At 43.1% G+C, this 139104-nt stretch overlaps 12 protein-coding genes across 21 annotated transcripts; 6 read left to right on the top strand and 6 right to left on the bottom strand.

Moving 5' to 3' along the window:
- Positions 1 to 3727: 3727 nt before the first annotated feature.
- lrrc3ca (leucine rich repeat containing 3Ca) lies at positions 3728 to 8350 on the top strand. Its single transcript, XM_070990753.1, has 2 exons — positions 3728 to 4236; positions 7406 to 8350. Exon 2 carries the CDS (start codon positions 7486 to 7488, stop codon positions 8281 to 8283), a length of 798 nt encoding a protein of 265 aa, XP_070846854.1. The 5' UTR covers positions 3728 to 4236; positions 7406 to 7485; the 3' UTR covers positions 8284 to 8350.
- A 7622-nt stretch (positions 8351 to 15972) lies between these two features.
- Positions 15973 to 18708, top strand: csf3a (colony stimulating factor 3 (granulocyte) a). 2 transcript variants are annotated; one of them, XM_070990755.1, is made up of 5 exons: positions 15973 to 16031; positions 16524 to 16696; positions 17497 to 17604; positions 17698 to 17838; positions 17928 to 18708. In XM_070990755.1, exons 1-5 carry the CDS (start codon positions 16016 to 16018, stop codon positions 18114 to 18116), a joined length of 627 nt encoding a protein of 208 aa, XP_070846856.1. In that variant the 5' UTR covers positions 15973 to 16015; the 3' UTR covers positions 18117 to 18708. The 2 variants fall into 2 exon arrangements, with proteins under 2 accessions (XP_070846856.1, XP_070846857.1); XM_070990756.1 differs by lacking the exon at positions 15973 to 16031 and adding an exon at positions 16092 to 16165.
- Positions 18709 to 19092: 384 nt separating this feature from the next.
- med24 (mediator complex subunit 24) lies at positions 19093 to 30954 on the bottom strand. 2 transcript variants are annotated; one of them, XM_070990952.1, is made up of 26 exons: positions 30861 to 30946; positions 30454 to 30584; positions 30258 to 30340; positions 30125 to 30163; positions 29964 to 30037; positions 29404 to 29627; positions 29019 to 29130; positions 28782 to 28932; positions 27812 to 27925; positions 26930 to 26983; positions 26685 to 26767; positions 26458 to 26544; positions 26154 to 26253; positions 25888 to 26030; positions 25622 to 25659; positions 25426 to 25508; positions 25026 to 25204; positions 24707 to 24806; positions 24141 to 24316; positions 23766 to 24030; positions 22506 to 22687; positions 22327 to 22420; positions 22041 to 22140; positions 20828 to 20908; positions 19889 to 20037; positions 19093 to 19493 (listed from the first exon to the last, which is right to left on the bottom strand). In XM_070990952.1, the coding sequence occupies exons 2-26, from the start codon at positions 30581 to 30583 to the stop codon at positions 19377 to 19379; spliced, it is 2958 nt and encodes a 985-aa protein (XP_070847053.1). In that variant the 5' UTR covers position 30584; positions 30861 to 30946; the 3' UTR covers positions 19093 to 19376. The 2 variants fall into 2 exon arrangements, with proteins under 2 accessions (XP_070847053.1, XP_070847052.1); XM_070990951.1 differs by having other exon boundaries at positions 19111 to 19493; positions 26154 to 26265; positions 30861 to 30954.
- An 8643-nt stretch (positions 30955 to 39597) lies between these two features.
- On the bottom strand, positions 39598 to 49072 carry kcnj12a (potassium inwardly rectifying channel subfamily J member 12a). The gene is made up of 2 exons (XM_070991154.1): positions 48531 to 49072; positions 39598 to 43142 (listed from the first exon to the last, which is right to left on the bottom strand). The coding sequence occupies exon 2, from the start codon at positions 42979 to 42981 to the stop codon at positions 41680 to 41682; it is 1302 nt and encodes a 433-aa protein (XP_070847255.1). The 5' UTR covers positions 42982 to 43142; positions 48531 to 49072; the 3' UTR covers positions 39598 to 41679.
- A 25492-nt stretch (positions 49073 to 74564) lies between these two features.
- lyrm1 (LYR motif containing 1) lies at positions 74565 to 76892 on the bottom strand. The gene is made up of 5 exons (XM_070990736.1): positions 76829 to 76892; positions 76045 to 76222; positions 75908 to 75968; positions 75403 to 75434; positions 74565 to 75107 (listed from the first exon to the last, which is right to left on the bottom strand). The coding sequence occupies exons 2-5, from the start codon at positions 76201 to 76203 to the stop codon at positions 74994 to 74996; spliced, it is 366 nt and encodes a 121-aa protein (XP_070846837.1). The 5' UTR covers positions 76204 to 76222; positions 76829 to 76892; the 3' UTR covers positions 74565 to 74993.
- Positions 76893 to 77290: 398 nt separating this feature from the next.
- Positions 77291 to 84367, top strand: dcun1d3 (defective in cullin neddylation 1 domain containing 3). The gene is made up of 5 exons (XM_070991031.1): positions 77291 to 77678; positions 78788 to 78870; positions 79816 to 79866; positions 80023 to 80577; positions 82337 to 84367. The coding sequence occupies exons 4-5, from the start codon at positions 80132 to 80134 to the stop codon at positions 82878 to 82880; spliced, it is 990 nt and encodes a 329-aa protein (XP_070847132.1). The 5' UTR covers positions 77291 to 77678; positions 78788 to 78870; positions 79816 to 79866; positions 80023 to 80131; the 3' UTR covers positions 82881 to 84367.
- Positions 84368 to 84580: 213 nt separating this feature from the next.
- Positions 84581 to 100647, top strand: LOC139349892 (katanin-interacting protein). Of its 4 annotated transcripts, XM_070990933.1 has the most exons (30): positions 84581 to 84655; positions 85258 to 85375; positions 85610 to 85640; positions 86804 to 86892; positions 87161 to 87336; positions 87763 to 87875; positions 87976 to 88077; positions 88235 to 88384; positions 88634 to 88874; positions 89148 to 89279; positions 89474 to 89625; positions 89879 to 89985; positions 90272 to 90368; positions 90482 to 90691; positions 90817 to 90954; positions 92279 to 93143; positions 93855 to 94622; positions 94716 to 94924; positions 95185 to 95263; positions 95356 to 95533; positions 95663 to 95828; positions 96038 to 96204; positions 96301 to 96365; positions 97398 to 97508; positions 97746 to 97885; positions 97965 to 98066; positions 98147 to 98307; positions 98477 to 98503; positions 98836 to 98921; positions 99034 to 100647. In XM_070990933.1, the coding sequence occupies exons 7-30, from the start codon at positions 88072 to 88074 to the stop codon at positions 99090 to 99092; spliced, it is 4416 nt and encodes a 1471-aa protein (XP_070847034.1). In that variant the 5' UTR covers positions 84581 to 84655; positions 85258 to 85375; positions 85610 to 85640; positions 86804 to 86892; positions 87161 to 87336; positions 87763 to 87875; positions 87976 to 88071; the 3' UTR covers positions 99093 to 100647. The 4 variants fall into 4 exon arrangements, with proteins under 4 accessions (XP_070847034.1, XP_070847035.1, XP_070847032.1 ...); XM_070990934.1 differs by lacking the exon at positions 98477 to 98503; XM_070990931.1 differs by lacking the exon at positions 85610 to 85640 and having other exon boundaries at positions 84588 to 84655.
- Positions 100648 to 100847: 200 nt separating this feature from the next.
- On the bottom strand, positions 100848 to 102746 carry cox6b1 (cytochrome c oxidase subunit 6B1). Its single transcript, XM_070990941.1, has 4 exons — positions 102595 to 102746; positions 101731 to 101844; positions 101364 to 101464; positions 100848 to 101114 (listed from the first exon to the last, which is right to left on the bottom strand). Exons 2-4 carry the CDS (start codon positions 101834 to 101836, stop codon positions 101061 to 101063), a joined length of 261 nt encoding a protein of 86 aa, XP_070847042.1. The 5' UTR covers positions 101837 to 101844; positions 102595 to 102746; the 3' UTR covers positions 100848 to 101060.
- Positions 102747 to 104590: 1844 nt separating this feature from the next.
- On the bottom strand, positions 104591 to 109217 carry fam234a (family with sequence similarity 234 member A). 2 transcript variants are annotated; one of them, XM_070991176.1, is made up of 12 exons: positions 108910 to 109217; positions 107864 to 108168; positions 107671 to 107781; positions 107381 to 107563; positions 106952 to 107076; positions 106643 to 106775; positions 106020 to 106152; positions 105778 to 105921; positions 105472 to 105553; positions 105216 to 105368; positions 105031 to 105133; positions 104591 to 104933 (listed from the first exon to the last, which is right to left on the bottom strand). In XM_070991176.1, exons 2-12 carry the CDS (start codon positions 108132 to 108134, stop codon positions 104722 to 104724), a joined length of 1650 nt encoding a protein of 549 aa, XP_070847277.1. In that variant the 5' UTR covers positions 108135 to 108168; positions 108910 to 109217; the 3' UTR covers positions 104591 to 104721. The 2 variants fall into 2 exon arrangements, with proteins under 2 accessions (XP_070847277.1, XP_070847275.1); XM_070991174.1 differs by having other exon boundaries at positions 107864 to 108165; positions 108910 to 109214.
- A 167-nt stretch (positions 109218 to 109384) lies between these two features.
- On the top strand, positions 109385 to 115875 carry luc7l (LUC7-like (S. cerevisiae)). Of its 4 annotated transcripts, none has more exons than XM_070990940.1 (11): positions 109399 to 109615; positions 110986 to 111056; positions 112199 to 112293; positions 112434 to 112532; positions 113184 to 113294; positions 113445 to 113588; positions 113700 to 113876; positions 114053 to 114141; positions 114252 to 114281; positions 114515 to 114676; positions 114873 to 115875. In XM_070990940.1, the coding sequence occupies exons 4-11, from the start codon at positions 112437 to 112439 to the stop codon at positions 114991 to 114993; spliced, it is 930 nt and encodes a 309-aa protein (XP_070847041.1). In that variant the 5' UTR covers positions 109399 to 109615; positions 110986 to 111056; positions 112199 to 112293; positions 112434 to 112436; the 3' UTR covers positions 114994 to 115875. The 4 variants fall into 4 exon arrangements, with proteins under 4 accessions (XP_070847038.1, XP_070847041.1, XP_070847040.1 ...); XM_070990939.1 differs by having other exon boundaries at positions 109408 to 109615; positions 111402 to 112293; XM_070990938.1 differs by having other exon boundaries at positions 109408 to 109615; positions 111361 to 112293.
- Positions 115876 to 115952: 77 nt separating this feature from the next.
- On the bottom strand, positions 115953 to 124668 carry LOC139349893 (epidermal growth factor receptor kinase substrate 8-like protein 1). The gene is made up of 19 exons (XM_070990936.1): positions 124576 to 124668; positions 123395 to 123448; positions 123135 to 123293; positions 122883 to 123032; positions 122680 to 122762; positions 121484 to 121593; positions 121198 to 121253; positions 120971 to 121100; positions 120756 to 120844; positions 120596 to 120670; positions 119424 to 119572; positions 118773 to 118917; positions 118393 to 118448; positions 118197 to 118305; positions 117948 to 118073; positions 117667 to 117820; positions 117341 to 117506; positions 116934 to 117066; positions 115953 to 116685 (listed from the first exon to the last, which is right to left on the bottom strand). The coding sequence occupies exons 2-19, from the start codon at positions 123422 to 123424 to the stop codon at positions 116599 to 116601; spliced, it is 2007 nt and encodes a 668-aa protein (XP_070847037.1). The 5' UTR covers positions 123425 to 123448; positions 124576 to 124668; the 3' UTR covers positions 115953 to 116598.
- Positions 124669 to 126862: 2194 nt separating this feature from the next.
- Positions 126863 to 135430, top strand: LOC139349899 (sodium-dependent neutral amino acid transporter B(0)AT2-like). Its single transcript, XM_070990944.1, has 12 exons — positions 126863 to 127210; positions 128005 to 128224; positions 128685 to 128842; positions 129105 to 129225; positions 129331 to 129506; positions 131240 to 131350; positions 131446 to 131687; positions 131853 to 132036; positions 132123 to 132324; positions 132501 to 132660; positions 132754 to 132916; positions 133017 to 135430. Exons 2-12 carry the CDS (start codon positions 128005 to 128007, stop codon positions 133263 to 133265), a joined length of 1986 nt encoding a protein of 661 aa, XP_070847045.1. The 5' UTR covers positions 126863 to 127210; the 3' UTR covers positions 133266 to 135430.
- Positions 135431 to 139104: the final 3674 nt, after the last annotated feature.

Below are 139104 nucleotides of genomic sequence, written 5' to 3'. Positions count from 1 at the left end.
CGAGGCTCCGTGACAGAGTGTGTGTCCTCTGAGCTGTTCAACCTGGTGTTTTTCATTTCGCACACTCCACTGACTTACAGTGATTTTCAGCCATGCTAGCTCAGCTCTGTGGACAGCAGTGACGGTCTGTTGCTCAGTCTGTTGGTTGGTCGACCACATGAGTCTGGACTGAAATATCTGTATCTATAGAATGGGTTGCCATGACATTTTGCACAGACAATAAAATCCCCACATTCTTTGGAATGTTACATTAAGACACATTATTCTTAAATTGTTGCACTATTTGCCAGCGCAGTCCGTCAGAGAGTGGTGAACCCCTCCACATCTTAACTTCAGAAAGGCTCAGCCTCTCTGGAAGCTCTTTTAATACCCAACCATGTGACTCACCTGCTGCCAGTTAACCTAATTAATGGTGAGCTGTTCCACCAGGTGTTTTCCTTTAGCATTTAGGACTTTAAATGTTTTGCAAATCATCACATTCTGTTTCTAGTCACGTTTTACACAGCGTCCCAACTTTTTTGGAAACAAGGTTGTACCTAAGTTTGGTACTCACAGTGAATTCCCACTACTTGATCTTATAGGAGTAGTTTGACATTTTAGGAAATACACTTATCCACTTCTTTGCCAAGACTTACATGAGAATATTGACATTCATATTTGTCCAGAGGTCTTGTAAAATTCTAAATGGAAGTTTCTAATTTTCGATTTTATTCATATTAAGCAAAATAAATGTATTTGTCAGCTTTTCATGTGCTGGTAGGCTGACTTTGTAGTTCACCAGCAGATAAAGACTAACTCTGGTGATCCCCTGATCTTTCCTTCAGCACAACCATGAGGTTGACGTTTTTGTTACCTTTGTGTGGATCGCCATAAAGAATTGTATGTACAATGATCCCCACAAGATGAATTGTAATAAACTGGTGATTTTGTCATCACCATCAGGTCAAAATCTTGATTTTCCCTCCACTTCATTTTATGAACAAATGCGTGGAAAACTAATGAAATTCCCATCAGCCATAACTGTATATCTAAAATGCATTCTATCTTTTGGAAACACCTTTGAGGAATTGTGAACTACAAACAACAGCACCCACTTGGAACATGCCAGAAGAGTAAAATCTACTCATGATCTGCTTTTGCTGAAGATTCAGCACTCCAGCACTTGTGGTTCGAGGCTTTTGACAAAGCTCAGCCAGCCAAAGCTCCACCACTGGGGAGCTGCTTCAACAAGCATCAGTGAATATCTAACACTTTCATATTGCTAGCCCATTTTTCCTTAATGTCAATAATATCAGACTTCAAAGACAAGGCTCTTCACAGGGAAGATGAGGTGAGGTGACCCCCCTGTTTCTGGCAGTAGCAGGGAAATCCTTTTAATGCACCTTTCCCACAGTTTTTGATTAAAAGGTTCAAGACTGGTGAGGAAATAAATAAATAAAGCAGAGTAATGTTGTATTCACAAAGACAAGACAGGACTTTGATCTTGTTCAGGGACGAGGAGGAAGCCAGAGACAGAGAGTGTGTGTGTGTGTGTGTGCTTAAGCATATACATATGTATGTGTGTTTGTGTGAACAGGCAAGAAAAAGTAGGATAGGAAATGAGAAGGTAAGGGAGAGATCTCATTAATATGAGTCCTTTTGTTCCACCGCACAGAGAAAACAATAATGGCAAAACAATCTCACCCTGATAAGGTGACGCTGTGGAAACTCTGGTGCAAATAATATCCCAGCCAAATTCCCATTCAGCCCTTGGACTTCAGGGACTAATGCTAGCTTGCAGGCATGCCTGCACAGGTGTCAGGGTGGCAGAGAGGACGCTAGCCGAGCCTGCTTTGAGATGCTTGACAAGCTGGAGAAAAAAACGTAAGGAGGAAAAAAAAAAGAGGACACTTTGATCCCCTTGAAAGTGTAGTCTATCAGGACATAATGCTTGTTTGATAATGCATCCAGCGCTTGTCGAGCTGACAACCTCAGATGAGCATTTGAAGTAATCTGATAAATCTGGGGAAGACTGACTGCCAGTGCACTCTCCTCTCTCGATGAGGAGAGTAATCCTGTTTTCTGCAATTTAACTGTCATATGCTACTCCACTTATCTGATCCTCGTCTAATTGACACGAACAGCCTTCTAATCTCAGGGCTGCGAAAGGGGTGAATATAGCAACAATGAACATTACGGTATATGTGTTTCTCATGGGGACTGCGATGCACAAATGCATCATGATCAATCAATCAATCAATCAATCAATCAATCAATCAATCAATCAATCAATCAATCAATCAATCAATCAATCAATCAATCAATCAATCAATCCTGCCATGTCATGCCAACACAAAACCTGCATAAAAAAACAAAAGATTTTGTTTTGGCTTGATTTTGGCCAAACTAATCAGCATTTTGTATTGTACATCTCCTGCATGATAATCTGGGCGCTCCTCTCCGTCAGTTTACTGGTTGAACATGAGACTTGGCTTGAGAAGCATGACTGAGAAGTCCAGCAGAAAAATGAGTGATGTATGGCCCAAAGGGACAGATCAAATGTTTTTCTATGTGATAAGACTTTGAGACTTGGATCTATTTGCCTCCACCACTGCTCCAAAACTGCGTCTTGCAGTGTGCCCATGAAATCCAGTCTTTGGCTACCGTATGGATAAATTATCCAGATGAGACAGAGACATGGCAAAGATATGTCAGAGAACAGCAATATTTAGCTCTGACTGGTCTCACCATATATCACTGGATACAACCAAAGAGCGTTGAAATATTAGAGTTGCAAGTTAAATCTATATTAAGGATGGTTTATTTTCCTGCTCTCCTTTCTCTGTGAACAGCCCAATCGATAAAAACAGATTCTTTACCATTTAGCAGTGAACACTAATAGGCCCCAAGGCAAAACTGAGCCCCCCCAACACACCTCTCCCCCAACAAATTTTGTCTGGAGCACAAGACACCAACCAGTACTCCTGAACTGGAATACTACCATGCTCCATGTTCGCTCTAAGTTAGTTTGTATAAACGTGTGTACGCCTAAAATTATTAAAACTAGAATGCAGGAACAACAGTTGCCGCACCAGCAAACAGAGGTTTTTGGGCCCCTGATTGTCTGGGGCCCTGGGGCTGTTGTTGGCTCTGCCCGGTTGGTAATCCAATGTGGGCAGAGGCAGCTTTCCAGCTGTCCAAGATTTTCCTTTTAAGGAGCATAGTGACATAAAAAAGCATGATAGAGAGGAGCAAGAAAGAAAGAAAGAAAGAAAGAAAGATCCAAGCTGCGGTTAATCATTCCAGAGTACCACAGAGGGAGTTTGGGTGGAGTGTCCCACTTTATTGATTTTAATTCCATTAATACATTATGACTGACTGCTTGGCAGACTCTGCAGGCCAGTGCCCATGCACGTCTGTTTCCATGGTGGATTTGATTGGGCTTCCTTATCGGCTGGCAGCAGGCAGGAAATGGGCCTGGAGACGGCCAAAGATCCACCGCCCTGGCAGCCAGGCTGCATGTTTGAAACAACAAGCTTCAGATCAAAAATGATTAGTGTGGGCTGCCAACCCAAGTGCTCCATGTATGAGCCCTGCACGGTGTATGAGATCACCCCTGTGTGTGTGTGTGTGTGTGTGTGTGTGTGTGTGTGTGTGAGAGAGAGAGAGAGAGTGAGAGAGTGGGTGTGTGTACATGTGAGGGAGGGGTACCACTTTACAGGCACCTGATGCACATCAAATCCACTTCACTCACAGCAATCAACAGATGCATGTGAATGAATGTAATCGGCCAGATTCAGCCTCGGCATGTGACCGACCATTTCCAGCCATTAAGGCTCGCCGTCCGTGCGTAAATGCATTGCGCGCCCTGTGTCTGCCATTTTAAACTTTGCATTAGTGTTATTATTATCTCTCATATGCGAGATCAGAGTCGGTGGGATACCGCCATCAGTGACGCTCTTGCCCCCGCGCTGTGCCCTTGTCAGTTCGCGCCGGCTCCGGCGATGTCGCCTGGTTTTCTGGTTGCGTGGAAACTAAAAGGCTGCACTGAACTGCGGGAGCATTTCCACTGAAGCTTCGCGGCTGCCAGAGCGGCTCTCAGCACAAGTTTAACGAGCTGAAAGAGGACCCGATGGAGGCGAACCAAAACACTGACCGAACTGCGTCCACGAGAGCGCTCTGATCAGCTGGACGATCTTTTGGTCGGACGCTTGCTGGGAAGCGCATCATGAAAAGGAGAGGAAAAGCGGCAAAGACGTGAGTGTGCGTGTTTGTTACTGATCAAAAACGCATGTTTTCTTTGTGATATTGAACGCGTGTGCACATTTCTAACCCATAAAAGATGTTTTGGAACTGTCTCCAGAACTGTTTTAATTCAGGTTTCTAAATATGACTGATGAGGAAAACAAGCCCTGGATGGTGCTCACTGAAACAGGATGAAAGACTAACTTGGGGGTATCAGTTCCCACGAGGCATCGCCTTTATCTCCTGTCCTTTGAGTTCATTTGCCACCACATGTTTGTTGCTTATGAGCAGAATTTAAATTTGAGCACGAGCAGATATTTAACCCACTGTTGCGCTTCAATTTTACATCTCAAATGTCCTCAGCCTGTGTTGTGATTAATCTAGATTAAAGTATTTAGATCAGTGTTGCTTCAGTATTGACGTCTGTGTTGAGGGTATTAATACTGACATTGATCTGGAAGACATATTTCAACTGATTACACTGAGTGTGAGATCAAGCCCTGATCTCTCTGTACATTAAATGGCATAAGACTATAAAAAGAGCTAAGTGCCCCTCTGTAACAATGTGCTTATGCATATTGCTCTGTGGGTTAACAAGATTGTTCAATGGGGGAGAATGAGTTGTTCAGGTACAGTGGAAATCTGCCAAGCGCAGTGTTGTGCTCTAAAGAACAGAAAGAGCATCTCTTGTAATCGAGATTGGCATTGAGTAAGGAATCGGGAGTGGATAGAGCTAAAAGCATTCAAATATGATTACAGTTGCATTAAAAGCCTGCAATTTCAAGTTAAAGATGTCAGGGATGCTTTATTTTCCTGTTTCCCTCTCTGTCACTCCCCTCCAACCCCCCCACTGATAATTAGAAACATGCAGCTTATTTGCCATTCACGCATTGCTTAGAGCTGTGATGTGATGCCGCGAAGAGGTCACATTCATAACACTACGTCAGAAAACACATTAACATAACAAATTTGGGTTGCACTTTAATGCCTCTCATGTTTGTGGTTTGAGTCCAAATTACTGCCCCTCAAATAATTGGTGCCAGAGACTTGTTAGCTCAGCACTGACAGCACTGAATTTATGAAGTGAGAGGATGACCTTTGGCTGCAAGAGTGGCGCATTTATTGTGTAAATTAAAAGCAGGGGAGTTATTTATTGCTGAAGTAGGCAGTGACTTTAGGAACATTGACAAAGTCCTCACCTGATTTAGAGGCCAACTGATTTATTGCATTGACAGTATATGGCTGAGAGATGGGTTATATTTGTTATAAGGGTGCAGACCATTTGTAAAATGAATTCTTTTTTTTGCCAGTGATGTGTTTGAGAAGGATATTTTGCAAGGAAAGCTGTCTTTGAAAATCTGTTTATACTGGTGCCCCACCCTGCGATTCATTAGGTTTACACCCTCTCTTGTTTATCTCATCCACAGGCGACCCTTCCTCTCGCCTTTATTCTCTCACTGCCAGCTGCCTTCATCAGCTGTCCCTTTGACTCACTAACATTTTCCTCGTCCCTCCTTCCTCAATATCTCATTAGTGTCACGCACTGATCTCTGTGTTGTTATTGTAATGTTACCCCTCTCCTGAAATCCTTTTGATATCAGTCTTTCTCTCACAGCCCTGTGCTGGTGCGTCCAATTTCCTTCCTTGCCCGCATGCTTTCTCCTCCTCCGTCACCAGCCTTCGACTTCTGTTCCCCCATTATCTCTCGGCAAAATACCAGGCTGGCATGTTACGTGATGGGGAAAGTATAGCCTTTACAGCAGCATAATGTTACCTATTTAGTTGAGGCAAGACTTTTTATTTCCTTGGGTGTTCAGCTGCATCTGTCATGCTTTTTTACTTTCTCATACACCCTGCTGGCGCTAAGTGCAGAGGGAAATCCTCTGGAAGTTGATGTCTGGATGATCATCTCATATCTGAGGGAGGGAAACTCCAGCTCCATAGTAGCAGAGGCTTCTTCATGTGCATTGCTCCCATGCATCAGCCTCCCTCTCCCCCAGTGGCTCATTATTGGGGATGTCCGACAGGCATCTTAAACCAGTGTAACACTGAATGTTATTAGCTGTGTTTCGTAAACAAATCATCTGTCCCCCCCTCGCTTAAGCACATGCACACCCCGATTGCCACTACACTCTGTCCTCTACCCCCAACGTCATGTGATACTTAGAGGTACTTAGAGATCGATTTCATTTTTTAATCTTGGTAAGTGGATCTTGCCCAGTCTCCAGCCATTTTGAAGAAATCAAGAAGTCTGGTTGAACTCTGTGGTTCCTTTTTGTCTCAGAGAAGAAAGGCCATCACATTGTCTGTTTTGTTGGCCGGGCTGCTGTTTATAGCATTAGCATTTACCCAAACAAAAGGATTGGGTGGCCAACACTGATGCTACACTGACTTAAGGAGTTTTTCCTTAAGAGGATTAGTAACAGGATAGGAGGTAGCCCTGATCATCTATTAATGAAGTGTGTTAGGGTGGGTAGACCTGCTATTTTCAAAGGCTTGCATACAAAATATAAAGTGTAATTTACAGGACATACAGACAAGCTTTTACCTCTGTGTTACTTGCACTTCTGACTAAATAACCAAATGGACTAGCATAGCTTGACAGACACCATGCAAGGAAAAGTTTAAATCGCCACTTTTACTAAAATTGTTGCGTGAAAATGGCAGCTATAGTTTTAGAAGGAACTGAACACATGATATATGTACTCCATGAAAAATCTAGTTGGCCTTACGTTTTGTGCTGAACACTTTGTTCCTCGTGGTGTCACATCACTATGTTAATGCCACTCTGTGCACTGAAATAGCCCAGCATCGCAGGGATGTCAATTATAAAGGAGGCACAGTGACACCAAAGGATTTCGGAGCTTGTTTATTGCGCTGGTATGAAGGGAATGTCTGATCCCTCGACTTTCCTGGAAATGCAACAGAAGTGCGATTGTTTCTGGCCAACAACGGGCTGAAATGAGCCTGCAGCATTCCCGCTGCCTTCTCACTGCAATTAGACAAGATAGTCTGCCCCCCATTTCTGCCTTAAATAACACTATGGACTCAAAAGAACATCATTAAACACCCACGTTTTGCATGAGGAAAACATTTCACAGTGCAACCTGAACTTCTCTTTTTTCAACGGGGAGTCTTCTAACCACTGCTAATGTGACTTTCTCTTGTTTTTATGCCATAGGTTCAACAGCTACTGGGGAGGTTGATGTAGACTTCAGGTCCTGCGCCCAGGTAATCCTTCCTGGAGTATGCCCGTATCCCATGATGTCCCTACCTGCAGACAGACTGCTGCGCCATTCAGTGGTCATGTGTTTGCTGCTGCACAGCCTGGTGCTAATGACCTTCTGCTTCCACCATGCTGCCACCAGTTGCTCCAAGAGCTGCTACTGCTCTGAGAGTGAGAGCGGTGGAAAAACGGTGCGCTGCAGCAATCTGCTGCTCACAGAGATCCCCCAGGATATCCCCAACGACACACGACGCGTCTACCTGGACTTCAACCTCTTTACTACAATCCCAGCAAATGCTTTTGCGGGTTTGCCCCACCTGGTTGAACTGGATCTATCGCATAATGAATTAAGCCAGTTAGAACCAGGGGCGTTCAGAGGCTTGGGCTCCTCATTACAGTTCCTTGACCTTTCTTCGAACAAGTTAGTAAACTTTAACCCTGAGGCCTTCGAGGGCCTGCGGGCTCGCGCCAACCTGACAAACAATCCATGGCATTGTGACTGCAACTTGCAGATGGCCTTGCCCCGTGTGGACCTGGAGCCTGCATCACTGACGGGCATTGTGTGCCACACTTCAGATCCTGAGGAAATAGGAGTTCAAGGACTTGCCTTCCTGCTGGCACCAGACATAGATCTATGTGTGGTGATGAAGAGGACTACAGATGTGGCCATGTTGGTTGTCATGTTCGGCTGGTTCACCATGGTCATCTCCTACCTGGTCTACTATGTCAGGGCCAATCAGGAGGATGCCCGCAGACACCTGGAGTATCTCAAGTCGTTGCCCAGCAGACAGGGCAAGTCAGAGGATTCTTCCACCATTAGTACTGTCGTATAGGGCTGACATGGGACCTGAAGTGGTAACCAACACCAAACACATTGGAGCTACAACCTGCAGCTACACGGTCATCAGTCTCAGATGGTTTTTACCAGCTGTTGTCACAGAGCCAAGGTGGGCAACAAGACATGCGCCTGCACGAGAACACCAGGCCAATACAACCTAGCCCAGATGAATAATTCATCTTTCAGCGACCCATTAGGAGTTTTTGTTGGCTGAGTTGATGGTCTAGTCTGTGCACTGAGGGAGAAAAAGCAGCAGCATCTTTTTGGTGAACTCCAAATATGGGATAGAAATGGGATTTATCCAGTGGTGCATGCACCTTGATGCACCTCGCTCACACAGAGACGTTTCCAGAGAGCTATTCAGACAGCGATATGAGCAGTGGGAAAGGGCAACCCTAGAATGAGGAACTCCATGTACAACTGTTTTCCAATAAAACCCTTATGGTATTCACTGCTATGTTACAAGTAAAATTATGTTTTCCATTTAAATTGCTTCTGGTGTTTCTCTGACTAAACTCCATTGTCTTGCAAAAGATGAAGAAATACATACAGTATTTAGAATCTGAATCACTCTTAGATGCATATTCAGCTCACTGTGCTTATTAATCAGATTCCCATGTGATGAAGGGCTCATCAGTTATTCTGTGATGTTTATAGAAGCTACTGCGCCCCAGCTCCATACTGATGAGAACCACAAACCTCCAGGCTGCCTCTATATGTTAGGAATATTTGACAAGAAGCCCCTGCTAGCTCACCCCCATAACCAGTGGGATCCCTAAATGATCTATACAGCACAGCAGTACTCTACACTACACAGACAAAGACTCATCCTTTTCATTATAATTTGCTGTTCTCCAGTTGTGTTGGTCAGCCCAGGGAACAAACCAAAACTTGTCACCCAGAAGTGACAGAGGATTTGATATAGTCCTGTGACATATCTGATAGAAGCAGACTTTACAAAGGCATGGCATTTAATGCCTACCTGGTATCAGAAACACACTGCAGCTCAGGAATTACTTATCAGCATAATGTGCTAATGTTTACATGCCAATCTTCAGTCACAAGCCAATAACCCTGTGTGCAATATCATCTAATTGTCAGAAAAGGTTGATTTGAGAAGTAGAGAATTAGAGGTTACTGCAGTTCAGCAGTCAATTGGAGAGAGGGAGAGAGACCTCAAAACTGAGCAGGCACAGGTTTTTCATTTTCTGCTAGGAAAAGAAAAGCCCATTAATGATCACTCATCACTCTCACCTCTTCACCCAGATGAATTAAGGACACATAGGGTTGTCCCTCATGGTCATACCTGGTTATCTCCTAGACAGAGCCTCTTCCACTGTGCTGTTTTTCATTCTGCCATGCCTTTAATAAGCAGCCGTGGTGCCTCTGGAAGCCATATTGTCTGATGCGGTCACTCTCATGGTTTTTACAGATAACATTTATGGGGCCATGACCAGCTGATCCATTTGAAAGAGATGCTCGGGATGTGAATCTCCAATTTCACCAGACCGTGGCAAAGAGGAAAGATGCATTAGTGTCTCTTCAAATTATATTGTCAATACAAACCACAGAAAGGCAAATGTATTTGAGTGGAGATGTAATTTAATCCTCATCCAGCTGTGCTCTAAGATATGCTCTTGTCTTCTCCACGGACAAAGGCAAGATTAAACCAGTGCTGTTTTGAATAAGCAAACTTTATGTTGAAGTGGTTTGTCAACAAGGATTTCCCTGTGTCAGACACACAAATGCCTCTAGAGCAGAACAAGACCAGTAAATGATTTATGGTGGCCATAAAAACACTTGAGCAGAGAGTCTGGGAATGTACCCATCATCTTGTGTGACCCACTTCTTGAGGAGAAATTAAGGGAGAATGCCACAGGGGATCAGCTGCCCCCCGTTGCCTGACTTACCCTTGCTTGGGCAAAGCACTTTCCAAATGCCCTTGGGCTGTTCGGCGAGGGTCCAAAGCGCTCATGGTGGCAGCTAAAGTCAGTCCCACCTCATCCTCAAACTGCCTTTCTCCCAAAGGCAGCCTTTGTCCTTTAAAGGAATAGTTTGACATCTCAGGAAAATCACTTGTCACTTGCTAGGTTAGCTAGCTTAGCATAAAGACTGGAAACAAGAGTAAAGTGCTTCCCTGGCTCTTTTCATACTGTAGCTAACAAAACCTGCTTACCAGCTCCTACAAAGCTCATTAATTAAAATGTTTGTTAAATTCATAAAAAAAAAAAAAAAAGTATAAAAGTCAGACTCCAAGAAGTTAGCAGTCCCAAGATATAACATGCTAATTAATTAGCTTTAGACATGCTGGTGGGCAGTTTTAGCTATTCTGTAGAGCTAGGCTAACTATTCCCCCATTTTCTGTATATATTCTATGCTAAGCTACGCTAACAAGCTGCTAGCTGTAGCTTCTTATGTAGCGCACAGACACGAGAGTGGTATTGATATTCTGGAAATGTCCCAAAAGACTGAGAGATTTCCTTCTCAGAAAACCACTTTAGCTTTCACTAAAGCACTTATTGATTCATTTCCCCTGTTTTCCTCTCACTAAAAGAACAAATTCAGAAGTTGTTGCTTGTGCTCGACATGCTCTTTCTTGTTATCCCTATGTGCTTAACAGTGTCCGTGCTCCTCAGTTTCTATAATAGGCTGAGTTTGTTTTACAGAAAACAATGATATTGATCTTGCCAGAGTTAATCTTAAGGAAGCCCAGGTACAGCTCCCCATGACGAGCGGGAGGTTCAACAGTGCTGAAAAATAGATGGTAAGCCTCCCTCTCTGACATTTCCTGCCACATACACACACATTACACACGTACTTCCCCCTATCCTCTGATAGCAGACTCTCACGGCGGCTTTGAAACCAGCCACTGTTAAAGGAAGGCCACTAGAGAAGATGAACATAAAACGAGACACAGACATGTGTGACTGTATTTCTTACAGCTAATGCATGTGAGTGCGCACAGTCTTTTGTTCACCTGTATGTACGACAGGTGTGTGTGCATGGCGGCAGTGAGGGTACTGGTAATGTAACACCTCTGTTCCCCGGCACACATAAATGTCGCTGAGGTTAATTTAAATTTCAGACCAGCTCAGCTTGCCCCATCTGCTACCTTAGACACGTTACACTGGTGTGAGCATTACAACTGCTGGGTAATGGGACACAAAGTGGGGGATAAGGTGACGCATCCAATCCCACAGAGCGCAGCCCTGTTTGGGGTTGGGTTGCAGGTGAAAATGTTTCCAGGCTCTGAGATCACATGGGGCCTCGTAGTCAGGGCCTGCGTGGGCACCCGATTTCCTCTCTTAGCTGAAACAGGTAAGTGACACCTAAGATGATGCGCCTGAGGAGAGTTACAAGGACATCCCTTGAGTGAGTGTCAATATTTTGTGATGATCTGTCTAAGGAGAAAACACTGTGTGAAGGTCCCAGCTTCGTTTTGTGTGACACAGCTCCCCCTGTCGGCGAAAGTGTGGAAGTGTGGGGAAAATAAAGGCCGCACAGCAGTTACAGCATATTAAGCATATTATCAACTGAAATATTAAGATATGAAACTAGAATTGACATGAAGTCTGTCTATAAAGCAGTGCCTCAAAATTAGCTGAAAATACAAGATTGCAAAAATCAAATTACCAACAAAGTAAATTACAATCACTTAGCTTTGCTTTGCCTTTACTCAGGGAAGTGCTTTGCTGGATTGGTAATCCATCCTTGTTTGAGCATACTAATCCATGTAAGAGTATATTCAGTGAGTGTAAACAAAGAAATGTAGGATCTCATTATAAATGTCCATATATTGGTATTACTATACGGTATGCATCATAGTATAATATAATGTCAAAGCGCTATGTTAAAATGTCATACACAAATGTACAAGTGGTTACTTATACAGCTATTACACAGTAAATGGATATTACACTTGTTAAAGCACAGGATGTGAAGTGGCTGAAATGTGATTATTGACAGGTTGAATTATTGACCACATGTGTATGTATTGTTGTAACTATTGCACAGGACGTAAATACTGTATGTATGTTTAAAAATTCCCTGTAGACAATAAATCTAAATGGAGATTCAGAGATGTGACCTACTATCAAGTATGACGTAAATGTAGGTCAAGATTCTCAGTCTGGATGTACCCTTAGGGACTGATAATCTTTTGTGAAGGAACATAAAGAATACACGGATGAGTTCTCATTAAATGCTTCAAACTGCGTAAATCACCATCAGAAGATAACACACGAGAGGTGTACTGAAGTGTCAAATTCAGCTGATGAAGGTGTGTTGTATGTGAGTCAGACTTTTTCTGAAAAGTCATGTCATGTTTCCTGTAAAATCACTTCCTGAGCTACATCCACTCCTTCCTCTCACCGGATTTGTTTCAACATATATCCTCCCAAGCGGGCCTCATTTTCCACGTAAAACACATTTTGCAGTTTCTTGCTTCTTACATTTCCAGAGAGAAACAACAGCTCAGCTTTCCATGTGAAATCACATGACACGATCAGTAATAAAAACTTTCTTCGGAAGAGATCAGGTTCGGACATGAACGTCAGATGCAGATCTTTGCATCCTTACAAGCAGTTTCTGACGAATATATTGGAAAAAAAAAAATCACCTATATATCATACCATTCCCAAATACATCTATTCAATACCTATCACTTGTATATGAGAAGATACTGTTGCATATGTCAAAACATTAGTTCATGTCTTATCTGCATAAGTAGTCACGCTACCACTAATTGTTTTATGAAATCATTATGATTTGTCCAGTCTTCTTTAAGTGGTCCTCTCTACACACACCTATGTTTTCTATAGACCTGGGTTGCCTGGCGACAGATCCACGGAGTGACTTCCTGGATATCACCAAACAGAAGAGATACTAAAACATGGAGTTATTGTGTAAGGCCTATATGACCTGTGACCTTGGGGCCTTTGTGTGCTTGTGAATAAAGCAGAAAAGTGAAAGGGAGAAAGAAATTTCTTTCACAAGATGCTATTCCCCCCCCCCCCCCCCCCCCCCCCCCACACACAATATTTTTATTAAGATTTTAACAGCATGAAATACAGCCATTTACATTTATGCTTTATGCTATGCTTTTATGCTGTCAATTTGCTTCATTAATACAAAACCAAAAACTATTAAAAAAATAATAATAATGATACAAACATTTAAATAAATAAATAAAAAACAACAATAACAAGAACGGCCGCAACCAAAGTCCAAAGATTGTCCAATAATCCTGTTGTTAAATCCTGATCCTTAATCAGCTGATCCGTCCACTAAATGTCAGAAAATACTGAAAAATCATCAATGTTTTCTAAGGTCCAAAATGGCACCCTCAGCTGTCCCCCTTGCCATAAAAGAATAAACTTGCTGAGGAGACTAACAAACCTGGATCTTAGAACCACATCCAACACACAGAGATGCTATTTCAGTTCAGTCTCTGTTCACAGGATTGATGTTCTGCGTGAAGGCTAGCGTTAATGTTAAGATGAGTTAATGCCAGGCCCTTTAGGCCAGATGTGCAATATGTTAGAAGCCATTCACTAGTTGCCTAATACTCATTGCAGATTAACATTATTTATTTTTCAGAAGCAGAGAAGCACTTTACATCCAGGTCCTGCCTTCAGTCCCTCCAGACGGGTCCATCTTTTAAAGGCCTGTTGAAGAACCAAGCATTAATCATCCCTGCAGAATCTTATTTTAAATCCCTATTTATACTGCAAAGCTTTCACAGACTACGAACATGGCATACTAATGGACATCATGCGCCAGATATCTTTGCATTCGTTGATAGTGTTGTTAACTAGCAAACATAAAGGTGACACTGTGTTAGGGATGAAATGATGCATCAGAGTGCATGTCCGTAAAGGCAAAAAGGCAGGACATTCTTCTGCAGCCTTTCTCTGCACAGCCAACGTCACTCTAGGACATTGCTCCACTCCTACAACCAAATAATGTTTCCAAATGGGGCAATGACGGGGCTACGGAGCGAGGCCAGTGAATAATGCCCTCCTTTTATGTGCAGGATTGATTGGAGATCAGACCAGTGTGGATTTCAGGGATCAGATTTGACGGCCTCACTTCACAGCCTATCAAGCATGCCAGACGTAACACAGCTACACGGACTGATCAAGGGGCCCTCCTGTCAGAGCATGAAGCAAACCAATCTTCTACAATGGAGGCACAGAATGGACCTACAATGTGATTACATAACTCCCAGTACAATGGTATATTTGTCTGGACTTAATTTTGAAACAGGGATTTAATGGCTGACTGGAGGTAGGAAAATATGTTATTCTATTGACTTCATAGCAAAGAGTCAAGTTTGACGCTCGGTACCACTTGCGTGTCTGTGTGGTGAATATGTGGCTGGAGCCAGCAGCCTGTTAGCTTAGCTTAGCATCAAGGCTTGAAGCAGGGGAAGCCTTGCTCTGTCTAAATGCACGGACATCAAAGTGGCATCTGTTTGCTCATCTCACTCTCAGCAAGGAAGCAAGTAAGAGTGTTTATTTATAGAATTATTTATTCAGTTACAGAGTAGGAGAATTTGTGTTACCTTAGTGACGGATGTTTTTGAACTTTGAGGGATTTGTGAATGAAAGGCAAACACTTTTTGCAGAGTGTAACCACACAACTGAAGTGTATTTTGTCAAACGCATAATTCCACCAGATGGCACTCTGGTACAGTATTTGTCAAGCCTTGCTGTTTTCTCTTGTGGCTATACTGTACCTGTATACTTATAAACTGTGGTGAACTCACTACCCCAAAATCAGTGGGCACCTGTATGGATCAAGGAAGCTTCAGGTAAGACAAAACAAACAGGGACCACAGTTTAAAAATCACTCTAAATATCATAAAAATCTTATTGAGTTTCATCAGTGAGCCACAAAGCCACAAGTAGTTCTCCATACAAGTATCACGACGACCCCCCAAAACACACCGAATGACCACAGACATCATAAGAAAAGAAAACTAACTTCCAGTTTCCGTTTCCCTCTTCTACTTCTGTCAGAAAATACCTGTTTCCTCCAGGTCTCTTTATATATGACTGAGTTTTGTGCAACTGGTCAACTCATACTTCAACTACAAGCTGTTGCATCAGTATAAAAAATCGGTGATGAATTCCAGTTCCCAAAATAAAACTCTTAAATTGTGTTACTTTGGAGGTTTTACGCTGAAAAGTGATTTGCCTAATAAACTACCACTTTCCCTCTTTTCTTTTTCTTTTATTATTTTCATTCTTCTGGTATATTTATATTCACCTGCTTCATCCCTTTATTTTCCTTTAATTCTAATAGTTTGTCTTTGTGTCGCTCTCTAGTTTTATTTGTTATAATGTTATGTAATTTTTGGTGGATTTTCTTGGACAAAATGTCTTAAGAGCTACTATTATTTTGTGAAATGTGTTTAAAAGAAAATCCAATACTGTGCACAGGCAAAATGTAATCATTAAATTGTCAGTAATGTCATTATCAGTTCCACAATTCGACTCCAAATAAGTTAGGCTTCTCAAAAAAAATGACAGGGCTCTGAATCTAAATGTGTACATTTCATGGAAATCTCCTGTCACTCATAATGAGACTCCTTCAGATGAACAAATGATGGGAAAACCCTCTCCATGGACCTGGACCCCTATATATATGACAATAAGTGTACTATAAATCATGAATAGAGCTCACTTGAGGTCAATTCTTAAAGACATTCCTCAACAGAGGCCATGAACATCCTGATTGGTGAGTAGTAGTGAGGTAATGCTTGTGAAATGCTGCTTTCTATTCCCTGCTGATCATGTCCAGACACTGCAGAGACTCAGAGGAAGAGCCACAAGGACCCATTCAGCACAAACCTTTGGACTACTAATTAACTGGTATTACAGCAAAGTTCATTTCAAAGCATTTGGAGCAGTTTTAAGGAGTACATTTTATATTTATTAAGAGTTTATATCCGCTCAGACTGCCATTTTGGCTGTGTTTAAATGCTGTAGTTACTTTTGGCTCAGGGTTTCACATTACAGCGACTAATCTAAACTCATGCAGTCATTGAGCCTGAGGGGAGACGTGCCCGGTGCTGCAGCACAGAGGAGCTGCTGAGGAGACAGCCGAGCTTTGTTCTGCCCGTTGTCCTCCTCCTCTTCCTCACTCACGCACACACATTCTGTACTGGATGCACAAAAGCGGATCGTCTTCATACCCCTGCGGTGACATTTTGATTTCCTCCTCTTGCAGTCTTCGCCATTCCCTGCTACATGGCCACGTTCGCCCGCAGCGCACCTCTGCCGGAGAGGAGCGCACTTGTTGAGGATCCGCAATCTCAGGAGATGGTGCAGAGGAGCCGCGGCTTAACGGAAAAGATCCTGCACGCCATTCCCGACGCGCACAAATCTTGCATTCGCTCCGAGGTGAGAGGCAGTGGGTGGTGGCGCTTGTTCCGTTTGGATTGAATGTGTTTTAAAACAGCTGTGAGGCTGCTGCGGTAATTCTGCCCCATTGAGCGCAAAGAGAGGGACTTCTGCGTGACTAAGCCTGGCAGTGACGCTGTTACAGGTCTGACAGGCTGGATAATGACTTGCTAAATCATTAGATGCACAGCAATCGGCATTCATGTAATAAATAACTGAGATGGGTTGGAATTAGGTAGTATTATCAGTATAAGTACTACTTGTTGCCGGGGTGGGACCGGTATCACTAGCTGAGTTTAAGCAGTAATAAAACTGCTAAAAAAAAGAGCAAGCATCAAAATGAAACTGCTAAAAAGGGCCCGGCATCAGTGTCCAAAGTCTGTCAAACCCGGACATGCTTTCATGGCTTCTTCTCGGTACTTAATGCATTGCATTACATTCACTGAACACTGCAGGTTAGACAGTAGAAAGCCTGTAAACATCTTATAATATATGATGCATCACCCAGATGAAACTTAGTGAAACAGGTCAGATTAGTAGCGCAATGTTAATAACCCGTCATAAAACACAACACAGACATGCTTCACTGTGAGTACTTTGGACACTTAAAGTACATTTCGCAGTAGATTTTTCATCCGTGACTTTTATTTGTAATGGAGTATCTTGACATTGCGCTGCTTTTACTGAAGTACAGGAGTAATTCTGCAACCACAGCAAGAGCACTGAGGACATGCGTGCTTCCTGTTGCGTGCCAAGCTGCTGTCTGTCCCTAACATCGCCTAACTGTCTCTCCGCCACAGGCCCTGAAGCTCAATTCCTCTGAAAACGCAAAGCTTACGCTGATGGCCTCCACTATCGGCATCCCCTCCGCGCCTGTGCTCAGAGTCGTGTCAGAAAACTTCACTTTGGTAAGCATCTTCAAGGGGAATCATCCTGTGGACAACAAAAGGGTTTGAAAAAACAGAGGACATGATCAGTGTGCTGCTGTTCTGTCCAATCAGGAGACCTGTTTGAGACGCGTGTCTGAGGGTCTTCAGCTGCACCGCACCTTGCTGACCTCCGTGTCCCCTCGCCTGGAAAACAAAGACAGAGTGACAGAGCTGCTGGCCGACATCAGAGACCTCGGCATTCAGATCAATAAGGTGGGAGAATACCTCTAAATTTGTCTTTCGTGGCGGATCATCCTGACGTCGACGCACCGTTCATGATGTTGTTTTGTGTTTCCCGGCAGATTCTGAAAATGGTCCAAGGAGAGGCCGCGGTGCAGCCCACACCAGCCACCGTCGCCTTACATCTGCCGGGGGACTATGAGGTTCAGGTGGCAGCGCACCTGACTCTGGTGCAGCTCCAGTCCTTCGGGCAGGACGTGGTCCGCTGCCTCAGGAGTCTGGACCGGAGCAGTGAGGACACAAAGAGCTGACCAATAGACGCCGCACCCTGACTGCTTTTGGCTCATGTCCAAAACGTACCTTGACCGGCCATTTTTTATTATGGCATTTATTTATTTATCTGTTGAAAATTATTTATTATTTGCATCTATTTTTTTTATTTATATGTATTTATTTAATTGGAACGTCAAATATTTATTTAGGGAATTTATTTTTGATAGCAAAGCTTAATATCTCTCATTAGTCCTCCTTTTGCTGGCAACAGCAAGTGCTTCATTAAGCCTACATTACATAGCAATAATTGAAAATCAAACCATCCTCTAGTCTGACTAAAATAAACATGTATATTTACATTAAAGCCGCTCAAGAAATAAACTAATAACTCTATAGCAGGGTTTAATAAAAAAAAAATATATATGTGTAGCCAAGCAGGAAGTTGAGAACTCTATTAACACTCATTTTAGGAGGCTGGGGGCACCATTAAGGACTAATCAATGATTAAAATGATCTGCAAGATGTTTCAATGAAACTATTATTTTTGTATGAATCTGTCTTTGTATGATTAAAAAAAAAATGGATGTTTTCATTTTCTGTTCTTCCAATAAAGTAAACTTTTCTGAAAGGAGAACGGTTCCTTTTTGTCAACGGCCACACGCACACAGACGCCTCATCAATGAAATTATTTCTAAAATTCCAGTGAGGCTGATATGGCGATAGAGAAGTGCAACTAAAAGTGAAATAGAGGCTTCAGTATTTCTGCCACGCTGCCAGACAGATTTCCTTGAGGAAGTGTTGCAAGCGCTGATAACCACGAGCCTGTGTCATTCAGAGGATGGCCCGCCGTCCGTTGTACGTAGGGTCATGTGGCAACCTCGCTAGCATGTGACCATTCAACTGACTCATGGTTTGAGGTCACAGCTTTCTGATCTCATGTTACCGTAACTTCTAAAATGTGGTCAAATGTAACGGTTACATGGTCCTGATCGTATAATAAAGGAAACACACGCAGTAGAAACAGCCAATCTTCATTATGGGGTTTTTATTTTAAAACTTATTTACACATTTCTTCGAGTGAAAAACAATAGAAAAGCAGTGGTAACAGAGACATGGTTGTTTATTTTCCAGCAAAGACAATCCCTTTAAATGGACAATGCAGGCAGGTTCAGAGCTACTCTCAACAGATGATCAAACATTAAGCTGGGCTTCTTTAACCGTTGGCTCCACTTCACCCACTGAGACACTGGGCCAGCAGGGGGTCAGTCTGGTACCAAGGTTACATTTAAACCCGAAGCTTACAGGGCAGAGATAGCTTTGGCAGCCACTCTCCTCCCCAGCGGCAGAGTCAGGTCAGTGATGGCCAGGACAACTCGAGGTTTTGCCAAAGCAGGCAGCTTCACAAGCTCAGAAACCTGCAGGCACAAAAAGACGAATGACCGTCATTTTACAGCTTTAGTGCATCTGAGGAAATAGTTGAACAGGCATGGTGTTGCTCAAGGCACGGAGAAGTCTGGGCATGATTGTTTGGAGGGAAAGTTTAGACCTTTGCTCTGGTTTTCAGGGCATGTTGGTCCTTTTGCACGGGCAAAGCACCACCACAGTGACTCAACAACAAACACCCTTGACCCTTGATTGTCTTATCACTCTTCAACAAAGCGCTCCTGAAAAATGAGTTTACAACCAGCAGAACAAACTCTTCATTTAAGAAGAAATTCCAAACCCTTCCCAAAAACGCCTGATGCAACAGCCACTCATCTCCCTCCTTATCTCTCACCTGTCTGACCTCCCCTCCCAGCTCATAACTCACCATGGTGAAGGGCATGAACTGCAGGATGCTTCCACGACTTCCCTGCTCCAGGCACTCAACACACTCCTCGATGAAACTCTGCACAAACTGGGTGTGAGGTCCCGCCATCTTGGAGCCCACGATGGAGGAAATGAGGAGGAACAGGTTGGCTGAGGAGACGAGAACAGGCAGTCTGAATTGTCATGGTTGAAGTATTCCCACGTTCATATGTTTACGGAATTTCTCCTGAGGTAACTGGCAGTTATTGTGGGGGATTATAATGAGAATCTTTACCTCTCCAAAGAAATACTTATTTTAATCAAATGTTATCCAACACTTGTTTTGTCAGAGCAGAACTGGCAAACTGCCAGTAAACAGTGACTGCAGCACATTAAAAAGGTGGTTAAAAATGTGAATTAAATTTCAGAACCAGCTATTGAATAGTTACAATTTAGCCTCTGGGGGTTAACAGTGTTTCAGGGTTTCTGGGGTAGCTAACGGATATCTGGCTAAAGAATACCCAGACCAAGACTTCCCTGTCTGTGTGCTGTTCATTGTTAACAGTCTGATTAGCAACTTGCTTTTTTGTGCTGCACACAGGCTGATACCTGTATGCAACCAAAACCCTCTCCAATGTGATTGGTCAGTACTACTTGGAGCACAAACAGAAACCAGAACACTGCTGATACCAAAATCTAGTCTACTGGCTCACATTCTGTATCTGTTTATGGAGATTAAATACAATTATAAACCATTTCCATGTTGGGCAACAAATTGAGGGAAAGACCGAAATAAAGTGTCTCAGTAACGTGTTGGCCCACCAACAGCGGGCTCTATTCAGGAGTTTTCTGTCATTAGTCAGTCAGCTCTTACTCATAAAGGAGGTTGTAATGGAGGCATGCAGACTAAACAGATGTTGGTTCATGTCTCTGTGCAGCATGCAGGCAAAAAGACTCTCACCCAGGACTCTGTTGAGAGGGTCCCTCATGTTGACAGTGTGGAGCTGTGAAGCCGAGAGGGAACTGCTCATCGATCGGTCCCCTGTCAGAAAACACGTGATGTGAGAGAGAGAGGATTTGTTTTGTTTGGATTTTATTTTGCCATTTGAGAAAAAAAAACAAAACACAAACAAACAGAAGCTGCACAAGGAAGTTATCGGTCAAGTATTCTGTCAGTGGCTGACAAAATCTTGACTGAATTCAATTCAATATTCCTTTATTCGTCCCTCGAGGGGAAATTCCCTTTGCGCAAGCCGAAAGGGCTTCCTTCCATCGCAGTTTTACATAATCTTCTGTTCCTAAAATAACTCGTTAGACACATTTCAATTTCTTTTCAAAGCTGAATGGCTGATTTTATTATCCATATATTCAAATCCAAAGTCTATTTCCCACTACACCAAAAGCAAGGGCGACTGTGAATCAAACTCATCATTAAAGACTAAAAACAGTTATTTATAGCTACAGGTATAAATAGATTCAAACAGACAAACAGATTTAACCGTCAGCAGCATTTCATGAGGATGCTCAGTTTCTAAATGACTTGTCTTTTCAGTGGAATAAGTGAAGTTTACTTGACTTTGGGTTACAAGAAAAAAAACCTTCTTAGTTTCAGTCTCAATAACACCACACAAAATAGCTTGGGCATTTTTTCCTAAGTCATGCAACAAGCTGATCTGTGGTGGCCTTTCTGGGGATTTTTTTTATGTAGCTGTAGCTAAAAGTGAAAATTCCCAAAGTGGTTGGTATGAATGCTCACCACGTCAGTCAGGTCGAAAGCAGGGTTAAAAGAGTACTTTGGATCCGTAACAGATCATCTCAACTGCCCTCAAGAATCAATCTCCTTCCTGTTGTACAGCACTGAATTGTTCGAAGCAAAAACCTTGCAGTAAACTGCAGCGTTCAAGTCAGAACCTGTTTACAGGTAAGATGCTTGACACATAATTAAGGTTGAGACGGATCTGGTTTATGACAGCAAGTTTGCTTATGCTCCTCTGATTCAGTTAGAAGCACTTACAAGAAGCAACTTGCCGGTAGCAGGGTCTCAGAAAGTCCATTTGCTTTTGAACCCCATCTGGTATTTGCATAATCCCCATCAGACTGACAGACGAATGACAGAAAGGCCACAGGCTTCATAATTCAACCGTGTATTAAAAAGCTCACGTTAACAGACCGACCTGGACTGGAGAGTGCTACAGGCTCATCCTCGTTGGAGCTGAGCAGACGCATGAGTTTAGAGGGTTGAGTGTCATCCAAGGGAAAGAGGCTGTTGTAGTCCTGCAGCCATTAAAACACATGTTAGACTCAACTGTATTGGGAATCCTTAAAACAATAGTTAATGCTATTGTCTCTACCAATTACAAGAAATTAGATCACATTATTCACAAATTTCCACGTTAGTTTCTCACGCTGAAAATATCATTTTCATGAGTCACACGACACACAATCCTTATGACACATTACCTCAATATCTTCTCGCTGCCTTTTGCGCTGACGGGCTGAGAAGGGGCCTTTGTGGTGAGAGGAGTAAGAGCTGAGCGCGCACCACACACACAGCCTGAGGAGTCATCGGGAGAGTAAAGGTTATACCAGTTCCCAAAATGTCGAAAACGCTCAGCATCAAAGTATCGGGCTTCTCTTACTTGGCCAGTGCTCTTCCAGGTGGGTCGGCAAGGCTGTGCCAGTGGGCGGAGTCCGTGAGCAGGTCGGGCAGTATGGTGCCCAGCAGGGTGAGGGTGATCTGCTGAGTGTCCAGGCAGAAGATGCTGTAGAGTAACTCCACCACCCGATTGGCCCACTCCTGTCGAGTCTCCTTTAGCAGCTCCTGGAAAAAGACCCCACGCTCCAGTTACATGAGTAACTTGACTGACAGTTAAAATCTCTTTGCATGCACCTTTGATCATCTTAAAAAAAGCTTGCAGGGGGAATTTTGACCACTAGTGGTGTGATGGAGCAATGTTCTTGTTTTGGATGCGCACGATCATGCATGACTCATACAGTCTTGCAGATGGCTTCATGCTATTCCACTCGTTGGTGGCGTTGATGTGCAAAAAAATACAGTGTAAAGCCATGAAAAACGAAAACTGTTAGCTGGCTAGCAAATATAGCAAATATGGATATAAACTACATTCAAAAAACAAACTGGCATTGCACTCAATGCATTTTATGAGTCCAAAGAGCCACATGCAAAGCTTTTTGGTGGAAATCATGTGACCTGGACCAGGTTTGTTAACAACAGAACTGCACAGGGTACCTTTAAATAACCCTGTAAAAAGTCTGTCTGTTCGTGGCGTTTTACCCACATATACCAAAATCCAAAATATAAAACAATGAAGTCACAACTAGCCTCATTCCCTGAGCAGCAGACTGCTTCTAATACTGTAAAAATAAATTCCAGATCATCCCACATATGACATGACAGATGGTAAATCCCACAGTGACCTCTGTAGCATGGGTGTAAACCAGAGGAATCTAAAAATCTAAATATGGTCCCGAACATGTAGCATAATCTAATCTACCATAATCATTGTGTTGACCCACAATTGGTCAGAAATGGAACAGACCATGAATGCTTGTTGTAAATGGAACAACAATGAACAGCTGATTAACTGAAGTCAATAAACAGACAATTATTTGGTAACTACTTTGATTAGCGGTTAATCCTTTTGTTAATTTTGATGCTTCCAAGTTATGAAAATGTTTATTTGCTGCATTTCCTTATTATAATAAACTGAATTTCTCTGGGTTTTTGATGGTTAGTTGGACAAAGCAAGACTTTTGAAGACCTCATCTGAGGCTGGATTAAACTGTGACGGGCATTTTTCAGCTTTTTTTTTTTTAAACAAATAATCAAGAATATAACAGATCTTCAAGCTATCGGCACCTTTTCTTGGTCCTCCTACCTTCACCAAATTGTTAGTGAACCAGAAGACCCCTCCCATGTTGAGAAGACTCTCAAAGAGATGCAGCGCCCGGCTGTCCACCCAGCCTTTGCGCAGCACCGCCTGGAACTGCTTGCTGAGGGCCATGTGTATGGGGTCTTTAGCCGGCAGCAGGTTGCGGTAGGGGATCGGCTCCTGGCCCTCCACCGGGGGGCGCAGGGTGGCGGCCGTTTGTTGGAAGACATCAGCGCACATGTGCTCCATGATGGAACTCATGATGATCACGCTGGTGAGAGTGTGGAGGAGAGAGGACGTCATGAAGAGATGGGATAAATGAACCCAAATGATCATGGGCAGCTGTGAGTGCAAGCTGGTGTGTGTTTCACTCGTGTGTACCGTTCATTGTAAAACTGCAGAGTGTTCTCCCCATACAGCGGGGTTACAAGCTGCCGGATCATAGTCTGGGGCTTCTCCCTCTCGTCCCTCCCCAGCATCCTGACGTGGGCCACCAGCCAGGCCACAGCACAGATTGCCATGCTGCACACCTTTCCCTTGATGTTGTCAGTGATCTTCTACACTCAGATAAGGATGACAGCATCGAGAAAAGAGGAAGGGAGGCGGATTCTGGTTAAAACTACGTTCTTTCACAGCGCGCGATGCCAAAACTTGAATGGAAAAGGAGAAGAAAATGAGAAGTCGGCTAGATCTTTAGAACTCTGGGACGTCACTGCTGTTGCAAGTTCTTAACACATTGCTATTCGTCAGCTTCCACAGAATACGTCATGCTCACTTGAGAAATGAGTCAACAACAAAAGCAGGAAAGAGCGAATTCTCAACATGCAATGGTTAGGGAGGTTGCCTGAGTATCATATGAGCTGAATTTCAGGAAATCTCACAAGAATATTTTCCAGTCACAGGAAGGGAAATAAAAAAAAAAGTAAGAACATTAAAGTTGGACAGACCTGCACCGCCTCCACAGAAAGAACACCATTCTCCCACGCATTCAGAACTTCCAGGATGGCTGCAGGAGTGCTGAGGCAGATTTCATGCCATTTCACCTGACTGTCACAACAAAGAAATGTCAGAGGAAGTTCCATTTTTAAAGCATTGCTGGGTTTTATTAAGAAATTATCTTTACATCAGAGTAACTGAAACGAAAATAAAAATGAAACACTGAATGTGCAAGTCATCGCTGTGGTGGATGAATCTGTCCAGAATCTCAGCTGGCAACGTTTAAAGTTTCAAAGCAGCTCTTTAATTGGTGATTAGTCTGAAACTTACACTAGTTTCATCTCTGAGGAGTTGTTCAGCAGGGTGACCAGGCTCTCCACTTTGCCAGGCTCTGGTCTGAAGCACGGGTGGTCTGGGTTCAGAGTCTTGCCCTCCTCAGGCATACATGTCTGCAGCCATGTCTCAAAGAAGGGTGTCTCCCCTGAGGGGCTGGGGTCTGACAGGATCACCTGGAAAGGAGAGACAGGGGCAGCCATGTAGACAGATCGAATCGACGTACAAGCAGAGGTGCTGCAGAGAATGCTGGGCCTCTACTGCACAGCGCTCTCTGGACATCTTGTGGCCTTACGCTGAAAGAGCAGACTGACTTGCAGTAAAGTCCGCGCAGGACACTCAACCCTTGAACGTCATTATACCTTTTCCTGACGAGCTTGAATTGCCGTGAACTAACCTCAGAGCCATATGTCTGCACCACATGGCAGAGCATGAGGAAGGAGATGTCGAAGAGCAGGGCTCGTACTGACGCCGACTTGGCTGAGGGACAGGAGGGAAAAAGCTTCAACGTTAGTATCTCATCTAATGAATACCACGTCAGTGCAGACAGAAATTCCCACATTGGAACATGCCACTCTTGAATTTGAACTCACATCCTTCGCCGCTTATGTGCTTGGGAAACTCATTGAGCCTAGAAAAAAAAACAAAAGAAAAGCACATTACAAGATATGAAACATGTTAAAAATTCACTTCCTAGACTGACTGGAGTTTCCAACTGGGTAAACACAGCAACATTAACAGTCTGCCACCCTTTAAAGCATGCTTGTAAACGAACATGCAAGTCATTCCATGAGTGATGATCCTGGTGACTGAGGGGACCATTTGTCTTAACTTGCAACTCTACTTCGCATTTACTCACTTAATGAACTTCCGGGCAAAGGATTTGAGTTTCCCAGTGGCTGCTGCTGCTGCCAAGAGCAGATCAAGGCTCTTTCCGGACAACATGTGTCCCAGGACCCCCAAAAGGCCCTCCGGGGACTTGGAGTGGTCCGCATCTACCGTCTAATGAATGAGAAAGGAAGAGTTGTGTTCTTCTTTATATAAAAGTGTACTCTACTTAGTACATCAACACCGCCATACACTGAGAATGTCCTGTCCAGCTTAGATCAGGTTATGGTGCTCTACCTTGAGAATATTGGTGACAGTGGGCTCTGCTCTCAGGATGAGGCCTGGGTTAGGCTGGATGTTAGCATTTTCAGCTGTCTTTAGCCTTGGGGCGAACTCCCTGTCCTCAGTCCTGAATCAAATTTGCAGGAGGAGAGGGACGGGAAGGAAGGGGCAGAGGAGAGGCAAGAGACGGGGCGGAGGGGTTTGGGGGATACGGTGTACTGTGTGAATACGGTGAACAAAATTCCATCTGTGATCATTTCAGTTCAGAAAATATAGAAGACGATATAGAAGAAAATCAGTGTGAGATAGGAGCCCGTACCGTTTTGAAGTGAGGCAGGTTGTGTTCGAGTCTGACAGCAGGCCGAGCTTATTACACTCCTGTAAGAGCATGCCGAGGCAGTCACAACTGCGTGGAGAAGCACGAGAGAAACGATAAGCGTCACAGTGTTGGCTTACCGAGCATTTGGCTGGATTTCTTTTGTAAAATGTCTTCAAATGAGATTTCAGGCCGTGAAGATGGTTGGAGCAAGATTTCAGAGCACTTACTTGCATCTCTGATCTGCTTTGTCCAGTAGCGGTGTGAGCTTGAGTAAGTACTGAAATGCAACATTCACATCCTCCATGAAGTCCTGGAAAATACATTTGCCATGTTTAAAGGTGACAGTGAAGGTTCATCACATTACATTTTAAACATGGTTGCTTTTTAAGATCATGGCTGCTTTACAGCAGTGAATGCTCATGATTAAATGTGTTCATTTGGTAGAGAAACGTGAGTGGCTCAATTGTTTTACCTGTCCTTTGTCACCCAGAGGATACTTCTTTAGTCGGAGCAGAACTTGAGGGATCTAGCATAAAGAAACAAATTCTTCGGTTGAGTTGCATGTTGCATAGATGTCACAACGCTCATGCATTCGGTCACTGGTGGACATAGCTCACAGAGAATCCAATGTAAATCATTTAACCTGGTTTCAACTAAATTGATTTGTGCACGCAAAAGCAGACAAAAGTCAATCAAGGCGAATGATGAGACAAGCCTTTATTGAACCCCAGGAGGGACAATCGGTGGTTGTCCAGAAGCTGTGACAGAAATAAGCACAGATAAACAACCTAAAAAATAAATATAGACAAAGATATGTAAAACTGGCAAAATGTGACTAAATGGTCACAGTCTGGAGCCCTGCTGTGGGATATAAGGGTAGTATGTGATGAATGTAGTGATATAGTATATAATTCAGAGTACAGTATAATATCGTGTAATATGTAATAAATAATAAAGATAGCATAATACATAACAAAGTACATAAATCAGAGGTCAAGTGACTGGGATGGATAGTCTGTAGGCGTAATGAGAGTTGACTTAAGTGTGTAAAATGGAAATAATATCCAAACTTAAAAGAGAAAATAAACTAATCAAGTTCAAACTTCCTGCAATCGGCTGGCGACCGGTTCAGGGTGTACCCCGCCTCTCGCCCATTGTAGCTGGGATAGGCTCCAGTCCCCCGCAACCCCGAAAGGGATAGGCGGTATAGATAATGGATGGATGGATGGAAGTTCAAACTTCGCTCAAAACACCATCAGTAACTTTTGACATTAATTTAAAATGAAAAGGACAACAAACACTTGAGACAAAAAAAGGACAGACAAAGAAACCTCATCTCTGAAATGGATCTTACTTTGAGGAAGGTGAAGGCGGTCCATTTGAGCTCCTCTGTGCCCTCTGGTGACTCAATGAGGCCAGTGAAGCAGGCCTTCCAGATCTCCAGGACAAAAAGAGGAGCCGGGATCCGCTGAGGAGGACAAACAATTTGAGAAGTCTGCTGCTAAAAAAACAAAAAAAATTCACTTAACAGCAATTCCAGTTTGTTACAGTTCAATTCTACCGGTCATGGCTGCATTTTATTGGGTTATGTTTTATGTTTATTGTTTATACATGTTCAGAAATCTGTGTTTTATTTTGAAAAATGACTGGGTTCTCTGTGCTGCTCCTGTGTCTGACTTCCTCTCTGGTTCAATCTGCTCTGTGCAGCTTGAAGCAGCTTCTGTCGGTGGCATGGTGGAACGGTGGTAACGCTGTCGCCTCACAGCTAGAAGGTCCCGGGTTTCGGGGGTGGGCGCTGGTGGCGTGTCCTCCACCATGCCTTCGGTGCCTGCTGCTTGACGAAAAGGGCCTTTCTGTGTGGAGCTTGCATGTTCTCCCCGTGTTCACCTGGGGTATCCTCCTTAAATATACCCCCACTAAAAACATGCAAGAAGATCACCACCTGACCAATGGTGACGAAAGAGATTGGGTCCCCAGGCGCCGGTCAGATGGCAGCCCACCACTCCTGTTCTGCCGTGGAGGAAGGTGACCAGGATGGGATAAAGGCAGAGGACAAATTTCGCCAAAATCTGCATGGCGTGTGTGTGATGTAGTTGTTGTGTGACTAATAAAGGGGACTGTCCCTCCAATTCTTCTTCTTCTTCTCCCCGTCAAAAATAGACGAGGCCTCAGAGAAGAGCAGAGAGCTGCTTCTGGGATGTGTCTGAAACATGCTGCGGCGCCTCTGGTAGAATCATAGGCATCGCCTGGAATTTTTATCTGCCACCAGGCATGGTACTTTAAAGCAGACTTAACATAACATTTCTCTGCAATGAAATGCTCACCTGCATTCTCTTGATCATCATCAGCTGCTCCACCAGTGGCTGTGTCTCCCCTGTCAGATTCATGGTCCCTTCCAGCATGATGAAGGCGTGGACGGACGGGAAGGCGGCATGGAGCAGAGGGTCACACTGCACAGACAGCATCAGGGGGATACTGAGAAAAGAGTGAAGAGTTAGTGTCACGCCAAAGTTAAACAGCTCTGTGTATTCAAGATTTAAGAATGAGGTGGGAATCTTCACCCTTTCACGAGTGACAAGCTCTCCTCTAACTTAGTTCTCAGCGTCTGGTTCGGTACACTGCCGAGGCCGTCCGTCACTTTCAGCATTGACTGCTCCACATTGCTCCAGGAGCCTGTGGAGGAATAGCAGCAGAAACACTATAAGATATTTGGCTCATTACAATCACGCACAATAAGATTTTAGTGAAACCGATTTTTTTTTTTTTCAGACAATCACTGATGACTCTCATCACTGTCACTGTCAATTGTCATTTAGGTTTATGGGTTGTTTTCATGTAGCTTTGGAAGGGCAGAACCACGATCATATTAAAAGCAAAATATAATGTTTGCCCTTCTGCATTATGCGCAATCTTATGTAAACACATGCACACAGAATATTGTAACACCTTGTTCCTCCAGCCGAGCGATGTGGACCAGGGCTCTGTTCTTGGTGCTGTTCATCAGAGTGTGAAGCCTCTCCTGGCAAGCTCTCAGACTGGCCTCTGTGCTGGTTGCTGGACCCAGTTCTCTAAGCCTCTCACAGTACCAGGCACAGCCCTGCAGCAGCCACACTACCACTCCCAACAGAGCCCGGCACAGCCCGATGCATTCTTCTGCTTTCCCGTGACAGCTTTAGAGTCAGAGATGAGAAGCAGCGAGTCAGAGGTATTTTAAATGAGAAGAAACAAATTTTTTTCCAAAACCAAATTCACATTTTAGAAATCAAATGTGTAGGCACGCTGTAAAAAAAGTCAATCATTAGGCTGACATAATAAAGATGCCATGCCCAAAGACCCTGAGCTGTGCATTAGGAGTCATTACAGACAAATATCCTTTATCCTTACAGCACACAAGGCATATAAAACGAACATTATCATTGATGCCATTATGTGTGAGACTTGTTAGGGTGGAAAAATATATAATACTGGTTGAGCAGGACAATACTGTCATGGATAATTCTGCATACCTGAGGCGATGGCAAAACATGTCCATTATCTCCAACAGTGATTTGACACACAGCTCCCGGGAAAAATCCTCAAACTATCAAAGAAGAGACATAATCATGAAAACTTCTTATATTTTATAGTAAAATGCATGATACCATAATTTCCATCAAGCAGTAATTACCTTGCTGATGGCTGTAAGCACACTGGAATAAGACACCATCTACAGAGAGATGATAACGTTTACAACTTGCAAATTAACATAAACACAGTTTGACACACTGCTCATTTTTCATCTGCACCGCTTTTTCTCTCACCTGGGAACTTATAGCATATTTCAGGTACGACAAAATAAGGGGGTTAGGAGAGGGGCCAATCATCGCCTGCTCCATCAGGGCCTCTGGAATACGCAAACAGCAATTAAAGCCACAACAGAAATAACAATAAAATAACTGGTGTAAAATAAAAATAATTAGCAGGATGCCTGGGGACCTTTACTATCTTTACTCTAACCTGCAAGGTTAAGGTAGTCCCATGTCGCTCCCTTTGGAAAGTTTTTCTTGATGTTAATGGCCCACTGGTAGTCACTCCAGCGTTCCTTCCATGCCTGTAGAATGGCTTGCTTCAGATTGACCACCTTCATCCTGGTAGCAACGACCGCACAGTTGTCAAAGTAAAAGCGATTTCCAAGACACAGCCATTAAAGCAACGCTATTTCGTAGTGGGATACCACTCAGTCTGGCTTACTTCAGCAACGTTGTTCATCATTTGCCTAGCTGACGTTAGCCGTTAGCTGCCGATGCCATTCATTATCTAATTGATTAAGGTAAAGTTGTTTTGCTGGATGCAAAAACACAAGAATATCACAATAAATGGGGGAACCCGAGCCACATTACCCTACAACTGAATGTGATGCTTACCTGACTTTTAAAGGTTTTCAAAACCTAAAAGATACTTGTTTGTAGCTCCTCCGCTTCATAATACAATAGACGCCATTTTTGATGTTAAAGACATAAGCGTTCATTGGTCACTCTCGTGACGTCTCAGTATTCTTTCCGCGGATTGGTTAAAACGGGACCAACTGCTCAACACTGAACGGCAAGAGTACTTACCGAAGTCACAAGATGTCGCACTTTTCAAGTTTAAGAATGAACGCTCACTACTGCCTGACAAAGTCGGGGAAAGGTAAGCCAAAACTGAACCCTGCATAAAAATCAGTGGCTGAAAACAAAACGCCAAATTTACCAACTGGAGAATACTTATGAATTACCTATTGTGAGCCAAACACGTCTCCAAGCCCATGTATCATTAGTTCATTCAATTCGGAAAACCTTTCAGTTTTTGTAGGCTAAAAAAGGGGAAATGTCTGTGTGTTTTGTAGTGTTGAAAGTGGTAAACTGATAAAGACGTAAAAAAGTCAAATTGTTGTTTTCTGTTATCTTGTTTCGTGCTAAGTTGCGGAAAAAGTGCCGTTAATTAGACATCCATGTTCATCAGTGATGAAAGATGGACATTAGCTTGTTAGGGACGTAAGAGTGACCAAGTGCACATAGCCTAAAAGGCGTTTCCTCCGAGCTCTGCCTGTAACAAACCACACCAGTGAAAGCTTTTCTCCTCACTGATGTGCTTTTTAGGCAGTAATCCTGTGATACACTGTGGAAGCATAAGATGAGACAATACCGCTCTTGTTCCAATAATTGGCTCTTTGATTTGACATATTTTCGTCGAACAGCGACATCCTGCGGTCACGGTGGTCAAAGCATCTTGATCAGTGAATTTTGCCTTAAAGGTAACAAATGTATGTCTTTGTGAGATGTCTTTCCAAAACTGAACAAAATCCCAGGACTGGCCAATCAAGCAGCAGTATGATCACATACAGATCCACACTAGAAGGGATTATGTAAATTACACAAGGTAATAGTTGTCTGTATTATTGTCAGAAAGTCAGAAATCCACAAATCTGAAAAGAAATTCAATAACAATAATCACTAAGTCTTATATCAAGTCTTACTGTCAGATTAATAATGATGAGTTATTTCAAAATTCAAATAAAATGGTTTCTTTTTCATTTTGACCGATTATCTTTTCCTCAGCATACAGTGTAATGATTGTTGGCTTATGTAACCACGCCATTCAGTTGTGTGATTCACTGCTTCACTACAGTTTCATCTTTTTTTGTGTGTCAGTTCAATTCTTTTCAGCAGGGTTTTTTTTTTTTGTCTATTATGTCACACCTTAGAAATGGAAAGAAAAGAATATTTTTTGTTAAAACATCCAAAATCCCAGCCATACCAGACAGCCGGTTAGAATTGAATGCATGAGAGCCAGCCCAGTGCAAAGTTTGGGACTGGTATCTTTTATTGAGAGGTTAAAAACATAATTACTGTAAAAACAACTTGTTTTTCACCACAGAACCTCGACAAATCACATTTGGTTTAAAGCAGTATTTTTTTTTCTAAGTACTAAGTTTTTCTACCTGTCTCCTTTCTAGTTTTACACTCAGTTCTTCATCATGTTAAAAGGGATACTGTTCTCCATATCAAAAACCACCCAACTACCTCTTCGAGTGAAGGTCCTGCATTGAGTCTGCGCTAACAAAGGCCCTCATTCTGCCTGACACTGGAGACGCTGTCCTGGCTAAAGTGATGTCTGTGTCCTGGGACAGAGCGATGCCAGCCAGCAGGAGATGATCCATGCATTCTGGCATAGTCCAGGTAGGCTAAGGACTGAGGGGTGATGAGGGTGTGAGGTGTGTGTGTGTGCGGAGGGGTATTTGGGGGGAAGTATCCTCTCCTTGTTGCTTTCCCCTGAGTGCTGCATTCATGAAGGGTGCTGACAGATTTGAGTCTACCCCTGGGGAGACTGGAGAGACTGGAGTTGCAGCTCTGTGTCTGTTCTCATGACTTCACTGCTGGGACAGACCCAGTTTTGCTCACTCTTTTTATTCTCTTCAGTTCAGTGTGATTTGCTTAAGTTTGAAACTATCGGCTGCAGCTTATCCCAACACAATGGAGCTCACTGACATTTAAGTTGTGGTCCTCAAAGCCCTCTAAAATCAGCTAGTAGTATTATTTTGACAGAGATGTTTATCAGTGTCTCAAATGTAATTTTATAGGTGCTTTGTGCACCACAAAATACCTCTGGGCTCCAGCAAACAACACCGAAACTATGTGGATTATATTTATCGTGTTTTTGTGCAAATTCTTTATCAAATCCATTAGGGGAAATTGATCTTGAACCCATGTATGGTTTGCACAGACAGGCAGAAGAGGATCATCTTTATGAAATAATAAAAGTAAATAGAACTAATATTTCATGGCTTGTGCCTCTTAGCTGTTGTAGAGCTGCACATCTGTTACAAAAGGTCTATTCTACTCTTTCTACAGTACATAAATTGCTCTGTCTTTCTCTATTCCTGTAAAACACACCAAGGGCCTTTGGGCACACATAGGTAATTACCAAGGGTTGAGAGCCAGGAAATGAGAGTGCCCCCTTCATATCCCCTCAGGTTGTCCATTCAGGTTGCTCCATGAATCAGGATAGACTAGAGGCACCTACTGTAACCGAGAGAAGATAAGGCACATAATGTGTCGCCATTTTTTAATGCCGCACACGGACCCTTTCTCAGGTCAGAGCGTCAGCGAGGTTGTTGTAACTGATGGAGCAGCTGATGATTAGGAAGATATAGATGAACGGTTGGTCAGGAAATCGAACGTTAAAGCTGAAGTGAGCAACTTTTGCTGCCTTCAAATGGGGTTCGTGTTTACCGTGTTAATGAGAGGAGTCCATAGGAAGGCCCCCGTCTTGTGTTATTCATGAACTTGGAAGTAGAAGTTTTCTGAAGGCTCTGTGTTCATGAGTTGTGATGTTTTTGCTGACATTTTCAGAAATGGTGGAGGCCATGGAAGATCATTTTTTGTGGGTGGTGAATTAAAGTATTGTAATTTTAGTTGTATAGAGCTTTCTTCATTATTTATTATGCCTGTGCTTTTCCTGCATTATATTACCTGCTTGCTAGCTTACTAAATTGTTTGCCTCTGTGGCTTCTAGGCGGCGACAGTGACATCCATGTTGTCTTTGCCTTGCAGTGGTGTTGTCACAACTCAGCCACTTGAACGCATGCTGGGTGTGTTGGACCTTTAATTGTTTGACTCTGGTGTTTTTTTTTAGATAACCCAGCAGCCTACTTAGCTCGTACTTAGGCAAACATTGGCTCACTAGAACATCTCTCAAATTGAGTCATCAGCACTTTGGATGTGGTTTTAGCTGTGTCATTTGTAATTTACTGATTCTCATCAGCAGCCTGAGACAGTTAGTCAGTAACAGTTCTAGATAGGCAAGAGCAACAGGCCCTTTTCACAGCCGACATTTTGGCTTGTCATAGCCAAAAAAGCATGTGTTACTAGTACTGAATTGTCCCAGTGAGCCACGACGCGCGACAGTGAACCAGCATGCACAATACAAGGGCCGTGAAACTGAAGCAGCTACATGGAATGCAGCCTTCATTCACTTATTAATTATACCTTCCTCCTGTAAGATGTCTTCTTTAAAAAAGGCCTGTACCTAAACGATCGAAAGCATGATGTCATCAACCCATGATACCCCTCTGTCTCTTAAAATCCTGTGCACATTTGTACTCTTTTGATGTGTACTTGGGCACTGTTGAGAGCTAATAGACAACATCAGTGGGCTCTTGGCTTATTATGTAAGACGGCGAGCGTAGGTAGCTGGACAGGGTTTGTTGTGTCTCTTCCATTTGGGCAGCAGACTACAAAACATGTCTCAGTCATTGGATACGTTCCCATCACACTTGAGGACCCCAGAAGGATCAGTTTGTACTCTCTGTCAACTCAGCAGTGTTTTCATTTGGTTTCATTTTCAGTTTTCTAACTCAGGCCTCTGTGTTGGCAATCAGTCTGTTTCGAAAAACACATCTGCACTGAACAAGTCTGTGTCTCTCTATGGAGTAATTTAATTTATACTTCTCCTAATACAGTGAGATATATTACACACCTCATGCATTTATTCTGGATTCTCTTAATACTATCGTGCGAGAAGTTTTTGTGTTTGCTATAGTGACCTATGAAAAATATTTCACTTTGCTCTTACAGTGTGTAAGATTTCAAAATTACACACTGCAGTGCTGTGGCGTGTGCCTTCGCTCCCTGCTCGAAAAAAGGGGCCTTTCTATGTGTGTTTGAATGTTCTCCCCCTGTTCACCTGGGGTATCCTCCATAAAAAGACCCCACTAAAAACATGCAGCCGAAAGTAACTGGGTCCCCGGGCTGGCAGCCCACCGCTCCTGGTCTGCTGCTCCTGGTCTGCCATGGAGGAGGGACCCTCCAGGATGGGCAAATACGGAGAAATAATTTCACTAAGCATGGCCTGTGTGCAGTCGTGTGTGCAGCATGCGTAGCAATTGATAAACTCAAGGCAGAAAAGGCATAATAACATTAACCTCAGACCTCCACTGTCTGTGCTTGAGTGATACTATCACAGGAACTAACAGGGAGTACTTTTAGCGGTGAAAGTGTTGGCCACAGAGCCACATGCGGCTTGACACTGAAGAGCTTTATATAGCCCCTTCAACACGATTTCCTCTCATTTTACTGTCATCAAGAGTCCATGCTACAGGGAGTTTGTTCCAGCATTAATTATAACTAGTCTATATGGGCTGGCTGGCAGGGAGCCTGGCGAGGCCACTTCCTTGCATCCTTTCTCGTCTTTTAACTGGCTCCAGTCTTTACTAGGTGTAACGGCTTTTTGTTTTACATCATGTAAGCAACTGTGTGAGTCCAGGCCCCAGCTGGCTTAATCAACTGTTCCCTGGGAGTCACAGAAGGGACATTCTCAAGGGATCCTGGGTGTCAACGTGCTGTTGCGTAATTTAAACAAAATATCATGATGACGCAGGAAAAAATCTCAACCTTCTATCTATCTATCTATCTATCTATCTATCTATCTATCTATCTATCTATCTATCTATCTATCTATCTATCTATCTATCTATCTATCTATCTATCTATCTATCTATCTATCTATCTGTGAGGTTGTGTCTGGTCTGTTCCCCAGCTTCACGCTTTTTTTTTTTTTTTCCTGGCCAGCGGGTTACGTGGCAACAGCCTCCATATGGTAATTAATAGGTTTTATTTGCAGGAGTGAGTGAGTGTGAACGGAGAGGCTTGTGCACCAGTGGCACTCATAGCTCTGGGATGCAGACAACTGCTAACAGACGGTAAATGCAGCATTTTCTACTTGAGGAAATGGTAGAAATAACCAATATAAAGAATATAAAAAAGGTAATTTTCAGACATTTCTGCTTTAGACTTTTTTTTTTTTTTTTTGCAAAATCCAGCAACAAAAAGCATAGAGAGCAGCTTTGGATCTTGGAGCCCTGGCCCCAGTTGGTAATGTTAAATTGTGATTTACAGTGGACATGGATACATAGATGGCCAACAATACACAAGAATACCCTGGGATACTACCTGCTGAGAATTATTTAAGTATGTGAAGTCATAGCCTGCCCTTTCCAATGGCCTACCCATCCCATCTGTATGGCATGTGTTTGGGATTAGATAGCAACCATCTCACTTGCAGGGCAGTTTATCCTGACATGTCCTTATTTATCCAGGACCTCTTGGTGTCTAATCCTACTATTGCAGTACACTAGCTGGATGTCACAGCTATCAAAAGACGGCTCACTTTCAGAGTAACTTTCAAATTCTGAGTTCCACAACCCGTGTCACACTGATGAAGAATCTATAATGCTTTCATGCATTAGGCCCTCTTTAACACTGTCCACCACTAATCCTGAAAGCTTCACTTCTACTCTATGTGTGTGACACCAAGCCACACAAAGCCTAACATAAACTGCCCAGGCCATATTACATAATCAAACTTGGCGAACGCTTCCAGCATGGCCTCTGTGATCCCAGTGACAGTTAGTGCTGAGACCCAACGCCTGAGCTCAGCACAACCAGCAGCCAGCATGTTAATCCTACATCTGTCACTCACTGTGGGTGACTTAATCACCCCAACCTAAATTATTTAGAAAGAACTGATGGCCACAGATCTCATGCAAAGAGATAGAGATTATTCATCACCAGTTAAAAATTTGTTCAGTGGCGCTGACGACATGGCATTGTACTAGCAAGTTGGGTACTTGCACAACTGTTTCAACTCTTTACCATAAAGAGGCTCTACTGAACAGTATACAAGTGTAAAGCTTAGAAGACCTATATGTGCAGTTTGCTACAGGCCTTTTCCACAGCAGACATATGGTATGTTGTACGAAAAATGCAGATGTTACTAATAACATTAATGATGGCTCCGTTCTGTTCAGGCGTCCCCATAAACTGTGATAGTGTGACAGTGAGCCAGCATGCACTATACCAGGACCCTGAAACTGAAGCAGCCAAATGGAAGTCAGCCACCATGAATTTTATTATCTACACCTGTGATATTCCTATCAACAAAATGCCATCAGTGAAAAAGCTCCATAGTGAAGTTTAATGCTTAAAAACATGAAGGTTTCCTCAGTTCTGAGGTGGTTGAGTGATAATGATCTCTCATGTGTTGTTACTGCATTGATCTGACAAACTCAGCTGCAGGGCTCTTGCCCAGTTCAGCGGGGCCAAAAGGCCCCTGGCCCCGCTTGTTGTTTGTGTGTCACAGTGAGTAATTGATGAGCCGTCTTGAATAATTGGCCCAAGGCCAGGAAGTCATCTGACTTTGGTGACATGAATCTTGATCTCTCATCTTAAACCAGCGCTGATGGTGATGCATTACCTCAGCTGCCACTCCATCCATTCATTAGGCTGGAGGATGTCTAGGGTTCGTATTGGATTTTACATTTCAGACTGGTGGACCATGTTCAAAAAACGAGATGAAAACATTTTTTTTTTCCACAGTTAGTTTTTAATTGAATAATTTAAATGACTTTGAGTTAAAATCAAAAGCCCAGTAGACATTATGCTGGACATAGGAAGACTTCTACAGAGGTCAAAGGTTTTTCCAATCATCCCTTTAAGAGAAATACCTGTTTAATCATGAGCATCTGTGCTGAAATGAAACAAAAGAAATTAAATCATTGAAAACTGAGACAAGAATCATATTTTTGCCTCTCAATAGTGATTTCATTGTAGTATTCTGATAAAAACAGATAAATATTGATTGCTGTATTCTATCAAAAAGAACTTTGTATAAAAATAAGCAGGTTTGTTCCGCCTGGCTGCTCCCTATTATCATTTTTAGAATGTTGCTATGTTTTTTACACTACAAACCTTTATATTTAGTTAAATATTTGTTTCTTTTTGAAGGGCTCAGGTGGGCGACATCAAAGCTAAAACAACCTCTGAAAAAAATATTTAGTAGAAATGATTAAACTATGCATTTCAGTGATGCAGCTTAGAAGCTGTTGACGCTTCACGTTTTGTTTTTTACCACTGAAATTTTGTGAGTTGGTACAGAGGCTTCACACATCAGTGTATACAACCTTCCCAGAAGGCAACGAGCATAATAAATTATTTAGGGTTGGGTAAAGAACGCTTCGTTTATTAGCCAAAAAATGTTCTTTATATTTTATATGCTAAATCCTTTAATTTTCTAAAAAAGCAACATATAACCAAGATCATCGAGTCAAGCATACTGCTAGAGTTAAGTGACTATTTGGAAAATATTAGTCATTGTGACCAAAATAACAACCATTTCATGGTTCTCCTCTTTGTTTTCATGTTGTAGTTTTTCACCATATCCCATTTGTTTACTTCTGTACATATATATATATATCTATATATCTATATATATAATCTTTAATGTGTGAAAGTTAGTCTTAGTGAAAAGTAAAAAGTTTTAGTGAGGTAATAGATAAACTGGACTGATACAAAAGTTTTCTGAGACACAACATGAACATGTTGAGGTTTGAATGATAGATTCTGGATAGGTATCTAGAACAGGTAAGGGATAATCTTTGAATGCTATTGTTCATGCCAAAGAAAACACATTGTCATGCATCATAATTATGTCTCTTAAACTACTGTAGATAGTGACGTCAAATGATTGAGTCTATAACTACGACTTAAATGTTTAGCTGATTTGGTTTTAACTTTTGATTGAATAGGGGCTTGCTTTGATTAATGGCATATTTTTAGGAATTATTTAAAATCCATAAAGTCTTTTAAATCAATCACCGAAGAAGAGACTTTTTGGAAACTGAAACACCTTTTCAGATTATGATCATTATAAACTACTTTTGGAGGATTACCTTGGGAACAGTCACTTCAAAGCTGAAGTCTGAGCTACACACCATTACTTTGGTATCAAATCTGTGAAATCGTATGCAAACAAGTACAATAAAAACAAAAAGATGCAGGGTACACCATTCCTTTCGCTTGTTATGTGTGAATCAAGAGCTATAGATATGTATGTTCAAGAGATATGAAGGGAATCATTGAGAACATGCCTTCTAAAATGGATACAGAAAGGTGCGTTTCAGTGTTTATTGCTTCCTTCTAGACCTCGGCCCAGTGTTTCAGCTCATTGTATTAGCATATTGCTAAAATGCGTGTAGCTGTCTACAGTATGTGATGTTTGAAAATACCAGAGGGACCACTATGAGGACTGAAAAGGAGAAGGTTATTTTTTCTTTGTTTTATTCTTGCTATCTGTTTGGACAACAATGAAAGTGATAACAGGATTTTAGCCAAACAGTCTCACTCACGTTCTTTTTGCTCTTTAAATGATGCATCTGCTGTATAATAATTAAATAATATTTTGTCCTGTCATTAGTTCATAATAGGAAACAGAGATTAACTCTGTTAGAAAGAGCAGTTAAATTTACCCATGCCATGTTGAATAGAAATGTAGGGGCAGATACTGTAAGGTGGCTGATGCGTTTGGACTATTCTAACCTTCTTAGCATAATGCAAAGTGTTGTAGACACATTTGCCCTTTTGATTGCTTGTTCGTTCTAACATTTGGAATGGATGTTTGTTGCGTGGTTAGAAACACCCAAACCGTACATTTCAAATTCAGCTGACCAAAGAAATACATCAGGAATACTTCTCAGTCTCGCATTATTCCTGTGTACATTTTAAAAGTTTTAGCAATATGCGAAATTTAAACGTATCTCGTGATTAACTCCTGATAAATCAAACAGCTACTCTTACAAATTGAGTTTATGCATTTTTTAAAATATTCCAGGCTGTTTTTCTAAGCATTAGGTATTGATTAAAGGACTAGTGTGTAAGATTTAGGAGGATCTGTTGGCTGAAAATAAGAATTGGTCTGTTTTCGTTACTTTAGAATGAGCCTCCCAAACCCTCAAAGGGAGCTGGTCCCCTTCCACGGAGTTTGCCACGTTTCTACAGTAGGCCAGAATGGACTTAGGTTCCCCTACACTCTTGGAAAGGGAGGGTTGTGGCAAGGGGTTTTTAGTTGGTTGCAATCTGCAACCTCACAACTAGATGCCATTAAATCATACACACAGGACCTTTAAAGGAATATCATTACATAATTTCATCTCACTCAGAGTTCAGTAGGGTGTCTGTCCCCTGATACTGTTGATGATATGCATAGATTAGTCTTTAGACAAAAGCACATTAAGGGGGATCAGTTAATGCCAGTTTGTTTACAGTCTTAATTTCCATATGGAATGGAAGAAAACTTGTTAATGACTACCAACATGCAGGTTTTAGTTGAACTTAGTTTATTAGATAATATCTCAAGTTGTGAAGGTAAAGGTACACTTTAAGGTGCATTTTTTGTGGGGTTACAAATTGCTGCTATTCAGTTATTAATCTGAAGAATACAAACCTGGATATTGCAACCTGTGTATTGCAGAGAAGAAATTTTGTGAAAATACAAAATGCCGGTTGTCCACCATTTGTGCTTTACTTTTGTTTTACCTGACTACTTAGCAATGTTTGTACATGACATGATATGTGTAGGCCAGTGCAGCCAAGTCATGATGTTGGTGGTTTGTAAGATGTTAAGAGATTATAAAGAGAATGTTTCTCTGTACAATTCAATTTCTTACTAACATATTACTTTATGTTCTTCATAGTGCAATTAAATTTGCCAACGCTCCCTTCATTGGTAGATTTTGGGATCACACAAATACTAAAATGAAAGTGTTGAATTATGTTGTTCTCAGTGGCTCATGGGTCAGATGTTTCATCATGGCTCATTGCATCTGACTGCTGCAGTGCACGAATTTTCAATGTGTCACTGAACGCAGGTCCAACAAATTACAGCAATGCGAGGAGAGCTTACGAGAAGCCTCGTAACACTATTACTTGTGCCCAAGAACAAGTTGAAAGAGCAACTTCTATTCAGTAGAGGTGTTTTTGGAAACTGATACTGCACACAAAACATAACTTACCTAAGCAATGTATTTACACCTAAGATTTGATTATAAGGTTCTGCCATAATAATTTTCATAATTATATAATTTCAATAATCATTGAACACTCCTAACTCAAAATGACCATGTGAAAAAAGATTCAAGTTTCCATTAAGGAAGAAGGTCTTTCTCTAGCCTTTTCCTTGATTGTAGACATTCCTTACCACAATTTTCTAAGCTGTGTACACTTTTCCCCATTCCTTCCAGTTAAGTCCCTTTTACTGTTGTCTTACTTCTTTTCCAATCTTTCAAAGCAGTCAGCTTTTCCTATGGCACTTTGCATTGTTCTGCATTTTTACCCTTGGATAAAGTTATTGAAAGTCGACCCTGGGTAGAGGTCATATTTCCGACTCTCTACGATATGACCTTTGATCCAGTGCCCTGGTGGCCTGTAAGCGTTCAAACTCGTGTCGGCTGTTCCGGTCTGGACTGAGGTTTGCCAGTGCCCTGCTCCCACCACCTACATCCTCCTCCTCATCATCACGGCTGAGGAAGGCCAGTTCATTTTCATAGCAGAAGGAGTTAGAGCTGGGGACTAGGAACTTGTTCTCCACCATCTCCTTGGCACTGCAGCGGGGGGTGGACGGCACCTCGTAGGTTTTGTGAAAGTGAGAGTAATCCACCTTGTACAGGTTCTTCTCCTCAAACAAGACTGGCTCGAAACGGTGACCCCAAAGGATCTCAGAGGCCAAATAGGAACTGCGAGCCTGCGTGGTCATGGCAGTTGCTTCAACCATTCCCTCTAAGATGACAACAATCTCAAAGTCTGCTGTCTCCAGGTCCTGTTTGCTGATCCCAAAAAGGGGGCTCTCCTCATCTATCTCATGGAGAATAGTGATGGGTGAAACCAAGAAAATCCTGTCCAGGCCTTTATCAAAGCCCACGTTAATGTCTATCTGGTCAAGAGGAATATATTCCCCCTCATCAGTGATTCGAGGTTTGATGAGCTGTGCCCTGACATGGGCTTCTACAATGTGGCTCTTGCGAAGGTTCCCTACTCTCCACATGAGGCACAGCTTTCCATCCCGCATGGCAATGACAGCATTGTGACTAAACAACAGAGTTTGTGCTCGCTTCTTAGGCCTCGCCATCTTGGCCATGATGGCGCCAATCATAAAGCAGTCAATGATACAGCCCACTATGGACTGGAAGACCACCATGAAGACAGCTACTGGACACTCCTCAGTCACACATCGGTAGCCATAACCTATGGTAGACTGTGTTTCAATGGAGAATAGAAAGGCAGCCACAAATCCATTGACCTGTAGGACACAAGGAGTGAAGTTGTCATCCCCGGCTGGGTTATCCAGATCTCCGTGTAGCAAAGCAATGACCCAAAAGGCTAAGCCAAAGGCTAGCCAGGACACAACAAACACAAGAGTGAAGACTACCAGCATCCATCGCCAACGAATATCAACACATGTGGTGAAGATGTCGGCCATGTAGCGCTGCGACTTGTCGTCCATGTTGGCAAACTGCACATTGCACTGGCCATTCTTTTTGACGAAGCGGTTGCGGCACTTGCGGCGTGTGTGGATCTTGCCATTGCCAAAACCGTTCATGCCATGCATGGTAGTGAGGCGGAGACCCTCTTCCTCAGATGACACAATGCTGTAGCGGTTGATCCTTCCCACACTCATGCTCCTGGCGGCGCCCTCAGCTGGAAGGTCGGAGCAGAAGGGCAGACCTGGAGTCCCAGTGTGCGATCGAGGCCCCTCACAGCTTGATCACTGGCTAAAACTCCATTTTAGTGAGTCATAGACAGGGAGCTGGGTGGGAGCCTTGTGCCTTAATCCAGTCCCTGTAGAGAGTGAAAGGAGAGGAGAACAATATGAGCATCTTTCATGTGTCTTAATGGTAAAATCACACCACACCTGTGCTGAGCATCACTAAAGACTGAACCATGAAGACTTTTAGTGACTGAATTTCAAAACATTGTTACATAAAATAGTTTTGCTACTGGCCCTAAAAAGAGGACCACTGATATTAATTTACCATTACGCTGAATTAAGTGTCTGTGTGTTCGAGAGCAAATGATAATTCCCCATCATCACCAAGAGTTTTTTTTTTTTTTTTAACATTTTCTTCACATTTGAATGAAAATAGGGTTTTTTTGGCGTCGGATATACAACTCAGATGAACTTGAGTTGATTTTTGATTATATGACTGATGTTATAATGTGCTTCTCTCAATACCTTTTGTTTAGTATAAGGTTTCCCATTAACTAATATTCATGCTAAAGTCCCACTTCTGTTAAAATTGTCTGGCAAATCTTTTACAGTATTTCCAGCATTGTTATGATTTCAGACACTTTTTTCCCATCACACCTCCCAATACAAAGTTTGTAGTATTAGTATTCATTATACGGGTTGCTTCACACTCCTTCTCCTCACCATCTTGCTCTCTTTAAACATCACGACTCAAAATCCACTCGGCCCTCACTGAAGGGTCCTCATGTCTTTTGATGTCGGCTGGGTAAGTGAAGAGCTGGCCTCACAGCAGATCCACTTCTGTCACATGGCATTTCCGATGCTTTTTATTTCTCACAGTATAAATAAGGTTGGCACACTAAGTCATCGCCTACCAGATGTTTATTATTATGTAATGAAAAAATTGACCATCGTGTGTTACAACTCGTATCTTCAGGGCAGTTATATTACAGGCCTACCAGGGATAGGGCAGGCTATCACATATTAGTTTTCAGTATGTCTTGGTTGTATCTATAGTTTATCAGCAGCATGCCATGCAGTCATCACAACAGGCAAAGTGTTCTCTCTGTCTGTTCTAACTTTGCCATTGTCCTTTCAGTACAATACTTTGGTGAGGGCAGTAGGGGGGTGTGTGTATTTAAACATACTCCTTTGGGATTTATATGTGTGCCACTGATTCCATGGACATGCAATTCCAGATGCTGTGTGCAGAGATGCGAGAGAAGGACTCTGTGTATTTGACCCCATTCTGTACAATTTGCAGTATTATTAATCATGGTGTGAGAATGTGGTAAATTTACACCACCTTCCCATGGTGCTTCAGTAGTAGACGAGAGTAGATTTCTCCCCCATGCAATGTCCTGTGTTACCTATTCATTCTAATTACATATTGGATCTTAAGTTTGCAAGAATATCGCACTAGTGGACTCAACACACATAATAACATGAAGCAGATACTCGTACTTTATGTGTCAAAATGTTAATCTGGTATGAAATTAATCTGCAGTATGTCACTATGGCTGCCAAATGAGTTTCTCAGTCAGGCATCAGATAACCTGGCCCCTGCACTGGATGTTGAGCCTCAGGGTCAAGGGGTTTTTACCCATGGGGGCCGGACCGAGGCCCCTCTGGGTGCAGACAGCTTTTAGCGCCTGGCCACATCCGCTCTGTGTCTGCCCGCCTGATTTGGACCCTGAAGACTTGACAGTTCAGTCATGTGCGTTCCCAAATCCCGGGTGCACTGCCGTCTGCCACGCACTCACACTAATGCCGCCCTCACTCACACTCTTTCAGGTGCTCCCGATCTGGAGCCAAATTACATCATGCACAATCTTAAAATTCAGATGTCAAGCACATATATGTATCCAGGAAACATACTGTAGCTAAAGGCTTTTTTTGTTTTTTCACAATATCACACGACATTCCCCAAAGAACACAGCTGTTAATGCTAAAAATAGTAACCCTATCACTACTCTCACATATGTAAATCTGTCAAACAAACCTGATTATCTCATCCTATCTAACTGTCTCTACTGCTTGATTTTTACACACACAGTTTAGTTATGTATGTTGTGCATTCATGTAGTGTCAGATGGGCTTGACTGCATGGCATAGTAACCACACTGACTGTGTTACATAATTGAGATGAATCTTGAGCCTCAGCATTTCACACAATACATCTTTGTCAGTCTATACACTGCACACATGACCTGAGCAGCCCTGCACGGTGCGCAGTCTCCATATCATACTGTGTCAAGTGTCCTGCGAATTGGTCAGATGAAAGTAAAAACCCTCCCTGTGTACTTGGAGTCATCAGATAAGTGCCTCAGAGTCCCGTGCAGAAAGCCTTTGCCACAGCTCACTCTGTAAATCAGATTGTCCTTCTGAGAGCTTGTGCATGTGGTACTTAAAGATTAATCTTTGTCACCAGCCCTTTGACATGGATTTGACAATGGTCTTTAGCATGCTGAAAAGTTTGACGTTAAATTAAACTGCTAGTGGCAGCTGAATAGCTTCAAATCCTAATCGCCCTAATTCAAATAAATTGGAAGTTAAAGGGGTAGTGGTCGTTGTTTAATTTGACTCAGGAAATAAATTTGAGCTTACTGCTGCTGTTGAAAGTGCGTAGTTGTATTGAGAGACACGCCTATCAGTGTGGAAATGATAGCAGGTTCTAATCCCGTGTTTTGAATTCTGGTGGTTTGTCGACCTTTTTGCTTATATATCTATTACACAGATTGTGCCTCTAATACCGGTCGTTAATTCCTAGAGCACTGCCATGCAAATCGTGTACTACAAGCAGCGTGAGATGACAGCTCAGAGGGAAGCCATTACTGCATCTTTGATTCATAAGGCAGGACATGGAAAGTGATTTGCACCACAGCCTATAATTTCATGGGTAACCTTTTGTGACCTAGTCCAGCTGTGTGTGTTCTTGGGGAGTTGAGAGAAGTGACTAGGGGAGATGATAAGCTTGCAGCTGATTAGGATGAATAGAATGAATAATTGGATGTGCAAAATAATGGAAGGGATTGGGAGGAACAATGAGGTGGAGCAGGAGAGGGTACTTCATCTCAAGACATGCATGCAGGAAACTGAGCTCAAGCACTACGATCATGGCCCACCTCCCAAGGCCATTGTGAAGGAAAAGGCGAGGCTCAGGTGTCATTGTATTTTCCTATAGCTCCCCACGTGGAGCTCATCTCATCTCAAGTGACCTACAGGTATTTTCCTATAGAAAGTAACACCGCTTCACCATGCAGTGATGTTATCTGATTGACAGCATGCTATACAAACTATAGTTCACAGCTTGTTTTTTGTAATGTAATGTAATGTAATAATTGGTGACATTTCAAAGGCTGTAACTTCTAGATAATATATCTAGAGAGTATAAGATAGAACCACACAGTATCCAGCCCTGGAGGCTTTTAGACTCAGTATGTAGGCCATCCCTTGTGTCGAGATGCCATCTCAGGTGGTAGTAGAGAGAAGTGGTAGAATGAAGTGTTCATAAAGCACTGAGTCACCTTCTCACATTGTTTTAACAGCTGGTTTAATTTATGCAAGTAGAACAAAATCTGTAGTTTTTTGCTGGCTGCACCTGTATCTTTTCCACCGTTCAAACACCTGGTTCCCATTGATTGATCATTCCCACATGTGAGCTTCTCACTGGGCTTTTTTGATCTTTATTTGTGCAGTTTTTTAATTACTTGTACCCATTCACAAAGGCTGAATCACCCATATTAAACCTGAACTCTGTAATTTCCAATTTTAAGTGACACCTGTTGGTTACAGCACACGAGCTTATAGATATATTACTTTTGGTACCTCGCTGCTATACAGTACATGAACATACAAGATGAGATGTAGTCGGTGCCTTTTTTGTCGATGTGTTGTATTTTATGTTTTCAATGTGTCCTACTGCATGTTAAATATCCCTTTTGAATAATAAAAGTGAATCAAACTGAGCTAAGCTGAGATGAAAAGGAGGATGAGGTCATTGAACTGTCAGGCAACGCTGCATAATCTTCATTCTCTTCATCCTCTGTCTCTTTTGTGCCATCACATCAGTGGCTTCTTTATACACTGATAGAAAAGTGCATTACCTTAAGCAACACATTTATCCACTAATACCTGCCCATGTCTGTCCTGCACTATCGTTTGCTAAAATAGATGCGACAGTCAGTTGTCTGATATAATACACCCTGGAAATTGAAAAGTGGAAACCAGTGGATTTGCTATCAAGCTATTTGTTGAATGAGTGTATTTGTGCTTCTGCTGGTTAAGGCCTGAAGACTTTTATAGTCTGTTGGTCGATTGATTTTAAACAAACAAATGTGTTCGATTTCTGTAATCAATTGTAAAAATGTGGTATCCTAAAATTGCTTAATTTGTCTGACGCATGGTCAAAAAAACACAAGCTTTTCAGTTTAAATTGATAAGAAACAGAGAAAAGCAACAGCTATCCAGAATTATTTTTTTGGCCTTTTCACTTAAAAACTGACTTTGATCTAAAATTAATTGTCAGTTGATTGTCACCAATTCATTTTCTGTTGAATGAATGATCGATCATTTCACCGGTACTATCGTCACTCCGTATAATGCATTTTTTTCCTCTCACCTGCCCTCCCTCTCCTGTCTGAACAAACTGTGATATGGATCGAGGCAATATAGAGATGAGTCTCACATCATTGTAGACTCCAGTATTTCATTTTTATTTTAACCTGTTACTTTTAAGGTTTGTCTTTTCCTGCCTTCTAGCTACATTTCGGGGGATTTTTTTGTTGTTGTTGTTGTCGTCGTTTTAACCCTTTGGGAGCTGGGACCCTGTCGATATTACTGATACTGATATTGACAGGCAGGGCCTTCTCGGCCACTCCAAAATCCAAGCTAAAGGCTAAAGGTGATAAACCCAGCATGAAATCTTTAGGGTGGAAAAATCTATAGAAAAAGCTTTTCTGCTGTCGTAAAGAAAGATACTGTGCATTAAATAATAAGAAGAATGTTTTGGCTCTGTACTACAGCGCAGTGGATTTGAAATGAAACAACGAGACTACAGGAATGACTTTCAGCTTTAATTTGTCGTGTTTACATTCGCATCAGATGAACAGTCACAGAATTGTAGCAGTTTTTATGCATTTTTTGCATAACGGGTATAACATGTGCTTGGACAAAAAGATTACATTAAATAAAGTTTATTGTATTTATTTGTATTTGTACATCCTTTGTAATCAATCAATGACTAATTTACTGTAATTCAAAATGATTCTTGTGTTGTTGTTTTTTTTAAATTAGGAATTGAAAGCTTTCTATGTCTGATTGAGTTTCAACAGGACGACTGTTGCTGCTCCAAACAGAATGCTTAAGAGTAGACATTGCCATCCAGTGCCACTTTTCTAACTCTACAGACCAAGTGACATCTGACAAATACTGACGTGACATTCAGGCTGCAAGTTTGAAGCTTCCTGTCCTCCTCTTACCTTTATTTGTACCTGTCCTCCCCACAGGCTGCAGAAGTAAAAGGTGGTGTCTTCTCTCCCAGTGTCCCTGTTAACCAAACTGTGGCATTCTCTGCATCTGCTGCTGCAGCTGCTCCTTCTTTGTGTGTTACTCTAATACTGGAGAAAGCCACTCCATCATCTTCAGCACAAGGCACAGACCCCCTTTGAATTTCTTCATCCTTGCTTCATCTCTTGTCTCTCTCTCTTTTTTTTTTTGTCCAGGTGCTGTTGCGAGCGGAGATAAAACGCAGCTCCGACCAGGCTGAATCACACCAGAAACCTTGGGCCAAGTCAGTCAGTCAGTCAGTCAGTGCCAGACGTGCAAAACAGGTTTGAAACAAGGATTATCCCAGTGAAAATTCAGCTTTTTGTATTTCCATCTTCTGAGGCTATTTCTTCATCTGGTCTTCTGCTCATCTTTACTGACATGAAGTCTGTCCCTCACATTTCCCATAAAACTGCACAATACTCTCTCACTGCTTATTAACTGAACAGCTCTCTCTATCAATCTTTTGCAATCTGATCTAGTTGGACTGCTGCTCTCTCTCTCGCTCTCTCTCTCGCTCTCTCTCTCTCTCTCTCTCTCTCTCTCTCTCTCTCCCCCTCTGACTATTTCTTCACTGTCTCCCTTCCTCCCTCTCTCCTCCCTGTTTCTCCCTCCCTCTCAGCCTCCCTCCCTCCCATGGTGTCACAGAAAACTGCCATTTGCAGCCTCCCTTCCTCCCTCCTCCTCCTCTCTTTTCTCCTCCCCTCCTCTCTCTCTCTCTCTCTCTCTCTCTCTCTCTCTCTCTCTCTCTTTCTCTCTCTCCCCCCTGTTGTCTCCCTCCCTCCCTCCCTCCCTCCCTCCCTCCCTCCCACATCATGGCACTACCAGTTGACAGCAAGTTGATGCACAGACGTATCATTCAGAAAACTCCAGCAGACAATCTACCATTGTATTTAATCAGATGCTAATCAAAAGTAAATGGAAGCAACATCATGAACATGAAAGGCTTTCACAAAGGCTTCCCACATGAAATTAACAGCTCAGAGTTTGCTGCCTTTTTGAGCCCATCTGCTTTGCTTTCTCTGCAACATAAGTCCTCTTATCCCATTATTTACCTTCGTATAAAAGAGCTCATTTATGAGAGGTGATTTATTGAGACCTGGCCTTTGCAGCGTCAGGTGAGAAGACTGACTGCCGCATAGCCGTGCCATGACCAGGGCTAATCTTCACGCATCCTTTCGGCCCGCGATAGTCTTTCTGTAATAAAAGCCTCGATGCATGCTGCATAGTGTGGTGTGTGTATCGATATATCATGCTGCCGGGTGCTGTGTCTGAGTGCAGAGTGATGCCTTTCACACTTGTCACCAACAACTAATCAACTGCATTTGACCTGAGGATGCATGTGTGTGCTTGTGTGCGTTTGTCTCGCCACACCAGGACTCCCGGGTCAGAGGAATTGAAATTGAAGTGTGCCAATCACTCTGTTAGTCAGCTCTCTTGTTTCATCATATTCTCTAACTGTTCAGCGTATAAAATCTTTTAGGAAGGCATGGTATCTTCCAATGAAGAGCTGTTTTCATGGTTTGTGCTGGGCTATTGTCTCAATGTGTCACTACGCCTGTATCTCTGACTAATTCTTTAGCGTTCCTGGTTTTTTGCCTTCAGTTGTTTTTGGGGAGCAAGCTGTGGCTTTTTCTCCGCTGTTGAGTACGTTGTCCTCGACAGCTTCAAGGTGTGACATTATCCTCAGAGCTGAGTGCCTGCTCCCCTTTTCTCACGTCTTTTCAGAGAGCCAGTCATCAGTCAAATGCTAAAAGAGATGACAATTAGTAAGGGAGGGGGTTGAAAGAGTGAGAAGTTTCTAAATACAGCCGTACTGGCTCAGCCCCAGCTTTATCACTAATGATTCATCAGTGCAGGAACCCTCTCTCTCTCTCTCTCTCTCTCTCTCTCTCTCTCTCTCTCTCTCTCTCTCTATCTCTCTCTCTCTATCTCTCTATCTCTGTGCTCCTATTCGCTCCCCCTCACAGCCTCTGATTTCAGACTTCTGAGGGTGATTTGCAATAGCCTGTGTGTGATCATCACCAGGCTATTGTGTTTTGCCGCGGACGTCAACTAATGGAGCACAAAGCGTCCTTTTAAAGTGCCTCTCGGTCTGTGTCGGCAACAGGTACTATACCGGCTCCTGCATAATGTAAGGCTTCGACACCAGGGCGCTGCAAGCCAGGAGAACAGTAGATCACAAGGTTCACACATCTAGACAGTAAACCTCGTTATGTAACTGCACCATAATCACAGGTGGCAGCTCATATATCCTTTGCATGTGTGTGTCTAAATGAGAGGGTTTTGCCTCCCTGGGAGATGGCTAAGTGGGATCCACCACCGCTTCCATGGCTACAGGTATAACACATTTTCGCTATTCTCGGACCAATAAGAATTGGTAGAAATGAAGCAGAGAGAGAGACACAGAGAGAGGGAGAAAGAAGGAGAGGAGGTTGGTCAACTCAAGGCTTTGGCGATTATTGAGGCCATTGTAAAGATGACTCATCAGAGAAGGAGTGTGATGGGAAAATGAAAAATGAGCATCGTGGACAGTTAAAAAGGTAGTATAGAAATTCAGTCTTTAATTTTCAAATCCAAATTTTATCGTTTTAAACTAACTCCTCACAGTCAGTGCACCGTATAAGGAGCTGGACTTGATTGACTCCACTCGCTAAACCTTTAAGAAAATCCGTCTAATCTGACCATTGTTCAGCATTTGAACTGAAATGCCTCAATGCAGGCTGTGCAGAAAAGTAATGGAATAAATGAAAAACTCAAAAACAAACATTGATTTGCAAAAACACCACAAATGAAATCATGCAACCCTTTGCCAGAGCATAACTGAAAGAAAATCACAAAAACAGGCTTATAGGTGGCGTTTGAAATACAGATTTAAATGCGAAAATGGAAGAAAGAAGTGGCTCACTGAGGTATTAAAACAGCAGCTGATAGGAGAAAGTGAAGAAAAGGAAGAGTTGGAGATAGTGAGATCCCACAGCTCCTGCCAGTTTTAGGCAGTAAGGTGTAATTAGCATTAATCAGAAGGTCCCTCAGAATAAACTTTTCACAATCTTTCTGGTGATAGTGATTGTGGCATTTCATCTTTTTTATAATGACACTCAGCTAAGTCAGACACTGCCCAGGAGCTCTGCTGGCTTATTGCTGCTGACAGCTCAATCTCTCTCCATCATAATCAAGAAATATCATCGAAAGGCTTTTGACACACAAAGGGAATAAATATGAAATATGTGCTATTGTGTGTAATTTGTATAACTAACAATGAGATTCATACAGAGAGCCTCTGAAACTGATAAATGTGCCTAATAGAAAGGATGTGACTGTAGGGAAGCCATACTACATGTCACACTCATTCATTACACCTTATTTAAGATGGTTAAAAGAATTCATATTGAAGTATTTAATAAGTGAAAACTACCCTCAGTCACTGTGATACTTCAAAAGCATAGCTACATATTGCCACTGAACCTTCCTCTGCCTCTTTACCTCTCATCTTGACAAATCATTTTGTCTCTCACTAACATGTCTTATTATATTGTGTGGAAGCCCGGAAGAGCTCTGAACTTTTCCCCTCCCTCTCACCCTGCTCGGCTTGTCACTAAGCACCCCAATTACATTATTCTCTGAGACTCCTGTCTGATGCGGCTATTTCGGGCTTTGGAGCCATTCCTGTTCATTTCATTTTTGCAACTTCATTTCTTGTCAGCAGGGATTAGGAATGTGATATTACTGTACTCACACTGGCTGAAATAGTTGTGAAAAGGCCTTCTTGTTCTTGGACCCAGCTGGTTGTTGTTTAGTGTGGCAGTAGCAGAGTGTGCATGGGGGACAGTGTGGAAAATAACATCTTACACAAACTTCAGAATTGCCCAGGGTATAACATGATGTCCATAGCAGATTCTATGTTTAACAAAGGAAAATGGTGTGTTTATTAGAAAAAATCCTGTGCACGTACAGTAGTGTTTATGGTCATATGCAAGTCTATTGATGTGCACTGGTCTGCTATTGTAGTTTCATACACTCCACTGCTAAGCATGATCCTAAAATGAGGACTGATAAACTGTGTAGCTGGATTTAGACAAACCACATGTGTGGGATATCAGTCTGCATCAGTCTGAAAGGGGGTAGAAAGGAGTTTGTGGGGCTGAAACAAAAAAAAGAGATAATAAATAAATATATTTAGATGGTTTGCCTTCTTTTTAACCTTTATTTTCGTCAGGGAAGTTTCACTGAGAGGAAGCCTCTCTCCTCTCAGGAACGTCCTGATAGCATTCGCAGTTACACACATTCACACTTGGAAGCCGCCCAGTGCAGCCAGAGTCTCATCTGCTGGCCGCTGAGCAGCTCCGCCGGAGTGGTTGGGGTTAAGGACCTTGCTCAAGGGCACCTCAGTGGTGGTAATAAGGGAGGAACAAGCGCTGCCTTTTCACTTTCCCCATTCAAATGTATCTTTCTGGTCCAGGGGATTGAACCTGGGGATTGAGCCTGCTTCTCTAACCTTTAGGCCACCACTGCCACTTCTGTTTTTCCGTCTTCTTTTGTCTACGACACACCTGCACCTTCATCTGTTAAACATGCTTATGTTAAACCCAGCCCTGCCATGGACATTTTTGCCAGACATGAAGGTCATTGCAAAACCACTGCATGTTCTGCTAACCGTTTATCACCAAGATGCAACAGGCATTGTTGTTGTATTAAAAGAAAAGTATTGCATATGATTTGTTCAAGAAAACAGCACCGTAGTAGGACGTTCCACAACACCTACTCCACCATCACAGTCACAGCAGCCGTGACTGCATGTGAGGACAGAGACTGTTAATGCTTTTACATAATGACTCCTACAGCTGCACTTAACCTCCCTCTTGCTCTTCGCCTCACTCTGGGTGACGGGTGCTGCTTTGAGTCCAGAGATGGACAATGGCGGAGGTTCGATCTGATGGCCGTTCTAAATGCGCTTAATAACGTCACTCTTATCACTTGCATTAACCATCTTATGTCATCTTATCTTCACTCATGCGATGTAACCTCATATCTGCGTTGAATTAGTTAATGAGGTAACCCAGGAATAACAGGAACTGTCTCTGACTGGCTTGCAGATATTCATTAAAGTTGTATATCAGGACACGTCAAATGTACAACAGTTCATTAATGCTCAAATTATTGTAAACTACAGGAACCACTGATGTTTCCCTTTTTTTCTTTGGTAAGTGGCCATGTGTAAGTGTGATAATGCACTACTTATTCTGCTATTTCTTTACTGATATGTGTTATTTTTAGGTGCGCATGGGCACAACAGCTGTTTATTAAAAGCTGCATTGTGCATTTGCTTAAATTTGTATCTGTATTCTGGAATGAGGATAGAAATCCATGTGGGTGTTTCATCATGATGAGGCAAAAAATATTTGCGCTGACTGCAAAATTGGTAGGTTCGTATGTTGAGATGTGATCACCAGCTGTCATACTTTTATTTCTTAAATATAATTATTACCTAATATACTTGCTAACTGCTATGCTATCTGTAATCTCCCAGATTAGGTCATTTTATACACCATCAAAAGCATGATTATCACACATCTTCATTTCCACATTCGGTTCATGTATTAACCTGTGTAAACTTACTTCTTCAGCATAAGAGCCATCCTGAAATCATAGTTTACATGTGTCATAATGTGCAGTCACCACCACTTAGCTAATATCTGCTTTGTTGTTTCTTAATGCTAATGCTAATCTGTGATGGTTTTGAGCAGTCAATTAAAAGTAAAAGTTGCTCATTTAGTCCTTAAGTGTTGGCATGTGGATTGTAATTATTAAGCATTCACTGAGGCACAAACACAACCTGTTTATAGCCACTGTTATATAAGCTTTTTTTAGGCCTCATTATACGATAACCACCTGTTTAGATCATTGACGTTTTTGCCATCAGGCGAGCTAAACTTTTTTAACAAGGCTGGGATCACAAAAGGGTGTGTGTGACAGCAGCATAAGCACACTCAAACATTTTTTGAGAGTCTATAGTTTGACTTTGGACCTTCTGGACCAACTAAGAACTGAACAAATGCAATTTTCCACTTATGTTGCCACTCAGCACCATGCTGAAGCTTTTGCTGTTAGCACATATAAACACTAACTCTTTAAGAATATTGTGTTGTTCCATTATATTGTTCTTCACTATGATATCTTCTATATTAAAAGAATACTCTTATTTAGACCTCTCTTGGTTGTGGGCTACTTTCTCACAGCAGAATCATTCAGGTTTTTAAATCACCGGATGGATGTTAGGTAGAAAAAGATTTCCATACACGCTGAAACCCTTTACATACTTTTTACCTTGCATCCTAGCTTTTCATGAGAGCTTCATTACCTAATGTGCTGTGCAGTGCAACGCTGGGGGTGGCAGATGGGTGTCTATGGTTCACCATGTCCTCACCTTGACAGCATGCTGAGAAAAGCTCCTGTCTGCCTTTCCGTCGATACCCTGGGGGTGAGAAAATTAATCGGCTCAGGATCCAGTGTCCTCGCAGCCACCTCTACGTCTACTGAACCTGACCTCTGCCTCTGACCATCTCCATGGTGATCAAACCCTCTCGCCTTCCCCTCGGCATCTATGGATATACATTTACTCAAGTACTTCTGTACAGTTGTGATTTGCTAGTATTATTCTGGTGAATTTCCATTTTCTGCCGTCCGTCACAGGCAGGAGATCCAGTGTTTCTTATTTGTGAATGAAGCTATTGGTCATGGAACTGCCAACTGTGTGTTTATTTGATAAGATTCTTAAATAATATCTGCCATCATCCAAACAAACATGACACATGATGTCGAGCACTGTAATCATCTCTTTGTATTGTTCAAACCTGTTAAATGCAAAGCAAGATTGTTTCCTCATCGATTCATTTTTGGAGTTGAACCATTCCGGTGCTTTTAATTTAGCCACATAAAACACTTATTGTCTGCTGGGAAAATGAGGGTCATTGTTTGTGTGGCCAACACAACATTACTACCAAATGAGGTAATGTTTGGGCGGCGGGATGACTGCTCACCTGACGTTCCTTTCCCGTGTGACACTGTGTGTTGCCGAGTTCATTATAACAGATGTTGACACTCATGACACAAATTAAACCTCTCTCCTGAACAGATTATGTCTTCACTCGCTCTCGGACTCCCTCTCTGTTTCTATAGCTGATATTTTTAGAGCTGGTTTCACACAGTACAAAATAAACCACACAGGGTTGATGTATTTCCTGCAGGCACGACCACCTGCATGTACGACTGCTTGTCAGTCACACAGTAAAGGATCATTATGAATAAAGCCTGGATCATCTTTAGAACAAAGAAAATGAGTGAATGGACATACAATGGGGACACATAGTTTCCATTAAACTGCTTTATATTCTTCAAAGTTGTAAAATCCCCTGCATTTCTTGCAAATTAGCTCATTTTAAATGGCGGAACGAGGACAGGGAGAGCAGTTCAGAGTCAGCAGGCGCATCGCAACATCATCTGTACGCATTCCCTCGTTTCTCTGTTCCTCTAACCTTGATGGCTGAACTGCAGTGTGATTGGACAGTTTCCGTGGATCTCTCAGAAGAAGGGGATTAGCCACAGGGTTGTGCTCAGGATGTTAGACAAAACCAAGTGAAACCAGGCCAGAAACCAGATCACATCTTGTTATGTAGTACAGAGAGGTGGCAACCAAGATGACAGGCTTGTACCACTCTCTCTGTCCATGTGTGTCTCATTGTCCACTGCATAAGGTTAATTAAAGCCTACATGTGTTGTCTGAAGGCATCAGCATAGAATATTCAGTGTACTTGTTTTCAGAAATGTGGGTGCGTGTTCATCTGTGTCAGAACTTGTCTCCTTGTTCGAGCGTCTTTCATGTTAGCATGTACAGGAGAGTGTGTGCACGCAGAGCTATTTGTAGCAGGTCTGGCTCCCTGGGAACTCATCCTCCATCTGTCCATTCCACACAGCCGAGCCCTGATTTTACCCAAAATTTACCAGCAGCTGACCCTTTTTCTCAGCGGCACCGTGGACCCCATTATTTCAGGCAGCACTCTCTACCTTTTCTTTGCTTTCTCACTCGCACTGCGAGCTGCCCCTCTCTCTTCCTCTTCCTCGCCGACATACACACTCGCAAAGACCTATCTTTACTCTCCGTATGCTCTCACACACTCAGGCGCAGTCACTTTCACACCTACACACACTCGCCTGTAATGTCACCAGAATAGACATGAGACAGAAACAGCAGATTTATTACTAAATGGCAAAGAGATTTTAGGAGTCGGAGATGTCATCTCATGATTGAAATGCCATGCAGTACTGGAGGTTGAACAAAGGTTCAAAAGTGTGTTGTGGCATCACTGGTATGTCGAGATGCTGGAAAATAGCCCTGTGGCCTTGGAAAAATGAATTAACCAGTGGGGCATATGGTGGTTTTGCGCAGGCATATGGTGGGATGCCACTTGCCCCTTTAGCTTGGGGCCTTTCTGAAGAGTGTTACAAGATGCCATTCATAAGACTGGGCTGGAGTAAAGAGGACATGCCAGGACCATGTATTTATTTTCAGGACCATGCTCGTGGTTATTCCGTTATGTGAAAATGGCATACTTTACTGCCGGCACTTTATTTTAGGCAGCATTATGCAGTGTATGAATAATATGAAATTCAAACTTGGAGAGACATACAGCTTCCTTGAGATCAAAAATCTATCAGCGAATAGTCCATCAGTGTAATTTTATTGTTACACTTACATTTTTGTTGTGTTATGCAGTTTGAAGCGAGGGACGTTCAGATTCAGTTTGGGTTGCGATAAGATGTCAGAAACCACCACTTTTTCCTTTCACACCATTTATGTTTGGTAATTGTTTGTATGCTGGGTTTCATTATCTGACATTATGGCATTGCTAGCAGTCCCTTTGATGTTGGAGCTTCTGAATGAAGCTTCTGAGCGAGCTTTTGAATGCACCCTCAAAATTGCGCATCTGATTTGTCGTTAATGTACTAAAACGTACCACCAAAATAGTATATTTTTGCAAATAGTGATTGTCGTCTCCTGCCACAACTTCTAGATCAAGACTGACTTTCCCATCCCTTATCCTTCAACTTCAACTCAAACTTTACATGCACATCCATGTCAGAACATTCTGTATGAAAATACACCCGTCACTGAGGGCGTGGTAGCATCAGTTGTTCCCAACACTGGAGTTTTCCAGGTTGGGCCCAGTGTTGCGTGGCAGGAGCTGATAGCAAGGCCATAGCAGTGCCGTTGCGTCAGCTTTATTCTCCGCTGAGGCTTTACTCTAATTCACTGCATCCGATCCCGCAGCAAGGCGCTCAATGGCCCCGCTCACTGGCTCCAAAGGCCAAACATTTCTCCCATTGTTCCCTTGAGAGAGGCCGGATTTAAAGGGGTGGCAGGGGAAGGGGATGATGTTCAGCAACTTTTTTTTTTTTTTTTTAGGACTGCTACTGTATACAAGGGTGAAGTTCACCAGACATTTTTGACAAGTCAGTGAAATTCTGATAGCAGAGTGCATATACCTACATGTATGTGTGTGCTTGGGTGCCACTGACCCAAGGTAACCCACTGGGATCCGCTTTGGCTCTGTGTGAGATTAAGCTTTTTGAGTTGCTGTCCCTCTTTAACAGCTCTCACTGTGGGCGTGTGGATGAGAAGTGAGAAATAGACAGAGGCTGTGTGAAAGTATTAAAAGTCAGCCCTCATTTTAGTCGCGGGCATCACATAGTGTTGGGAGAGAGAGTACAAACTGTGGTACTATAGAAGTCAAAATAGTACCTGTAATTCGCTGATTGCATGTCTAAAATGTGACTTCTCTGACATTTGTTTAATACTCGGCTTTGCAACCTTTTCCTGACTTGATAGTCCATGTGACGCTTGGCTATTGACATTAGCCAATTTGAATAAAGCCTGTAAATAGGCGCTTTGAAGAATTGCTAAGTGCTCTTGCTGATCATATTGTAATAGCCCTTTAAAACAGATCGATGGCTTTGTGTTAATTCAACAATGTATTCCCTTTGAGCAACAGGTAACTTCTATGCTTTTAGCTCTCTTACAGAGTTTCTGATCATATAACCACACAGCAAAGCTTTCTATATTACGACAGGATTACAAAGTACTTTAAAGAAGAGACGTCTTTACATTCAAATGATGAAATAATGTTTAATTAATGTCGCATCAGAATATGATATAATACAAACCTAGTTTTGTGTCTTATGAGACTTTGTAATGAATCTTCTGTTGAACAAGATTGGAGATCTTGTTCAACAGGCGACAGAGGCTTCAGCGATGGAGGACCCAAACTTATGTAACATTTAGCTTCAGTGCATCTAATCCTCTGGCATTATAGCCTAAAGCGGCACGCTCATAACATTATCCAACTCTGGAGACACTGGGACGGGGCACTCTCATTACAGCAATGGACCTCCTGAGTGAGCCCTCGTGTCACCATTAGGTTCAGACCCACAGCACCATGAAAGAAGAGGTGCAAACTGACAGTCACCACTCTTCTCTATTACACCGATGGGGAGAGGCTCTTATTAGCCCAACAATACACACGTCAGTAAGACTAGGAACAGAGAACACCCTCTGAGGTTTTGTCTCACCTGTAACTCCATCTCACCCCTTCTAAATCCTCTCATCCTATCACATATCTGACAAATTGATATGATTTGTTCATGATCTGTTTCTTTATGAATAGCCTGGCTTAGTTCAGCGTTATTTCTCTGCTTATAGTACATATATATGGATCTCTACATTCATTTTGTCAATGTAACTGATAGCTGTTGTATCATGTAACTTTTTGTGTCAAGAAATTGCCCCCGCACGTTTGTTAGTTTTACTTTTTCATTAACGGTGCTGTAGGCTATGTAATCTTTCTTTGTAAATGGAATTTTAAAAATGGTCAAGTAAGTTATTTTATTTTATTTTATTTCCCATGCAAATCTCAACTCATTCAAATCAGCCATGTTTTGCAATCACCATGATTCAACATTCTGCAGCACATATAATCATAATAAAGTCTTGTTTTAACCCTGAAGTGACTATTGTCTGCTAATTATATGGTATTAGTACCAACAAGTGTCAAACAATTGCCAAAGTTACATCATTTTTTTTTTGGTTTATTGTGATTTTTAATCCCTAAAGTTTTATTAGACAGCTGTTATTTCAATGAGCTCCACGAAGCTGAAAACATGCAGCTTCTTTTTTTTCCAAACCTCAGATTTCAATATTCAATTCAATATTCCTTTATTAGTCCCACGAGGGGAAATTCCAAATTTTACAAATGAATACCTCCATCCTTCAGTTTGTGAATTTCATGTTGGTGTTGGGGCGCTGCAGCACACGCTGACCACATTGCAACGCTGCAGGATTATTCACTGTGTTGCATCAGAGCTTCGTAAGGCAATAGCAGCAGAGGACAGGAAGATCCCAAGCAGTGATGCTTCAGGCTCTCATTTTGGATTACTTCTTTTATTTTTGGCTCGTTCGCCACACACAAGAGCTCAAGTGGCTGTGCCAATAGCACTGTACAGTAACCTCAGTGCATGACAGATAGAGCTTGCTCTGCCATGTGTGTGTCATTTTGGTTCACGAAATAGAAATGATCAATTATGCAGATTTGGTACATATAAGGAATCAGGCCCTAGACTGTATCCAAGTATTTTTCCATTCTGTTGACACAGTAGTGACTCAGCCTTCAGCTAATTCACTAACGTATTTGCTCACTTCACAGGAACAGAAGCATTTGGTTTTTCCAGCAGCAAGAACTTTTTCGTAATACCCAGAACTAAAAGTGGCTTGTTAGCATAGTTACTGTGACTGAATGGGCAAATAAAAAAGTGCAGGAAACAGAAAGACACATTTTCTCAGCTCAACATCTGCACACTGTTTGTTCCCAGTGATCTCTGGGAATTCTAGTGCAAAACAGATTCTCATAGCTTATTGCAAACTGTTTCATAACAGTTTCACTTCCCATGCTGATACTTAAACATGTCCAGAAAGAGCTATCTTAGCAGCCAGGAAATTAAGCGTTTCATCTTTCAGCCACTGGAAACGATCCTCTAATTACTGTAATTGACTGGTGAGGAAGCGGGTGTGGTGGCATGGCGAAGCCACGGTGGCACCCTGATCACCGGCCTCTGACTGTCCTTCTCTGAGCGTCACCTCCAACCACTCTATCCTCCTGGATTGTGTTTCATCAGTTTGCCCCCCCCCCCCCCCCCCCCCCAAAAAAAAGACCCATGGGGAGGGTTTCTGTATTTCAGTGTGAGCGGAAGACCTGCGGTGTTCATTAAAAGCTTTTTTTCCTGAAGCACTGGTCTAATACTAATGTAGAGTGATAAAATATTGAACATAGTATTTTTAGGAGAAACTTCATTCACTCCAATGTTGTACCAATTAAAGAATGGCTACATTTTGACCTTTAGGCTGAGATCCTCAATTATTTTGAAGCTGGAGGTAAAGACCAGCTAAATCTCATTGATGATTGATTTTGTCCATGCACAGTGGGATTTGGAAGTGGAACATAACACAAAATGCAACCCATTAATCAGTTACTAAATCAATACAAAATAATGTCACTTTGTAGTCTTATGGTACTATTGTAATGTACACAGATCAATACAGGAAGGGGCTTTATGAATTATGAGAGAAAAGGAACACCTGTTCCTATCAGGTGTACTTTATCACCATGTATCAACTCGTTCCTCCTGCCACCAGCAAACAGAACACAGACACCAAGCTGAATACACATTGCTTCACTCAAAACTCCCTTTGAACCAAAAAATTTTGTTCTTTAAACAAGACATGGCGGGTTTGGAAGTAACAGAGGTAGGAGGAGTGCGAAGGAGAGCCGACAGTGTATGGTGCTGTCAGCCCGGCTTAGTGTCAGGGCCTGTACCGGCCATGCTGGGCTGGACTCACAGTGAGTCTCCAAGGCAGGGCACCAGTGGAGCGCTGACACTCCCAGGACATGTGACCTTTTCCCAGCAGTCACCCTGGACTGCTGTCTGCACTGGCTGTCTCAGGAGTAGTCACTTACATCTTATTCTAAATCTTTTTTAGACATCGGCTTCAAACTGTGAACAAGGCAGTCAAATACAGTGCCATGTGTATTACAACAGATTTAGCCATTTTGACATTGTTGTTGTCTTTCCACCTCCTATTAAGCTCATTTACTGTTTTATAAAAAGGCCAAAAACTTTTTTGCAAGATTGAGGAATCTTTTTTTTAAGTTGCTGTTTCCATCAACCTTTTCTAGTGCAATACATCGAAATTTGAGTAAAAATACATTGATGGAAACATGACTACTGGGTGCGAACTCTGCATTCAGGGAGAGTTAAATGTACTGAAGTGAGACATTTTTCAGCTGAGAAAAGCTGACAGTTGCACCCCTTACTGAACACAAAATGTCTTTTGGTTGCATTGCATCATGGTCTCATGAGGTCTCTGTTTGTAGACGTTTGCTAGCTTTAACACCTCTGTGATGGATTTCCCTCTGCATGGGTGTTGAATTCAGAAAAAGGATGCTGCTCTAGACAGCAGCTCTTGCTCATCCGTTCTGAGGGATTGACCTTTATAGTCGATGTTTGTGTGGATGAAACAGTGTCTGATAACTGACATGATGTCATGGTGTTTTTGTTTGGCTAGTGAAGCAAAAATATGAATGATCCGTGGCTATTTCTATCAGCCCCGCCAGTGCCGAGGCTCTTAGGATGGCAATGTAAGCCAATCTGTCGGTCAAGCCCTTTGGTCCAAACTGAAATGTCTAAATAGCTATTGGATGTATTGTCATAAGATTTAATACAGACATTCATGGTCCCCAGAGGATGAATCTCACCAACTTGGTTGGATTCCCTGACTTTTCATCTAGTGCCTGAACGAGGTAAAAATGATACCTGCACGATATTAGCATGTTAGCATTGTCATTGTGAGCATGTTTGCATGCTCAGCATTTAGCTCACCTCATGCCTAAGTACAGCTTCACGGAGCTGCTAGCATGGCTGCGGACTTAAGTGCTCTGAGAGAGGGTAAAACATAAGCTCTTTGAGTGCTCTAACTCTTTTGAGAGAATGTTGAGGTCCATTTTATCAGTTTGATGACACTAAAATAGCATGATTACTGATAATGTCTGAATTTAATATAAACAGTGTATTTTCCTGGCACCTGTCTATCCGAGGATTCAAAAAAGACCTTTCACCCAGTAACGCTATTTGCTCTCATAATAATCAGAGCCCAATTTTTGTGGTTCATTTGTCTGTCTGGGTCCTCTGTATTCTCTACCGGCCTTTTCTACAGGGAACATCTAATCAACTCCTGTGTAATTGGAGCTGTGTTAAGATGATCTGCAGGAGTGGGACGTCGGCTCTAATCACACACACAATGTGAACTGTAGCGCTCTGGCAAGAGCAATTATTACTTCAACATTGGTACCTTTGGTTACAACGGAAAACGGCATGTCCACAGGGAGTTGGGAGCTGTAATAAGATCCTGTACATTTTCACACTTTTTTACCTTATAACCTTTAAGAGAATGCGTGATTGTCTGGACTTTGTGGTCGTCTGCTTGAAGGTTTATCAGTGCCCACAGTGGAGCTTTGTGTTCTGTTTACAGGTCAAGTTGTTGACAGGCCGGTGTTCTATGGATTGTTCCCCATAGCATAAATATACCAAAGTATACTGGACATAAAAAAAACTGTGTATGTTAAGTGGACGTTTCATGCAGTTTGTTTGTGGAGAACAAAATCCTGATATTATTTTTCATATCTATCTATCATCATGTCATTTGTTTCTGTTTCTTTGCCAGTGTGTTGGTGATGGAAACCAGTGAAAATGGCTTGAACAGCTTGTCATCTGTGCTGGTTGAACACAGTCTTTGTGGAGCTTTTCATTTAGCACTCTCACCAAGCTGTGTATCTGTTGGCCAATCGACCAGTCTCACTTGACCGTGTCAGACAGATGTCATTTCCTCCCAGGCTCCTTCCTTTCTTTGAAAAAATCCAAAATGGTGCGTCACTTTGTGTTTGTTCATATATTTTCCCCAAGGAATGATAAAGTGCTCTGTGCCTTAATAGACCTCAGCACTGCTGAGTGTGCGGCTGTCCAGCAAAGTAACTACTGCACTGTCAACGAAGCGAGAGTCCCAGAGTACAACAGGACTTTCAGTATTTTGCAGGGTCACTGTGGAGTGCCTTTTTTTTCTTGCCAATAAATCAAAACTAGGTCAAATGCTATCAGACTACATCTCTGAATCACTAGGTGTGTTTCCATTCACCCATTTTTATGTGCATTTTCAATGTGAGTGAAAACGTCAAATCAAATATCGCAAGAAAGGTTTTTACACTCAGCTGGAGCGGAAAAGTTGGTGTATCGATAAAAGCAAAATCTGATAAAGTGCAACCGCAACAGACTTCGCGAATAAATCATGACGCACATGAAGCATGTTACTTAAACGTCCACTGAAGCCTACAGTTTTGACTGGAGAATTGGTGCCACCTAGCGCTCAAGTGTAACCAGTTGGGAAGGATTTATTTGAACCTTGAATGTCCTGTAAGATTAGAATCTATAGCTAAAACAGGGAATCATAGAATGGTGGAATAGAGTAAGAAATTAAGCAGACAAAACCTCAAAAGCACAGGTGAACATTCCCAGGTCCGTCCTGTTCTGTTTTTGATTGCCGATTGCCCACATTTGCCATCTGCTTCCTTGACGCCTGTTGTCTTTTTATGGATCCCGGTTACCTCAGCCAACGGCTAAATGCTGTTTCAAGCAGACATCTCATCAAAATGCATGTAAATCTGGATGCTGCTGCTCTAACACTGATGATGTGTGTCTGTTTTATAAAGAGGGCAGTTCAGTTCAATTTCACCTATAGATCTGATCAAAAAACCCAGATTCGCGATGGCTGCTACTGCTGCTTTGTGCTCATGTAGTTACAGTTAAACAGTTCATTGTTGAAATACTCATCTCATGTTGTAGTAGTTTATTAAAACACTTATGTCATACAGTCAACCTTTTTCCTGCTGAATGAGTCAAAACTCCATTAATGCTCTGTATGGATCTGTGATTAGGCTGACAGCTGCTGAACAGGATTAGTCCTCCTCTACTCCAGCTCTTGTCCATTTCTTTCCAGTCAAACTATCTAATCTTATTACTTCACTAATTAACTGCAGCCGGTGGTATTTTTAGTATCTAGGTCAGGCTGGCATCCCTGTGACCTGTGTGGACTGGCTGGATTTGTGCTGTTAACGCTAACACAAAGCAATAATAGACATTTTAATATAAAGGCTTTGTTCCTGTCTGTTGGTGATTAATACATCTCATCTGTGATTCAATCTATAATCAGTTCATGAATGCATAAAAACACTCAACACTGGTTGATAATCTTGGGACGGATGCTGTGAAAAAACACGTTATCCAAAATTAAAAAATTAAAAGTCCATATTAAAGATTTTGGAAGAATTTGCATCGTTCATTTGTAATAAGCAATGTTTTTACTGGTATTTTGAACAAAGCAGTAACCTTGAAGAGGACGAGCCTTTTGAGACAGCTAAAAGGCAGTCTTAAGAGTGATGTGAAGTGACAGGAAGGATCACCACTGACCTGCCCACACAGGCAAACATCCAGTCCAAAACTTCCCTCTGACAAATTCTACCAGTCTATCAAAGTCACAATAAAATAAAATAAAAGAGATGACTTCATCTTTTGGCTACTAATAAACTACAAAATGTTCAGCAGTGAGCATGTGTGCATTTGCCTTCCCTTAAAGTCTCCATGCCACTCTCTTGCCTCCCCATGAATATTTCTCTAGATGTGTCCCTGCATGTTTTTTTTTTTTTTTACTGTTTAAAGGTGATATAAGTAAGCCGAACCCTAACCCTAACATTAAAAAATTCACTAAAATTATCAACAGAATTTGAAGAAATAACAGTTTTGACATTATGTTGAAGAAGTCTATGCACTGTGTTACAGAGATATCTACTGACGTTAACGTGCTGAACAACTAGCCTCAGCCTACCCTGTCTTGTAATACCACTTTGTACCTCAAGAGGCGATGGTGAGTCGCTGAAGGGTCCAGGCTGCTCTCAGTCGAACATGAGAGGACAGAAGCAGAAGAAAAACAAGAGTTAATGTTGGCATTTCTCGCAGCATGCCTCTAGACTTTTACGTATACACCTTCTAATGCTAACGTTGGCTATTTAATGATCACTTACAAAGGTAGCTAAATGTAGACCTGTAATGTTACTGACAGTGTTAATATGTCTGCTAAGTTAGCTGTTTGTTCAAAAAAAGAAAGGTCTATGGGATGGACTGAGCATTTCCCTGTTGCCTACGAAAGGGGTGGACACCTGAACTTTCTGGTGACAAGCAGCCTCCAATTTGTCTGGAGTATGAATGTGACAGGTGGCCAGTTCTTACATCCTGTATGGCACCTTTAAGATACTGTACAGTTTTACAGATGAGTGACACAAGTATTAGTGGACTTCACTGCCTTGTTGTCACCCTGTTTCAAATATATTTGATGATGGGCACAATTTTCTTCTCTGCTGCGAGCAAGTGATTTCCATGCTCTTTATTTTTTATGTGCCTTTTTATATTAAGCACAACCCATTACATTAGTGGTCATTCACTTCTCTTTCCTTGACAGCTGAAACTCTTCTTAATGACACATGGCTTGAATACATAGTGCTTTTTAACACTGAATATGAAAGAATCTATGTTGAGTGCTATATTTATGCTCCTGTCTGTAATAAGTCTTAATCTGTGTCTTTGCACTGTGTGGGAAGCCCTATTTTTGTTCCATGTGTTTGTAACTACCGTAGCTGCTATAAAACCCTGACTTAGTTTTCACACTGCAAGTAACATCGACAGTTATTTTCCAATTTGTTGTAGACACAGAGGCTACTTCATTATTTAAACTATATGACCTCAACAATATGTTATGAAAGCATCAAAAATACATTATTTGGCTGTTCAGCACATTAACCTCCGCAGTACAATGAAAAAGAATCAGATTCTGGTTTAAATGCCGAGCTGTGAGTTGTTAGTCTTCCTACTCATGGTGAGTGTTTTCTCAACCACGCTCTCTTTGTCTGCTCTCTCAGTGCTGTGCAATCACACTCAAAATGAATCATCTGCCACTCGGAGCACATTGTTTCTGACCAAGTTACCTGCCGCACCAGCACCGGTTCAGTACCAAGCTAAAACTCCAGCTGAACCCCTGGCATTCTCTGAGTTGCCCCTCTCTCTGTTTAAAATGGATCACTCGGCAGCTGAAGAACAACAAACGAGACTCCTGTTTCTTTCTGAACAGACTAAAAAACACAGCAATGACAGAGTGAAAGGCTTTTGTATATGTAACACCCCAAAACACAAAAAGAGAAATAAGCTTTGGATGTGAGCATGCCTCTGTTGAGGAGAATGACTAATGAATATGTCATGCTTCCTCCACACTTACAGCTGAAAGTACTGTTGATGAGGTAATGAAAATCTTTAAGCATATATGGCAAATGGATACTCTTAAACATTTCTACATTTCTCCCCATTCCCCTAACATTGTATATTTTGAGCCACAAATTATCATGATCATGTGTCATCCACCCAACCCCCCTAAAATCTTCCGTCTGTTTCTCCTCTGTAGAAATGCTAATGTGACAAATGATTTACCAACCGCTATTTAGTTTCGTTCTAAAATTAGAAGAGCACGTCACTGCCTTGTCCCTCGTAACAAGGAACATGTAAAAGCGTGCGGAAGATCACACTTTGAGACCCGTGATAATTAATTTTCACTTCCAGATGCTCCCTGACACCTGGATGGATGCATGGCTGGAACCGTAGCGCTGTGCGTGGCTGACATAATTTGGTGTGTGCGTGTGCATGTTTGTGTGTATGTAGGAATGCATGCATGCACCGGTATGTTTGTTCATGTACCAATTTGTGCAACAGTCTTTGCATTCATGCACGTCTTGCGCCTTTTCATTTCCCGTTCTGCATGCAGGACACATCAGACTGATGCTGATGGAGCCTGTGCTCTTTATTCTCTAAAGGAGATTCCAGCTCTGGTTACCACGCTGACCGTGCAACACTGGTCACCTGAAACCCAGCACCTACAGCCACCTACAACCAGTCCAGCTCCAGTTGTCACTTTCACCACATGACTGCATGTGTAGATTCATGATACGCTCTATTATATATCTTCCTGAAGGCATAAAGCACAGTTAGCCTTCATGAGCCCCATGCTGACTTATCGGTAGCTGCTATCATCCTTGCAAATGAGGAAAAATGCACTTTCCTCAGTTCAAAGGAAAAAAACTCACATGTAGCTGAATTAGAGTGTATATAACGTTCATAAATCAAAATGTGCATTAAACATGCAGGCAGCCTATCACGTTGCATGAAGCGATTCTCACCCACAGTTTTTTTTTCCACCCGCTACAATGAGCAAGGTTGTGTTTCCTGTCATGGCTGCCACTGCCTAACCTTTTTCCATTTTTGCCTGATGAGGCTGGCGCTGGCCGGGCCTTTCAGCAAAGCCGTCTCCTCACTTTCACTGCACAGTGCTGAGACACTCTGGCTCTCTGCCCTGCCAGCCTCCTCCTCCTCCTCCTGCTGCCGCTTTGCTTTGTCTCTGACTGCCCCACCTGCCCCAACCCCACCTCCTCCCCCCCAAGGAGCAACAACAGCGCTCCATCCACCGAAGATGTAAACTAAGCTAGCACAACACCAACACACCCTCCTCCATTATTCATCTGCCCCTTTAATGAGTTTTCCATTCACCTTCATGCATCTATCACAATTAAGAGAAACAATTATTGTGTTTGATCACTTTAATTTCATTGACATTACGGCATGCAAATGTATCTAACCTGAATTAAATGCTTCCCTGTGTGTAAAGTAACAAAATGAGTGAGGGGGAGCTAAATAATGGAGCAGAAAATGGAACATGAGGATGCATTTATCAGCAGATAGGGTGCTCTAAAAACAACAGAGCACAAGGTGTAGCACTGAAACGGACTTGTCTTTCACATTCATTTATCTCTTGAAGCAAATTTTATTTTTCCAGTTTCCTTACCTCACAAACACCAAGCTATGCTCATTGAAGTGTTCCTGCAGAGGTGCAACATTCCCGATGATCACATCTTGCACAAATTAATTTGATAATTAATCCCCCTATGACCCTCTTTTCCCTTTACACTAAAGAGCTGTCTAGGCTTTCACCGTCGTGCCAGGCCAAAAGATCGGGTGTCAATCACACAGATAATATGTTTGTTTACATACCATGATCATGAAAAGGAGGCCAGCTAAATATTTGATGGCTTCTTCAAGTTACCCAGGAACAGTCACCCTGTGACCTAACACTAGAGTTGGACCTCGGCACATGCAGTCATTGTTAAACACCTCTACAGGGCACTGGCTCACATTTGTGGGCACATGACTCCGATTGGCACATAATTTAAAGCACTCTCAGGCTATCTTCCCTCTGTGTTGGACATATTAATGACTCTCAGCAACTAGTAGTCCTCAATGTGCTGTATCAACTCATTCAGCGACAGACGCTCTGCCATAGTCTGTGAGGTGAATGTTAAAAGAAACTGGACGAACCCAGAGGACAGAGGTGGAGACGATTATGATAAAAGTCTCTTTGCAACTGTAGAAAAAGCTCACTCGTCTCGCTATCGTCCCTGACCTCACTTTGACTCTGTTGCACACTTGCTTACACTTCACACGCTTTCTGCGTAGCCTCCCAGTGGACAGACTTTAACCAAGTGTTCATTAGCACTTGTCTGCGCTCTCCATACTGCAGGCGTTCGGCAATACTCGCCACGCTACTCGAGTCAGCCCACGCGCACATCAGTTGTCCTCCTCCTGCAATCTCAGAGTAGCTTCTCTGTGAGCTGAGACAATGTGAAACGTATAGTCCAAACAAAAGCCGAGAGAAAGAGAAAGAGCGAGTGGGACGGGAGTGAGCGGGAGAGCTGGACATGAGACAAATATCTGCGAAAGGGCAATTAAGCACTTAGTCATGAGAGCATCTCATCCTTTTATTGCCTTTATTGTGTCACTCCAAATATAACCCTTAAAACAAAATATCTAATCATCGTCTTTTCTGGTGTTTTGTCATTTGTCATTGATCATCACCCCGTGACAAACAGCTGTTGAGCTGCATTGTCCCCTTTGGAAAAATGTAGTTCAATAGCCACAGGAAACATTTTGTAAACTGCTCCCCTCTTCCAAGGTCAACCATATGACAGATCACATGTGTGCTGAAAAGTGTTGCCATTGATTGAGATGTAATTAGGATTTGGAGTGTTTCGTCTGTGCAGTTAAGACAGAAAAAGATTTGATAGAAATTGTTCAATCACAGGAAAATATCCCACAAGCCCACAGGATGTTTCAAATCTCAGATGCTTCAGAAAATGCTTGATTGCCTTTGAAATTAATACACAGTGTACCATGACTCTGATGAGGATGATCCCTCATAATTGAATCACTGGAGCACCAATCCAATCAGGAACTAACAATCATTTAATTCAAATGTGCAACAAAGAACTGCAGTTGTGCTTCTTACATTAGAAAGCTTGAAAGGCTGGAAAGGTCATAGCTGCAGTGCAGCAACAGCTGCTGAAACATTAAGGCTGTGGCATTGTTAAAAGTAATTCACTGTGCCAGAATAGAATGGAAACAAATAGCTTTTAGTATGATAGTATGTGAAGGTCAGTAGAGTTTTAATCCTCATTTGAGAAGACTTGCCATTACAGTAGCACTATTGTTTGCCTTATCTTGTGTGTTTTGACCGCATTATTAAGTGAAAACAAGCTTGATATTTATTTAATGATGGTACAACTGTTGTCAAGACAGACAATAATGCGATCTGCATCAAGGCAGTTAAAGCAAGTTGACCAGGTAAGATGAGGAGATGGATTTCCCCATTTACAGGCATCTAATTACCTTATCGTAGCGCCCTGAGTACAACATTAGATGTCTAACTCCTGCATTATTCTTTACCCTATCCTTTTCCCTTTTTCCTGCTCCCACTGTTTCTTCCACCATATTTCCCCCAGGGTCTCTCTGAACCCCCTAAATAATGCACACCGAGTGAAGGGCTTAAAGGGGCTGTATGATGGATCACTTTCCTCTTTCTGGAGCTGTTGTATTCTTCTTATACAGAGGCTTATTTATCATTTCCATAATGACACTGCTCTCAGGTGAATCTCTAAATAGTTTTTTAAAGACAACCTTAAAAAAGAATCACTTTTTTTTTCTCCATGATCCAGTTTTTAGCACGTAAAGTCACGGCAAAAATGGGTCACATGCCTGCTTTGATACTTTTATTTTGAAAGTTTATTTACAGACAGGGAAATCAGCGAATTTGCCAGTTGTAGTGTTTATCTAAGTCGTGCTTTTCAGCTCGCATTTGTGCAGAAATTCAGTTTGTAATTTGTTGTAATACAAATGTGGTAAAGCTTGAATAAGAGGGAGAATGTCTTTAATGACTGGTCTCTTTCGGATTCTCCCGAAAAACATCACCATCTCAAGCCTGCACTTAAAGCTGCTTTTTAGTTTTTAGACGATGTCAATTTTCATCCACTGGCTTTATGATCAAGATTAGAAAACAGCTCTTACTGTATGAAATGAGTTGTTCTACAAGTTAGTTTTAACAGACTTTAAAGATGCATTTTTCAACCCTTTAGTAGAAAGTTCATTGATTGATTTAATAACTTTTTGGACTGGTAAAGGAGAGAAAATGCCCCTGAGAGGAAACTTCTCACCAACATGAATAATGCCTGAAACAAACAAACAAACAAACAAACAGTATGTCTACATTAAGTCTCCTTGTATGATCAAATCAAACTTTAATGATGCCCTTAGGGAAGAGCTCATTGCAGCGGTAAGGTACAAACTATATAAGAACACAACAAACGCTGAAGATTGTATATACGGTTCAGGAAGATTGTAAATTTCATCTGAAAGTATTTTCAAAATATATATTGTGCCCAAAAGGATCAGACAGATGCCTTGAGTTTAAATGAGGGGTCACTTCATTATGGTGGTTTCCACCACATGGGCAACACAAGCAGATCTATAGGAGTAATACATGTATCAACATACATAATGTGTAATCATGCCACCTGTGTGGTGCGATATTCAACATTTTCCATGATGGGAGACACTCTCCACACTCTGCTCCTGTGTGTGAGTGAGTGCACTGTTTTTCATGGATTGCAGTTCACAAGTTGGCACATTTCACATCCAGCAGGCATCCTCACTATGTTCAACAGTAATTCCGCCATCTTTGCTGGGGTGAAATCATCCTTTCACCTCCTGAAGTTGGTGACAGTGCGTGGAAAGTAGCAGATTTCTGCTCGTGTCACTTCAATGCCCTGTGTTTTGTAGAATGTGGCACTTGAAAATAAATGGTGAGAAAAGGTTTATGAGAGATGTAATGAAATATATTAATAAGACACTAGCAGCTCTGTGACACTTCAGCTAAATGCTAACGTCAACATGCTTACATGCTCACAATGACAGCACTAATATACTGAGGTTTAGAACGTACAAGGTGTATAGGAAGTATACTACTATATGACATCCAGTGCCTTGGGAAAATGACTTTTCTCCATATTGTCTTTAACATACCAACCCAGAGCTCCTGTTGCATTAAAATCTGTTTTTTTTTTTTCTGCTCACTACATCAGATTTACAGACGTAAATTGACTGCAAGCACATCGTTCATGAATTGTTCTCAAATTAGAACTGTTGGTCTATAAAGAGGAAACTTGCAAGGGAGCATTGCTCATATTATATAGTTTGCTGAGAGAAGTGAGATATGCACTGTAATCATTTTAGTCATCTAACAACCCAGCACCGAGCTGTTTAGATGAATGAAAGACCATGCCAGCAAGAATGACTGTGGAAAAAAGAACAGGCATTGTTCAACAGAAATGCTATATATGAATGCATAGTGAGTCACTACTGGCAATTAATGTTAAAACAGTCTGCTGCTGCTGCTGCTGCTGCTGCTGCTGCTGCTGCTGCTGCTGCTGCTGCTGCTGCTCTCCCATCAGCGGTCAATTATAGTGAGGACAGTCATTTATCACTGAGGTAATGTAGTCTCCAGAAAGAGAACAGAGAGAGCAGCAACAAACCCACACTTTAACAGAGTGTATTTACCGTGCATCAAATAATTATTTAAGTCTGGAGCCGCAATGAGTGTGAGGTCTCAGATGGCTGTTTTTGAGTTGCTTTGGTAACTCATTAGCTGCTTGTTTTGCCTCTTGATCGAGAGGCTTTTTTTTTTTTTTTTAAACTGAGCATCAGTCATATTTAATGCCACTTGAAAGGTTTTGACACAGGTATCTCAAATGCTCAGCAAACCCCGTGTTCCACACGTGCAAAGTTCAGCCATGGTTCTGAAGAGGAACTCAATGAACTACACAGGCCCTCAGCAGTTAGTATGGTGTGACCCCTGGTGGCTAAAGAGTGTAAGGTTCTCTTAGATCTTCACACACTCGCTCACAGTACACCTGACCCGAAAGGGGAAACTCCCTTAGTGCATCCTTTCCTGAAGTTAATTTTCTGCACCTCATTTCTGTATTTAATCTTCTTAAGATGTTTAGTCAATCGAACTGTAAATATGAATGAACATCAGATGCTGATATTCCTCAGAAATATGCACAAACTAATGAGTTCAGTTTTATTTTATTTATTTCTTTATTGGTCAAGAAGGGGGGGAAGAAAGAGGGGATGACATGCAGCAGGGCCCCAGGTTGGAATGAAACCCACGCTGCTGTGGTAAGAACAAGTCATGATGTCAGTCCATCAATCAGGCGGTCTGTCAGGCAGACTTCACAGCTGATGTCCAGAATTAGTCATGACAGTCTGCCTTTGTTCTGTGTTAAAGGTCTACTTTTTGAGGACAGCCCAGTTTAGCTTGTTCTAATGTCGCTGCGGGCTCTTCTTCCCACTCTTTCTCCTCATTTGACCTCTTGTCATTCAGGAGATTACTTTACAGTCTCTCTTGAGTATTCCTTTACAAACCTTATTTTCTGTGTGCGTCACTCATTAGGTCCTGAAGCCCTGTGTACGATCTGAACCCAGCAGTGTGAGGACATAGTATCCTTTATATAGGACGTTAATTCCATGTTAAAACCAAGGCCATCTACCAGGACACTGTCCACCTCTGAAGACACTGTGACCTTGATGCCTGAGCCTGTTACCAGACTGACTCACCCAGTAAAACATGCATGTTTTGCCTCACTGTGTGTCTATCGTGCTCCATCATGTGGCCACATGCAGGACAAAGTGGTGCTGGAGGACAAAGAAAATGACCTCAAAAAGAGGGGAGCCTGTGCTTGTCAAGGTGACTCCATCCAGAGTGTGAGAGGAGAACGGTCAGATAAAGTCTACATTTTTAGCTTTGGACGTGTTACGGCTCTGCGATATACAGCACCGTATCAACAAAACTGAACTGTAAATGTGTGCTCCTCTGAGATTATCAGAAGTCGTGTTTGCTGATCCACATTTTTGATTTTCCGCTCTCTCCTGGAAAGTGGAGCAGAACATAAAATATACTTTAGTCCCCACAGAATACTACAGCTAAAGAGGGCTTTTCAAGTACATTTGGGCTGTAGCCGACTTACTGAAATGAACCACGTTATTCAAGTGGAGGCCTGTCATTCATGCTAGCTGGTTAAACCTAACTCACATTTCAAGCACGAATCAGACTGAAAATGAATCTTCAACCCCATCTGCAGGTCACCGCCACTGTTATCAATGAATGAATCAAAGGTTCATGAGCGAAAAGCTTCTGTCTGCTCTGAGTTCATGGTGGAACTGAAAGTAACACGCACACAAATTTTCTTCCTGATAAAACAGAGTACCAATATGGAAAAGCTGAAGAATGGGGCCAATATTAAGGAGAGGTTCCTAAAAAAAGATGCAAGCTGGAAGAGAGAACTTCACAGTTTTATTAGACAACTTTACTTGTTCATTAGCAGGTGAATTACTTGCCAATATTGTTGAAATGAACATATACTTTTATGTATATATGATTCTATTGAATGTGTACAGAAAGTGTGAAGTATTTCTTATAACAATTTTTACACAGAAAAATAAATAAAAAATACAACTTGATCATATTTTACAGGTGACTCCACACTGACAGGCTCCCTGAGCTGAACACATGCCACATACAGGAAGAATTCATGTTCACACTTAAAAAAATGATGAAAAATGGCTTTTTCCTGAATGACAGTGTTCTGGCATCGTTAAGGGGCTCAACAACTCAACCTATGAGATCAGTTTGTGACTGCATCCTCTCTGGTTTCCTGTCCTTGGTAACATGAACTCTTGGTGAGGAGCGAGGATATCGAGCATCAGGTCTCATCTTGTGACTGTAAGTAAATTGGCTTGGCCTGCTTCCTCAGGCGCTGCTGCGCTCGCAGCTTCCTGCCTTTCTGAGTTGCCAGTCCCAGTGGTGGTAGGTAGGTCTGTGGGGATATATAAATAAAATTTGTCAACAACACAGTAGCTCACGGAGATGGAAAATTATCTAATATGTCTTCAACTCTGATTCCAAACAAGTTGGGATGCTGTGAAAAACTTGAAATGGACTGACGCAAAGTGGAAAAGTGTGCTGTGGTCCACATGTCAGATTGAGATCTTTGTATTGCACTCAGTTGGATATAGGTTGAAAAGAATTTGCAAATCACTGCATTCTGTTTTTATTTATGTTTTACACTCACTTTTTTGACATCTAGGTTATGAAATAAGGTTATTACTTACAGCCCTTGGATATGGGTTCCTGTAATGTAGACCTGTGAAAGAAATGATAGTGAAAAAACTACAAAAGCAATTGCTACAAACATCACTCTTTTAAAGCCAGGAAGAGTGATATCCTGCAGTCCTGCATGGTCCGACACAGAGCGTCTGATTCTCTCAGTACATGAATGAGTTCTACTTTCCTGATCTTAACTGTGTCAGTTGTTTCAGCCAGTTTCTATTTCGCTTAACTGGTGACGATATAAACTCTGCTCATGCTATTCTGTTTTTTCTGCAGAAAAAAAAAAAATCTGTTTTGTCCAAAACATTCAAAACATTACATCACTGTTTACTCTTCTGCTTAGTCATGCTGAAACACTCAAGGCCTCGAGCTGAACTTGCTCACTCACTGTGACAAATGCTGCAGCAATATTGTATCCATCACACTGGCTGGCAGTCTCATTCGTTACAGTGGTCCTCACCTGAGTCTGATGAGGCTTAGAAACATGTGGCACCCCGGCGCTCTTACCTATTTCTATCCTTGCCTCACATTCTTCTATACATCTCTTCACCGATTCTTGATCTGTGAGCTGAGAAGAAAAGATTAGTCAGAAAAACTGCTGGAAAGCTTTTTCATGTCTGCGAGCAGCGCGCTGTTGTTCAAACCTGCTGGTTCTGTCTGAACAGAGTCCGGGCCTCCTGAAGTATGTATTTCCTCTCAGTCTCTGTGTCGCTTGTAACCCCGCTCTGCGCCTGCCAGGTTCGGGCGATGCGAAACACCCTCATGTACAGTGACAACACTGTCCTGCGAGTGGAGGCTGTCATCGGGGCTCCAAAACAGTGGCTACAAGACATTTGAGGATGTCATCTTGGGCTTTGGGAAACACTGATTGACATTTTTCAACATTTTCTGACATTCTGTAGACCAAACATCAATCGATCAATAGAGAAAATAAATCTATAACAATCAATAAGGCAATTAATGAAAATACAAGGCCAGTTGACAAGCAATGAACTTGGACCTGCTTTGACGAGTCTGGCGTCTCGCCCTGAATGTCCCCATTCATTCAACACTAGATGTCACTAAAACCAACACAGGGCTGTTTTCCAAACACAACCTTCAATAACTGTTACATGACTGACTTTAAAGTATAAATCCTATTTCTGATATGTGTTGGGGTAAAAGGACATCAAATGCTATTAGTGCTTGCTTTGATTCATTCTCGCTTCCCGAACAGAAAACATGAGGCAATACTTCATCACTTGTCAACATGAAGCTAGCCATCATTGATCGAGCATTGTCCTGATCACAGCACTAATAAAGCGTCTGCTGTTAAAGAGCGGACATAACATTAACGTCGAGATGAGCGTAACTCACGTTGCCGACTTACAATGCAGTTGTCGCTCATTATGTTCTAAAATTTCAGTAAAATGACAAAACTTGACCTACCGACTGTGTGTGAAGAGGCTAGCCTGGAAGGAGCTTACTCAGACAGCAGACACGTCTGTCGCACGATGATGACGTTTTCCTCAAACTGGTTTGTAAACGGGCAGGTTGCAATAAATAAATAAATAAACGACTACTTTAAATCGCGTGTAAAATTGGACATGTTTTGCCTTTTTAAAGTACTGGCAATATTTCTACAACTATTTATGAACCCACCTTAAGCAAATTCAGATGAGTTATACAAGGTTTTCATAGATTTTCCACCGTTCAATATTATTCTCTCAAGGTCTTTGTAAAATGTCATAAAAAAAAACACACGCGCAATTAATTTATTATATAGCAACTTATCCATCGATGTGTGATGTAGTATATACAAGCACATTACTTTGGTAAAATTACAACACATCGTATCGTTGCGATCGCTGAGATGAAGATCAGCTGTTGGTTGCTTGTAGGCAGAGAGGAAGTGATGCAGGAAAATGCCCACAATGTAGCTTCTCTCAATGACTAAAAGGGGGAAGCACAAAGAAATTGGCTGCTTTAGTCCGAGATGGTCTTTTAACTCACTCCAAAGAAGGAACACAATTGGAATTGGACTCAAACGCACACACTGGTTGCTAGATTTCGACTTATTCCTTTTTCAAAAGGCGGAGTATCATTCGATATTGATGTGGAAGTTTTTGTCAGCTGCCAGCTAACTAGTTAGCTAGCAATCTGAGTTAACGCGACGAGTTTGCCTCAGTTCGCTTCTGGTCTTGTCCGCTACCATAACCAACTTACCAACTACTTGATTTGTACTGGCATTCCTGAAGTGATGCACATCCAATTCCACACAATAGAATTTTCCAAAAAGGTAAGTTTCTTGACGCGGATAATTGTGCTTTTTCTCGGTGTCTTAATCGAAAGACCTAGCTTAGCCGATAGCTAACTTTTAGTTAACCGAGCTGATGCTAGCTAGCTATGGCGACGTCGTCAGGGCCAGGCAGTTTTGATGTAAATGGCCCGGCGGCGGTGATGTCTTGTCAATCGATAACAGCTTCATAACAAGTACCATCTGAATTAGTGAATGGTTAAAATTGTCATGTGTAAATGGTTATCCAAAGCCTGTTTACATGACATTTTTGAGTGGTGTGTATGTGCTGTTAAGCTTACTTGATCCTGTTTGCGCTCACGACTTCCCAATTAACATAACTTGTTAAAAATGACGTTAATGGCAGCTAACGTTAGTTAAGGTCAGCTATGTAACGAAACTGAGGCTGTGCTTTGATAACAGTGATGCAGCTGTAACACATTTGTCTTCAAGCTCAACTTTGTTATCTGGCAGTTTAAGGACTGAAGATATTAGTTAAACTAATAGCTGAATACTGACGTGTTGGCTAACCTAGCATGCTATATCGTTGAGGATGCTAACTAAAAAGTCACATTAATAAGAAGCCCTTCAGATGTCCATCAGATGATCGTAAGGTGAAGTTGGCCTGAATGGGCCAGTGAGACATTTGCCTCAACATGCCCAGTGTAATGATCAGCACAGTCGATTAGCTCCGATGCTGAATGTACGTGTTTTTTCGTGGTTTGACAAAATTAACGATCACAGCACGAAGCAAAAGTTGCTTTCAGAAGTTAACATGAAGTTGGGCTTTTTACCACAGAGCTCATGAGGTGTAATCCGAACAAAGCGTGACTGTGCTCCGTGAGAGGTCTGTCACTGGACACCGAAAGTTGGACATTTTCAACCCCGGAACCAGAGATGTAAAAGCCCTGTCCACTTTGTCCAATCTGTTTTCAGTACAAAATGTTCTTTGTAGTTATAAATCAGCAGTGAAATCATCCTGCAATAAGGCAAACCGTTTTATTCTGCTCAAATGACATATTCATAGCATGTTGACAAAAATAGTCCTGCAGGTTTGGGTATGAAGAGCTATCACTTTCTGCTTATGATGACAAGATAATGTGTCTTTTCAGCATTGCGGATGTCAAGGTCACAATGATGGAGCAGAATAGAAGCACATTTTGATCTGTGGCCAATGTCTTCTGAGGGACTCTCTGTAAGTAATTCCCTGAAAAGCTACTTTTGTATTAAAAAACATTTGATCATGAAATGGATGATGATGTAATGCATTCTACATATAATGTGCGTAGATGTGCAGCAGAAAGACGAATTGCATTAACAATTACAGATGAAATCAGACTACTTTGATATTAATTGGGTAGGTAGAAGAAATATGTCCATAAAAGTAGCCAATGTCATTACTTGCTTTTTGCATGTATTGCAGATTATTTTTTCTACTCAAATGTTTACTTCTCTGCCACAGCCTTAATTACCACAGTGATGTTGATTATTGGGAAGATTTGGAAAAGATGTGAGTCCCTCCAGTGATGTTACTTTCAAGCGTGACGGTATTCCCTTATTTTCGTCATGCGTTTATGTGCGTTACAAAAAGGGGTTCATATAATCGAGTAATCATGTGTTTTTTCTCAACCCCAGAGACAAAAGCGCTTTACATTGAATTTTTGATGCTAAAGGTTGGTCATAGTCACATTAAAGTCCCTGTGAACATGATTGCTACAAAGTGTCCCAGAAAACAATATAGCAGCTATAACAGCTCCACAGTCTTGGTCCATGTTTGTACCTTGTTGATCATTTCTGTGATTGCATTTTTTCCATTACTGCAGGGATGTCGTAAGGCAGCAGCACTGTATTTACTGCCTGTTGTAGAACCTCGGTCATATGTCTGACACTATGTTTTCAATCCTGATCCCAAGCAGTGATGAACACACAGTTGTACACAAGCTGTTTATGTGGATACAGTTCATAGGATTATCGTGAAATATAACGGAACACAATAAAGGTAAAAGAGGGCGTAGTACAGAAACAGTTCTTCTTTAGGAGGTTTGTGCTGTCACCAGTTCAGTTTTTCTTTCATTTCTATGGTAATCTGCTTTGCATGTATACATACAGACTGTTGTTTTCTCTGTTCCTCACTTTTTAGGGTTTTTAAGTTTGGCAGAACAAGACCTGGATCGTGGCACATTTGGCACAGGTAGCTTAACTTCTTGACCTTCAGAGTTCAAAAATCCCAGTAGTTTGATTTTCAAATATCCACAGAAATGTGGATCTTTCGATTGTGAGCAACACTGACTCAGTTTAGAGCTGCACTCCATGGCAATTTACATTCTTAAATTGTTCTTCACCTCAGGCCTGAGGGTATGTTGAGACGTCTCGCCAGGCCAGAGCAGAGGCGTCTAGGTGGTTCGGACGGGGATTGAGGGTGAGGAGGAAAGACAGACGGGACCAGGGAGGAAGACATGGGCCAGTGTGTCACAAAGTGTAAGAATCCAACGTCCTCACTCGGCAGTAAGAGTGGAGACAAGGAGAGCGGCTCCAAGTCCCACCACAAGAAAGGAGGCGGTGCTGGTGGTGGTGGGGGCCACAAAGAAGAGCCCAGTGCCCCGTGTAGCAAAGCCAACAGCGAGCTGTCGAATGGCACCAAGGCATTGGAGGTTACAGTGGAGACACCGGTCATCCCTGCAGTGATGGGGGAACCACGGAAGGACGAGTGTCTGGATGGAGACGGGCTATCAATGCTGCGCATTAATGAGTTGTTCTGCTGCTACAAGGATGAACACGAAGACGCCATCTTGGAGGAAGGCATGGAGAGGTTTTGCAATGACCTGTGTGTGGACCCAGCAGAGTTTCGTGTGCTTGTTCTTGCCTGGAAGTTTCAAGCAGCTACCATGTGCAAGTTTACAAGGTAAGGTGGAGTTCAGGGGGCTGGGACGGGTTGTTGTCACTGGTATTTGTTCATCAGGATAAAATAGCATAACTAATGCACAGTAATCCACTAATGCAAGTTATCTGAGATGACTAATAAACATAGTTTAATTAGTGCCTGCCCAAACACTCATGGAGCACAAACTGCTTTAAGTCACATATATAAAACATGTCGCTTTATTTTGGTAGTGTATTATCCATTTCTCAGTGTGTCATGGTGGTCTAGTGTTAAAAGATGTAACCATTTAACTGTAACGTCCTTGGTTGGATTTGTTTGTTGCATCTCCTACACATCTCCCAAAGCTGCTTCATGAAACTGGACCTTTCTCTTACAATAACATGCTGTCAGCTCCGCGAGCATGTCTGCGGCATTGGGGCCAATAAAGGCATTTTGATTGTTGATTACATGCTGCCCGATCCATGTCACACCCTTTGTTTATTGTGACACCATCCACTCCATCATGCACACCAGCTGCAAAACCTGCACTGGATAAGTCATGCTATGTCTCATTTCAGTGACATTTTACAGGCTTACCACGCCTCTAAAGTGTTGCTTTTGGCTGAGAACAACAGTTGGACTTGAGTGTCTTGTTCATACTGGGGATTAAGAGAGGCAGTCCAAATCTTCCCGCACTAAGTTACACACTGACACTATATAACAATGAGTACAAATGTGAAGGTATTAGCAAGAACCACATTTCTACAGTAGACTGGCTTTACTCGTCTGATGGAGGAAATGTCAGGGAAACCCCCTGCTTGTTATAAGGACGGACTACTGGCACGTCTCCACATGACCAGCACTATGTCCAGCTGCAAGTTGGTGATAATGTCACCTCTATTCCTGACCAGGCGTTTGCTCCAGGCTGCCGGTGCCAATGAACAATGAAACAATGAAACATCAGGACATCCCTAGAAACTTCTGAGTCAGTGTGAAAAGTTTTTTGAAATGCAAAAAAAAAAAAAAATTAGCCAGTAATTGTTACATTTAAAAAGAAAGCATACTAAAGCTGGCGTGCACTGAGGCACTGCTAATAACAGACAAATGACTACTAATAACTATCCTGATAACTACACCCCTGGACTGAGAAGCAGCGTCCCCTCCCTGTACTGTTTGACCTTCTAGAGTTGCGTCTTTCACAGTGCAGCGGCCCATCCATCCCGTCTGACATGCTCAGCGTTCAGCAGCTCAATGAGAAACACACACACGCACACACACACACATATACAGTTGCCCACTGTCAGGTAGGAGGCACACAGGAAATGGATCCTGCTGTGCACTCCCACTCTGCAGTTAGTGAGATGAATAGGGTTGCCCGCTGGCTGGGTCACTTGTCACAGCTCTCCCTCTCTGATTTTTAGCTCAGCACTTTTCTATCCAGAGGCTTTGGACAACACCACTCTCTGGTTACCAACATGGTTCATTGTCAACTGATGCTTACTGAAGCTGTTTATATTACATTTGTCTGTGAAAGCCTATTATGCCGTATGTCTGCCTGTGTTGAGGCCCATGACGCTGAAGTGAAATCATGTTTGACAGTGTTACATTACAGAAATGAGCAGTTTTCAGCACAATTTTTAAATGTTCCTTAAACTGCCAGTGGCTGGGCCTCCTTCCTATCCCTGGGGCTTTTAAATTAGCTTTGTTGAGTAGTATGCTCTTTGCCTCTGGGCCTCATCATCCTTAGTGAAATGGTCCAGTATTGTTCTGATGTCTGGTTCTGTTTACGTTTTATCATCAGGAAGGAGTTTGTTGAGGGCTGCAAGGCCATCCAGGCGGACAGCCTTGAGGGTATCTGCTCCCGTTTCCCCTGCATGCTGTTGGACGCCCAGGGTGAGGAGAACTTTAAGGACTTGTACCGCTTCACCTTCCAGTTCGGCCTGGACGCTGAGGAGGGCCAACGGTCACTGCAGCGTGAAATCGCCATCGCCCTATGGCGCTTGGTTTTCACCCAGGACACACCTTCAATCCTGGAGCACTGGCTGGACTTCCTGGGGGAGAACCCCTCAGGTATTCGGGGCATCTCAAGGGACACATGGAACATGTTCCTCAACTTCACCCAGGCTATCGGGTCCGACCTGAGCAACTACAGCGAGGACGAGGCCTGGCCCAGCCTCTTCGACACCTTCGTGGAGTGGGAGTTGGAGCGCAGGAAAAAAGAGGAGGAACAAGCACTGATGGCAAGGGAGGAAGAGGGGAGGTGTACTGAGACAGAGTGTTCTCCCACCACAGATAGACTTGAAACAGAGGGAAGCCGCGGCTCACAGACGTGGGGGGGCCACTGACCAGGAAACGAGAAATATTTGTAAGGAAGGGAAGGATATGACCTGCGCGTGAACTGTACATCTGTGAATCATTGGATGAATATTAGTATTACCATGACAGCTGTTCATTTGGCTCTCCTTTTCTGTTGGGGTGGGATTCCTGCTTTGCAACCTTATTTTTTGGTTTCTGAAAGGGCTCTAAGAACTGTTATGTTTTAAGCACTTCTATTTAAGTTATTGTTTTACTTTACTCTCCTTCCATGAGTGTTTTTTAGTAATTGGACATGTGGTCCATTTTAACCTACACCTACTTACCATAACCCAGCAGATATAGCTCAGTAAAGGCTTGGTTTTAAAAGCAGGCAACAGAAAGCCATAACATTTCCCCACAATGATCATATAGATAATTCATTTTGGCCTGGTAACATTGCTGATTTTTTTTGGACAAGGAAATCGTTAATAATGAAGAAGAAGGGAAATTTTGGCAAACCTGTGGACAAATAATTTCTTACTACCAAAACATGAGATTTACCACAAGGATCATCTTTATGGGGATTAATCTAGTTAGATTGTATGCTTTTATCTTGCAGTGCTGTGAGGATGAATCAGTTGCACTTGTATTGCCTTCACAGCTGTTAACCTGCAACTGCGTGGCTAACAGTAGTGGATTACAAATCTGTCACAGGGGCATTTTATTTTAAAAAATGATGCAAAGTTTTATTTTCCATTTAAAATCCAGGTTGGTTTTCATGCTAACAGTTCCACCCTCTCTTCTGCGTTGAGTGTTTTTGAGTGCTAATAGTGCAGGGAGTTAAGCAACTGGCTGTGCTCCCCTTTGACCTCTAGCATGTACCATTTTGATGTCCACCTGTTTTCAAGAAGCAGTTAAGTGTATACAACACAATGATGCTGGCTTTTCTCAGATTCCTCATTAATCTCCTTTTAAGAAGTCTGTAACAAATTGACTAAAGCTAGGTCTTGGTCATTTCTCGACAGAAGATGCCTAAACCTGCATTACATTCAGGACCATTACACTGGGCGCCACACTAAAGCTTTTATTGTTTACCTGCAGGAGTTTAAGAGTCTTCACATCCTTGAACTGCTATATAAAACAAATGTGTGCGCACTTCACAAATAACGTTGACTGCTGCTGGTGATGGTTGTAATGGATTGCACAAAACTCAATGGCATGCTTAGTTGCTATGCTTGCAACGCTTTGCAGCAAGATTGATGTCAACCACCACATTTCCATTTTAAACCTTTTCCAAATTATAGATTGATCTTAAGTATTGCCTGGTGTTTTGGGATGAGTGAATTAGTGTTAACTAGACACTCTGGCTAATCAAGAGTCTGTCATATGGGTCCAGTGTGGTAAGAGGATGGCCATAATCTGTTTGGTTTACATCTGCAATGGTTTTATTTCAGACCCCCTTTGTCCTTTTTTTATATAAAATGTATTGATTTATAATAAATAAAAACAGTGTTGAACTTTTGACTGTTGAACATGGAAATCAGTGTGTGGTTACTTACAAGATCTCTTTGTTTCTTTGCAACCTTTTGCTAAGCCGTGCTAAATATGATAAACTTGCATCATAGTGTGTTCAGAGCTGCAGAAGTGCGGCTGTGCTGCACCGGCTCCTGTGGAGGCTTGTTGGATGTTGGAGCAGCTGGCAGAGGGCGGACAGGCTGGGGGCGTGGCTGACACTGATGCGGCTAACATCATTGGTGGAAAGCTATCCTGGTTACCAACCAACACTGTGCACATGAGAAAACAGAAAAACTCGCTCGTTTCTAAGGTAATGGTTAACAAAGTACTGTTTTACAGGAATAGTAAGTGTTTTTCCTAATATTTGGTAGAACCGGGGTAAAAGGCGCACGAGAATTTGTGAGTAAAATGCAGTTTCTGTGCTATTTAATGTTGACTCGACACATGCTAACGCTAACTAGTTAGCCTTTCAGTTTGTTATTAGCGTCAGTGCTAACTCAGGCTGCTAACCTCTGCCCGTAACCCCAGGAGTTAATTTGTGAGATAAATATGTAACCCGTAATGCAGCACGAAATTGGCAAAATAGACGTTAGCTAGCCATGTCACGTTGACATTGTGGGTAATGTTCATTGCGTTAGCTGATGCCATACAAGTCAATGTAGCAAACGTTACCGCACATCTGGCAGCTCCCCGCACGGATACTCAGGTTAACGAGGTGTTAAGCTGTTTCAAACGAGTTTGACGAAAAGCTGCTTAAAATAAGATAAGGTGACGTTTTACTCGGAAATAGCGGATATTATGCATCTGCTCTGCTGAACCATCTAGCGGGTAGGGCGACATTTTAAACAAACAGCATTTAAAGGAAATTTCGGTGTCATGTCAGTGGGGCTGTCGTCTGTGCTCCCTCTGCAGTGGTAATCAAACACAACACAGATCCCAATGATACATCTGAACACCCGTCGGCCCTCTCCAAAATTTGGCAGAGGCTCACGTGAACAGCATCATCTGCAGCCACACAATGGATAACGAGGTAAGCAAGAATCGTTTTATTTTACCTCATCTGCTTTGTCAGTAGTTTCAAGTTCACATGTCATATTACTTGACATGAGATGATGAAGAGGCTTTGTCAGTTTCTAGGCATTAATCTCAGCATGCCGTATTTTACAGCAGCGCTCAGCTGCCTCTTTGTTTTCCTGTGCTCTCACTAACAAGAACTCTCTGTTCCCTCCTTCATATTTCTTTGCTTCTCTTCTGACATTGACAGATGCTGTAGCCTAGTTGACTTGTAGAACTAAGTAAGGGCTTTGTGATTTCTTTGCTCGTCGTGCATGGTTATTTATGAAACCTGAATGGCATGAGATGTAGGTGGCTGTGTTATGTGTACAGTTGATGCTGCTTCTGAGCCACACTAATCTGTCTAATGTACCACTGGCTGAGAGTCAAGGCCAATATTTTAGAGACAGACAGGCAGACATCTGATGTTTTAATGGGGATGAATGAGTCCAGCGATGTCTGAACAAAATTCATATTGAGAGGAATGTCGACCCCTCTGTTGGACCCTCACTTTGGGATTTTAGCTGATATGACAGATGTATTTTTACAATAGAAAATCTGGTCAAGTGTGGCCCTTAAACACAAATGATCAGTTCATCACTCTCTAGTTACATGACATTTTAAGTGATGGTTCACATGTCATAGATTTGAGACATGTTATCATTGCTCATGTCTTTGAGAGGGCTTGGCTTTATGTATTATGCAGGGACACATTATTACAGGATGTAATGGCTCTTGTTCCAGTGTGTAATTCACACCTAATGAATACAGGTCACCTTTTAACGAAGAGCCTGAGTTTGACAAGGCGTGGATTCATAAAAGTGTTGGAATTATTCCACAGGGATCATGGCCCGTGCTGAGTCAGTAGTTTTACTCAGTTAATGCATACTTTTCAGCTGTGCTTTTTGCTGTGATCACAATTCTGCCACCTCATCTCAAAATTGAAAGTCTGCAGGCCTTCAGGGTTAACTAAACATTGCCATAATATGCTGTATTATTAGACTGTTCACAGATGGATGCACCTGCTTTTAAGATTTTCAACTGTGTTTGATCAGTTCTTATCAGGAAAACCCAAACATGTTCCCAGTTTTCACATCACACTGTTAGCCACAGGACTGACACTGACTGAATGTACTATTCACATTGCATGTGCTGTATTGATGCTTTATTTGCTAAAGACTGGAGGAGCAAGTTGTTTGCATACATTTTGTGATGTACAGAATAAAGTGGATATTGATTGTTGTCCGTGGTTGTGAATACCTGTGCGACAATGAGGTGTATTGTGGCCGTCCGTTTTCCTCAAACAGCTGATGTATGCTTTTCTGACTCTGCATCGTGTGTGTGTGCGCCTGTGCATGTGTGTGTGCGCGCGCATGTATGTGTACTCATGTCGGTGTTCTTGAAGGAGAGCAAGACGTGCCAAGGAGAGAAGCTTGCCTCTGCTGTGGATGACACTCTGGATGAATATTTAATCGCCCTCCAGCACAAAAACAGGTAAAGTGTGAGCACAGGCTGCTGGGGAAAGACAGATTGGATTTCACAGTGGAGATGCACAACTCCTCCATGACTTTAAGTGCTGCCTAATAGGAGCACTGATTGGTTTCTTGCTTTGAGACACATGGAATTAGTGAAACGTAGGAGAGTAGAAAAGCCTGAAAATGTGCTGAATCTTGATCTTGGCCACCTCAAACTTGCAATGTACTGTTTGTCAGATTTTTATGCATTATTTTTGAGGCAATCATCGGTTTTCTTTACTTCTCAGGATCCTAAAGCGCCTTAAAGTCAAAGCTCCTAGGGAGATTGAGTTGGAGCAGCTTGAGCAAGGTTTTTCTATTTACCTTAACGGAGCCAATGCTGAAGCCAGTAGGAAGCCACCAAAGAGCTCCAGCCACAAGCCTGTCGCCTCCCCACCTGCTTGGAGGTCTGCACGTACAGCAGGTATGCAGCTGCAGGACCAAAATAAACCTGCAGACACTCAAAAGTAAAAACTCTTATATAAGATCCCATTATTTTTACTTCTGTATTGTCTAGGGGGAAATATCTTTCTTGAGTATTCAGCCATTTTTACACTGACATTGAAGGCACCACTTCATTCTCTATTCTTGTTACTCTGTCATCTTCATCAGACCATATGGAACACCAGCTAATAGCCACCACTCCTCAGCTTGTAGTTTGCATGGCATGATCGCACGCCCAGTCCCAGTCAATAAATGATAGTGACAGTTGTAGCTGGCAGCCAGTTTCTCAGTCTTCCTCAATGTGCTGTGGACCATCTGCGTATGTGACTGTGCGTTCCTTCTCCTCCGAGGCAGTCGTCTGCTGCAAGCTGCTCATGTTCCTGTCTGTGCTGTTACTCATCTGCAGATGTCTGTAGGAGCGCCCACCAGCTAACTGAAGATAGCCGTAATCTGGAGCAGGGCCATAGGAAGAGGAGCCACACTGCCCCAGGAAAGGTCCAGAGGAAAGAATGGGTGCAGGTAGATGCTTTTAATTATTTAATATTGTAAGCCTTGATTTTGGTGCATCAGAGTTAAATTTCTATGGAAGTACACATATTAAAATGTTCTTCTTTTGCAGGATTCTGTCAGAATTCGAACAGAGGAAGGACCAAGTTTACTGATCTCCCCAGAAAAGCGCTACTCGGAGGATTTTGAGCCCTATGAAAGTGTAGACATGGAGGTAGAGTGAAGATGCCTACTAAAAATGCCTACTAAGCCTGTGTGTGGGTGTTTTTTCTGGGGGGAGGGGCTGTGTGTCAGATGCAGCTGTCTGTACTACTTAGCATCTCTCCATCTCTGCCATTTCCCCTTTATCCAATCACCTTGTTTCATTTCAGAGCTCCAGTCCACGCTCGCCTCGTAGTCCCTGCTCCCCGAGGGACACCTCCAAGGTGTCGCGCTCCTTCAGCTCCAGGCCTGAGAGCCAAGGGGGCCAAGCAAGTCAGGAGCACAGTGAGAAGGTGCTTCTCAACCTTGAGGAAGTGAAGGTGAGTGGAAGAAGAAACATGTACGCTGTTTCATTTCATCTCATCACGTTGGCATCAGATGTAGTGAATCATCTAAATTTGTTTTATGCTCCTGGGTGTTAATTCATGGCGGGTTTTCAGTGGTAGTCACACAAATCAAGGGAATGCTTAAGCTGTCAGCGTGCACGTGTGCATGTTTGCGCCTGCGAGTGCTTACGCTGACGACTGTGTGCATGGATGCGGACATAAACGCTGACCTTTCTAAACTAGGTCCTGCGTCGGAGCCTGGAGGTTAGCATGCGGCGGAGCAACCGCGGCTCAGCGGGGGAGGAGTCAGACGAGGAGTGGGTGGAGGAGCAGATTGAGAGGGAGGAGAGCACTGAGAGTCTGGACGAACTGGGGCTGCCTCTATCGTCCTCCAAGTCCTCCTCCAACCCTCGGCCCAGCGGCTCCCGCAGCCATCTGGACTCAGCAAACCTCATTGTACTGGACTTTGGACCCTCATTTAAAGGTAGGCTTCAGCATCCACTTTCATATGGAAATTTGTTATTGATTTTTAGGTTGAGCCATGATTGTCCAGAGTAGTTCCATCTGCCTCTTATCTGCTTCATCAGCACTGACCTGTACACTTTGAGAATAGGCAAGTACATCGGCAGTCTGGGCACAGGTTGACTGTTATGTTCGCCAGGCCATGGGATGCAGAAGGACTTTGACCCTTTTATGCATACATACTCACAATATCACGTTATACTCGTCATCTGAAAAAATGTCTTCCTTATTCCAGGTCGTAAAATTGAACGCTCTCTGTCTGCAAAAAGAAAAGAAAGCATTGACACCTTTATACCCACCAAGCCTATGTTGGTGAAGAGCAAAACATTAGATCGACCACCTTCCAAGGACAGCTGGGATTGTCAGAGTGAGTCTTTTATCTTTAACAATTAAGTGCTGAGATCCATGATTAACAAGCTCTAAAATTTAAAGTATACAGTCCACAAATGGCCTATTTTCCATGTTGGAATAAAACTCTTTATACAAGTCTTTCTGTAGGCTGATCTGTTGGATGGCATGGTGCATGATTGTTGTTTAACTGACATGTGTTTCTTACTCAAGGGCCAAGGAGTCGGGTGGAGAGGCCCCTGTCAGCTGCCAGAAAGGCGTCTGTTGAGGAGCTGGACCCAGAGGAGATGGCATGCAGGGTGCGCCAGGCCATCCAGAGAGAAAACGACTCTGTGCAGAGTCCTGAGCTCTTCAGCCGCAACATGGTCTGCCTGGGCCACACCCTGTCCTCAACTTAAACCACTGCTTATTAAAAAAAATCTGTATTGTTAGCAGTTGTTTTTATGCTGATCTATCACAGCTTGGTATCTCTTTTCATTGTCCACCTGTAACATAACATCTGTCTGTCCTGTATGTGCTCTCTTGATAGTGTTAGAGATTTGGCCTACATGTGAACTCTGCCCCTAAAGCTTATGTACTGTGTCTCTGACTCTTTTATTTTGCTTTGTTTTTATCCAGGGCAGGGCACACCAGATGATGAATGGCTTAGTGCACCACAACAGCCACGACAAGGATGAGAACAATGTCACTTTGGCCATGCAGAGAATCACGCTCATGGGCCCCAGGTATGCTGACAGATTATGGCTCCCAAACACTGATATTGTTTTTACATTCTGGCTTCTGGGGGATGGAAGGACACCTGGAAGCCCTTTACACCCTGCACTGTCAGAAACAACAACATAATCATGTTTTATAGAAGCTAATACCAGCAGAGATTTATGGTGCATCCACCCTCTGACCTTGAACAATTGCTTATCAGTGTAGCTGTGCTCAGCCATTGCTCCCCACTAATGTGAAGGTAAGGGACAACAGACAAAGCAGCAGAGCTGAGGGTGTCATCCTTCTGTTCAGGCAACAACAGAAACTGCTGCAAGCCCTGGAGAAACTTGAAGCAGGCCCCAGCTACAGCATTGCTCAGAGTGTCAAAACAGACTATAGCAGGCAGCCGGTGAGTCAGTGACGCCGTCTCGCGGCTCAGAATGAATAATCCCAATACTGCCGGGTGTGAGGCATGCACAAGTGTACAGAAGCACTTGTCAGTGTTTTGTGTTGTCATTGCAGAGATGGCAGTCCTCAGCGGAGGTCACTCCTGCATTGTATGTTACCATGGAGATCCTGTCGAACTGGGGGAACGCTTTGCAGGTCGGGCTGACCGAGCTGCAGTTCTTCTGCCTCAGAAACAGGAAGCTGTATGTGTCACCTCATGACCTAGACATCAGGAACGCCGACTACCCCGGGAATCTGGGAGCGCTTGTCAACGGAAAGGTGAAGGTGAGACCCTGCCGCCTGCCTCAGTCTACTCTTTGAATGATATCTGCTACACCAATTAAATCTGAAATTATACATTGAAAATGATCTTGATAATAACAATCTTGTCTATTCTCTTGGGTTGACAGACCACCAAAGAGCGTCATATGTGGACGTGTCCCTTCCACCCTCCTGTCCAGCTCTACTTCATCATCAGAAACACGGAGCGCTCATCAGACTTCGGAATATCTCGCATCAAAATCTGGAACTACAACAGAAGCCTCAATGTATGTGCTTTTTGTTTTCATTCATGTGCCATTGCAGTTTTATAAGAAGTTGAATTGTTGGATAACATGTTTTGTAATCTGTTCCACACATCACTTGATTTATCTGTCTAAAGTTCAGAGATAATTCCTTTAGCAGCCCGTAGCTCTAAAGCTCATAAATCCAACATGCTTGTGTATTGTCACTGTAATACGGGATGACTGTGTTGGGGTGTTTACGTCAGGGGTGTGGTTCTCTTTTAGCAGTGGCTGGCTGAGCTGCCAGTCAGACTGTCCAAATGTGGAACAGCGAGAGATTAGCCCTGGAGGATTAGTGTTAGGGGAAACGTGGGCTTCTGCCTCACAACCTCACTGCTGCTAATAGAGGGGTACAAAGACCCCATCGTATCTCTTTCTATGTTACTGCAGCTATCTAGAATCACTTGATGTCTTGAACCTGGAAGGTAAGGATCTGTTGGTGGGGGATAGGCTGAAGGTTAACCTGGGTTTGTAGTGGTTCACTGGAGGATCGAGCAGATTTGAGTTGGGCTTTAGCCATTTTTTTAATGGCAGCCATGACTCTGTGAGGCTGCTAATTACTACTATGTTGGAGAGCTCTTACTCTGCATGTAAGAAATAGATAAATTGATCAATAACGAAAGTGTGAAATTTCTCAGCTAGCATACTTTTTTGGACTTCATGCTCTTGGGTTTGCAGCTTGCGTTGCTTTGATTATGTACCATTATGTACTCAAAGAATTGTTCAGTACACATTCAGACATAATGCTAATATTTTCTTGTGATACCATGTAACCCCAAATACTTTGTGTGTGGTCCGTTTGCAGCTTATGTCTTTACTTCAATGTGTAGAAATACTTTAGTGTAAATGTGAGATATTAAAATGTTAATAATTGGACATCTGAATTAGAACAAGAATCTGAATAAGAATTTTAAAAAAAACACGCTAAAAATGACATGCACATCCCAGTGCTGATAGGATGGATGAAAGAAACATCCCGCAGACAGATTTGCACACCAAGTAGCTCCTGTTCGAAGGATTTTAATGCTGTGTGACATTTTGAGCACAAGGCTCTTTCTCAGTCTTCTAGTAAATACAGTCGCCATCTTAAATACCCATAATGCATCTTACAAGCATTTAGATATATATACAGCATGCTGTATTTTAGATTTTCTCACAACTATTTGACTTATGACTATTTGCAGTGGGTGTGGTGCATCACGTGTACTTGTAAAATGTATTTTGTAAGACATCTAGGTTCCAAAAGTCAAATGTAAAAAGCTGAACATATCTGTATAATCAGGTAAATTGAAGCTGTGTTTCTTTTTAGGATCTTGACATTGGTGCACGGCACATAAAGCTGTACCTTAACAGCACACTGGTGTTTGAAGGTGAGCTGGAGAAGGGCTGCGGCAACCAGGTCTTTGACTACAGCACCGCGATTGAGCTCCAGGATTTCCAGGTGCCAGACTCCTTGTTTTCCAGTCCCGTGTCTTCCGGACACAATCTGCGGGGTGCCAGCCCCCAGCGTCATGAGGACAGGAAGGCTTTGGAGGGCAGCAGCACCCAGAGACAGCACACTTCAAATTCGCAGCCATCAGATGCAGCAGGCCAGGCTATGATAGACATGCAGGAGAAATCACACACACTGCTACCACCCATCACTCCCTCACCATTGGGGGTTTCACCCTCCACTCGTCGCTCCTCCACACAAAGAAACTCTTTCGACCTGTCTGCCTCAGAGGAGCCCCTCTCTCTCAGGCAGCAGGTGGAGCAGCCTGCACCCATGGAGCAGACAGTCACCACCCAGCCGTCCTCCTCACGGGTGGCCCCTCAGTGGCTGCAGCCCCTGAACAGAGGAGCTCCAGAGGGCTGCGAGGCCAGCAGGGAGAGGCCCCGGTGGCTTGTGCCGCAGCACTCAGCGGAGCCCAAATCTCCATCAGCCTCGTCCTCTTCAATGCTCCCAGAGCTGCCGTGCAACCCTGGCCGAGTGTGCCGGGGGATGGAGAGGACAGCGAATGGGGGTCAGTGGAAGGCCAACTCTCTGGATCTGAGCTGCGACCTGCTGGAGGAGCTCGGGGATCCAAAGGCAGACCGGCCCATCAGCGGACGCAGGAGCTCGTTCCGAAACACTGCAGTCACTGGCAGGCAGACGGAGGAGCAGCACCTCAGAGCTGCTGCACTGTCAAACTCAGGTGGGAAAGTCTACCTGTTAAATGTTATGATACCTAAACACAGAGGGATACCTTTATATATGATCATTAATGTCTTAATCTGTTTGTTTTCAGACAGCAATCACACAGAGCTTACGTTTATTCGGTGAGGGTGCAGTGTTCTGTGATGCCTGTCATTGTACATGTTGAACAATGAAATGGCTACTACTCATCTAATGTAGTTTACTGCAATCCTCACTATACACCTTATCGAGCAGCCGGGCTCATTGTTCCAGCCTGTGTGCTGTGTAATTATTGTCATTCTTCCGGCTACTGATTAACTTTCATCATCTTGTGGTTCTTTTAACCGTAAGGCCAAAAATGTTCTCTTTGAAATGTGAAGGAAGCTGTCAGCTCTTCAGATGTCTGTTTGAACTTAAATTAGATTGTGGAAGGGGGAAGATTGTGGTGTAACAAAGCTGACTGCCTATTCTATTATAATCCCTCAATCGCCCAGACGACGACTACATAAACTTAAACTCCATTTTAAATCTCAGAAATACTGTACATGCATGTTTAATGTCTCCCTCTTGCCTGTGAACACATTTTATAGTTCTAGTAAATTTGTACGTTTAGTAATTGGCTGCACAAACGTTTTTCTTGCATCCCATGATTCATGATAAATGTAAAGGCAGTTTACAGCCATAAACTGGCTTGTTGGTAATTAATAGCTCACCTTTGTGTATTCTCCAGAGGAGCCGTTGTCATTGGTGAGCACGAGCAGGAGGCAGTGCACCTCTCTGGCTCAGCTGCACAGCCAGCAAGATGACACCCTCATGGAGTCCTGGGACTCGCTCACTAAATTCAACCAATGCCAACGTGGACGCATTTCCAACATGAGCTTCGAAGGTGACATCTTTGACGAGTTCCTCCAGCGGCAGGGCCGTGGTCCACCCACAGTCCCGGTCAACCCCTCCACAGCACCCAGGAGCCCACTTTCATCCATGAGCACTCAGGGGACACTGTGTGAAGGCCCCGATGATGACCCATCCATGGAGCGGGAGGATGAGTTTGAGATCCCGGTGCTGCCCCAAGGCCAACGGCTGGTCATCAATATCTTGTCCACCTGGGGTGATCGCCACTATGTGGGCCTCAATGGCCTTGAGGTGTTCAGTTCCACCGGAGAGCCCCTACAACCTGCTCACATCCATGCTGACCCTCCAGACATCAACATTCTCCCTGCGTATGGCAAGGATCCACGCGTGGTCACTAACTTGATCGATGGCGCCAATCGTACCCAGGATGACATGCATCTCTGGCTAGCACCGTTCACTCCTGGTCGTAGCCACACCATCTTCCTGGACTTTGGAGCCCCCTACCATGTGGCCATGATCCGGGTGTGGAACTACAACAAGTCACGCATTCACTCCTTCCGAGGGGTGAAGGAGGTGGAGATGCTGCTGGATGGAAGGTGCATCTTCAAGGGCGAGATTGCCAAGGCCTCAGGGACTCTGTCCGGAGGTAAGAGAGCAGAACAGCTGAAGTTCTCACACTCCTTTTGTGTGTTTCTTTTGATCAACTTTTTCCTTTTTCCTCACTCTGCTGTCACTTCAGGGCTGGACCAGTTTGGCGACACCATCCTGTTCACCACTGATGATGAGATCCTGGAGGCTATGTCTCGTTACGATGAAACCTTCCTTGGTGAAGGTGAGGGTCCAGAGGGCCTGGTTCATGAGGAGGAGCTGCAGAGACCACGCACTGCTGATGGAGAAGGAGAGGAGAGACCCTTCACCCAGGCCGGTTTCCGAGAGGAAGACCTCAGAGTAAGTATCTATCTAGCTTATCTGCAGTGGCTACAAGTTTTCATAGGATTTTTCACACAGTGTTGATGATCATCTTCATTAGTATTAAAAGTCAAATGTGTGTAAATTTAGGCACCATTTCCCAACTGTGACAGTGATAACCAAATAAAGACCCAGGACATTCAAACCATCTGTTCAGCAAAGCATGTTATTAGCCATCACACCATCGACGGGACCGTATGAAACAATTGCGGTTTTAATGTGTTCACCTGTTGCTTCAGTTGAAACTCCACCTCAACCCGACTGTGAGCCAGGCTGAGGAGGACATGGAGCATATTCCTGGGATGTACACTGGAAAGTGTGAGTAGATAATCAGCATCCTGTCCTCACACATTCAGTTCTCCTTTTCATTTTGTACGGATAATTACAATAACTGTCTCCCTCCGATGCAGGCCTTAGAATAGAGCTGGTGTTGACTTGGGGTGACTCCCACTACATGGGCCTGACGGGACTGGAGGTAGTGGGGAAGGATGGAGAGAGTTTACCTTTAGACCTCAGTTTGATGGCTGCTTCACCCCGAGACCTCAATGACCTGCCTGAGTACGGACACGACCTGCGCACGCTTGATAAGTACGTCTGACTCTTTTTTTCATTACATGTAGAAACAGTAGAATAACCTCATGTTTTGACTTCGTGTTTCTTCACTCTGCTCTCTTCACATACACTTCTACATCATATTTCACTGTTTTCATTACCAAGGCTTATAGATGGCGACAACATTACCACTGATGACCAGCACATGTGGCTGATCCCTTTCTCCTATGGAGAACCACACACCTTGTGCATGACGTTCAACAAGCCCCAGACCATCGCCGGACTCCGTATCTGGAACTACAACAAGTCACCGGAGGACTCCTACAGAGGGGTGAGATGCTTTTCTCTCAGGCTCAAACAGTGTTTGCCATGGAGATGAAGTTGTAACAAGACCCCAAAGCAAATTACCTTTAAATAATGATAGTAAACCGTACGTATCAAACATTAGAGTGCTGTACAGAATAAGCTGTGAAACAACTAAAAATTATGTTTTTACATTTAATAATAAAGGTTCTGTGCTGGCTTACGTTCTTGCTCCAGGTGAAGATCATTCATGTGTTCATGGATGATGTCGCCATCTCCCCATCGGAGGGGTTCCTGATCAGGAAAGGACCAGGCAACTGCCACTTTGACTTTGCCCAGGAGATCCTCTTCATAGACTTCCTCCAGACGCCCACCGACATCAAGCGTGCCGAGGACTACCACAAGTATGGGCTGGAAATTTAATCAGCACGAGCTGTTATTTCATGAGAAAGTTTGAAAACTGCATTTCCTAATGTACAATGTCATTGTCTGTAATTCAGAGGAAGCTCCAAGAAACAAGAACAGGCCAGCATGGACTACGAAGCTCCCATCATGCCTTGTGGATGTATCCTTCTGACGTGGGGACGGTTGTGTTTATTGCCTGTGTGCATTGTCACTTGAATCACATGGATATGTAAGTTCAGGCAGTATTAATCAATCCACATATAGTTTTCATTATCGACAATAGTTTCTCAGAGCCCAAGTTTGCATCTTTGAATGATCAACTGTTCAGAACAGCTCACATCACAAACAGATGTGGATACTGTTTATGAGCCATGTTCAGTCACAGCTGGCAAACAGCCCAGAGGTGCTCTGTGTGTAACACTGCTATGTGAAGTGTTTCAAGTGACAGAAAGGGCAGCAAACCTCTCCAGAAATGCTTTTAGATCTATTTTAAATTATTTTCTAATCATCATGATTTTTCTCTTATGCCCTACTTGGAATAGCCTGAATACACACACCTTTAATTATGAATACATGCAAAATAGAGAATCTGTTCTAATGAAAGACAACAGCTGCGTCAGAAATCATTTCTTCATTCAGTCATTCACTGCTCCCAATCTGACAGGCACTCAGTAGTGAACAGTGAGCACCATAACTTTGAAGTTATAAATTAGAGGGCAGATAAGCTGCCCTCAGATTACTATGTTCATGAGAAGAGTCCAAATGTCTCTCTGTTGTGCTATTCACAACCTGAAAGCTCAGAGTTCACAAGTCACATGTTTGCTGATTTTTTAGAAATGGCGGAGGCCGTTGAAGTTCATTTTTCCATGGATGGTAAGTTAATATATTGTAGTTTAGTCTTACAGAGTGTTTCTTAGTGTATAGTATGTCTTTGGAGGCAAAGAATGACAAGAGAGTGAGTCTTTTGGCCTCCATGTTACTGTTGCCTAGCAGCAGTGTTGTCACAGCTTAACCACTGGAGAGTCGAGCATATAGTGTACATGATTTCCCATGTCATAACCACGAGCTCACAAGTTCCCTTTGAAAGCAGCATTAATGCGCTACTGTATGGATAATGGAGAGCGACTTGGGACTCAGGCCAGGTCTGATGTGTGAAATGCATGTCGTATATTCCTTGACCTTCACCCGTCAGTCATCTTTCAGCTGCAGCTGTTAACAACCTGGGGAGACCCGTACTACATCGGCCTCAACGGCCTTGAATTCTACGACCAACATCATGAGAAGATCAGTCTCAGTGACAACAGTATCCTTTGTTCATGCATCGGTCTCGAGCTTAGACAGCTAAAAGCTTTTCAGCTCTAGTCTAAAGTAGTCTGCTCTTGTCTGTTATGTGGGGGTTTGAATGTTGAAACCCACCCTTTTACCACGAGGGACTGTTGCGTTTTAGCATCACACAAATGGAGATGGAGTTAAATTAGTAACAGCTGTTGTAGGAGGACTAATGGGCACAAATTTGTGTCTGTTCCTCAACATGAACCAGACATCGCTGCTTTTCCAGACAGCGTCAATGTACTGGACAATGTGAGCGGTGATGTGAGGACTCCAGATAAATTAATAGATGGAGTCAACAGTACCCATGATGGAAGACATATGTGGTTGGCCCCGGTGCTCCCCGGACTGGTGAGTGCACTTCAGGTGACACGCTCAGAAGAGAGTTTCCCGGGACATTTGTCTCAGTGTGTTGATGGTTTCCATCCAGGTGAACCGTGTGTACGTCATCTTCGATCAGCCGGTGACGGTGTCCATGATCAAACTGTGGAACTACTCAAAGACGCCACAGAGGGGAGTGAAGGAGTTTGGGGTAAGCTTCTCTGTCCGCTGTGAGCTGGCCAACACATTTAGACCTCGAGCAGCGATCTGTATGTGTGTCTGTGTGCACAGCTGCTGGTGGACGACCTCCTGGTGTATAACGGCATCTTGGACAGTGTTAACCATGTGGCACGAGGCATTCTGCCCACCTGCGATCCGGTGGTGCCCTACCACACCATCCTGTTCACGGACAACGCCTACATCACCCACCGTGAGAGGAATACTGTCATCAGGTACTCTAGATGTGTTTGGCTGCTTTGTCTTAATTTTAAGGCCGTTTGATGTACAGTTCAGAGTCTAAAACATAGAAACTAATGGATTGACAGAGAAGGTTAGATTCAACCCCGTTGACCCAAAGTGGTGAGTTTGTTTTGAACAGAGATGTGCTCTTCTCCACCTCAGCCCCCGTGGCAGAAGACACCACCAACAGTGAGTAACAGAGCTCCTGAAAGCCCCGTGTCAGCACCTCCCTGTGGTCAATCCCTGTATTGAAGATTCCTCCAGTGCCCTCAAATGTCCCCCAGCCATCCCACACCCCCCTCACCACACGCTCGACTTGTGATGCCCCCGTCCCTCCTCCCTCCCCTTTTCTCTCTCCTTCGTTAGCCCATCTTTGGTCTCAAGGCCTGGACCGGCCGGCTTCAAGCTTTGTTATCAATCAGCCCTTCATTTTGTGTCATTCCCTGTTCCCAGTTTTCCGCAGCCTCAACAAATTCATTTGACTGTTTCTGCTGTGTCTCTGTTCTCTTGTTGTGTTGCAGCAATTACGTGGAGGATCAGGATGTGAAGATGACAAATGAGAATCAGATCGTCTACCACAACAAGAAGAAGCAGACGGCAGATCCGGGTGAGTGGGGAGACGACTGACACGCCAGTGTGTCAATCAATAAAATAACAGCTGACTCGGCTTTTAACGCACTAATTCTTAACCAAAGCGTATTTCCTCTACCTCGGTGCAGCTCTTCGGCCAAAAACCTGCATGACTGACGGCGGGAAGCACGGAAAGCGGAGGTACTGACGTGCAGGTGGTGACAGACATGGAGTCGGGGCTCATGCAAAGAGAGCAGAAATGAAAGGAAGGAACTATGGCTGACTTTTTAAGCCCACTTGGTGGGTAACTTTTGAAAAACTTCCCCTCAGATTAAGACCCAAAGCAGAGCCAGCCGTGGTCCAGACTGAGGAGGGCAGGACCTGCACAGAAAACAATGGTTCTGCACACACATACACACACACAATTCCACTTTATGGTTGGATTACTCCCCTTTCCCCTGCTGTGAAAACACGCCCACACCACACACACGTTATCCTGAACATGTACTGTATGGTTGCCCCGGTCGTCCCTCCCACAGTGCCAGGATAAACCTGTGAGGCTGCGTTTGTACCAGCCCCATTATTGTGCCTAGTACTACACACTATATCTGTGGCTGCTATGTGTGACTTTTGTGCTGCATATTTAAATGCTGCTTGTGGCTTGTAAATAGTAAGAAAGGAAAAAAAAAGCTCCAAAGCCACATGAATAGCCTGACACATCAGGATGTGCAGCGCTACGTTTATTAATGACTTTTATCCACTGATGAGCCTCGACCATCAGCTCTTTGCCTAATGGCTATTAGAGCTGGCTGACACTCCCGCCAGTGCACCAACCAATCGTAATGCTATGCAGACACTAATTTATATCTCTTAATGATTTATATCTGTTGGCGAATATCTTTCAGAGCCTAATGGAGCCTCCAGAGAGGTTTGCACCTTTGGAAGATTTGTATTGATGGCTAAAGTGGAAAACAGTGAAAAACAGTACATTGGTTCGACTTTTGTACATTTCAGCTCGAATGAAATGAAACGACTCTCTACTCTTCATATATTTGGCTTCACAAAATTCATATATTCTGTCTGCTTAGCATCAGGTAGGAAAAAATCAACTTGTTTGCAATCCAAGTGACCTTTCATTGAAGTTGCTATATGAGGTAGATCGTTTTGGAGGCAAACATTTCTTAAGCCAGTGGAGCAGTTTTAGTAATTTGGTTGGAAATAGGAGAAAAAAAAATCAACATTTGCCAGTTTAGATGTTGAGAACATTCAGTAACAAGCAACTTCTAATATGCAAATACTATAACCTTACCTCAAATTGAGAAGAATGATGTTTAAAAGGGACTTATCTGATTCTACCTTCACTATAATACTCGATAGTTGGTGTTGTACTCTTCATTCAATATTTACTGTACTAACTTGTTGCATGGGAAAATCTCTTCAGCGTTAGCTGCTGTTATCATCCTTAAATGTTAGATACTTTTGTCTGGAGGAGTTTCTGCTGCTTCATTGAGCCCCAGTATATTCTATTCCACACTCCTTACTCAGGAGGAATTGTATATGAAATGCAGTTTTATGTATTTAATGTCAGTGTATCCAACAGCAACAATAGTCATTACTCTGTATATCTGTCCCGCTCTGTAGGGTGGTGGCTATTATTGTACGTGAGACATTTAGTGTTTTGAAATATTTAATTATTTTTCTAATCTTGATTAAATATGTATATTTGACGTAGGTTTATTTGAATGAATAAAATGTAAAAAATTGTTTACATTTGTAGGTCTTCTCTTTTGTAGACTGTCAGTGTGAAGCTTGATCGGACCACAAACGGCTGCTCAATGGATAAAAGCTCCTTAAATGTGGGAGAATTACCTGATTTTAACTTTGTGCAACACCAAACGTATCTGTTAACAACCTCTGGTGAGATGAACACTATCAGGAGAAAAAACATAACGGACAACCGAGCTACTTAAATATATCCTGAGATACTTTAATGCAGAATCTGCTATACATTTCACGATATTTGTAAGGAATGACCATTCGGTTACAGGCTGCTCCTGAGATGGAGCATCAGCAGTGGAAAGGTGGTGATGGAGCCACGAGGTCTCCCACCACTTTGACAAACATTTAGCTGGGAAGATTACATCTCTGCAGTCCAGCGGCTTCGAAGATGGCACTGTTAGACTTTTCCTGGAAAGGTCCCCTCGTCTCTCTGCTCATCCCATTTCTGGACCTAAAGGGACAACATCAGATTGAAGTGAATCACCAGCGTCTAATTTTGGCTTGAAGCTGTTCATGTTGTTTTGCTTTTCAGGACTGAGACTCGCAGGAATGCGAGGAACGATAAAGTTGTTTGACCCTTGCTAAACAAACAGCCCACATATGGCAGAGCACCATGTATATTCTGTCAGGATACAGTTCAGCTTGTCTGCGTCTCTTAGGACAGTGGTTTGTCTCATTAAAAAAAGTGAAAATGATTTACCCAGGATAAGGGGCAGAGGGATGTGTAGACCCTTTTGTACCAGTCACATGGGGCAGTGTCCACTCCTTTGGCGTCCAGAGCTTTCTGGCAGCGGTGATAGTCTATTAATAGAGAAACAACAAATATTTTATAAAGCACTGCCCTCAAGAGGTCACCTCCAGCCCAGAGGTGAGGGGTCAACAAGTTTTGAGAGGGGCATTTTACCTGACTTCAGGTACTACAATACAACATTTTCTTAAATCTTAACTTCTAGATGACACAGCAGGTCTTCGTGGTTTTAAGTGATTGTTACGTTCATCTTAGTTCAGAAAAGTGAAATATGTCTAGAAGCACAGCTGACTGCTTTGACCTTGACACGCAGTCTCACCCAGGTAGTTGGACCAGCAGTTCCTGGTCTGGTTCTGGTTGGGAAATCTGGCATCAAAGGGGGCAGTGCGATAGCTCTCCAGCTTTGTCTGAATCTCCTCAGCCATGTTCACCTCTGTCGAGACAATATCATTAATGGACAGTACGGACTGCGGAAGCTTTTCTGGGTCACCAAGCCAAAGCTCGTTTCAAATATCGTCCCGTTACATGTCAAAATGATCGAAGCACGGGTGCGGTCCAGGTGTGCACACAACCTGCAAACTAAATGGACTTACTTCATATGAAAGCGCAGTTTCTGGAAGTGCACACCGGCTACAGGCTCAGCAGAGGACTATTTTGGGAAGATTTAGGGGGTGCTGCATGCGGCACCTCAAGGATGTTTCTAGAAATGTGGCGCTTTCATCAAATACTCCTTTCACATTAAACTCTGCAGTACAACACATGATTATATGTGCGATCAGCAATGAAACAAGCGCCTAATTACAGGAATCTTAGCCCAAAGTGCGATAACCTAATACGCGTTAAACGTTATTGACAGACAGCTTATCGATAGCCTTGTTCGGCAGGCCTGCACGAGCGCTTCCTCCTAAGATAAACCTAGTTTCTGTTTCTTTTTCACACCTACGCTTGTCATTTAATTTAACCAAGGTGATTAATTGCTAATAAAATAAGTATACATGATAATGTATTAAAAAAAATTCTACCAACGCAACTCAAATTGGTGTTATCATTTACAGACGCGGCAGCTGAGCCTTTTTTTAATAACTATTTTCTCATAATTCACATATATCCTTTAAATACACGCGGTTTTTGTCTCTAGAGAGACAGTTAAATGAAAATGTAAAGAAATGTGAACGTCACCTACCTAACGTTACTGTGGCGGTTGTGCTGGCTCGAGCTTCAGGTGACTTTTCCTCCTGACAGTGAACGTGCGCCGCTCCACTGATAAGCGCTGTGAGCGCGCTTCGCTCTAGTGATGTTGCGCTCGTGCAGTCCTCTTACAGTGATATGGCGGCCGTAGGTCACATTGAAAAAGATACGCACGCACGCACACTCACGCTGTAAAGTGCTCGTACAGGTGAAGTGCGGGGTACTGTGGGGACGAGTGAGACACCCCCCCGGAGCAGCGTTGCGGTGTTTTACACTGTTTAATGTCGTGTTAACAACGCAACTGGGAACTTTTCCTCACAGGCGGAAGTATTGTGCCATTCGGTGTATTTCGTTAATCATTGATGGAGGTCTGCACCCGGTACTTAAGGGAGCTCTGGTGGTTTGATTGGAGTTTTAGTGTGTTTTGTTTGTGTACTCCACACATGTTTACTCGGCTGAAGAAGACATGTGAGCGGCAGGAACTCTGTTTAGGAATTACAGCTGCCGGGTCTTTTTTTTTTTTTTTTTTTTTTTTTTTTTAGGTAGTTTTCATCTAACTTCAAGAGCACTGATTTAAAAATGCCTGATCTGAGGTCGATATAAGGTGGATAGCATTACTCCAAATTAACCCCACGTTCCTGACGGGATGGTGTGCTTCCACCCAGTATCCTTATCATGACTCTCTGTGCGTCTGTCTGCCTCACATCGGAACCCGCCCCCCAGCCGCGTCTCCGCGCCATTTCCTGCACCTCGTGCCCCCCAAAGAAAAACAAAAAAATAAAGTCAGGTACGTGGGCTTTGTGTGTCCTGGTGCCGTTATTTCCTTTCAGGGAGCGACTTCCCATTCCCCAAAGTAATTGAGGAGGGCAGGGGGACGTCAGCGGTTGTGCGTCACGGTGACTAAACAACGCGCAGTGATTATTTATGGAGCAAATTGTACAGTAAGGCCCCTGTGATACGTGACGGACTTCAATGCAGACATGCGGCGCTGCGCGTGGCCGCTGTGTCCTGTTGCAATGCATTAACAGTGTGTACACTACAACAGAAGAGGTCAGCAAAGGTTTGCCTGATGTTAGTGATCAGCACACACTTTATCAGATTTGGCCCCCAGTACTTTCTACTTTCACTGTATTTCCTCCATTAATAAGAGATTAAGCAAAAGCAAGTATTTTAAAATGGTTTAATATAGCTCAAATTCAAAAATCAGGTCAGAATGAAAAGCCAGCTCCAACAAAGGCACATTCCACAGGTTCAACATATTAATGTACAGCAAAAACAGGAACCTCATTGTCACTTATTGAACTAATATGAATCACTTATTAAAAACAGCTTTATAAAGGAGCCATCAACCCACAGCAGGAACTCAATATTAATAGGGAAGAACCCTTGAGACTCAGCGTGGAGCACCTCAAAGGTTTAGTCAGTGAGCATCAACTAGTTACAGCATCTTGGATTGAGTCAGTAAGGGACACACGTTTTGATTATCAAACACAGTACCAGTGAATAAAGTCTGTCTAACCAATACTGCAAACAGAATGAACAAGAAAAAGGAATCACCGAAAGTATACTTTAAGGTTGGCCGGCTTTCTGTCGTATTTCAAGTTTGTCTTACTGTTGAGTTTGAGAAGATGTACCTGTGATTGTCTAACCCTTCCTTTAAGGCTGCTACCTGCTACCTTTAAAGCCCACTTCGACATAAAGTTGCATAGATCCAAAGAATAATCCAGCCTCTGCGGTTTAAAAACAGGAGCTTTGCATTGATAAATGAAAGTGCTGGAAACAATACAGCCAGGCAGGTCCTCTTTACGGATTCATCAGCAGGAGAATAGCAATCTGTGCCACGTGATTGTCGGGGAACAGTAGCTCTGTGGACACGAGGTTAAGATCAGACTCTTGATACTATATCTGAAGACAGTGCCCAGTTTGTCCACCGGAGATTAAAGAAAGAACCCTGTCAAACCAAGTCACCACAAGTCTCTAAACACTAAGGATTTTTCTTTTTTTTTTTTGGTTGTCAGCATTTCGAAAGTCATAGCTAGTGTACACACTTTGGTTTCTGGAGTTAAGCCGTGCCAAAACGGTTTTAACACAGCATTAACGGCGCATGTAACAGTCGGTCCTTTCACCAATCGCTGAAGCGGAGACGGTTGAAGGCCTCTTTGATGTCATCGTTGGTCTCTGAACCTCCGTCGTTGCTGATACGGAGCACAATGCTGTCAGGGACGTCCTGCTTCAGCTTTCGCTTGCTGAGGACGACGGTGCCTTCAGCTCCCTGCGTCCCAGGGCCCGTCAGCAGGATGTACGCGGCATGGCGTCCACGCTCCAGCAGCGTGGCTAAGATAAACACACAAACACTGTCACACCAAGAGCCGAGGCCTCATTCACATGTTGACTTCTGTCAGAATTTAGGAAATTCAAGAGCAAAACGCACCTCTGAACGTTACGATGTGGTCCATGGAGCTGGGTGACTCCAGGAGAACTTTCGAATAGAGAGGATGGAGCATGTAGGAACGTCGGTCAGTCGTCGATGGGACCTGGAAGGAAACATTTGAGTCCGATGAGCATTTTGTGAGAAATCTGCTCACATGCATCTTTTCATGAAGGCGGCGTACTCACAGATGAGTTGGTCCCTGATGGCAGCATGCCCCAGAACACAAAGATCGAGAAGGAGTTGGTGGTGTGGACTGAGGCGGGTCTTGGCGAGTTAGGAGTAGCCAAGAGCTTCACTTCCCACAGCACACCACCGGACTTCCCGTCAAGAATTATAACCTGCAAACAGGACAGACAGTGGTGCAGTGAGTGAAAACTGATCGGCATATGAGAGACGCTGGACACAGAAAATGAAATGGAAGGCAGGCAAGACCCAACATACCCTCTTTGTGTAGTTGCCAATATCCTCCTCGACCACAACATCAAGTATATCGTCTTTGTTGTAGTGACCAAAGGAGGGCTTACTGAATGAAGGCGAACACAGAGGAGAAGATTTATGAGACTCAACCAGCCTGGTTGTAAAGACAGTCTAAAAAAAGTTTAAAATTACTCAACAGTAGCAGCAGACAAAGTTGACCGATCAATCGTTCATCAAAAACGGTTGCCAACTGACTTTAAGTTCATCGATCAATCAACTTGTTTCATCTCTAAACGATTTGCATGTGCGAAATAAAAACAGAAGGGTCACCTGAGGACTGAGCTGGTATTGAACCTCCACAGCAGCTGCAAATTTTTTCCATCGACTTCTGCCACCTCTCTCCCAGTGACAAGCAGCAGGTTGGGTGTATCGTCTGTCTCCCCTTTTCTGAGCACTTGTTTCATGGAGTCAGACCTACAATGTGAAAAATGATCATTAGCATAAGTCTCCAGACACACACCTGGTGTGTCACTGGGGTGATAATCGACAGGTTAACGTAGGCTGCCTCTTACTCGTAGACGGGTACGAGTCCAGATGTTGGACTGGCGTTCTTCTCCCACTCTGTGTCCTTCTTGAGGCCCATCTCCATCCCTGCTTTAGCCTCGGCAGCAATCCTCCACAGTGCTAGTCCATACAAGCCAGTGTCTGAGAATGAGCGCAAGGTTACTCATGACTGCCATCAGGTGGAGAGTAGACCATGTATACATCTTTGTACAACAGTATACTTCTGTGTTTTCATAGAATAAAACTAAGATGAGGCGTTTAAATACATTCAAATAAAAATGGGACTTTGTGAATGTATTACATAAGACTACTTTTACTGATTAATAAGCTACACCATCAGACCATTCCCACCTACATTAGCATACGTCTTACGTCTTAATGAGCATACACCCTGAGGACTGTTTTAAGTCAAATCCCATCGGTGTCTCCATACATAATAACGACTTTTTACCTCCCTCATAACTTTGTCTTATTTTCTCTTTTGCTCTACAGAGCAGCTGACCTGCTTCTTATTTCTAGCACTTCTGAACTACTTTGATACAGCACTCCTCTTCTGGGAAAGGCTGAGCTGGTCTGACTGCAGATGGGCAGTAACCTGTTGTGACTGTTATAGCTGATTTCAGAGACAAACCTTTTTGAAGCAGCACATAGTGGGAACCTTTTGTAGTGCAATGGAGAAGATGATTGGTCACCTCTGGAAAGTCAAGAACCACCGTAGAACCAATCTGGAACCCCGTCTTCCCTGAGAGGAATACCAGCTGAGTCTGCAGAAGAGACGAGAGGCGGTGAAATTAGAGGATTATATGGCAGATTATTATGGAGGAAAAACTGCAAAAAAAAAACAATGTGACTCAATCCTTACACTGTAAGAAATGAGTGAACCAGTGAGCAAAGCACAGAAATGAATGCAGCAGTAATAAATAACCTCACTGATGTTTACCTGTGTGTTGTCAGATGCCACCAGAGCCACATCGCTGACCTTGTCCCCATCCAGATCTGGGACACTGAGAACAGGCAGGGTGCTGTGCAGACCAGAGGGCTGAGGCTGCTCCCACCTGACATCACCTGCACACAGACACACACACACATCAGACTGTGATATATGGAAGCAATACATAAACTACAGCAATTTTCACATGAAACATGAGCAGAATTCGAAAGGTTTATATTCTACATACAGGAGCTCAAACATTTCTATGTCTGTCTAAAGAATAACAAATGAATTAAAAAATTAGATGTGACAAAACAGCTCAGGTGTTCTGTGTTGTTTTTAAAATAGATTTGTAAAAGTTGAATTGCAATACTTATGATGAAAACGTGATGTCATTGTGGTATATGTGAAACAGAGACAGAGTGATGAGTCACTAACCACTGTATTTGTCAACGGCTGTGAGCTGGTCCGAATGGGACAGAAGACAGTCCCAGGTTCGGCTTGAGTCTTTGTCCAGACCGCACTGGGCCCAGTGGAAGTCAGGATCCAGTGGAAGTTCCCACAGGGTCGCTCCATCTGTCCCATCCACGGCTAACGCAAACACACATGGCGAGGGCAGACCTGGAAACAAGAGAGCGCGTCTGAATTACACCAAACAAACATAATAAAGAGCCTGAAACTCCTGCTTCCTCATGAAACCGTCATTAAAACTAAGCAACACTTCATACCTGCACCAGCACAGGTATTGTTCTGACTGCCTTCCGTGTTTTTGACCACAAACAGGACATCCATCACCTTGTCCCTGCTCGTATCCTCAATCGCTAAGAAGTCATAGGTCACTGTGGCGGAGAAGGAGAGAATCGTAGTTAATTGTGCATTTCAAACACTACCAAGCAGTGAAAAGCGCATACTTGTGCACACCTGCTTCAGAGAACGTCCTGTTCCAGGAGATGAGATACTGTGGTCTGACGGGACAGGGGATGATGAAGGAGAAGGCAAACACTATGGTGAGGCACAGGAACAGGGAGAGGAAGAAGACTGCGGTTCGCCAGTGGGTCAGTTTGGCAAAACCCAAGACCTCCTTGCAACTCTTCTTCTTCAGCTCTGCCGCTGATGGTGCCGTTCCCGTCTCTGCTCCGTCCTCTCCCCTCTTCAGGGGGTCGCCCTCTGTGGCACTGCCTGTGGTCTCCATTGTCGCCTCAATGCATTACCAGCTCACAGATCTGCTTCACATGGGAAAGAGCTTACAGTCAAACCTCATTCACTATAATGCTGGGTTTAAATAAATAAACACCTCAGTGACAAAGCCCTGTTTGTTTACTTCACAGTGAACACTCCCATCATAGCATACAATTTTCTTCTAAATCCGCCCCACTGTGGCATCAACTACAAACCTGCATGAAGCAAAGTAACCAGCAACAACAACAGGCGAAACTGGCTGGCGTTCACTGATATAGTGGATGAAAAAATACTGGAGGCAGCAGTGTCCATCGGTCCAGCTATTTCTGCTGCATCAACCTTTGTGGATCTGAGCCTATTCAGACGTGCCAGCACCGACTCCAGCGCCTTCTCCGCACAAAAAACACAGACCCACAATGAACAACCATCAGCACCAAAGCTGGTACATCCTGTTATTTGTTCCCTAGCCAAACCCCTATTACTCTTAAAGGTATATGAGTAAGTTAGTGAGCAGAGTTCTTTTGTCCAAATGACTTAAAATCAGCGAATTCACCGTTTGATGTTAGCTAATTAGCACTTTATGATAGCTTGGTCCGAGTGGTTCATTGTCGGGTAGCTATCGTCGTTAGCGAGCTTTGCTTTGGAAAGTTAACACCTGGTTGAGCTGCGCACTTGTTGAACAAAGTCCAGCTCCCACAAAAGCAGGAGCGCGAGGTAACGATATCACTAGGTTCCCGCCACTTCAAGTTCAGTTAAAAAAGTACAACGACTAGAGAAAAGTTTCTTACTTTACAGTCCACTGTCGTCTTTGGTGGTCACTGGTGCTGTAGCAGGCCTGGCACACACTAGCGGAGCTGCCTGTCAACCTCGGCTACGTAAACAAATCACAGGCAAGCCCACTACTGAGGTGACGTTTCATTGCCTTAAGTTTATCACCCAGTTAGCGCTTCTCTTCTGCTGACGCTGAAGATTTATAGACCTAAACGATGTCAAACCCCCAAATATGACACTAACCTAGACACTGACGTTATGTAACCTTCATTTGATAATAACCTTTAGTTGAGGAAGCTACAGTGGACGAATGCAGACTGCTACTGCCTGAAAGGCGAAGTTCAGGGCGTCAGAATCGGCTAAACCAATACTATTGGGTTCAGGCCGCTCTCATTGGTTAATATACTTGTTCTAAACTATGTGATTGGTCAAATTCACACCAATAGCCCTCCCATTAGCGTTAGCTAAACGGATCTTTCCAACAACAGGCCTGTCGTCATTTCCTTAATGTAAAACGGAAACTGGCTCGTCCACGAAATTGAGAAAAGCTGCGAGGGGTGATGCTTGGACGAATAAATAATCAAATAACCTAACAGAAATACTAAGGAACTGTTTTCAGTTGGTTATTTTTTTATAGCGCTGTCGACTGGAGATCCACAACAATGTCTGCCCAAGCTCAAATGAGAGCTTTGCTCGACCAGCTAATGGGAACAGCGAGGGATGGTGAGTTGCCGTAGCATGCTAGCTGAGCTAGCTAGCTAGCCAAGATGGAGCCACTGCTGAGGCTGGCTTGTGTTGGTGTGTGGTGGACAGACCTGCATGAATGGTTGTACTGCAGAGGGCTGTGTAAAATACAGTAACGTTAGAGTCAAGTAACGTTAGCCTTTACGGTTTAACGTTAGGTCTTAATGTTTGTATCCATTTAGGCTCATTTTAATTTAAAGAGATGCCACTTTTTTTTAGTTTCGGCTTTGCCACATTTAGCCTTATCTGAATTCCTCGCTCGTGGCTAAGTTAGCTAACGCTACAGTTTATTGTGAAGTTACGGACCCGTCAGGCGCCATGCTACCTAGCATTGAACCATATTCAACATTTTATCAACCCCTCCCATTGATATTATTTTAATTAGTTCAGTGGATAATATCAGCGCTGCTGAGCTACACTCATAGTAAGATGCTCATGAGGAATATAGTTTTAAAGAACGCGCAGGCCAGACGTCCCATTAGGCCTGCTAGTTGTAGCTGAATTAACATTTGGCTCACTGGACCAGGTTATTTGATTGATTACCCAATTTATTCCTACGTCATTGAATTCTCAAAAGTAAAAACACTTATTATGCGGCAGAATGGCCCCTGTCAGTGTTATATTATGTGTTTTCAATTATTGCCAATGCAATAATGGTAAACAGTACTTTAACGTCTTAACTGGTCTAAGGTGGGTTTCGTCTGAAGTACTTTGCATACAGTTGGATAGTTGAGCAGTGAGTTATATTTCATATTTTATGTTGATCTTATGTCCTATATGTAAAATCTTCGTCAGTCAAGTGACCACCGAACTGTAGCTAAGTTAAATGTAAGGAGTAAAAAGTACAATATTTGCCATTGAAATTGGCAAGTATGAAGTAGCATATAGTGGAAATATATAATTAACATAAAAGTACATAAAATTGAAAAACTGATGTAATTATAGATCACAGTTTTGCTTTAACTGCTTTTCCTGAGTCTAGAACAAACATGATGGTATAACTTCTGGTGTATGGATGCTTTGGCGTGCAGTTTTAATGCTTGCGTCCAGCTATTTGGATACATACATTAAAAGGTAAATCAGCTGTTAAGCCGTTTTCATGAGCAGAAAATGACTCATTGCTGCCCTGACATTTTATTAAATCAGATGTTCACCCTGACAGTTGATTGAATAGATCTCCAGCCCTGTGGATTTTCTTTTACCAAGTTGATCATTCGAACTGTGAAATTAGAGTAAATCTATGTTGTGAGTTTGTTGGTGTATGTGTGATGAGATTGATATCAAATTCTTCCCATACATTTGTTGCATACAAACTGAACAATTGTGGCCCCTTTATTTTATTCATTAAGGTTCAGTGTATCTTTGCCAGCCTACATCAATCTGCAAAGGAGTTGCAGAAAAGCCTCATGTTCATCGAGCCGTGAGTCACACATAATTTTTAAAGCTGTTATGATGAATATCCAAACAATTTGTTTGCCTTCCGGAAGTTATTGTAGACTTTTTGTAATCACACAAATGGGTATCTCTCTCAATGGCAATGGAATTGCAATTTGGAGTAGTGTTATGCAGTTTGAGCTAAGACGTCTGGTCGCGCTGAATCCAAACGAGCAGCTTTCCATTAGACGTCTGTTTTCAGAAGGCAATTTTAGCAGTCATCGAAACAAAACCTTTGCACACATCATTTACAATCTGACTTGTGTATGACTCCCAACTTCTTACTACAGGTATGGGCAAGAAAACTGTTCCCATTTATACTTTTCTACAGCGGGTTTAAAATTCTGCTGCTGAGGTCTTGAAGATGCAGAAGGGTACAGTATGTGGTGCAGATCGCAGTGTGTATAAACTAAATTTTTTTCCTTGGATTTGTTTTGTATTTTTGTTTTTGACTTTCTTTTCAATGTTTCATATTTGTAAAAGGCTTGGCTGGAACATTTGTCTGAAATGTTTACATGTCATACCACATATCAGTCTTTCCTCATAGTCAAATGTACTGAAATGTAATGAGCACTTTTCACAATCAAGGTAGCTTTGTTCACACTAGTTGATTGAAACCACAAGTTATAGTTATTTGCCAGTATTGTGCCTTAGGCTTAGCCTTATCTCACAATGCTCCTTATTTACAGATTGGACATTGAGCCTTGTCTCATGTTAATCTGAGTTGAGGCTCTTACGTTGACATATCACTTTATTGAGAATTGGGTAAGGTAAGCAACGATAATCAGGAAGTACCATATACATGCCCACACATGTGACTTTTACTTCTTCAATCCTGACACATATATCGACACTAAAAATAGTGCAGCAAAGGCACAGTTACTCTATTACTGGTCAATATAATGTTAGACTGATGAATGACATGCAAAACTCTGACAGTCAGAACCATAAGAGTTGGTTTTCACTCACGTAGGTGGGCACAGAATGCTTGAATGCAGTTATAGTGACACATATCTGCCCAGTGAATGTTGTGCATTTACAGTAATGTATATTAAAGCACTGGATACCTCGCCCTTGCTAACAAATATGTGAGGTCTTTCTCACTGGTTGTGTTTTGGATTGTTTCAGGGGATGAGACGCGACAGAGGGTCAAGTTCACTGACGAGCGAGTCTGCAAAAGCCATCTTCTAAACTGCTGTCCACATGACATCCTGTCCGGAACTGTAAGTAGCCCATAACCACCGAAAAATTATTCCATTATCAATTTCAGTAAAATGCAGCAGAGAAGAAAAGCTAAATCATGTATATGCTCAAATTTGAGTTTGTGCCTTTTGACTCATGTGTGCTTGTGTTTTGGTGATAGCGTATGGACCTGGGGGAGTGCACGAAGATCCACGACCTGGCACTGCGGGCAGATTACGAAATTGCCTCCAAGGAGAGAGATCTGTTCTTCGAGCTTGATGTAAGTGTACTATACATGATCTGTGGGTGATAAGTGGGTAGTTACTACAATAATAAAACACGGATTAGCTCTTGGTGTGCGGTATGGGGATGGCTGGCTTTGCAATAAACAGCTATATACTTTATATTGCTTTCAGTATTTAAGTTAATTGTAAACAAGTAAGAGGAAATTGAGTTTATGGTGTTTACCACAATAACTGCATTGTTTGCAGATCCAAACACAAATACTTCTGTTTGTTAATTTGACTATTTTTAACAGTTTCTGCTGCTTTTGTGGAGAACTAGCTTGTGGTTTATTCATCCCCCTTAATAACTGTGCAGCTAAGTGCAACAATGGTGCTTTTCACCAGCACTCCTGACCGGCAGCTACAAAAAAAAACCTCAGTTATTTGTGTTTTAGACAACGTGTGCCCTGTTACAACAGTGCCTTTGCTCAGTATGACTTGGATCTGCAGATCTGGATAATGTGAAAGAAGAGCTGATTAGTAGAGCCCCTCAGGGACCCCCATGACTTGTTTTAGGAGCAGTTGATTTCTGTCACTCTGTTAGATGATTATTGAGAAATCAGCATCACCCCACTGAAAGTTCCCACTGTGCCTATTTATATAAATGTAATGCAGAGCCCGTTCTTTTCTTAACAAATTTTCTAAAGGCGGTGGATCACCTGGAGTCATTCATTGCTGACTGTGACCGGAGGACAGAGCTCGCCAAGAAACGCCTGGCTGAGACCCAAGAAGAGATCAGTGCCGAGGTGGCAGCAAAGGTGAGACACAAAAAATTTTCCATCAGACATTGTGATACACATGTATTGCTTTGACACTTTTGAATCAAGAGTCTTAAACTCTTTGTTATAACAGCGTGTTTTGGAATGGGCGTGTCGGATGTAAATTGGGTTGGTTGCGCTGTCTTGCAGGCGGAGAAGGTTCATGAGCTGAATGAGGAAATCGGGAAGCTCCTGGCCAAGGCCGAGCAGCTGGGAGCTGAGGGTAACGTGGACGAGGCTCAGAAAGTCCTGCAGGAAGTGGAGAAGGTCCGCACTCGGAAGAAGGATGCAGAGGTGAGGAAGGAGTAGTCATTACTTCCATCTTAAGGAGGTGTGGTGCTTTTCCTTGGATTAATAATTTCATCATCTGATCCTTTGAGGTCTTTTTCTTTTGTCTCTCCTCAGGAAGAGTACAGAAACTCCATGCCGGCCTCCAGCTTCCAGCAGCAGAAGCTTCGGGTGTGCGAGGTGTGCTCTGCTTACCTGGGTCTCCATGACAACGACCGTCGCTTGGCCGACCATTTTGGTGGGAAGCTTCACTTGGGCTTCATCCAGATCAGAGAGAAACTGGACCAACTAAAGGTAAGTCCCAGCTCGTCACACCATGTACACTGTAAAGCCATTACTACAGCAAGCCGAAGTGTATCGAGGAGTGGGGCTGATTTTTGGAAAACATACAGAAAAGGAAAAATGGGTCTTGAGGTTTGGATAAAGATGGTTTCATCTCTAATCGAGTACTGTGTTTTTACTTTGATCAGAAAACCGTGGTCGACAAGCAGGAGAAGAGGAACCAGGAGCGCTTAAAGAGACGAGAGGAGAGGGAGAAAGAGGAAAGGATGAGGAAGAGGTGAGTGCAGACGTGGAAAAATCCTGCTGACTTTTATGGAACTTTGTTTGTTGAACAAATTGTATGTTTTCTGTTCAAACTTATGGTTTTGGTATCCACTTTCTCCACAGGACCAGATCACGGAGCAGAGAGCATAGAAGGTAAGAAAGTTGCTCCATCTGTCTACATCTTTAATCAATCAGTTCTGTTTAAAGAAACTATATGAGGTAAAAGTGGATCATTGTAACATAGCGTACAGACACGGTGCTCTTATTTATCCACTTACACCATGACATTCATCAGCTGCTCGACAAAGAGCTCTTATTTGGCCGTCCCGTCATTTAAGTCCCCCCCCCCCCCCTTCAACTCATGTGTTGTCTTGTGTTTTTATCAGGTCCCGTTCTCGTGACCGCAGAAGGAGACGCTCGCGCTCCTCATCACGAGACAAGCGCCGTTCGCGCTCACGCTCCAGGGAGAGGAGGAGGAGGCATCGCAGCCGATCCCGCTCTCGCAGCCGAGGACACCGCCACAGCCACGAGCAGAGCTCCAAACACAAGTAAACACACCGTTCACACCAAGCCCGCACAGAGTGGAACGGGGGGCACGTTTTGTTTTTCATGGCTGCAGTCCTTCAGACTGCCAGCGCTCCTAATTTGGCTCTTTCCAAAAGACTCTTGCTTTCTGCTTTTCTCTTCTGATGCGTATGTACTCGTGTGCCTTCTCTCAATGTCTCGCACTGTCTCATCACCCAGGTCGTCCAGGGACCGTGAGCGCTCATCCAGAGACAGGTCACGGGACCGAGACAGACGGGATGGCATGAATGGCAGGTCGGACGCCCGCCGGGCAGACGACAGGGACATGGGGGACTTCTGAAGACCAAACCGCCACCTCCATCGTGACACACAACCTCCTCCTGTCTCTCTCTCACCAGCCTGTCCATTTATGATAACCTAATGTGACACAGTCCTTGCCTTGACCCCTTTGTTCTCCCGCCTGCCTCCTTTCTTTGCTTTAACAGTTAATGCAGCCGACCCAGAGTGTACCTGAAATATTGTAATGGGCTCAATTTTCTAGCATCCAGGTATATGGAAGATTGCACTGGATGGGGGTGATTAGTTATTGATCAGTAGTGGATTGTATTGTTATACCCACATCTGTAATTTGATGGCTGTCTTTATCCTATACATGTCATATCTTTGTTATAAACTACCCTCAGATGGCACCAACAGGAGAAATAAACCTGTACTGATGGTCTGCTGGACTGAAGCGTAAAATGTAAACTGATCGATATTCTTTTATTATTACCTGATGGTCGTTTGATACAGAATCTGTCTGTAAATATGTTTTGGGCCTATTGATTGTCATGTTCTGAGAAGCCTCGTCCTATTGAGTTTCTTTTTTTTTTTCTTAACATGATTTCTCTAAAGATTTTTTTTCCTGGTAAACAACGTTTGTTGTCACACAGCTGGATGCAGTTGTCAAATGTCCACATGTACTTAGTTGACTCAAGCCCACTTAAAGTTTTAGGAGCCCAATTCAAAACCAAAAGGTTTTTAAGTTGCGAGTATTCGTATCCGCCTTGTTTCTCCCCCCTTTAAAGTATTCGAGTTTTCTATTGTTGGTAGTGAAGGGAATCCTTTTGATTGAGAGCTTGGCCAGTATGAGTCCATGCTTGTTTTGAAGTCTCTTGTTTCATAGTTTGTTTCTATCTGGATTTCTTTTATTTAAAGTGTTGAAAATAAATGGTAACTTTAAGGCTGTCGTCAGCATGTGATGCAGTAGGTTCAGAAATGATACATTGGGAATTAAATGCTATAACTGTACATACCGTTTAGTAGTCGAGTCAGAAAGCTGACATTTTGGCCCACTTCAGACACAATTCCTTTGTGAATAGATCTATAATTGCAAACAGATTTTAAAGGATGCGTCGCTTTAACCTTATGTGTGAAGTCATATCAGTTTATGTTCTGCTGGAAATCTTTCTTTAAAGTCTCAATTAAAAAAAAGTTTCACCATTTTAATCTTTATTGTCTGCTGGCCTTTCTTGCCAAGGTCTTATTGTCACAGTATGTCAATCACGGTTGAATTATTACACGTGTTTTTTGCAAAGATAAATACATTTCATTTAAGTTAGTCGTCACCTACTAGGCAGATATTAGACAGAAAAAAGCTATTCACAGGAAAATCAACAACATACATTACAAATAGTGAACTTCAGTGTTAACATACTTCATTTGAGCAGCGCCTGCTTGAATTTAAAGCAGAGATTTCTGGTTCGCTGCCAAATCCTTTGGTTTTAATATGAAGTAATTACGACAGAATGACCCCACAGACAGCGTTGGAGGGTCAAGTGACTGTCAAACATTTTGTTCTCTGGTGAATATAATCAGTAATTCAGGAGTTTGCTCTTAAGCGACGACAGCGCCAGAAGAACACAATCCTTCATCTGAATCTCTTCCTGATGTGGACACCTGCTGCTCATAATGTGCTGCTCTCCAGTTTCAGATCAACCTTCATTTTCTGTTTCTCCATGACTGCCTCCAACTCTGTGGCTCTTCGGGCGTCCTGTAGGATGAACATTAAGATATGAACATACTGTGCGGTAATACAAAGATCTAAGAAAGTAACCATAGTACTCAAATTTTGTCATAAACTTCAATAAAAACAGGGACATAATGCTTTCAGTGGCTGAAATTCAGTCATGGCTTTTGTTTTTTGGTGTACCACGCCAACGTTTCCAGTAGCACCATCTGGCTGCCCCTGCGTGAAAGACGGCCAGCTTTAAAGAAGCCATCATTTTTGCTTTAATTTACCTCCAGCAGTGCTTTCTGCACAGTTAGCTGGCTGTACACTCTGGCGCCCTCATCTGGAATCACAGCGCGGAGCTCCTCTTTGTTGAGGGAGAAGAGCTGAGCGCCTGTCAGCACTCCCAAACATGTCACCGTCCTGAGGCACAGAAAAACACAGATGACTCCAAAGTCAGAATCTGGACATTTGAAACTCTCCTGCAGCTGCTGCACTGAAAGTTCTTCCCTCCCTTTGCGTTATACCTATCCAACCTTAACCAGAAAAATGTGCTTTAAAACAGGAAATCATGGTTTATCGGTGTTAAAGCAAGGAGCTCATGGCATGTTGACCTTTTAGCAAATAAATGACATTGTACTGGCAGCACTCCCACTGTGTAAACTGCTCTGCAGTCAGCTGATGTAACATCACTCACGGTTCGCTGAAGCCCTTCCCTCTGAGCCACTCGGCTACTTCCTCCTGAGGAGAGTGGTAGTCAAGAGGAACAGAGGTGTCCGAGGAGCGAGGGATGACCAGAGGTTTGTTCAGGCCCGTCTTTCCATTGGTCAGCCTCTGGAGCAGCTCGTCATTCACCAACATGACTGAAAAGATTCAAAGATGCAGAAAGGAAAAAAAAAGCTACATGTCTCAGTGGATCACACAACAGCTGGACTTCAAACAGCTGAAGATAATGTGTTTTTCTATTTTTTGTCAAACTTACATGTAACTCAATGTGCACCTCCTACACAACACATATGGTACCTTTGTTATCTGTGTCCTCTGAAGCTCCTATATGTTGGCTGTATGCTGGTAAGCTGTGTGGGCGCTGCGGGGAGCGAGGTGGGGCATTGGGTGGAGCAGGGGGGCTGGGTGGGACTGCAGAGAAAGTCCTGGCAAGAGGTGGAGGAGCTGGAGCCTGCAGGAATGTCAAGTGGAGAGAAAACAACACTGCAATTCACTCCAAGAGAGCACAGGTGAGAGCATACCTCTGTGCTGGTGTGATTCGTGTGGGCATGCATGTGCACGTGTTTTTTGGGGCTTACGCTGGGGGGCTTGCTGGCGACGGGGCTGTCGATGTGAGCCATGGGTTCCAGGATGTTGAAGGGAACGAATCCCACCTGGTTGAAGCGGTTGCGACACTTCCACCAGCGCTTGGATGATTCAATCACCTGTCAGACAGAGCAGACATCCGTACCGATAAGCTGTCAAACCCTGACTGGATGATGGGTTCCTGAATGCACCATGAGCACTCTTACTGTGTGTTTTTTACGCGAACTGCTTGACTCCATTACCTCGAGTGTCTCCCCCTGCTGCACTGAAAGCTCACTGCTGTTCCTGGCTATGAAGTCGTAGGAGCAGCTGTAGACTCTCTCAGACTCCGGTGGGAGCGTGCTGCCATCTCTGAGAGGAAAAGCAGACAGACTCTTACTCACGCAGCCTGGACTAAATAGTAGCAGCGAAGTGATCTGCTTGTTGTAGATGACCTACGTTTCACTGGTGATGCCGCTGTCCGGGGGTCCGACTGGCTGAGGTGGTTGCTGCTGCTGTGGGTGAAAAGCAGGTGGACAGTCATAAACATGCAGCACACATGAGCAGAAAAACAGAAGGGATGGAGGTGGTTGCTAAAATAAAAGACTCAAAAGTCTGAGTTTAGGCAGTTTCCTCTTTTATGAGTAAGATTTCAGAAGAAAAATTAAATCCTGCATTTCATATAGTTTTTAGCACTTGTACATGACATTTATGCATTTTTTATTCCCTGCTCCTCCTCCTGTGCTGTACTTTTACACACATATTTTGACTGCTCCTCTTGTCTCTTCTGACGCACGATGGAATGGAAATAACGTACATCGCACGCAGGTATTCCATACCTCTGGTTTTACTCGGGTGTCCTCATGTTTGTGCTGTGACTCAACTGGATCCTCCCAAACCTGCCCGTCGGCCCTCAAGGCTTCCGGCTTCCAACCATCCAGGAAGACGGGGGTGTACGGAGCTACAGGCCCTCTGAGCTGAGAGCTGAGGGAGCACACAGTCATCTCATTGCTGCACTTGGCTTTTACTTTACAGTGTGAGCAAAACTATGAACTATGATTGCGGTTAAACAGAGTTCCATCCAGTCTTTGGAAGCTAATACCATAGCTGAAATTCTGGTTTTAAACCAGTAGCCCCAATTTTGCGGCAATGCTAAATATCTTCATACTGGACCATTTTCAAGCCTGAGAAATCCCTCTGAAATATGTGTTGAATGTGGCCAGCGTGATTATATTATTGGCTGGGTGGAAAGATTTATTACAAATTCCCCAATAAAATTTTAAGGCAATGAGCAGATCTTTAAAAAACAATAAATCACATGAAAGTTCACTTTTTAGGTTTCCATGCAGATGCAGAGCTGTGAGAAATTTCTATCGTATGAGAGCTGAATGAGCGGCCAATTGCATAATTATACCTGACAAAATGTATTTCATGCTACTTAAAAAAAAAAAACAGCTACTCTGTCTGATCCTGTGGTTGCTGGCACTGACCGTGGGAGTGTCCAGTTGGGACCCAGAGACGTCCACAGCTGCCTCTCCTCCTCGTTCAGGCTGCCTTGTAGCAGAGCGATGGCAGAGCTGGTCATGGCGGGGCTGGACACTGAGGCTGCCATTGCTGGTCCCCCTGTTGTTTTCACCATCTGCACACACACGCACAGTGAAGTGAAGTAGACTATATTTGTATTGATAGCAAGTTTGTACATATTTGATTATTAACGATTAAGCTAAACACACGCTGTTTTTCTTCTGTTACAGCGCCAACACTCAAAGCATATGAGGTTGTGTGCTGCCATTCATGTGTGCCCTTCAACACAGATCAAACACTCCCGTTCCACCCTTTGATTCTCTTGATGAGGTGAGATTCATGTTTGAATAGAAGAGGCCGGGCACCAAACATCGACAGAGACACACCTGAAACTCCATGTTTGATGCTCCACGTTATCTGAATTTGAATTGCTGCATTATTGTTGTGGCCTGTGGACGTGAGAGCTCCTCGAGCCGTGAAGTAAAGCAGATAAACGCTATTAGAACTAATATTTTTGCCATATTTTTGAAATCTGATGGCACTTGTTTTTAAGGAAAGTCACTGAGGAGCCGTCTCTCACAGCTGGCATACACCAGCAGTCAGGGGACAGTCCAGTTCACGTCCAAACTTAATGCTTTTGACCTAGAACTCCTGCCAGCATTCAAACTCTGCCACACAAACCAGATCAAACAAATGCTGCATTTATCAAGTGTTCAAGCAGGCCAGCACGCAGGGAGCTGCCTTGTGTCAATACTCAGCGGAACATGTAGTTTCTGTCTGAATTATTCAGCTACGCTGACGACTTTCCATTATTTTGACAGGACACACTCCGAGCTCAGCTAAGGGACAAACATAGCGCCTACTAATCTCAGATAAATCATTTAAAAAGCATCTATTACATAACTTAATTACTCTGGCGGTCTCTACATCTTTATCCTCTGTTCATCTTCCCCCAAATAGTACATGATCTGACATCATGAGACACAAACTAGATTTATTTTAAGGTGCTGGTCATGTCCGACCCCTGGCTTTGTGCTGCTGGAAAAGACGAGGCCTCATGTTTACAGGAATAGCAGCAACAGGTGTTTCCTCCACGAGCCAGGCTGGTGGAGACTGAGAAGTTCCAACTCTCACTCACCATGTCCAGAGGTTTGAATATGTGGTGCACGAGCTCCTCTGACGAGGGATTGGAGATGGTTGATTTCAGACGGGCCTGTAAAGAAACAGATAGAGGGGGTTTACAACGCGGCACAGAAGGTAACCATGAGAAATGACATGGGATCTGGATGAATGCACACCAGCAGACTGAAGCTATATTTCAATTTCTGGAAGATGTCGATGAACTCCTCCTCTGGTGGAGGACGGGCCTTCAAGGTGAGCAAATCTTCTGTTGTTTGGAAATGGCGACATGGAAAATACGAGAAAAAATAGGTCACCCATGGTGTTATCAGTCCTCATAGCTGTGCTGTTTCAACCTGAAGGCACGTTCTTGTGTGAAAGTTTCTCTTTTTACCTTCAGCACTTTGCTTTTTACTTCTCTTCTTTTTCTTCTTCCTCTGGTTCAGCACCGTCGCAGCCTCTGCAGTCTGCTGCAGCTTGGCCATGAAGCTCTCGATGTCATCGAAACAGTGATTGAGGATCCCCTGAGGGAGGGAGAACGCAGTTTGTTATGCAGTTCGGATGGGAATGACAGCCCGAGGTGACTGAACGGGCTCAAAAAGAGGCGATGAGGAGGCGTACCACTTCTCTCTCCGCTCGCAGGAAAGAGATGTCGGGCCCGCCGTTCACGCCGTTTGCTGTCGCAGAAGAGAAGAGAGGATTCAGTCGATCCATTTTCCTTCATGGCCCCAGCCTTTGCTGCCTTTCCTGCCCCCATTTACCCTTGAACCCCACCCCCCTTACACACACACAAAGCAATCTCTGTGCACCTACATACCTCTCACTTCTCTCTTTCCCTTCGTCTTACCTTCTCAACATGTCAAATTCTTTTGCAGCATTCACATGAAAGCAAAGCTCTTTGTCTTACCTCTGAGTCCTGGGTAAGGTGGAGGGTTGGCGGGTGGGGGGTTCGGAGCATGTGGGATGGGGGGGCTCGGGATTTCGTAAGGGTCGATCATCTCTCCACTCTGAGGAAGCCTAAAGGACAAGAGGAGACATTCATTGCTGTGACACTCTCTCCACAGGCAATGCTGATGGTGGCGGCGCCACAGGAAACACCCTTCAGCCTCTTGAAGACGCCCATTCAAAATCAACATATTTGTTTGCTCATCCTCATTCTGGACAAAGCCTTGGGGACATCTTTGATCAGTGGACCCAGTCAGACAACACGATCCTCTATCAACAGACATAATGCGATGCCTCTGAAATTCAACCCTGCAGCCCTCATTCCACCATGAAAGCATCCAGTAAACAGTCTGACTGTGCTTTCTCATGGCTTCAGCCTTCAGAGCCTTACACACCACGCTGCGCTTCAGTCCAAATCCTCCGTTACAACAAATCAACCAGCAGTAAAACAGTTTTAAACGCCAAAAAGACAAGATCACTGTAGGTGAAAACTTTTGCATGTTTTCCTGCCCTATGCAAATACCTCAGAGCGCTGATTCAGCCTTTTATTGAATCAGCACCTAGACCCAGCCTCACCACATGTGTCTGTCCTTCACTCGTCCTCTTAAAAAGAACTTTTTTTCCAAAGCAGGTAATCCGTTCAGGCGCCAAACCTGCACACCGGCGTCGTCCCTCCTCTGCTCCCTCTCTGCTCTCTGTCACAATGGCCTTGTTTTCGCTGTCACACCTTCTTAAGTTATGTGGAAACCGGTAAAACGAGTCTCTCTCTCTCTCGCTCTCTCTCAGCTGTTTACACTGTCCTCTCTGTCTCTCGCCCTCTCTCTCGTTCTCTCAGACAGGTGGATGGGGGCAGTGGAAAATAAAACATAATGGCAGTAAAACAAATAATTAAATGGGAAATTGGTCTGAATTATCTATGTCTGCCTTTTTGTTCGGCTGCTTGTCTGTCATTATTTGGCTGTCCATCAACCTCCTCTCATATAATATGACTGCAAATACACTCACATACACACAGAGACACATTTTCTTCCATTGAGACATGGAAATTGAGCATAAAAAAGCTAGAATTTCATAAGGAACTAACATCAAGTTCATGCTTTGTTCAAGAAAGCCATTCTGAAGTGTTTTGTATGCTTGTGACCATGACATTCACTGTACCTGAGGGCGTCAGCGAGCTTCTTACTCCTACTGCTGGCAGAACCTGAAACTGCATGCGCGATGTCGTCACAGATTTGCTCGGCCTGAAAGAACAAGTCTGGAAGTGGCATCACTTGTAAAACCAGAACTGGGCAGACGATTCAAAGCTGACGCACTGAGTCACACAGACAGGCTGGGAAGCTCACTCCAGTCTGATTACTCACCTTCACGGTTTCGCAGTTAAAGAAGTGGATGTCCGGCTTCTTCTGATCTGCACTTTGGCAGACCAGCAGGAGGAGGGATGGGAAGTGTTTTTCTGTGTTGATGGCGTCGCAGCGGTAGATGGATTTGAAACTGTAAACCTCCAGCTCGTCCTGCATGAGCAGATCAAAGGTCATGATGTGTGCAAATATGAATGACTGGCAGTAAATCTGAGTTTCATCAGGCCCTGCTGACCAGCAGGTGCCAGTTCTCACCTGGCTCTGTATGTCTCGGAGATGAATGGCCTGCCCTCCGACATCCAGGTACATCTGCTGACTCCAGAGCTTTTTGCTCTGCGCCAGGAAGGAGAGACGTGACTGGGCTTCCTCCACGCTCTGCACGTCTCCATCCTGGAGTGAGAACGTCAGCAGGTGCTGCAAGTAAAAGGATGAGGAAGTGAGGGGAAATGCATCTTAAATGACCGCTTGAGGAAAACGGTTGTGTTAAGGCGAGACATGTAGCGGAGAGGACTTACGTTAACGACATATCTTGAGAAGTTTGTCATCCTTCGGCTGCTGAGTCAGCTGCTCTGGAGTGAAATGACATTTAAGTTAGAGCAGCTTTCGATGAATATGCCGCCGGAGAGAGGGGATCAGACTTTTTAGGTGGGGCTTCAAAGGGTGTAGTCAAAGGGACCTTTGCTCTACTCACAGATGTTTGACAATCCTGGTGCTGCTGGTGTTGTGTTACAGGCAGGCAGCAGTTTAATTGATCGAGGTTTTTCCCTAAACTAAAAAGTCTTCACCAGTCCCTGCGAAAGCAACTCCTTCATTGAAGTTTTCCCTTTCTCTCTTTGAGTTTACGTCAACCTGTGCCTCTCTCTGCTTCAGTAACCTGGGATTACACTGTGTGTGTGTGTGTGTGTGTGTGTGCGAGTGAGTGGCCCAACCAGTCTGACGACAGTACAGTATATCTCAGCATTCAATCACTCTGCTCCTCAGTGACCATCTGTACTGGGACCACTGGTATCAAGGGAGCCAATGCCCAGTATCACTTACGCTCCTTCACACCTCATTGAAAATCATTTGTATTCATCTCACTGGTCCATACAGTCAGTCCCACACTGGTGCTGTACTTGTATATGATACAGCCTTTCAAAATAAAAGTCTCAGTGCAGTGAAGTTTGTGTACACTATTCTGAAGTGAAAATATAATACAGATGTGTAATGAATTCTTATATCAGCACTTAATGTGTACGATAAAAAACGTCAGTGAGAAATCGACCTCAGCACACTGCTGATAAAACACTTATCAGCCATCTGGAGCATTATGTTATGATGGACTGTATGTACTCTCCATAGTTCACATCTATTTTCTAATACATTTTGAGAAGGAAAGGGTCATGTATTGGGCTTAATTTTGCCAAATACTAATCCTGTGTTGCAATAGCAACATGAGCCATTATTCATTTAAGGGTACAGATAATTTTTGATCCATTAAATTCAGATTAGAGGCTTCAAATGCATCACACGGACAAAAAAAATCTTGAATGTAGCTTGACAGATTACTACACATCACCTGTGACATAAAAAATATCAAACAAGCTGTGACAAAATGTCCTTCAGGGCAGTTTCTGATTCCTGGTTACTGAACATGTTAAATGTTACAAGCTCTGACAACTACTGATGAGTGGAAATTGATGTTTGGTCGACTTACCAGGCTTGATCGGCTTCCAGTGCTTTACTCCGTGTGTTAACAGCTGTGTAGGTGTGTTTGCAGTGACAGTCAAACCTGTCCTGTGTCCCAGCGTACCTGCAGGTTTCTCACTCTGCTCACTTTGGTACTGAAAGCTTTTAAAGAACAGATTTGTGCGCAGCCCCGCCCAGTCTACCACTCCACCTTAGAGATAAAAATATTGACTCAGGTTCTCACCTGTTGGGACACAGGGGGGGAAATTGTGCAAGGCTGCAGCTATTTGCAAAACGGAGGTCATGGCTTCTGTATTTCCTCTTGGAATTTGGGATTTTTTGCAGCCTTGGGTGAGTTTCCACCCTAAATTTAAAGACTTATCCATGATGGATAATTAATAGGCTGATGCCAGTATTTTTAGTCTTAGCCTAATATACTGTATTAAAATTGGATGACCTTTAAGCAAACAAAATACATATTTAGCATTTACTGTTGGAAAATAAAAGAAAGTATAATTGCAACAGCTGTTGTGTCTGCAGACACGCATGCAGATTTCAGCAAGTTGCTCATCGTTGCAACCTTGGAAATAAAACACCTTCAAAGGGAACACACACATTAGGTTTTGGGGGAGACGTAGGGGCGTCTATGAAGACGTGAAGTTGAAAAAACGGGGAAGTGTAGTGTCACATTTCATAACAGTCCCGAGCTGGAGGTGGACAAGTCACCATTTTATCCACCAATAGAGGAGATAGGAGGAGTCAGGTGAAGTGGCAGCAAGCGAGGCTACCACTTGACTTTGGTTTGAGGACATATGGGATAATTTCTTTTCCAGGATCTCAGCTGTTTGATACCACAAGGTATTTACCAGTTACTAACAAGTACATGGCGTTGTTTCCAGGCGCAGAGTTTACTGTTGTCAACCAGTTTGCAATCGCAGTAGACTTGTGTGTTTTATTTGCCTCCAAAACAGGCATAGCTACGTGGCATGCAGCGTGCGTGCGTGCGTGCGTGTGTGTGTGTGTGTGTGTGTGTGTGTGTGTGTGTGTGTGTGACTATGCAGTGCGATCCAGAGTAATGTCAGCGCACAGGTCAGCCCGAATTATGAGAAGTACAGCGAATCCTGTGGGACTCATAATCTGAAATTTTCCAGAATCTGAGCATTCATGTCGTTTCTTCCTCCGTCTGTTCAAAGGACACGAAATGATCCCAGCCTCATCGAAAACGAAAACTATTGCATCAGCTTATCCTTTTTTCTTCTCTCTCCCCCCCAAACTAAAGATAACTAAAACAGAGAGGGGGTGTTTGTTAGTAAGAAACAAAATCTGCCTCTGGTGAGGTGGAGAAAGTGAAAATGTGCCACGTGTTAATGTGTGTGGTAATTTAGTAATCGTGGATCAAAGAAGATCAAATGATAAAAAAAAATATTCTACCAAATTTGTCAACCTTTTTATTTAGAATTATGTCCTGTCAGTAGCAGACAAGCACTGTTAGGGGTCTCCACTCCCGCTTTTAAACTGTGCGTTTAACCTGGCATCATACAGCCACGCGTGTTGGAAGATAAACTCCTAAGAGGATCGACGCTGAGGCTTATGCTGCGTTCACGGCTTCTTATACATGTGTGAGAGCCATGGGGACTCAACCGTGTAGCTCCTTCAAGTGCAGTTGAACGTTGCAAACAAATGTCGAGTTGGGCCTTATTTCTAAAATGTCAGCAACTCCATCAACGCTTTCATTACAAAATTACAGCAGTGGATGGAAGTAACAGGAAAAGAGCAGGAAAAACAGAGAAAAGCACACACACAAATACACACATACGTACATTTGTATATTTAACTATGTATATTTGACTTTCAATACAGTCTAGATGTTTTATACAAAAGGACGATGGTTTTATTCGACTTATGTCTTGCTTTGCATTGAATTAACCAGCAGTATATAAATCATGATGTGATAATGAGTACTTTTAATTACTGATAACATTTTACAACCAGGAATAAGTCTCATTTAGGTTTATTGCATTCACAATAGTCAAAACAGAGCTTATTGGAGCGTCAACGTGGGCTGCAGTGACTGGCCATACGCCAACTACATGATACACCTTTGAAACGATCAAGTTTAGCATGAAATGTACTTGGTTAGCTTTAGGAAAAGATCTCGGGATGTGTGTGTCGGTACTGAAGTGGGTCTGCCGTGTAGTGGTTGGACTACAGTTAGACCCCTCTTCTGTGCGCCTTTGTGACAATGGTGACCAGATTTCCGACAGGCTTGGAATGCACCATCGTAGTAGCTGAGGAGGGGCTCGTTGAGTTGCATCACTCAGGAGGAAACAGCTCTCAGCCCCGCCGATAAACTACGAGGAAGCAGTGTGGTAGCGGTATAGTAGCAGATGGTAACCACCGCGTAGTATTTGTTTTTGTATGCGTCTGTAGAGTTAAATGTCGGCGTTAAAGTATCTCGTATGTTCAATTTATTTTGAGAGGTAAAAAGAGGAGAAATCTGAGCTCGTGCCGTGGTTGACAGTGAGGGTGCAAACGCAGATGCCCCACGTGCTCGTTTGCTATTAACCGACCGAGGAACAAACTAAAACCGTCGAGATTCTCCGGTTTTGACCATCTCCAGCTTCTCTTCTACCTCTTCGTCGACGACATTAGCCGGTGACCAGGTCAGTGTCGTATATCGGGAGTGTGTATATGTGTTCACAGCCCAGACAAAGACAGATTTACTTTAACACTGGAGCTGACCCGGGTTGTTTAACTTCAGTTGGCGCGAGAACTAAGCTAGCGTCGACATTATTCCTTATATCTGAAGATGGTATGAATATTTGTAAGGACTTTAGTGCTGTCAGTAATGCTAAGTATATGAGGAGAGGTGTTTATTGGACCCATCTAGTCTAATCGGGCATTGTTACTTCGTTAAGGTGTGATTCACCGCCTGGATACCTGGATGATTTTATCTCAAAAAGTCCTGCCGCCATTGATGTAAAATGAGCATAAAGGTGAATGAACAGCGCCCCAAAACAATTCAATAAACACGAAAAATGAAGACTTTCTTACATGAATGTGGGGTATATTGCAGGGCTATTGAACTAGACAGCATCAGTTTTAAATAGGTGTACCTAATAAATTGGCTACTGAGTGTGTTCGTTCACACACACACACACACACACACACACACACACACACACACACACAAACACACACTCACACCACAAGAGTAATCCAGTGAAATGATGCTGTAATTGTTTGCAGGAGTCAGAGTAATAAGTGTGTTTGTGGTACACCACAAGTAAAGACCACAAATGACTGGATATGCAGCATCCCTGAAACAACTGTTCAGCGGCAGTCCTCATAAATCCAACATCATCCGTGTTGACCATCAGTGATAATCAGTCTTACTTCATCGTTGCAGTGGCTGTGTACTATTTCACATTTGATGCATTTTTTTCATGTGTCTTAGATGGAGAAGCAGCCTTTGCCAAATGACGATGACAAGACAGGAGCCGCAGAGTCAGAGATTGAAGGCTACGCTGCTGAGCAGAGCCAGCCGGACTCATCTGAGCCTGCCGCCCGGGCGGGATGGAACAGCAAATTGGAGTATTTTTTGGCTCAGGTGGGATTCAGCGTCGGGCTCGGAAACGTCTGGCGTTTTCCATATTTGTGCCATCAAAATGGGGGAGGTGAGTGCTTATTGACATCAAAAGTTTGGGTCCTGTGGGTCCCACCAGACCAAACACAAGTGTTGTGCATGCCTTTAAATCTGAGCACTATCAGTAAATCAGTACAGTATTTAACATATTGTTTAGATGTATAAACTATCTGTAGACAAACTAAACTCAACACTGCTGCTCTGAGGTCTGATGATGACCATCTGGCTGTTGTCTGTTGCCAGGGAAACAACATAAACTTTATGGAAAAATACAGACCATAACGGCTGTTTATGAAACAGTTGAGGTGCTGTCTTTGCATTTTCATAAGCTAAAAAAGCTTAATATGTCTTTATTTACCCTGAAGGATGGATAAGACATATTTTTAAGAACATTGTGTTGGAGGTGGCAGTAATCACACGTACGTCTCCTTCACAGTATCAAATTATGGTGCTCATTTACTAACCGAGTGCTGGTCGCCTCGTCTCCTCAGGAGCTTTTCTCTTCCTGTACGTGCTGCTGATGCTGGTTGTGGGAATTCCCTTGTTCTTCCTGGAGCTGGCAGCCGGTCAGGCCATCCGCCAGGGCAGCATCGGAGTGTGGAAGTACATCTCCCCCAGGCTGGCAGGGATTGGCTACTCCAGCTGTGTGGTAAGAAACTGATTGGTTAATGCTCTACAAACCTTCTAATTTGTGTTAGCACTCAGTATATGATGTTGCATGGATTTCAGCAGGTGTCATTTTGTCTTGTATGTTTCTGCTTCACTCAGTAATGTTCTGAAACGGTCTGTTATTAATTTAAGTGTTTGGACAGAGAGCTAAGATGAATATGTTAAATGACAGATGTTAAATTACCCTTGAAAACATCCAATTTTCTTAATAGCCTGATTATCCGGTTCTCAAACGTCCTCAGGTGTGTTTCTTTGTGGCTCTCTACTACAACGTGATCCTTGCATGGAGTCTTTTCTATCTTGGGAACTCCTTCCAGTACCCTTTACCCTGGGAACAGTGTCCAAAAGAGGGGAACGTAACAGGTAAGCACACAGCATTAAGGCTCAAACTGAGACATGAGCAGTTCCTAAATTGTAAAAGCATCAGCTGTGCAACTCATGACTTATCTTTCTTTCTCTTTACATCAGTTAGAGAGTGTGAAATGAGCTCCCCCACATCGTATTTCTGGTACCGCAAGGCTTTGGACACCACAGACTCCATTGACGACACAGGCTCTTTCAACCCTTACATTGTCTGCTGTCTGCTGGCGGCCTGGACCATTGTGTGCCTGGGAATGTTTAAGGGTATCAAGACCTCTGTCAAGGTAACTGTGTGATCTGTTGTGGCTTTTAAAGTGTTGATTTTGCTGTCAAGGACGCTGAGTCGTTAAAAGAAGTGGCATTTTTTGTGACAAGAATGTGTAGAGAAGCCTTTTCTTACTGAAAAACACGGACTGAAGGGCAAAATCTTGTGCTACACTGTTTGGACATTCCCAGTCTGCTCAAATCCCAGTCATGTGTTGGGCTTAGTTTTCAGGGTTTGCTGTGCGTGATGGCGTCTCTGGAATGTCTGATCTTAGTGTTTGAGGAAGTGAAGCCCCTCCACTTCGAGTGGCAACATCCAGATGTTGTGTTTAAGTATTGGAGGAAGTTTTGTAAATGTAATTTTATTTTTAATATTGTGTGTTTTCCCCTCACACATATCAGCCAATTTTAATGTACAACAAAGCTTGTACAAGTTCTACAAACATGCTGTGTCAGGTGTGAAAATGATTATTTACTGTATTTATGTTAAATCTAACATCAGAGGGGAGGGTTTATCACACTCTGGCTGACATCAGGGGTGTTGGGCAATTACTACCTTAAGCACCTGGCGTCTCGATTACAGGGGCCATATGTTCAGTGTATAACAGGCTTAACACTTGAGATTAGATGAAACCTCAGTTGTCTCTGTGGGGAATGTGGATTGAGGAAGGGACTAACTAAAAGACGGTTTTCTTAAGCACGTCAGTGTTTTCCGTAGCGTAAGTGTTGTCTCTTGAAAATATTTGAAATACTACATGACCCTATTTATAGCAGGCTGTGTCTTAGCTCAACATTTTAATTCTACTAAATTTACTCTACTTAGTTGGGATGATGTGTAAAGAGATAAATAAAAACAGAATGCAGTCATTTATGGACAAAGCTCTCAAGGATGCCCCTTTAATACCAATCATGATACTTTCACCTGTCACCAATGAACCTGTTCATTCCATTCCACTTCTTTCCGAGTCTTTAGTTGCTCCTTTCCCAACTTGTTTGAAACATGCTGCTGCTGTCAAATTCAGAATAAGTATATATTTACAAAAATCTATGAAAACATTAAATATATATTGTTTTTGTACCATCACATTCTGTTTTGTTGTATGTTTTCATCACATCGTCTTACCCTGCCTCTGTCTGTTATGTCTGTTTCTCTCCCTGTATGAGTCTGCTCTATTGACTTTCCTCATCAGCAGTATGTTTTATTAAGTTGCCCAAAAACTCAGTGTGAGTTTTCAGTTTTGTCCTCAAAGAGTTCTGTTTTCACAACAGCATGTGAGCCACATGTGGAGGAGCCTTGTTTTTAATGACGTCACCTGTAGAGAAGTCTGTGTCGGAAAACACGGTAGAGGGCTCTGTGTGTTATCGATTGTGTGAGCGGGTAAGGAAGGGCTGAACGAATCAATGTGCTGTGCGGAGCTCTACAGTGAAATATATTTTAACCATTTTAAAGAGTAAAAAAAAAAAGAATGAAATAAGATCAATATACGGCAGTCAATGTTCATATTGAGGCCGGCCGCCGCAAATAAATCAGTGTGTGAAACACTGCATATTGAATGTAACTAAGCAATTGAGTGCAGCCTACTAACAAGAAAAATGGAAATCTGTAGTGCATTTATTGCTGTAAATAATTTGCAAAAAAAGAGACGGAGCGAACTGAGGAGTTGTGCCTTTAAAGCCAAAGTGCCTGTGCACACAGACAAATAACTGAGTGACTGCCAGCTTGTTAATGCGATCATTGTTTCTCATTTCCTAGGTGATGTATTTCTCCTCCATCTTCCCCTACGTGGTGCTGTTCTGCTTCCTCGTCCGAGGCCTCCTGCTGGACGGGGCCTTCGAGGGAATCACCTACATGTTCTACCCCAAGGTATCTGCAGACGATATGTCCGGTTGAGCGTAGAGAAGAGATGCACATAAGAATATTTGCCTGACACACCTGTCGTTCTCTCTACGCATTTGTAGGTGGAAATTTGGGCAGATGTACAGGTGTGGCGGCAGGCAGCAACACAGGTCTTCTTTGCCTTAGGCCTCGGCTTTGGGTCCATTATCGCCTACTCCTCTTACAACCCCAAGAACAACAACTGCCACCGTGATGCCTTCACTGTCTCCACTATAAACTTTCTCACATCTGTGCTGGCCACTCTGGTGGTGTTTGCTGTGCTCGGCTTCCGCGCCAAAGAAAAGGTCATGGAATGTATCATCAGGTATGTTTGATTACAGGATAAACGTTGAGTGATGCATCAGAACTTAAAATCTTAAAATCACTAGTATATAAATATCTCTTTGTCCCTGACAAGAGTTCAGACTATGGTATGCCTTGTTGCATCAGCCGTATGTTTAAAGTGATATTTTCTTTTGTCTTTTCCCAGTAATATGAAGGAGTTATCAGTCCAGCTTCGCAATGGTGATGTGGACAAAAACCTGATTCCAGGCTTCGACTATTCTAATCCCAGTTCTGTGTCCGTAGAGGACTACAGCAGTTGGTTTAAACAGTATGGAAATAATGTCCCTGGCAATTTAACAGACTGTGACCTGGAGAAAGAGATGCAGAAGGTAAAGACTGCCAGTGTGCCGTCATGGGTTTTTGGTGTATTTGGTGTGCTGAACATGAAATCTGAAGCGGTCTTGTTTGTGTTCAGGGTGTGGAGGGCACAGGCCTCGCTTTTATTGCCTTCACAGAGGCCATGTCACTCCTGCCCGGCAGCCCTTTCTGGTCAGCGTTGTTCTTCCTCATGCTGCTCAACTTAGGACTCAGCACCATGTTCGGCACCATGGAGGGCATCCTCGCTCCACTCACTGACCGCTTCAAAACTCTGGCCAACAACAAGACCAAATTCACAAGTAAACTCCCGTTTGCCTCTTAAGTGTTATTTCAAAATAAAGTCTTCCATGACTACCCCAGTACTGCCAACAGTCCATCAGCTGATTTCACAGAGGGAGTGAAATTAGTACATTTATCTCTTTAAAGAAGCTTTGTTTCATCCTAACACATCTGTTCTGTTTTCATGTCGCTGCAGTTTTCAGCTGCATCGTTGGCTTTCTGATTGGCCTGCTCTTCACCCAGCGTTGTGGGAACTACTTTGTGACGATGTTTGATGATTACTCTGCCACCTTGCCCCTCATCATCGTGGTGGTTTTTGAGACCTTCAGTGTGTCGTGGCTGTATGGAGCTGACAGGTGAGGTCTTAAATCTTAATCCCATGCCCACTCTTCTCTTTCATATGCAACAATGTGTCATTTCTGAAAGTTTACCACTCTGTGTGTCTGAAGATTCCTGGATGACATCGAGGCAATGCTGGGCTGGCGTCCCAGTGTCATTTACAAGTACCTGTGGAAATACATCTGCCTGCTCGCTATGCTGGGTCTGCTGGGAGCCACCATCATCCGCATGTTCATCAAACACCCCACTTATATGGCGTGGAACCTTGAGACGGTAGGTAGACTTATATTAAGAGAAAACAGCGATTTGAAATGGTGGATTTCTGGATTTCAAGTTGTTCTTGAGTGATGAATTTGATTCCCTTTTTTATCAGGCGTCTGAGGAGTACCTGGAGTACCCCGGCTGGGCTCTGGCCGTTTTGGCCCTGCTGATCATATTTGCCATGATGCCCGTCCCAGTTGCCTTTATCCATGCTGTCCTGAAGGACCGAACAAAGCAAACATCCAGAGATACAGAGATTGGTCAGTACCGCATTGTTAACACTGACGACAAGTGTGACACCCCAATGACTGACATGTCAGAGCTCGACCAAAGAAGTGGGACCACCGCTTCCTTTTCCTGAGCACTGGGCGTGATGGTGCACAGTGGGGACTGACTGACAATATGTAGTAAAGGTTTCACTCTCACAGCTGTTCATACAGCTGTGGCACAGACAGCAGTGTGTGGCAAAAGATTTCTTATTTTAATATTTAAAAACTTTTTCAATTGTTTTTACTTAAATTAAGTCCAAACATATCCAGATGTAATGTATTTTTTGAAAAAAAAAATACGACTGGTCCAACTAGTAAAACATTTAAAACGTGTGGGACATGAAACATATGGAACAAATAAGTTATTGCTGGGTTGAAACCAGGAGGTCGAATTTCCGTTGTTGCAGAGTTGCAGAAACAATCGGCCTCAGTCATCAACTGTTCTTCAGAGGACATTTCCTCTGAATACACACTTATACAGACATTCACCAGTTTTTTCTTATTCAGGATTTGTTCTTCGTTAAATCTGACTTTTCTTCGGACCTTTAAGAAAAAAAGACTTGGTGAATGAGGTGAAATGTTTTTGTTTTCAGTATAAGCCATAGACATCACATCAGGTTCCTGCTCTGTGTGTTTTTTTTTTTTTTTTAAGCATTACGAGTTCACTTATCTGTTGTCTGTGAAATATCCTACATTTTACAGCTTTTTTTCACTTTTGCAGTCTTTGTGTGAGATGCTCCTCTCCATTTGAAGAACCCACACATGCCATTTTGACTATGAATGTCCTAAAAGTTTGTCAGTTTTTAAAAACCAACAAGCTTTGGCTCCTCTTTTTTTGTTGAGGACAGAATTCCAGCTCATCACTGATCAAAGTCTCGTCTGCATTGATTTACAGTGAATGAGACAGTTGTTTTAGGCTGGGCTTTAGATTGTGAGTTATGATTTGAGTCACAACAAACAAGTTGTGTGTGAATTAACATCGGTTTTGATGAAATTATGAGACTGTTACATCAGGAAACTACATACAACTATTGGTACAGTATTAATGCCATTCACGACACAGAAGCCATCTAACGTGTGTTTACAGCTCAAAAAAGTCACTACAGTTTGCTTTTATACTGTGAATATACTGTATGTTTGCAGGCGTATTGTGGAGCCACACAGTTCATACTACATGTGTGTTTACCTTCTCCGTTGAAACCAACCTGAAATCCATCAGCTGATGTACAGTGTTTGAGCGTATGGCTTTGGGCTTTGTCTGATGGGGATTTTAACATCATTGTTTTCTTTTTGTTGGTTAAAAAAACCGAGTCAAACATGTAAGTTTCCATCATCCGGTCATGTTGAATTCTGTGATGTCAGGCAACAAAACCTGTGTATTAAAGGGCATAAAACCATGAACCACGCAGTGTTGTGGAGCACACAGGAACGAGGACTTAGCAGTTTCATTTCTGCTGAACCGACTTGTAAAGTGATGACATGACTTCCTATTTGTAATGTAAATATTCACATAGCACAGGGCTTCACACATTGTTTTGTGTTTTTAAAGCTTGGGTTTAGGAGAAAACAAGTTGCATTCGTTTAAACAGGCAGGACAAAGTACCACACAGGTACTCATTTACTTCAGATTTTACGAGGATGTAAATTAAAGTGTTTATTTTGTAAAGTAGTGTTTTTGTTTGTTTGTTTTTTAGAATTAATTACTCGGTCATGTCTTGCTTTTGTAGCCATTTTTCTGAAGTTTTTCTATTTGATCAAAATGAACCACCCTTAAACACTGTTGGATGTTTGTACAAACAGTAAGTGCCTTTAATGAGGCTGATTGAACAAGATGCATTGAAACAAAAGCATTTCAACATGTTTTAAAAAGACCATTCTTCTGTCAGATTCACTTTTGAATAATGTATGTGTATAAAATGAATTTCTGAGAAAATGTAATATAATGCCATTACAATGTAATATATTTTTGCTATTCTATTATTTCTTTCCTTTCTGCACTACAGTGTATTGAAATAATGTTTGAAACGGAGCTTCAGCTTGCAGTTTAAATGTTGCTTGGACTGTTTCCTGACATGATCTTAAGTATTTACTTGTTAAATGGTTTTCTACATTTACTTGTTTAGAAATTGAATTTGAGGAAGTTTGTCTGTTTCCTTTCAAAATAAGGGCTCTGAATCTGAATGCAATTTTGTTTTGCTTATATGAATTAGTTGTACAAAGGAAATACTTGATTAAAACTTTGTGCTAATACAAATGAGTCCTTCTGCATCCAACCTTTTTGGTAGAAATGTGTAATATGCATGTGATATGTCTAAGCTTTCAAGGTATGTACAGTATGGCTGGCAGGTGACTGTAAGCAGGGAGTAGGGAGTAGCTCACACAGCTACTCCCTCAGATGGTGACATTTCTTTCCATTACTTACTTTGGAAAACACAGTGCTCACAGTTTCATGGTCTTTCTTGCACTCAGTGATTATATAACTTAAAACTGTGGAGATGCTGGCAGCGTTCGACGGTGTAAAGAGTAGTTCAGTCGTGTTCTCCACCAAAACACTCGCTGTGTGCCGCTGCTCATCTGCACCGTTATCAGCCTGGGAAACATTGAGGCATATCAAGACTTGTGCCAGAATAAACATCTGGACCGCTGCATGCGAGGGCAACATGAAGATTGGCTTTTCTTACTGAAACTCAATCTGTCTGATGGGTAAACGTTTTTAAGTCTTCCCAGCGTTGACTGACTCTGTAGATTTCAGTTTGTAAAAGTCTGGCAGCTCATATCTGCAGAGTAAGTGCAGGTGGGCTGACACATGATAGCTGAGGCTGACCTGCTGTAGCTTTCAAAACACTGTTGTGACTGTTAGACGCAGCGAACAGTGAGCACATCTCTGTGGTCTTCCCTCATATCTGTCAGTCCTTGAGCAGATGGAGCCGACTTGCCAGGCCGTGCTGGGTGCAGACAATGGGAACGGAAAACACTGGCCTTATAGGAATGTGTTCAAAGCGGCCAGCTCAGAGGACCAAATGTCAGACTGATGGTGACTAAGGTACCCTTCAGATTAAAAAAATATATATCTGTTCAAACTACAAATTCAAGGTCAAAGCTTACAAAATGTGTGCCAGAGTAGAACTTTGCCATAAGTATTCTATCAGTTTATTTTTCATAAGACTGTTTTGTCTGTCTCAAAGTAGCACTAAGGTGTTTTCTAAACGTGCATGGTGGTGTGCAAGAGTACTCACAGGTGTCCCCGTGGATATATCAGGCATCTGGGGAGGCCAGTTGTCTTGGATGCAGTCTCACTTCAGTCATCCAGAGAGGCAGAGAGGACAGGACCAACACCTGCCAGAGAGACACACGACGTCCTCGCTTCGACCTCAGGTAAACGCAATTGATAAGATCCATTTAAAATGATGCTTTTGTGCTTAACTCTGTGTGTGTGTGTGTGTGTGTGTGTGTGTGTGTGTGTGTGTGTGTGTGTGTGTGTGTGTGTGTGTTTGTGTAGAAGAGGGAGCTTGTTAAATATTGTCAGAGGCCTGTGATTATGAGCAAGCTATGCAGCATAAAAAAACAACTGTGATATTGTTGTGACTGTTACTGAGCTACATGGCTACGTATTTGAAGCCGTGGAACTCCCTAGCCTGTTAGCATCCAGGAGAAAGCATGTACATACTAAACTCAAAATAAGTCTTCCTTACCACAAATTGTGCAGATGATGCTTTTGCAAGCATCTCTTCACCTGCAGGTGTACCGGTGGACGACCCACATGGCGAGCCTGGCAGCTCTCTGCCTGCTGCTGGTGTTTCCACTGAGCAGCTCCCAGAGCACCCTGCAGTCTGGGCAGGAGATCGGTGCCCATCAGGGCCCAGCAGCACCTCCTCCACCACCACCACCCATAGGGGACCTGCTCAGAAAAGAGGAAACCACTCACTTAAATGCAAAGCGAACGTGTAAGTGTACTGCAAAGAAATGTTGTTCAGTGGAACTGCAAATATCCAACCTGCACCTCGTTCAAGTCAGCATTTGGCTAAATAACTCATAATAACTCATTTTGAGCAGGATTTGAGTGTGAAACCTCTCCCTCTGATGGTCTTCGTCATGTGTTTGTGCCTCCACAGATGCTCACGCAGACAAAGATAATGCCAAAGGGGCTCTGTTTATCGCTGCCGCCCTGGGAACCTGCGCTCTGATGGCAGCAGTGTACTGTATCTACAACAAGTTCTACACCAAACAGCAGTACCTGCACACCGAACTTAACGATGACTCAGGTGGAATAATAACTTCTTATTAGACTATTAAACTGAGTATTGATTTAGAGCCTGCGTTGCCTGCAGGGACTGAGCCGCTAACCTGTCTGGGCATGCCTTTTGTTTGCCTGTTTGAACATGTAAACATACGCATATCTCATAGCCAACACAACAAAGTGGCACCACAACAAAGACGACTGTCAACTGAAACCAAACTGACAACTATAAGCGTAGAAGCTTCTCACAGAGTGACAAAATGAGGCTAAAGATTGAAATAGCAACCGTCTCGTCATGAGCAGACACAAAGCGAGAGATTTCCATCCAGAGGAAAGTGGACTCATCAACATCCGATCTTTCTCCTCTCTCGTCTCTTGGGTGCTGTTTGTTGTAAAGCATCACAGGCCGGCTGGGTTATCAAACACGAGCGTGCAGTGTTGTATTTAGGGATGTGCAACGTGACTTCTATGAAGCACTTCCTGCTTGCTGCCATTTGGAGCCACTGATAAATTTTACATGGTGCAACTTTAATGCAAGAAATACAACAGCAAATGTGTATGGATGGTAGATGTTAGATATAAACACCATTAAGTTCAATTAATGCTGCTTTCTGTTCTGTCCTGTGAGCTAATGTCCATTACAGAAAATAATACAGATTTCAAGTGAAGTTTTGTACGTCTCTGCAGATTTAACCACAGACCCCATGGACCCTCCCCCTGTGTTTTTCCACGCCTCTGCTGGCTCCAGTGCGGCAGACGTGCGACGAGCCGGTTACGGCTCACTCTCCGACACTCCATCCATCATCTCTGTGCCACCCAGCCTGTCTCCTCCTCTCTCTGCCATGCCCTTCCCTCCCCTCTTCGTCTCCTCTCACTCCCTGAGAACTATATCAGCAAAGGATCTGGAGAAGAGCTGCATCTGATACTGAACGTCTGAGTTAGCAGTGTGACACTCTCAGTAGTTGTTTTCAGCATGTTCTTCACCACATACACACACACACACACACGTTTTCATTCTTTGCAGGCAATTTTGGCTAAAACAAAAACATTGCATCGATTTCAAACCCGAGGAGCAGGTTTGCACGTGCAGCCCCACTCAAACGAGGTGCTCTGAACAATAAGAAAATGCAGAAGAAACTATGTCAGCAACATTTGGGGATAGAATATAGAGGAGTCTGCTGTGATGTGCTAGCTGAAGTATCTCGTCCACCTGCTGCACCTGCCACTTACCATTGTTAACCCTGAAACACCTGACTTGACCTTCCGCTGCCTCTAACCACCACCAAATCTGCTCTAAACCCTCTCCCGTGCATCACGACCACACTGCATGTCTGAAACGTAGTCATGTGAGCCGTATGTTTGGATGGCTATGATAAACTAGATCTTTCCTGCACTTTATCTACTACCACCCATCCTTAGATCAGTAGTCATCCAGTATCAGAAGAAATAAACTGTCCACTGATGAAAGAAATGTTGTCTTGCTCATTTCTGCTTTTTATAGTCGATAATTAGTCCCGTGCTATACCTGACCAAGAGGCAAATGGATGTGATGTGCAGTCACTAAGCTAATTTCTTGTTATTTTCATCAAAGCAGCAGTTCAGTAGCTCAGGATCCTTTTTCACAGCACACACTTTGACTCGTCATAGTTTCATAGTATTTATTCATTTCATCATGTGCACCTGTGCCTCTCCTA

This window comes from Chaetodon trifascialis, chromosome 21 (assembly GCF_039877785.1).
Source record: "Chaetodon trifascialis isolate fChaTrf1 chromosome 21, fChaTrf1.hap1, whole genome shotgun sequence".
NCBI classification, from domain to species: domain Eukaryota; kingdom Metazoa; phylum Chordata; class Actinopteri; order Chaetodontiformes; family Chaetodontidae; genus Chaetodon; species Chaetodon trifascialis.
Note: the sequence above shows the minus strand (reverse complement) of the source record. Positions and strands in the feature narration are given on the sequence as shown.

Coding starts and splice junctions, on each gene's coding strand:
- kcnj12a (XM_070991154.1), bottom strand. CDS start 42,981: ATGAGTGTGGGAAGGATCAACCGCTACAGCATTGTGTCATCTGAGGAA.
- med24 (XM_070990951.1), bottom strand. CDS start 30,583: ATGAAGGTGGTCAATCTGAAGCAAGCCATTCTACAGGCATGGAAGGAA. Junction 30,164..30,257: donor AATATGCTATAAGTTCCCAG/GTGAGAGAAAAA, acceptor ATCTCTCTGTAG/ATGGTGTCTTATTCCAGTGT. Junction 26,984..27,811: donor CCGCCTTCACCTTCCTCAAA/GTAAGATCCATT, acceptor TCTTTATGCTAG/ATCCCTCAAGTTCTGCTCCG.
- LOC139349899 (XM_070990944.1), top strand. CDS start 128,005: ATGGAGAAGCAGCCTTTGCCAAATGACGATGACAAGACAGGAGCCGCA. Junction 129,507..131,239: donor GTATCAAGACCTCTGTCAAG/GTAACTGTGTGA, acceptor CTCATTTCCTAG/GTGATGTATTTCTCCTCCAT. Junction 131,688..131,852: donor GTCATGGAATGTATCATCAG/GTATGTTTGATT, acceptor GTCTTTTCCCAG/TAATATGAAGGAGTTATCAG.
- fam234a (XM_070991176.1), bottom strand. CDS start 108,134: ATGGAGACCACAGGCAGTGCCACAGAGGGCGACCCCCTGAAGAGGGGA. Junction 107,782..107,863: donor CAGGACGTTCTCTGAAGCAG/GTGTGCACAAGT, acceptor TCTCCGCCACAG/TGACCTATGACTTCTTAGCG. Junction 106,153..106,642: donor CTATGTGCTGCTTCAAAAAG/GTTTGTCTCTGA, acceptor GCTCATTCTCAG/ACACTGGCTTGTATGGACTA.
- lyrm1 (XM_070990736.1), bottom strand. CDS start 76,203: ATGACAGCCTCCACTCGCAGGACAGTGTTGTCACTGTACATGAGGGTG. Junction 75,969..76,044: donor TGTTCAGACAGAACCAGCAG/GTTTGAACAACA, acceptor TTTTCTTCTCAG/CTCACAGATCAAGAATCGGT. Junction 75,108..75,402: donor GGAACCCATATCCAAGGGCT/GTAAGTAATAAC, acceptor ATATCCCCACAG/ACCTACCTACCACCACTGGG.
- dcun1d3 (XM_070991031.1), top strand. CDS start 80,132: ATGGGCCAGTGTGTCACAAAGTGTAAGAATCCAACGTCCTCACTCGGC. Junction 80,578..82,336: donor ACCATGTGCAAGTTTACAAG/GTAAGGTGGAGT, acceptor TTTTATCATCAG/GAAGGAGTTTGTTGAGGGCT.
- lrrc3ca (XM_070990753.1), top strand. CDS start 7,486: ATGATGTCCCTACCTGCAGACAGACTGCTGCGCCATTCAGTGGTCATG.
- LOC139349892 (XM_070990931.1), top strand. Junction 88,078..88,234: donor ATGAAAGTGTAGACATGGAG/GTAGAGTGAAGA, acceptor GTTTCATTTCAG/AGCTCCAGTCCACGCTCGCC. Junction 97,509..97,745: donor GATCAGTCTCAGTGACAACA/GTATCCTTTGTT, acceptor AACATGAACCAG/ACATCGCTGCTTTTCCAGAC.
- LOC139349893 (XM_070990936.1), bottom strand. CDS start 123,424: ATGACAAACTTCTCAAGATATGTCGTTAAC. Junction 122,763..122,882: donor TTAACTGCGAAACCGTGAAG/GTGAGTAATCAG, acceptor TTGTTCTTTCAG/GCCGAGCAAATCTGTGACGA. Junction 121,101..121,197: donor TGCGAGCGGAGAGAGAAGTG/GTACGCCTCCTC, acceptor TCCCTCCCTCAG/GGGATCCTCAATCACTGTTT.
- luc7l (XM_070990937.1), top strand. CDS start 109,555: ATGTCTGCCCAAGCTCAAATGAGAGCTTTGCTCGACCAGCTAATGGGA. Junction 114,142..114,251: donor GAGGAAAGGATGAGGAAGAG/GTGAGTGCAGAC, acceptor CTTTCTCCACAG/GACCAGATCACGGAGCAGAG. Junction 114,677..114,872: donor GAGCAGAGCTCCAAACACAA/GTAAACACACCG, acceptor CTCATCACCCAG/GTCGTCCAGGGACCGTGAGC.
- cox6b1 (XM_070990941.1), bottom strand. CDS start 101,836: ATGGCTGAGGAGATTCAGACAAAGCTGGAGAGCTATCGCACTGCCCCC. Junction 101,465..101,730: donor CTGCTGGTCCAACTACCTGG/GTGAGACTGCGT, acceptor CTCTATTAATAG/ACTATCACCGCTGCCAGAAA. Junction 101,115..101,363: donor CCCTCTGCCCCTTATCCTGG/GTAAATCATTTT, acceptor TTGTCCCTTTAG/GTCCAGAAATGGGATGAGCA.
- csf3a (XM_070990755.1), top strand. Junction 17,605..17,697: donor TGTCAGAAAACTTCACTTTG/GTAAGCATCTTC, acceptor CTGTCCAATCAG/GAGACCTGTTTGAGACGCGT. Junction 17,839..17,927: donor TCGGCATTCAGATCAATAAG/GTGGGAGAATAC, acceptor GTTTCCCGGCAG/ATTCTGAAAATGGTCCAAGG.